Source organism: Lycorma delicatula, chromosome 8 (genome assembly GCF_047948215.1).
Source record: "Lycorma delicatula isolate Av1 chromosome 8, ASM4794821v1, whole genome shotgun sequence".
NCBI classification, from domain to species: Eukaryota; Metazoa; Arthropoda; class Insecta; order Hemiptera; family Fulgoridae; genus Lycorma; species Lycorma delicatula.
The window spans coordinates 31,333,392-31,477,570 of NC_134462.1; the positions used below are offsets into that span (position 1 = coordinate 31,333,392).

The 144,179-nt window shown below is 29.6% G+C and overlaps 1 protein-coding gene across 2 annotated transcripts; it reads right to left on the minus strand.

Annotated features, from left to right (window-relative positions):
* Positions 1-12,822: 12,822 nt before the first annotated feature.
* LOC142329086 (major facilitator superfamily domain-containing protein 6-like) lies at positions 12,823-69,812 on the minus strand. Of its 2 annotated transcripts, XM_075373421.1 has the most exons (13): positions 69,755-69,812; positions 69,446-69,623; positions 66,597-66,718; positions 64,733-65,091; positions 58,049-58,294; positions 52,838-53,108; positions 43,400-43,587; positions 40,444-40,580; positions 37,606-37,715; positions 36,865-37,107; positions 29,732-29,905; positions 26,707-26,813; positions 21,756-22,139 (listed from the first exon to the last, which is right to left on the minus strand). In XM_075373421.1, the coding sequence occupies exons 3-12, from the start codon at positions 66,658-66,660 to the stop codon at positions 26,743-26,745; spliced, it is 1,863 nt and encodes a 620-aa protein (XP_075229536.1). In that variant the 5' UTR covers positions 66,661-66,718; positions 69,446-69,623; positions 69,755-69,812; the 3' UTR covers positions 21,756-22,139; positions 26,707-26,742. The 2 variants fall into 2 exon arrangements, with proteins under 2 accessions (XP_075229537.1, XP_075229536.1); XM_075373422.1 differs by lacking the exon at positions 21,756-22,139 and adding an exon at positions 12,823-12,921 and having other exon boundaries at positions 69,446-69,806.
* Positions 69,813-144,179: the final 74,367 nt, after the last annotated feature.

The window sequence follows — 144,179 nt, forward strand, 5'->3', positions numbered from 1 at the left end:
AATTTTGTCCGAATGCATGAAGAAATGGTTTCAGAATTAGGTAGGTTTACTGATTTCTAATGAATTCTTGGAGTTCAGTAAACACAAACATAATTATGTAATTATATTTATTATGAGTTAATTCACTACATAAACTCGTGTAGTGCTTTCCAGGCTTTAAAAAAACTTTTATTGCAAACATCCTATCGTCATTGAAATTTACAACGCAATCGCCGAGTTGAATAATCGCCACACAGAAGTAAGTTTTTGCTGGGCCCTACCCACGTAGGGATTCCAGGTAATGAACATGCAGATTCCGTTACCAAAGAGGCATGTAATCAGCTTCCTTTCATCACCCGAGTTGCTACTTCTGATTTTATTAATTAAGTAAAACAATCACTAAGAGCAAAGAGGCAAGGTTACTGGACGGCTACCGTTGATAATAAACTCCGGCAGATTAAAGATTCTGTGTTGCCATGGGACTCCTCATGCAGAAAAACTCGGTGTGAGGAAGTAGTCCTCTGTCGATTGCGGATAGGACATACGAGGGTCACACACGAGTACCTGATGTCAGGAGGACACGCACTCCTATGCACACGATGAAACTGCCGCATGACTGTGCGCCACATACTCATAGATTGCATACGTTATGCGGCGTTGCGTCGTAAATTTAATCTACCCAGAAACATCCGTGGTGTCTTGTAAAGTGATAATGAAATATTAAACTGGATGTTTCTATTTTTGCGTAGTACTGGGTTAATACAAAAAATTTAATATTGTCGTGTATATTTTTTATGTTAGATCTTCTATGGTTTTTAATTTTCTGTTTAGTCTTTTTGTTATCTGAGAATGGGCCTTTACACTCATCTCGGACTTTGTTAAATTCTATTCACTTTTGGTTTTATTTTAGATTTTATCTGTGATATTAGTTAAGTATTATTCATCTCTTAGATTAGCGCAGGCGTTTTTCGCCCCCCCCCCCCAATTAAAAAAAAGCTCGAAGATTGTGCGTAGGATTATGAAATGGAAATTTTGTTGCTATGCCATGCCTAATCGGGATTCGAACCCGGAATGACAGGCCCAGACGCTACCGATCCGTCACGGAGATCGGCGTGACGATCTTATTTTCAATAATTAATATGAATAATAATTATTGTATAACTAGAAATTATAATTTTCGATTAAAACAAGAAAACAAAGTTTCATAGTATAACGACTCAAATAGTGTAATCTTATGATTGACATCACCAAATTAAAAAAAAATCAAAATGAAATAATTTAAAATTAGACTTTAAATGTAAAATATATACAAGTTATTATGTAAAATTTTACGTTCACTCTACACTACTCTATAACAGCAGAGACGTCCGACGGTTGAAACGTGCCCACGTACTCGTCTGCGTAACAGTTTGGAATCTAACACCGTCAAGTTTAGTGTTGTCGTATCTAATTTCTTGTTACTTCTCTTTCTTTTTATTTTTTATTTGTTATTAATGTTTGTTTTGTGAACTATATGGTGCTGAAATTAATGGTTTGTGATTTATGACCCGAGCTTGAAATTTTATATTTGACTTTAAGTTTACTTGCAACTATTTATTGTGTATTATTTATTTTGGGGGTTCCTTAAAGGCCTCCTTATCACGTGCTTTTTTCAGGAAATTTACTTATGGCTCCACAGGAGAGCCGATTGTAATTATAATTGTTATTGAACAGAAAAAACTCTATACTACAATCACGCAAGTAAAAGTTAAAATATGAATCTGGAAATATAATAAATGTTTTTTTTTTTTTTTAACAAATTATATTTGTTTTGTAAAATATTGTCTCATCGTTGTACATCCGAACAGACAATGCTCATGTTGAAAACTTTCAGGAGGATGTTATTGTACAGATTAATAGATTGTTAAACGTCGCTGTTATGATCCTATCTACAATTCCTGTGTAACTCTTCCTAAAACGATTAATTTACGCACAAAATTAAACGAGTCATTTAAGAAATAACATACAGTAATGTAGGTTAATTCTAAATAAGTATAAATAAGAATTAATTATAAATAAGTAAAAAAAAGTGAATATAAATGAAAAATAAATGTTTATAGGAAAAGTAGGATTTTGTAATTAAACTAAGAAAACCATTTTGAAAATATGAGCTTTGTGGTTAATTTGCAAATATAAAACTGTATTTTATTCACAAAATAATTGAAAATTGTTAAAATTAATTGTTTAATAAAAAAATTTATAACAGAATATTAAATTCAGTTAAGAAAAAGTGCTCAATAAATTAAAAGAAAAAAATTTTACGAAAATTGAAAATATAACATGGCCTTAAATATAATTACAAATACGTAATTCCTTCTTTAACAGTCATCGGTAAAAAGATTACAAATTACTAGTTCAACACGAAATCTAAAAGGTTCAAGATCATTAAATTTAAGGATAACTAATTATTTAACTTTCATTAACAGATAATAAACTTGGATAATGTGTAAAAGAAATACGAGTATTTCTGTCGGTAAATGCGTCATATAAGAAAAGTAGAAGTTAATTGAGCGTGATGTAATAATATAAGTACTTAAGTGCCGTAAAATATTATTTTATTGCTGTAATAATAAATTAATATAAATAGATGAATTATAATTTTGTATATTTAATTAAACAGTAAGAAAGGAAGAAGAAATAATTTAATTAAAAAGAAAATAAAAATAATCAATAAATTGTTTGTAGTAAATTAGTATGCAAATTACTATTTTCATATCACAAAAATAGAATTTAATAAAAAAATACACGTATATAAACAAATAAATAAAGCAAAAAATTTTATTTTGGCACAAGTTTGGCTATTATAGTTGAATGTGGCAACAGAGCTTTCCTTATTCACGGACTGCATACGTTATGTCCAGAACCGAGGCTCCAGTACAGCAAGTACAGTCTCTGATACCGGTTAAGCTCGTGCTTGCACTCCGGTTAAGACTAAGGGCAGGGGGAATCAAGAGATTTAATAGACTGTACCAGACTCATTCCTCTTTACATCTAACTGATAAACTAGGGTCATGCAAGTCCACACCTGGTCAAAGCATCCGTGTATAAAATACGCGTGCTTTGTTAAGCTCGAGGGATGAAATAAATTATGAATTATTGTTCAAAACTTCACTTTTATATATATATATTTTTTTAATTTTATTAAAATGTAAAGTATAATAATTAAACCATTTATTTAGAAAGATGCTATAATAAGGTCCACATTCGGTAAAATTCTTATTTCTTTGATTTACATTTTGCAAAAATCGAAAGTAGGAAGTTGTTTTGCGAAGATCAGTTTTAATTTAGTTGAACCCTTTATGTATATATTGGACCAGTTGCTATTGGTTTGTGTCCACAAAAAAAGTTGGTGGTAACCTTTTTTTCAAAAAAAAAAAAAAAAAATAAATAAATAAAAAATTAAGATAAATGGAAATTTCTGTTCAATTTGTTACAAAGAGAATACATTTTAATTTGTAAAATACGGTGAAAATTATAAATTACTTCACTAATTAAAGGGTAAATATACTTAATTATTTAAGTGTCCCATATTGAAAAACTAGTTTTGTTGTACCTGGCTTCACACGATTACTCTATACTGAGTGATAAACTGAATCATCTAGCCTCCCACAGGCAGGGTAAAAAAAATGAAATCTCACTTTTACTTTATTTTTGTGTAGAGCTAAATTATACTCAATTAACTGCTATATGTAGAGATTAATAACTAACGGGGATAGGGAACATCCTTGTCGGACTCCGTTTTTTATTACAGTTTCTTTTTTAGGTTCTTCATAAAGAAGCTGCAATAAAAAAGAGAGTCTGACAAGAATGTTCCCTATCCCCATTACATTTTAATCTTTACATAGAACTAGCAGTTAATGATGTTAAAGAACAATTTAAATCCGGAGTAACAGTACAAGGTGAAAAGATAAAGATGCTACGATGTGCTGATATAGTAATTCTAACTGAGAGTAAAAAAAGATTTAGAAGAAACAATAAATGGCATGGATGAAGTCCCACACAGGAACTCCCGCATGAAAATAAACAAGAACAAAATGAAAGTAATGAAATGTAGTAGAAACAACAAAGATGGACCACTGAATGTAAAAATAGTAAGAGAAATGTTTATGGAGGTAGAAGAATTTTGTTATTTGGGAAATAGAATTGCTAAAGATGGACGAGCAAGAGCAATATAAAATGCCGAATAGCAAAGGCAAAACGAGCCTTCAGTCAGAAACATAATTGTTTACATCAAAAATTAATTTAATCATCAGGAAAAGATTTTTGAAAGTATATGTTTGGAGCATAGTTTTATATGGATGTGAAACTTGGACGGAGTACCCTAGAAGAAAAGATTAGAAACTTTTGAAATGTGGTGCTATAGGAGAATGTAAAAAATCAGATGGTTGGATAAAGTGACAAACAAAGAGGTGTTGCAACAAATTGATGAAGAAAGAAGAGTTTGGAAAAATATAGTTAAAAGAAGAGACAGACTTATAGGCCACATATTAAGGCATCCTGGAATAGTTGCTTTAATATTGGAGGGACAGGTAGAAGGAAAAAATTGTGCAGGCAGGCGACGTTTGGAATATGTAAAACAAATTGTTAGGTATGTAGGATGTAGGAGGTAATCCAAAATGAAACGACTGGCACTAGATAAGGAAATTTGGAGAGCTGCATCAAACCGGTCAAATGACTGAAGACAAAAAAAAAATTATACCTACTTAGTACTCATTCTTTTGTTCTTGTTAAGAATTAATATTAAGATTAACTTTCATACAGTAATGCAAATTATAATGTTTTTTGTTTGCTGATTGGATTGTTAATAGCAACAGTATCAAGTATCACTTGATTCCATTTAAATCAACGTAAACAAGATGGGCCAAACATATTTCATTTTTAAGTAATTTTTATAAAAAAAGAAGATTATCAGTAATATCCTTCCATCATTAATAAAAATTAATGCAGTTACTTTAATGAAAATAGATAACGTAAGGGACATTTATAAAAATACAAAAAATTATCCAAACTGGAAAACATCTGAACTACCTTTACATGATTCATTTCCTTTTATTGTTATAATCAGTTTACATATTTCAACTGTCTTTTCTCCTAACATCACCACCTCACTAGGTAGCTTAATGACAATGACCGGGATCAGTAATTGATTCCATGAATACCACAAATTAAAAATTATAGTAAATTCATTTATATCGCTTAAATAAAAATTATTTTCATTGTAAACTTGATATGGTAGATAAGAAATGTTTAAAATGATAGGTGAAAAAATTTCAGCCTTAATCAGAAATTGAACCTAATCAATATCAAACCTAATAGTACGCTAATCAATATATCAACTGACTGACCAGTTAAAAAATTGAATTAACATAAATTCAATAATCACTGTAAGGCCCAAATCAATATGTATTACTCGTCTTGCTTATACTTCATACATTTTTTTGGGGGTTCTCAAAATATGATAATTCACAAAATAAGTAAAAAAAGTTGATTTCCATCTTCTTTTGAAATAATTTTTTTTAGAGATACCTCTCACAATTCCTCAGAATATTTTGTTGTATATACTGGTTGTTGCAATAATAAAATTAATTTAAATACTGGTTGTTCGTAAAAAAATAAAATAAACTAAATTCAACTGATTTCAAATTTTTGTAGATTAAACATATTTTGAAACAAAATGCTGGTAAAAAAACATAATTAACCATAGCTGAGTACAGTTTAATAAATTAATGTAATGATTTTATTACATTTTGACAAATATTTTTAAATTGTTTATCTTAAAGACAAGAGAAGTATTAATATAAGTGATATTAGATGTTTATATAAAAACTTTCTTTTAAAAATAATATATACGAGTATATATGTTTTTATTTTTTTTTATTTATTTTGAAGTATCATCAACTGCAGTATGCAGTGAAAGTCCACCCATCATTGTTTAACGTCACTGCCCATGAAAACGCGTTTATTAAATGTGGTTTCTGTTTGCATTTTACCCTTAATCTTCCAGAATGCAGCTCCTTGACTTTCAATGTGATATACATTCCATTTTATTCTACATAATGGTGACTGTCACTATACCAGTGTCTTCATTCAACTTGTGTGTCATCTTGTGCAGAGTAAAATTTTAAATAGAAAATAATTATTGTAAGAAATATTTCCTTTAGGTATACTACAAACGGTGACTGAATATCACAACCTCTCCTAAGAATTCTTAACAGTGTGCCTTAAGTACAAAGCATTATTGGTGACAAGAAGTCAAATTTCATTAGATCTTGTGTAACAATATTATGGTAGTATAACATATCAAATGCAGTTGAAAATTAGATGTCTGTATGATTGAATCACTCATCCAAACAAGATTCATAAGATGGTAGATGAATCACCTTAAATATTTATACAATAGATGTTACCATGGCTATGTCAAATGCCAAATTTATGGGAAAAGACCTCTTAAATAAAAATTGAATGTTGCATGATCCCCTACAAAATACTATAAACAGTGTATACAACCTAACATCCAGTATGAATTCATTCACTCATGCATCTTCCCTTATTTAGTAATCCACTCATTCTCCCATGCTTTAGAGACTTGAAACCTCTTATTATTTAAGAAATTCTACCTTAAGACAGGCTGTAAGCTCAATTAAAGTTTGACTGGAATGGAATTATTCATTCCTGTGATGAAAACGGTTTTATATAAGATGAGGTTTTATACGGTTTAGTTGAGATGTGTTTATGAAACATTACCGAATAGCAGTAACAAGGGTATTCAAATCCAGTTAGCGATTATACCTTAACTAGATTTAATGTAACTAGTCCAGCAGCACTATAGAACAGTTAATGAAAAATGACACAAACTTCTCATACAACCATAAAATTGGGTAAGTATGTTGGGACTGGGTGAAGTGCTTATTAAAAAATAAATTCTGGATTTTAAGATGTGTTTATTACTACTTTTTGAAGTATTTTACATGTATTACTTTGTTACCAGAAGTAACCATTAACAGACCGTATAATATGGTTATGTATAACCTATAATTCAGAATGTAATCTAAAAAGAGCACTTTTATTGAGCCAAGAATTTGGGTTTCTTGATTCAGTCAGTCAATGTATTATTTAAATTTTTATCACCATATCCATCCTCTTTTAATGAGTATTTGCAGGTCAATTTATCACAATTATAATTATTAACCATTTTTGACCTGTTCTAAGATAATGAATCTTACATACTGAAAATTATTTGCTTTTCTTTACTGTACACAACTATATCCCTAATCCTTTAATCCGGTCTCTGGATAACCTTTTTCACTAGATTTCTACATCTTTGTTTCAAATCACTGTTTACATTGTCTGTATGCCTAGACAGTTTCATTTTATAAACAATAAAATTTTTTTTCTTTTAACCAGCATGTAAATTTGTTCTTAGACTAATGACTTTATCACATTTTAGAATTTATGTTTCCAGTTCACTGAACAAATATAATCTAATTCAACTAAAACACGTCTAAACAATGTATTTATGTTTTATGTGATTTATGTTGTAAAATCTAGTGCACTTATTTATTTCATGTACAATATTTTTTAATAATAAAAAATCTCAAATGTGTGAAATTTTCTTCTGATGATGTAGTATAAGCTCTGAAACGTGTAAAGTAAGATCACAATAACAAAGTCATATGGGGGATAAGATAAAAATGTTAATTATTTGTAATATGAACTTTGATATAATAATACAATCAATTTATGAAAATTCTCAACTTCAACTGTAATTTCGACTTAATACAAACAGATGCCAAGGCTTATTAGTATAGAATTGAGGTTTTAAACTTATTATGTTTTTCAGCGTTCTTTCAACAGTTGGCATGTAGATCTTTTGTAACCTTTTGACCTTTTACAATATCTTAAAGCATAAAATATTTAACTCAGGGCTCACTTAGTAATACTTTTCTAAAATGTGCAGTTGCCAAATATTCCTCTCAAAGACTTAATATAATTTGTGCTTGAAAATTACTTTCTTGTCAGGACCATAAAAAAATTACTTATGTTAAATAAATTGACTGCTGCATGGGATCAGTTACACCAATAAAAATAGCTATTGATAAAGTGATTAACATGAAATTAGGGATAGGCATATTATGTTATAAATTTTTCTACAAAAAAAAAAAATTTCTTTCATGGCATATACTGAACTATGCCATGTTAGCTGTGCTAACCTCAGATGTATAAACATTATTATTTATAAATAATTACCATATACATAAAATATTATCATGCCAATCTCTGTGATGGAATGTTAGCATCTCTGCCTTTCATCCTTTCATCAAGGTTTCATTCAAGGGTTTTTCAGGTTCAAGTCCCAGTGAGGCATGAAATTTTTCATAAGTTACAAATTCATTATCATCCATCAACACCTGTTATAGGATGTCAACTTGCTGTTGTAAAAGTATGAGGTATGTTTTTTAAGCCAAGGCCATTTTCAATTTGCTGCTATTAGATGCATTGAAAATTGATGACGCTAGTGTAACATGTTTATTTATATTAACGATGAAATGAAGCTTAACGTTATTCACATTGGTTGTGGTGTATAGCCTGGCTGAAATGAGTACTACAATAAATAATTCCATGAGTTGTGAACTGTGATCAGTAATTTATTATCTACTGGCGAAAAATACAACTACTGCTGATATTCACAGAGAAACTGTCGACGTTTACGGGCTCAATGTTATGTGTGAAGGCTAAGTTCACCAATGGTGTCGTTTATTTCAAGGAGGAAGAACAAATGTTCGCAATGAAGAACGTATTGGTCACCCGACTATTATCACATAGAATTGACTGAAAATGTGAATGCAAAAATCCGTGAAAACAGAAAGCTTACTGTTTCTAAATTATCGATTGGACTTCCTTTTGTTTTGTGTCAGTACTTTATAAAATTTTAAATGAAAAACTGGGTTACAGAAAGTTGTGTTCCAGATGGGTACCAAAAATGTTGACAGAAACAAACAAAGAAAAACATCTTGTTGCACCTCAAACATTTATGAGATGGTACGAAAATGAAGGTAATGATTTATGGAAACACATTGTGACTGGTGATGAAATGTCGATACCTCATTCAAATGTTGAGACAAAGCAGCAATCAGCGCAATGGCAGCATTTATCATCTCCATAGTCCAAAATGTTTAAGCGAGAAAGTTCAATGAAAAAGCTTATGGCTATAGTTTTTTGGGATGCCGAAGGGATATTGGCGATTTAAGTTGTTGAATGTGGAAGAACTGTTAATACCGATATGTACTGTGAAATGCTTACAAAACTAAGATGTTCAATTCAAAACAAAAGACACAAGAAGCTAACCGACAGGATTTTGTTTCTCCAAGATAATGCATGACCTCGCATGCCAAATAAAACCACTGAACAATTGTGATAATTTCATTAGGAAATCTTCGAACATCTGCCTTACAGTCCAGATCTTGCACTGAGTGATCATTACCTTTTCTCCAAATAAAACAATGGCTAGCATCGCAGAAGTTTGAAGAAGATGAAGAATTGCAAAACAGAGTAATTGGTTTAAATCACAGGTGGGAGAATTCTTCATTAACAAAATAATGAAACTGGTAAGCCGATATCAAAAATGTATTGCAGTGAATGGCAAATAAGTAGAGAAATACTAATATATACATATATATATGTGTGTATATAATGTAAGTTTATTTTGTTATAATAAAGTTTTTTCTATTTCACTAATATCAGTTTTTATACAATAACGGCCCTTACTTAAAAAAATGTCTCTTATACAAGTAAATATTTATATTAACAGTGAAAAAAATTTAAAAATAAACACTAAATGAAATAAAGTCTTTCATTTAGGTAAGAAGTTTCCTTGTATCCAAATAAACTGTATGAATTTAAATATAGATTCTTAAAAATATCTCTAGTGAGCATATTACTTGTTGCTAGTATGAAAATAGTAACCAAAAAAAAATGTAAAAAAAGAAAGCAGTAGAGGATTCTGAAATGAGGTACAAAAGAAACATGTTTAAAATTAAATGCATGAAGTATGAAAGGGACTTTGTTACAGACAAACATGTTTTATAAATTTGCTGAACAAATGAGCAGAAAAATTATAACTATATAACACCAAAATATAGAAATGATGTAGTATAAATTAACTAAAATAGTAATTAATTCTGAAAAAATATTGAAATGTAAATAGTCATAAAAAATGTTTGTATTGGCATAAAGACAAAAATGAAATGGCATGCAACATATGATAGGCTGACATTCAGCCCTGTGATACACTATGACTTGTTAGGGACTAATTGTTTAGTGAACATCTTTCCTTGCAGAGAAGCATCCTTGATTGGTGCTTCTTTATCTCAGATGCTAAGATACAACAATAAGAAAGAATGGGGCAGAGATAGTGTAAAACAATAAATTAATGGTAATGCTTTTTGTTATGAAACAATGCATAATAGATACTATTTCATCTCAGCAATGGAAAATATTTTGAAAGCCTACAATGCTACCAATTTGGAATACTGAAATACAAGGAGCGAGAGGGGGGAAACATACAATTTTTCTATTTATGTACATTTCACAGAATTAACTAGTTAAGAGACTTGAAAAATTACAAAATCTATTTATAAATTTCAAAATACAATTAAAATTAAAAATTTTTCATACTTAAAAAAAATTACAACTTAACAATTTAAAATTAGAGAGCAGTTCGTGATTTAATGCCAATGAGAAAACACATTGTAATTTTTTGCACAATTTTTTTTCTGATATTATTTTTCTTCAAATATATATATTGAGACATGAAATAATAATAAAAATAAAATTGTATTTTATTTTTTTAGAGGAAAAGAAAAATTCCAATAGCACCAAAAAGTATTAGAAAGTCCTTTTTCTTGATTTCAAATTGCCTTTTTGTTGGATATGAATTTACTCATAATTAAGCAAAGCAATAAATATGGCTATCTTTTTTTCAAAATATAAAACAAATTGTGAAGATAGTAATAAATTAGGTAGTAGTGTGCCTTACTGTAACAACCAAGTGTCAAACTGCACATACATTTTTTTTTTATTGCATAAGATTTTAAACACTGATCTGCATATTAAGATCCACAGACAGGAAAGATTTATATATCACAGTCATTATCAAACAATTATCATTTTCAAAAATTAATGTTCTGTCACAAAGCTACCTCATTTCATAAATAAATGGATTAAATTATAATATTATTACTGATTTTGGATAGTATTAAAAAAAAGATGGAATTTTGTGTTCTTTTCTAATCTTAAGACATATGATAATATATTAAATTTTAATGGTTGAGCTTTGGATTTAAATTAGAATATTCTTTCATGAAACTATTTCAAAAAAAAAAAAATTCATGAAACTATTTCATAAAAACTGCTATATTCGGCTTGCTCAGGATAATTATCATCTGAACTTAGAGATTAATTTCACTATTGAGAAAAATACCATTCCTAAATCAGAATTTATTATATATTTCAGTTTTAAGAGTCAATTTTAATGAATTTTTTCAAACTCTTCATTTTGATTGAAATAAACTGTAATTATTCTCAAAATGTTTTATAATTAATTACTAAAAAAAAATGTTTTCCTTACGTATCCCAGTGAATAATTAAGTCATTAAATTTTAATTCCCAGTTTGGTTCACTTAAAACATTATTCAAAATATAAGAATGAAGAGATGCACGAAAGAAAGCCTACTTGGGGAATTAATTACAATAGAAGTTTCTATCGCCCATCAAGATTATATAAATAAGTTAAAAATTGATGTTAATTTAAATAATGAACACTTTTGGAGTTATTTAACAAGTAAGAAGGAATTGAGATGGTTAAATAGATTTAAATTCACAAGTGCAGTGAACCACAGGCCTTTGCCGACTACTTTCTACTCATCAGAAAAACAATACTGATCCAGTGATTAACAACACTTGTATTTCTACTGATGTAGATATTTTAAATCTTATGCCCTCTAACAGTAGAAGAGATTACTTCAGCAATTAGTCAACTCAGAGCAACTGACTAGTGGGTTGAACAGGATTCCTACTAACATCTTAAAAGGATTCTTTTTAGGTCTATATTTAAGTCTGATGATAATCACATTACATAAAATTTTAGTCTCTGTTTTTTTTTTTTTTTATTCTGTTTAATAAATTAAACACAATTATTAATCAGTTTGCAAATTACTTTACAAAATTTGAAAACATAGTGGGAAATATTTTTTTGCTCAATAGATTGATGTTATATTCTTTAGCTTTCCATTCTCTGTCCCTGTGAATAGTTTTTTCAATGTTCTTTTTTCTTCTAATTTATATTTACTTTTACTATTAATAAGTTTGTAAATTCGTTTTAGAAATCTTATAACATTTATACTATATTTATAATTTTACAATTCTAATTTTACTCAAAAAGGCTCTTTTTGGACTTATCTGTGAGTCTTTTTATTATATTTAATGAATAAATTTTATGAAGGTCCAGACTACCATCACCCTACCTACGGTTGATAAAACTACAAGAATATTTGCTTAAATGATGAGCATGTTTACATTAAAATATAGAAACCTAATGATGTGCAAACATATTGTAATTGTAGTTTGATATTACTGATTATTAAATAATATTGATGTAAAGTAATATAAAACTACAATTTTTTATATTTATCTGATTTTATTTGGTTTATTATAAATCATGAGCAGAAAAAACTATTTACAACTTTCATAATTGCAAAAGCTGCACAATTTGAGCTGTCAAATTGTAAAAACTCTGATGTGGTCATCACATGACTTCCTTGTACGCCTATTAAATTACATTTACACATTTTTGCTGCACTTCATTCAAGGTTATTTCACTTGAGAATGAGATTCAATCTTCCAATTCTTTAAAAAAAATGGACAGTTACACAATTGATAAAATATTGTTTTTTACTAACATCAAATATTTATACAATTATTAATCCAACAATCTTACCTGAAATATTAGGTTAAAGTAAAAGTCAGTTTATTACTCTTTAAATAAATGCAAGTCTTATATGTACCATAGTCTTACTATGTTTTTTAAATTATTATGATGTAACCATCAACAAAATGAAAACAAAAATGAAATAGCAGAAGGATAGTAAATTTTATAGTGATATTTATTATCAAGCAGACTGAAACAAATACATAAATAAAAATAATATGATTCTAAATTATAATTTTTAATTAATATTAAATAATCAGATGTTTCACCAAATCTAATATGGGCGCCTCATGATTTCCTTATATGCCTATTAAATTACATATACACATTTTTAAAAGTACATAAAATTTTATTTCATAAATAACTTCTGATTTTTTTCATATTTGTTTTTCTTTATTGCTATTACTGAATTATTATTTATTGTAAAACTTTTTTTACAATCAGGTTAATAATTATTAATAAATCAATATATTTAAATTAAAAAAAAAAAAAAGTTGAAAATGCAGTCGGATTCAAAGCCTTCTCCTAGTAAGAACCAAATATTTCATTTGTTAAAATTTTATTTGGCTATAACTCTGGTACCAATGAAAATAGGTACCTCTTATGATATATCGTTGAAAAGCTCTCAATGAGCTTATAAACCCAATGAGAGCTTATTACTGCAGTTAAGAAAAAATCCAAATTTTTGGATTTTGAGCTTTTTTGGACACTTTTGGTCGTCTATTGCAATCAAAAGGGGAGGTGCACAACTAGATGTTACAACAGTCCTAAATCCAAAATTTCAACATCCTACAGCTAATTGTTTTTGAGTTACACAAGAAACATATGCACATATGTATATATATGCAGACGTCACGCCAATATTAGTCAAAATGGATTCAGGGATAGTCAAAATGAAAATTTCCATTGAAATCTGAAAACGAAAGTTTTTCACGATCACAATACTTCCTTTACTTTGGTAAAGGAAGTATTGTGATCGTACAAGGAAATAAAAATATTGTTTTAATTTATTATATTCTGTGTAAATATATATTAAGCACTGCAAAAAGAAAAACTTCCTTTCTATCAAAGTAATAAATAAGGAAATTCGGCAAATTGATAAAAAGAGATAAATAATGTTAAAAAAAGAAAAATGAACCTTTAAAAAATGAACATTAAATTAAATATCAATTTAACAAAAAAAAAAAAAAAAAAACTGTGGAGACTCTTGTAAGAAGATGTACTAGGTAGAAAGACAAAAAAAAAAAATTATTATTTGGTGTAAGGATTTTGTATGGGAAGAAACTCATAATTCAGGAAGTTGGATGTATGGTATCATTAATAACAACAGAAACTGTTAAAAGAATAATGAAAAACTAGCCTTTTCTTTACTAAAAAATTATCATAAAACATGTTTTTATAATGATTTCAAAAAAGGTTCAATGAACTTTGTCCTTGATTTTGATGATTTGTTTTTTATTTTGAAGAGATAATTTCTATGGTGGCCCCATTTTTTCAAGATAATTTAAGTGGAAGACTTAATAAAAGAAAAACTGTACTGTGTACATAGACAATTTTAAGATATTTAAAACTGTTTGTTTTTGTTACTGTTTAATATTAAAAGGAAATTGGAACGCAGTGAAAACTAACAATATTTAACATTTTAAAGCATTTTAACTCAGTCAATAAAACAATCTACATTGTTCCAAGTGAGGCTTTTTTCATGTAAGCAATTTTTTTAATAAGCATTCAATATTTTAAATAAAAATTATAAAATAAAATAAATTTGACAAAAAAATACCCTGAATTATTATAACACTTTTTCAAATTTTTCTTTTAACTTAATGAAGTCAATACAAAATTAGTTTAAAAGTTGTTTTTGAATGGGTGCAGACTTCTAAAGTTTAAATGTAGAAGACCTAAAAAAGTGTTGATATTTTACTTTGTGGGATAAAAGAGAAATATTGTTTCATTTCAAAACTACAGGCTAATTGCCCAATTACAGTTATTTATAAAAGATGAATTTTGTATCATATGAAAAATGTCTGGGATTCAAACCCAGAACTTTCTTGATACATATATATATATATCAAGTCAGATATGCTACCACCACTCTATCAACTTCCATGGTAGAATGGTAATATAATAAGTGTATTTCAATATTTAAGCAGCAAAATTTAGTGATTATTGAACATTCAGGTAGTATTTTACATACTGCAACTTCAACTGCTATTATACTTATTATTATAATTAAAAAATAGAAAATGCCTGACCTTTTTATTTATATAATGTACTGGACACATAGTATAGATTTGTTACAGCCCCTTTCTATCAGTCCTGTACCTGAGATCAACTGAATTAATTAATAAATCAAAAAAGGTATGTGTGTGTGTATATATATATATATATATATATATATAAAAGGTGTGTGTGTATATATATATATATATGTATATGCATATTTACACCTGAGAAATAATATAAATTACAAACAAAAAAATACTCCATCTTAAAAAATAAATCTGGAATTAAATAAAACAGATGTGGCATCAAATTGCAAAACGATCAAACAAACAGAGATAATGTTCGGGAATATTAATTTTATGCAGAATAAAACTGAGTAGGCGGTGATTGCAGGCTCCGATGTAATGTAACAACAAACATTCAAGAGTCCTTATTATGTCAACATCTGCAGCTGTTGTCTGATTTATAAACAGTTGTTATTCTAACTTAAAACAGCAGGGCAAGGTGTTGTAGAAAACACTGCAAAAATAATAGTTGGCAATTTCTATCATATTATGCAATTAACATATGGAAAGACAAATGGATTCAGTTTAATTAACAGCTATGACTGTGATATTAATTATTTAAAAACAATACATACATGGTTTTAAATAATTATAAAGATGTTAATTTTACTAATTAAATTTACCTTAAAATAACAATTATCTAAAATCTACATATAAAAATTATTACATAAGTCAAACAACTTTAACTTTTAGATGATTATTAATAAAGTATGGCATTCTGACTTAATAGAGGCGATAATTTAACTACTTTAATATATTCAATGTGATCATTTTGGTCTGTATTTCAACATTTTTGTCAGGAGGTGGTTTAAAAATTTTAATCATTTTATATTAACTGTATTATTTTATAGTTTGACATATACAAAGAACAAGTACAAGCACAAAATACAATCATTTGTATTTAATAACATGATCCACTACATATATAAACTATATACTGAAAGAAAGGTAGCATATCATGATGAGGCTATTATTTAACATCAATATTTATCATTAAAAACAATGTTTTGACAGTGAGAAAGAATGCAGATATGTAGGTATGAACCGTACAGTAAACATTCCAAATATACTAAATACAGCATGCAGATTGAAAGCCATAGAGTTTTAACAGTGAAAATATCCAAAACTAAGATTAGGAAAAGGTAGAATCTCTACTTTATATAAGGTAATTACAAAAGGTTTCCAGAATAAATTTATTTTACAAAAACTGTCATATTAGAAAATTTTACATGAACTCCTGGAAACTTCTGATAGTCTTCATTGTGTCTGTGATGGCATCATTGTCCTTCCACTGCTTATATTATCACAGTTGATTTTTTAACTGTGATAAAATCATCTGGTACATAATCATGAGTGGATTGGGGATGCTAACGGGTGTTAAAATGTGCTGTCCAAATTACTTCTAGACCAGCACAGACTGTAACATCTTGGATCAATGTGTGGGCAAATAAAATTTATTTTCACACCGATTGTGGAAAATATTTAGGCAAAACTCCTGCTGATATTCTAATTGCTGTTGCTATTTCCTCAACACCTACTACGTTCTACCACTTCAAACATGCTCAGTGTTAACATCATACATTGTAGTAGGAAGGTGCCCACTATGAAGATCATTAACAATAACACAACTTTCAAACAAACACTTGCTTGACCCATAAACTTTATTTTTAATTTCTGTTTCACTAAAATATTTTTCAAGCACAATAATATTTCTGACAGTGATTCTTGAAGCCAAATAGGAAGTTAAACGTATGTTAACAAGTTTCATATTTATGTTAACCAAGCAGACAGTTGTTGGTATTGTTGGAAAGGAAAGAAAAATGCAATAGCATGAATGCTGGCAACATGAAGAAATAATCCCCCTCTAATGACTAAAATTTAAAAAAGTTGATACCATGATTAAAGGAAATCTCAGATAGTATGTAATCAAATAATGTATCGTACTTAAATTCTCTTTATTCATTTAAATATCTGAAGATGAATGTACGTTTAATCTGTCCTATAACTAACATGTATATGTTCGTTAACACAAAATAACTGTATTAAACAAATTTTAACAAGAGCAACAGTAAGGTGACCGCTATAATTGTAATAAATTAAGGATTTTTTTAATAGGAAACAAAAAATTACAAGTATACCTTTTTTAATTTGATATGGAGACTTACAGATATGTCAGTAATTATTACAGAGTAGCTGTTAACAATATATCAATATTTTACTAAAAAATAAAAACTGAACAAATGATATAGGGAAGAATAAAGATCAAATAAAATTAATTTAAAAAAAATATTAGAAAATATTGCCAGATAAATTAGGCTAATGTAGTGTGTGCATGGCATAAGAAAAACATTCCTAACTTTTTGGGCAAGATAAGGGGCTACGTTTTTATTTTTATTTTAAACTAAATAAAATAGGCAAATAATCATACTTTAAATAATAAAATATAACAAAAATTAGTTGGTAGTTTCAGTGATTTTTTAACTAGGTGTATAAAAATCACATCAAATACTTGTTTTGCTTTGTAAAAATATTGAAGAAACATCACTAAACACATTTAAATTATTATTAATAAATAAGAGGGTGGTTTGAAAGATCCGTGCAAAAATAAAAACAACTCAATTTTTCAAGATAAAGCTTTATAATTCCTTGTACAAAGTAAAGATAGTATTGTAACTGCAAAAAAATTTGGTTTTTGGATTTCAATGGAAATATCAATTTTGACCATCCCTGAATCCATTATAACTAGTTTCGGCGTGACATCTGTACATACGTATGTATGTACAGATGAATCTTGCATAACTCAAAAATGATTAGCTGTATGTCGAAATTTTGTATTTAGGACTGTTGTAACATCTAGTAGTTGTCTCCCCTTTTGATTGCATTCGACTGGGCCAAAAATTCAAAACTTTGGACTTTTTTCTTAACTGTAGTAATAAGCCCTTGTTGAGAGCTTTTCGACGATATATCATAAGTGGTACATAAATCATTGGTTCCAGAATTATGGCCAAGTGAAATTTTAATTAATGAAATATTTGGATCTTACAAGGGGAAGGCACATCTGACTTCATATACAAAATTTTTTATTTATTTAAATATTAATTTCTTTATTTAATATCAATATAATTATTAACCTCTGATTGCAAAAAAAAATTATAATAAATAATAATTCAATAATAACAATAAAAAAAAAAACCTGAAGTTATTAGTGAAATAAAATTTGATGTACTTTTCATTTCAATCCAAAAATTTTTACAATCAGAGGTTAGTAATTATTAATAAATAAATATATTTAAATTAAAAAAAAAAAACTAAAAATATATATGTATATGAAGTCGAATTCGAACTGATATGTGTATGGTTACGGATCCGAAACATTCTCACTTACACCATATATCTACTTGAGTGACACGAAACAAAATTAATATATAAAGTAATATAAAATGCTAAGGAAATTTTTAGGGCCATTTTCATTGTGTATAATTGAATATTGCATGATAGTATTTTGTGATGAAGACACGTAAACAGTGTACTATTCACATACGCAATATGATTCAAATAGGTGTCCTGAAGCCCGTGTCTTCCCCTTGTTAGCTACAGTAATATGAATTTTAGGTGCCTTATACTGACTTAAATTTTTATAGAAAAAGGTCACTATATTTATTTTCTTTCAGGATTAGAAATAATTTGCTTACGTAAAACAATTTTTTTTTAAACATTAAGCATGATGTTAGTATATTAGAATAATTTTATTTCAAAAGCTTATCTTATTTTACCTTTTACACATGCTCAAAAACAATTAGTCATAGAATATTGAAATTTTGTATTTATATTTGTCGTAACATCTAGTTGAGCACCTCCCTTTTTGATTGCAATCGACGTTTAGAATAATTGAATGTTATGATGGTAATAACCAAGTATATTATATTTGATTATTTAATTTTAATTGAAAATTATAATTTAGAAACATATTATTTTTGGATTTTCTTAGGAAAATCTTCTAAAAATTGTATATTTATTTTAAAAAAAAATTTTATTTAATTATTTGACAGAACAATAAAATACAATTTTAAGTTTGTGCTAACTGTACATTTTTGAATTGTATTCAATTTAAAGCGATTGTTGAAAATTATTTTATTACCATTGACATTTGAATTCAAATAATTTTTTTTTTTTTAAATATTTGTATTTACTAGAAAAACTATTTTCATTTATAATAAGAACGGTTTGTAAATTATTAATTTCAAAACACTTACTCTATCCTTCAAATTTATGTTTCTATTTAATAAAAATGTAAGTATCTTTCAAATGACATATTTTTCTTTTTGCTATGGGGAAGTGATTCAGGTCGTAGAAAGAGTATAGTACATAACTCTACTAGTAGCACATACTATGTATGCACTTGTGAAAATATGTAACTTTTTTTCACTTGTGTACTATGCTTCTTATAACTCTTTGTTACATAATATACTATTCTAGATCAGCATTATACTTATCTTTGTGAGCTGCTGATTAACAAAAGTTTCAGATTTCTGGTGTGTCGTATAAATAAAAGTTAATAATAATTAAACTATTCCATTTAGTGAACTCCTGTATACAAGTTAAATAAAGTTTAACCAGTATAAGTTTAAATCAAGTGCAGCAAAAGATGTGTATATATAACTTAATAGGCATACAAGGATGTCATGATCACATTAGATTTTTTATTTCTCAACATAGTTTCCTTTTAAGCTTATACCTTTCATCCAATGCTGCTCCAGTTTGTTGATCCCTTCAAAATATAAGGATTGTTTCAACTCTACAAAATAGGTATTTTTCCTGCAATCACCTTCTCCTTTGAATAAAATCCCCTTTCTGCCAGCCATTTTTCATGTTGGGGTACAAATAGTAATACAAAGGATGAAATCTGGAGAATAGGGGGGTCATGTGGAATGAGTAATCAATTTTGTGGCTACAACTCCACAGGAGTGAGCAGATGCATTATCATGATGGAAAAGGACATTTTTGTGAGACAATCTCGGATGTTTTTCTTGCAGCTTGATTTTCAAATAGTTCAATAACAATGCATAGTATTTGCTTGTAATCACTGAACTTTTTTTTAATAGCTGATGAGGATTATCCCTTGCAAATCCCAAAGACAGTCGCCATAATCTTCCCAGTGGAAGGAATAGCTTTCGTGCCTTCTTTTGTGCAGATTTCCCACCGGCACCTCATTATTTGGATTGTTCCTTGGTCTCAGGCCTGTAGTGGTGTATCCATATTTCATCTAAAGTGATGAAACAACGCTTAAAATCCTGTGGATTTTGCTGAAACGGCTCATGGAATACCTCACACCATTCTGTTTTTGGTCAACTGTGAGCAACCGTGACACTCATCTTGAAGATAGCTTATCCATGTTCAAGTGTTGATGCAAAATATTATACACCTGTTAAGTCGAGATGCGCATACTATCAATTTCTCACTCTTCTGTCATCCAACACTACAATACTACTATATGGCATGGAACCAACAAGTACTACAGCACGGCATACCGTGCTATAAAATAAATAAATTTTTGTATAAAATAAATTACATGCACTCATAAGTGCATGTAATTTATTTTATACAAAATTTTTTAAATGTTCTATTATTTATTTATTCATATAAAAGAAAAAGATTGTACAAAGCATCGCATGCCAACAGATGGTGGAGCTGCACATCTGCATTACACACTGATGACCTCATGAGGTGCCTCATCATGAGTGACGAAGTAATATTCTTGCTTTATCATTGTTTTTCAGAAATGGTATATGTTAATCAAATAAAGATGAAATTTATTAGATAATTTTATTTTTTACAGTTAAATTATCACAACAGATTTTTATGAATTGTGGTACCTTTGCTCTTTTACAAAAATTATTTTTTCCTATCTTGGAGTAAATTATACTATTTCTAATGTTTTGTAATTAATGGTTTTGTGTATTGTAAAGATTCTGAAAATCTTTAACTATGATAAGCACAATATGATTAGATATAATTTATTTTATATTACATTTTTTAAATGTTCCATTATTTATTTATTGATATAAAAAAATTCTGATGTCTCATTATAGTTATCGCTTTGTTGTCTACAGTAAATAAATACATTTCTTAAACACTAAGTAACTTTTAATCGATGGAACTGCCTAATCTTCAGTGAATGATAAGTTAATGTAATAATATACTTAAAACAAAAAAGCAATTTTTACAATTTATCACAGTTAAACGATTAAAACAGTATGTTATTGTATAGTGGTGTAACTATCTGTAATCAAAATATGTTCAAATAAAATTCTTCTTTGTTACATATATATGTAACTGGTAACTATAAGTAAAAATTATTATTTTTAAATAAGAATAAAGGCAGCAAGCAACAATGGTGATAACATTTTGCTACACTGGATTACATAATTAATCTACATTAATTTATATTGCACACAATAAAAAACTGTCATGGTAAGTACTCTTATAATAAGTCTAGGCAATCCAAATACAGATGCCACAACATTTAACTTATGTCATAAAGTAAAAAAAAAAACCTTACCAAAAATTAATTATCAATTAACAAAACCTAATATTAACAAATAAAATGATAAATTAAGTGTCTGAAAAGCTTAACTAGATTTAAATTTTAAATCTTATACATAAACCTCTACAGTAAAATCACACTTCTCATTACTGTTATTTTCTTCATAAACTCAGCATTACAATTTTCATTTAAAAAAATTATCTGTAGACTATATATATATATATATATATATACATGCATACATACATACATACACTAACTAAATTTATCACATTGTTGCATAAATTTTAGATAAACAAAAACTCTAAAACAAAAAAAATACACAAATAAATTAAAAAAACAATACTAAAAAAAAAACAAAAAACAATACAATAAAAATGCAATATTGTAATAATTGAATGCAAATTTTCTAATTTCACAATTTAATGGCAGAAAAATTAAAGAGAAAGCAATTAATTTTTGCAGAAAAAAATATCATAAAAAATCTTAAAGTTTTTTCATCCCAATAAAAAGTAATTTCTAGTAAAAATTGCATGAAGACAAACAAAATGACAGTATAGAGTCCTGCTATCATGAAAAAATTAGTTTACTGAGAATGATAAAAAATCTAGCCCTTAGTAAACAGAGCCTTTCTGTTGTAGACTTGACTGAAGGAAAATCCTGCTTCAGTGTATTTTTTTGGTGAAGTTAAAGTATATTAACTGACATCAGTTTCTGTGTTGAACTATACTATGTAAGAACATGGTTATAAGCCTGTCATGGACTTGGTTTAAGTCCATGACAGTTTTTCTTCTTTATCTGTATATATTCATGATGGTCGTACACAGTATGTTTGAAAAGTTTGTGAATTATATTAAATAAATATATTTAAAGATATACAAATAGATTTAAAGATAAACGAATGTAATCAAATCAGCGCTCTACACAGAACCCTTCTCTAGTTATACGCAGCGCCGGTAGAGCCCATAAAATGCTTGGAAAAATTACTTTGTGGGATCGCCTTCAACTGCTCGGTGCAAGCCCTTTGGATGGCCAGAATGTCATAGAAAAAGCAGCCTTTCATTTCCAACATAAGTTTCGGGGCAAAAAATGGTCTGCTGGAGACAAGTCGAGTGGGATAAGATGATGATTTGATTTGTGGCGTAATGTGTTAAAACTGTTACCATGACTGTTGAGGCATTGTCGTGCAAGAGAGTCCAACTGCCCAGATCCCAGCACTTGGGCCGGATTCAATAAATGCGATGTATCAGGCGTTTTATTACTTCCAAATAGAAGTCAGAATTCATGGTTTGACCAGTTGGGACAGTTTGACCCAACTTGACAGTCGTAAACAACTGTTCACGACAACTTTGTTGTCATCCAACGACTCTCTACCATCTTTAAACCGCTTCAACCACATGTACATTGTAGTATAAGATGCGACTTCATCACCGAATGCTTGCTGTATCATAAAATATGTTTCAACAAATGATTTCTGAAGTCAAACACAAAATTTTATCACGCTTCTCTGTTCCATATCGTGAGCTTGCACAAGGCCACACGAACATAACATATGCAGCCAAATATAACTCGAGACTGGAGTGATAAACATGATGAAATTTTGTGCACATACTCATCAGACATCATACTACATAGTTCCTTGGTTGTCCGAGAGATTATATTTAGATCAACTACAGAAATTTAGTTTGGGTATTTTTCAGACATACTGTGTATGTTTAGTAGACTTTGAATATCAAATAAGATAAGCATTCACTTTCCTCCATTACTTAATGTGCTAGAATAGTCTTTAATATGTATATACTTGCAGCTTCATTTAGTGTTTTAATACTGCATATCAGTCTTCTGAATGATTAAGGAGCCCTTAGTTTCCAAAACATTGTCTCAGTTTCACAACAGTTTTGCTTTAATGTGTGTAATATTGACAGTGGCTTGTGTAGTATTGACAGTACTTGTTTAAGAGATATATGAGCTGATAGGATTTAGTATTTAATTCATTTCATTAAAATCTTCTTTTTCATCCACATATAAGATATTATGAGTTTTTTTTTTATAGTATACTTAGAAGTAAATGTGATAATTTACACATCATTTACTTTCATACCTGATTCTTACTTTCCTTCTAAAGAAATCATCTGGGATTTTTTGAAGATCATTTTCTTCTTTCTATCATAATACCATTAAAACCTCATGTGCCTATAAATATATATTAATGGTTCTAACTTTGATGGTAATTTATTTATTAAAAGTTAATAATTACAAAGTACTGTAAAAATGTAAAATAATAAAACTACTACATGGCACAGCACAGAAGTACAATAACAGAAATTTCCAATTAAAATGCTTAAATGAAATACTATAAAGATTCAATAAAGAGGCTAGAGGCATAAAAAAATACCTGTTTTTAAAATCTTAAATTCTGATTGTAAAGTAGCATTTATGTTAAAATATATTTATTTATAACATCAAATATGGTGATTTGATGTTAAAGGTGAAATGGTTAAAGGAACACCGGAACAGCATCTAATTTGTCCTAAGAGGGAATAAATTTTGGTCACGGGAGGAAATTAAAACAATTTATGGTAATATAATCTAATGACACATAAACAAGCAATAATAAACATCCTACATCCTATTTCTTTGTGGAATCTGTCAATCACTTATTTTTAGTAAATAATTATTAATTACTTTAATAAGTTGTTATAAAATAGTTGTTGGTGCAAATGGTTATACATTGAATGGTGATAATCAGGGTTCTACTAACTAAAATTATGTTATATTCTATTAAAAATCTATCATCTATGATATTCATAATTTAGCATAAACAAATAACAAAAGAGAATCAGAATCATACACAAAAACAAAAAAAGTAATTAACTGATTACTAATCATGTGGAATATGAGGCTAAATTAGAACAACAGTATATTACTTTTAAAAATAATAAAACTTTTTATTACTGAATGAAGCTGGCAGTAGGAAATTACAAGAATATAATGAAATTAAGATTCATGGTATAAAGGTTAAAAGTTTTGTTAATTGTTTTTGGACTCTTAAACTAAACCACCAGTTAGTGGACATAACTTGGCTTACAAGAACTTCCTAGATAAGACGGTAGGAGTGTAATGCCCTCACCCTCTCAGTAGCCATATTAAAAAGTACTCTAGTCATACACATAAATGTTTCCAAACAGTAAGCTGGATAAAATATACAATTGTTTTTACCTGTTAAATGTAACGTCCAGGTATATGTAATTTGAAAATTGATTGAGTTGATGGTATACTTGTAGGAAACTACAATAATATTTAGCAGCATTAGTAGTTCTACTCTTCTCCTCCTTTGATTTAAAGTTAATATTGTCAATTTAAATTACTTAAAATAGGTTCTTGAAACCTGTTTTTCTTTTTTTAAAAAAGGTTAAAATTAAAAAAATTAAATGCACATGGTGCTTATATATATAATATGTATTCTGAAGATAACAAAAATAACATAAGGAAAGTTTTTCATGAATGCATATGAAATCAAGTCAGCAGGTTTCTGCTGCAAGAAAAACAAAGCATGTGCTAATTTAATGTGCTACAAAACTCCACCTCATTCACGTCATTTGTGTCTAAGTAAAAATAATGATACTTCAGGGAAAACCCATGGAAAAATCAGACATTTCTCTGTCAGGGAACAAGCAGAACTATATAACCTATTAATGTAAGGAGACTCAATCCAAGTTCTTCTACTTACCCATTTGATAAATTTTCATTTTTTTATCACTAAAAATTGAAATTAATTGATCTCTATATCTGACATAATATGAGCACTACTACTTTTTAGGCAAAGAACCCATATTTTTAACATAAAAATCAGGTCACTTCTTTAAAAAAAAAATTATGATTGGGCAGAAATTACATAAACAAAATACATTCAGTAGTCCGTAAATGTTTTAAAACTTATTGAGGAACTAAATCCCATATTGCTATAATCACGTAAGATTTTTCTTTTTTACATGCACATCTATGAAAGAGTCTAATTTCATTAAAACACTTCAAAATCATAACCAAAATTAAAACAACCATAATAAAAATAATTTTAAAATGCAGAAAGCATGTTTACTTAATAATACATAAACTACGATTTAAAACCTTGATCAGTTTTATATACATGTATGAGTATCTTCAAAATGTTCCTAGAGCATATTCATTTTACAAAAACTTAACACATCAAAAGGAAATTATATTTCCTTCAACTTTTTTGAACTTCTTTGCCAAATATAACTTTTTAAACATTTCTGAACATAATCTTAGAAATATCACTTATCTGCTTCATCAGGACAATGATAATATCTTACATCGCTACACTTTCAGAATCAAATTCAAACAAAGAAACAGGTATAAGTTAGCTTGTCTATCAATCACGAGTTTCAGCGGAAAATCGAGTTGCATTGTGCAATGATAATTATTTCTTGACAGCATGGATCCACATGCTGACATTTAATTAAAATTAACTTCTTCAGGATGAGTCCACAACGACAAAAAAAAAAAAATACCAGTCAAATTTATAACCAGTAAAAATTAAACCATTTGATTACATTCTAAGAGATAACAGACTTTTCTCATGGAATTACAAATAAAATATCCTGAAAGAAAGCCACAAAAATTTCAATTTATAAAAATTTGCATGTAAGTAATTATGTGATTAATCAAATCATCCACTCATGTTAATGAAGTGCAAACCTGTTTGCTGCATATGAACCTATATGATTTTGATATAATTAATTAAATTATTTTAAAATTGAATACAGTGAAATAACTTAATAAAATATAGGAAGTTTAAAATTAAAAGTTATTGAATTGTAGAAAAACATAAATAGTCAAAAATTATTTACCTCATATGTCAACAAGTTAAAACAATCCAGAAGTAATTACACAATTAAAGGCTGTGTTTCATTTTCTTCAGGTGAATACAAATTATTGTCGTCATCTTCAACTGAATCTAAATAAAACAAAACAAAGTCATGAAAAAGAAATACCTTGAAAGTTAGCATAAAAAAAAAATATTATGATACATATAGATGATGTTTCAATTTTTTATAGTTATAAAAACATTACCTCTGAACTGAATTTAAGGTTAGCAAAACATACATTACTCCTGCAAGCCAATAATTTTTAGTAATATCTAATAATGGATTGAAAAGAAAGATATTAAAACAACTGTTACCAAATGAACAGAAAATTATATATATACTAAAAAATTTCACAATATTTAGCATTTGGCTGCTTAACAACCATGTTATATCTACATATATTATATCTACATATACAAGAGTGTTTAGATGCATGTAATTAAATAACTGTAAGTCCAAGGGTATCTAACACCCAGGCCCAATAATAGAATATATCTACTCAGTGGTGAGCTCAGAAGAGTCAATTTTTGTGTCATATCAACACTAGGCCTCCTAATGTTGTCAATGAACGATTTGTCCTAGTGTGAAGAAAATTATTCCATAGTCAAATTTGATTCACTTAGTCCTCAAACATGAATGAGTTAAACATATTTTATCAATATAGGTTTTTAAATTTTTTTGTATGATATAAACAGAAATTACTTCGCTTACAGGGAATTTGTAAATTAATTACCTAAAGATTAAAAACACATTAATAGAAATTACTGGCTTGTATATAATATTGAATGATCATAATTATTTCTTTTACTTCAACTGATAAAATAAAATTGCAAAAAAGATAATTTAAAATTTATGGCTTAAAAGTAATTTACAACTTTGAAATTAATCTTCTTTTATTTTTCTATGCTACCTTCCTGTTGATTTACTTTTTTTAGTTTAGGCATTCTCTTTCAATTATAACAGGGCTAAGACAGTAACTTTAATTTGCACGATAAACATTTAGTAAATAATATAATTAAATTTCTCTTAATTATATACTAATAATCCTATTAGTATTACATACTAATAATATTAACTAACTTTCTAGCCTTTTAATTAGATAAAGATAATTTATTTATTTCTTTTATGAAAAAAGAAAGATCTAGTTTGTGGAATTACTTATAAAAAGTTTGTGTTAAATTTACATGCAATAAATCCTCAATTTATTCCATAAATTGATTTACGGAAATCTCTGTTTCCCTGCTTCACTCATTTTTTATATAAATATCATATAGTTTTCTTCTTCTTTTGATCCGTAGCTAGCATTTGGATAACGGAAAACTTTTGTTAAGGCATCAGTTTACATACTGTAACGAATTTAATACCTTGACAAATGGAATTGTATAATGTTTTTAAGAACTTTTGTTATGTGTTCCTTAAACATCTGCATAAAGAATAAAATAAGGAAATATTTTGAACAGTCATTTATTTTTCTCAACACCTTCATTTTTAAAAACCCGTTTTGTAAAACATTTCAAAACAGATTTCTTTCAAATGGGCAATTTCTAGCGTTTTGTTTTTTCCAGCCTTCTGTTTTTTTATTATTTTTGTGATTTCATTTCTATTTTGATTTTATTTCAATAATGTTCATCTTTCATTCAAAAGTAAAAAAGTCAATGTCTTTTGCTTCAGTAAGAATTATGTCATTTAAGTTATTTCTATAAACGGTTTTAATAACTTTTCAACTCATGAACCAATTTTTTTAAATTTAAATTTGCTGTCTTGCCCATTATTTGGTTAAATTTCTGTATTTATAATTTTTTTAGAATTTTCAGAAGATCTTACCGGAAAAAGAAGGGAATTGAAATGGTCATTTAACATAACATTTTAAATAAATTTTTCTTGAAACTGTTTTAAGTTTTTATTTGTTTCCCATTTATTTCAATAACCAATTACCACAGTTCTTTCTTTTAATTTAAATTTGTTGATTATTATCTTTACTTTCTTTTTCAATTCTATGTAATTAGAAAGAAAATCAGTTGTATTATTAACAGTGAGACACAGACTAAAGTTGTATGAATGAATTTTTGAAAAACTATTGATGAGTGAGTTTGAGGTTAGGCTATTGTAATGAATACAACGTTATATTGTAACAGTTTACAGCCAATAAAAAAGGGACTGATCTTATTTTTTTAATCAAATTTATAAGTATATTTTTTACAAACAAATTCTGAAATGGTAGGCCCTGGTAATTTAATAATGATGTAAAACTTAACCTTCTTCTAAATGATATCAATGATGGAAAGGAAGATAACCATTTTTCTAATTATGACAGAACTGATATACTCTAACAAAAATTGTTCTGTTATAATTACAAGTTTAAATTAAATAACAGTGCATAATGTAATGTACACTACAGTAACTGAAAACAAAATCACATAAGAAGGGTAAAAAATAAGTTAAACAGTCATGTGTTGAAGGGTTAAAGTATTTATTCAGTGTTTTTATCTAATATTTACAATAAACACTATAAAATTGTGATAGTTTATAATAGTGAGTTTATGAATGTACATAACATGAGAAATTGAAATCCAGAATGATTCAAATTTTTAAGAAAGATATAAGGAAATAAGCCACAATATTTATGGTGGAGAAATAAAATTTCAATCTTTATTTGTAAGATACCAGGTTTAAATCCTAGTAAGGGTTTACATTTTTCATATGCTCCACATCATGTTCCTAAACACAAGTTTCTAAAGCTTGTATAATTAATTGTCTAAGAACAAAAAATTATTACAGTAAAAAACAAGAATGAGATATCCTTCTTGAAATGACCTTGTTTGAAAGTAGATTGAAAACAGTCGTCACATAAGTCACATAATTTTTCACAGCGTCTGTAACTTCTAACCAAACTAATATTTCCTGACACATGTAAAAACTGAAAATAGTAACACAGTAAAACGGTAATGAATTAATAAAGAAAATTTTCATAAAAAATAATATTAAAAAGGTGAAAAAAATATTTTACCCTGACTTGAAGCAGAAGACAATATCTCTTGTGTAGGATTTGGTCCAAGAAAATAATGAATTAAAATATGTAAGAAAAAAAGTACAATTGCAACTATCCCACACATTCTGAATACAAAAGCATTATCATAATATTCAAAAAGTAACCCTCCCATTAAACTTCCTGTGGATATACCTGAAAAAAAAATTAAAATTAAAAAAATTAAGTTTTTTTTTATGATAGGGAACACTTTTTAATATAAATTAAGTGACCATTAACTGATGTAGTAATTAGCTGCTATTAAATGAGTATCAACAGCATGTAGTAAAACTGCAGCAAACTTTTTGAAGACTAGACTAGTTAACTGAACATGATACTGGCATAAATGCCAGTATCATGTTTCAGATTTAAAAAATTGAGGGTGTTAAGCTTTTAACCTTAACACCCTCAATAAGGTTTTAACCTTAACACCCTCAATTTTTTAAATCTTAATGCCTGAAACATTTCAGGTGTTGTAAAATCAACAGCTAGTAAAGGCATGCAAATGCATTTTACCATCTTGCATAGGATTGAAAAGTTAATAGGAATAATACAACTTTATAAACAATACCAAATCTATGGAAATTATAATTAAGCCATCATTACTAATTATTTAATATTAATTTACTATTTTACATATCTATTTAAGAGTGTCTTAAGTTGGATAGATGTTTAAGTATTCCAATCTACCATCAGGGTAGGAATACTTATATAATCATGTTTTAAACCCAAAAGAATTACTATTTCAGCATTATTCTCAAGTATATAAAAGGATCTACAGCATATATTTTACTGCCACAAATCTTTATTTGTAATTTTTTCTGAATAATCTAAATAGATTAATGCAGACATTATTAAACAGAAATTCAGATATCTGAATAAACAATAATATTCATCATCTTCTAAACATTAAAAATAGATATCTTAGAAAAATGGTAAACTGCACCTCTATTAATACGGTACTGAAACGTAATATTAAATCATATTGAAAGCAATGATTAATAAAGTGATTTTCATGTACCACAACCTCTACGATGGGAAGAAAGTCATTGGATTTCAATTACAAAAATTATTGTTCAGTCACGCATGTCATATTTACACAAACTACAAAAATCTTCATATTATATCCTCATGCCCAAGATTTAAGCTTACATGATGAATGAATCATTAAAAAAAAGATGAAACAATGCTGAATTTGGATCTTGAATATAAATTTAATATTCCATGAGAGAAACAGAGGCTTGATTTATTTATTTACTTATTTTTGATATATTAATTTCATTACATTGGTCTCAAATATATTATTATATATATTTTTTTTTTTTGAGAAAGAGGCAAAAACAATATTCATAATTTTTATACTTAAAAAAATATAAATCTATAAACAAAAAATGAAGTAATTGATAATTCGTAATCGCAAAGAAAAAATGACATAAAATACTCAATTTGAATGTATTGGCATTTCTAAATAAACAATTATTTTTTATATAATTATGTTACAGAACCAAATGTGCAGCTGCGTCAAGCATATTACACTTGAGAATTAACAATATTCAAAATATGATTCACAAAAAATAATATAATTTATTAAAAACAAAAATTGATACAATATAAAAGGAAAAATTTAATTAGAATAATTATCTAAAGAGGAAAAAAATGAAAGTGAGATATAGTCATGAAGAATATAGCTGATTCTTATTTTCACTGTAGTCTCTTGAAAGTTGTAATCTAGATTTCTTAGCAGAGAATGATGTGTAAGTTGAAATACATGAACAAGATATAAGTTATTTTTCTTAATAAGTGTAACACCTAAAAAATTAAATTTCTAAAATAAAATCATACATTTTCACTTATAAAAGCCTGAGAACACTTGAACTTGAAACTTGTGTCAATTTAGATTATCTAAATGTGGGAATATTAGAAAAATTACTAGTACTAGTTGAATAGCATTTTGTACCATAATTAGCAAGATTGAGCAAAAAATCAAATTAAATTATTACAAAAATTGTACTAATATATTCTTATTATTGCCCCCTAAGGATGTGGTGACAGAAAGAGGGGCAAGAAGGGAGTAATCATATCTAGTTACCTGCTAATGAAATCAAAAGTGTACTTTAAATTTTAATTTTATTTATTCATTTAATATCATGTTTTTTTTCTATTATTACATATCTAATATCTTTAACAAAGAATATTAGATATAACAGAGATGTAGTGTCTAAGTAGGTTTTTAATGGAAAATTTGTTCATTAATAACGAAAAAAAAATGATCAAAAAATGCCTTGTTCAAAACTCTTAGCATTTATTAAAAGAGTTCTGACCTAAATGTGAAGTAACACACAGAAAAATGAATATGAAAACTGACTGGTATGCACTGTACTATTTTTTAAATGCAAAAGTGGCCTAGACAATTCTCTAAACCAGTGTTTCTCAACACTGTGTGGTGCACCCCCCCCCTCCCAGAGTGGCATGGTAACACTAAATGGGGGGGTGTGAGCATATTGAAGAGAAAATATTATTAAAAAAATTTATTAATTTACTGAAAGGAAAGCAAAACAAAATAGATTCTGACATAATAAATAAGAAAATACACATTTACACTGATATAATACACTTATAAATAGGATTGTATCAGTACTGCACAATAAATTTAATAATTAACTTATAAATAGTAAATTAAAAACAAGTTTAATAATTATTAGTGACTCCCTTGGGCCTGTCTTGCAGAGCAAAGGTTTTTGAAGGAAGGTTTAATATTAGAAATAGACACTGAGTTTTTTTAATATTTAGCTGAGATCTATATTTTGTCTTCAAAGCAGCCACTGCAGAAAATCTGGTTTCACAAAGATACGATGTTGAAAATGGTAATAGTATGTGGAATGCTCTTATTTTCAGTGCAGAAAACTCATCATCCACCCCTGCTCAAAATTCAAAGAGTGATTTATTATTAAATTGCCTTTTGATTTTGTCACATGCGATTAAGTCTATGAAGATTTCTTCTTTGGCAGTTAAGAGCCCTTCGAGATATTTTGAAATGGATCCCTAACCAACTCATAACTTGTTATCAAGTTGTTGGTAGCAAGAAAATACTTTTTAAAATTCTTTGCCAGCATGGCTAAATGATTTGCAATGGTTACAAAAACAACTTTCACATGTTGTTCTTCAGCCTTGTAAGATTTAACACATTCACTCACGTTTGCAAATATTTCTAGGTTTTTCTGCTTTAAATTTCTGCTCAATGATTCCAATTTTATACAAAAAGCACCAACTTTATCACTTGCATCCAACATATGTGTATTTGCTACTTGGAGCTGAAGATTCAAGGTATTTCATTTCTTGAATATGTCAACCAAGTAGCTCAATTCCATCATAAATAAACCATCTTGAAACTTCTCGGCTTTTGGTTGGTTTTCCTCTTCTAGAAAAATGGCAATTTCATCTCTTAACACATTGCAAAGATTTCCCACATGATAATCATCTTGCCTCACAATAAAATATAAATGCTGAATGTACTGGACCCATGTCTTTACAAAGTGCAGAAAAGATTCTTGATTTTAGGGGTCTCACTTTTATATAATTTATTATAGATAGATAACTGCTGTTAGCACAATATTCAGACCAGAACTCATTTATTTGGAAGCCAGAGCATCTCTGTGGATAATGCAATGTGTCTAGACACACTGTGGAGATTTTTGTTTTACAAGTGCTTGTATACTTTGAAATATTCCAGACACAATTTTTCCACTCCATGTTTGTCTCACTTATAGAACCATTTAAGATAGCAAATAATATGAGTGATGTTGCTTTGAGTTCTATAGGTTTGCAGAAAAGTAGTTCTTCTACTGCTGACATACCATCACAAAATCGAACATAGGCAATCAAATGAGCATCTTTATTGCTTTCCTTGCTTCATCAAGCTGGATTGAAAACAATCTGTCACAAACCTTCCTGAAAAACTTATGCTGTACATCTTCAGCTATATAACCAACTCTGGGTAACAGTATCATTTGATAGAGGTATGGACTGCAACTGTTTGGCATAATTATCTTCAAAAATAGTTTCCACAATCTCAACTGCAGCTGGCAAAATAAGCTATTCACCAATAGTGTGAGGTTTTTTTTTACACCTGGCTATTTTATATGAAACTTTGTAAGAGGCAAATAAAGCTTTTTCATTCACAATTTTTCTTAAATGATGTCTGCTTATTATAAGATTTTAATTTTAAATCAAAGAAATCTCGAGGTTTGTTAATGTCCTCACTTTGAAGAGTTTCCAAATGTTGTTTACGTTTATTAGGTTTCATGCTATCTGCTGTCAAAACTTTTGAGCAAATGACAAACAGGGGTCTTTCTCTTCATTTATTTCAGTACTGGTAAACCCAAAATTTAAATATTCTTGGGAATATTTCCTTGATTTTATGTTTGGAACCATGCTCATCTGTGCCCTTGTTGATGCTTCACTATCGTCTAATGCTCGCTTATGCCCACTTAAAAATGTATCCATGATTCTGTATAAATCTACTGCCATGAATATTTAATATTGTGAATTGTAATTAACACACAAATTACAACATACACATTCATGATAGATTTGAATGTGATAGGATCGACTCAACTGAGACTGGTTGGAATTGAACAAGGTGTGGCATTTATACATACTTGTGCAGATGGTCACAGACATTCCAAAATGTTCGAGACAAATCAGAACTTCTTGTGAAGCCACAAGAATGTTCGATATACAGACATAGACAGAGAGCAATAGAGAGGTATCAATTCTGGTTTTGTCACTGCAGCGGATCAGCGTTGCCAAATATAAATAAATTTATTTATTCTTGGTAATTTGTAAGATATGTAATTAAGGTTGTACTACAGTTCTAGCATCAAATTATTCAAAACACATTAACATTGTATACATTGTTATTGTATGACGAGGGCGCGATAAAAATTGGGTCGCAAATACTGAAAGGTTGAGAAACATTGCTCTACACCATAATATTACATGACATTAACCTAATTGGCAGGAATGGTATGAACTAGAATTTGCACTATTTTAGAGCCATGGTAAAAAGGCTATATTAAATCTATCATTTTCCTTATATAGAATACATAACATCACACTAAAGAAAAAAAAATTAATTTAAATCAGTATAAAAAATATAAATTAAATTTTATAGTGATATTTTTTACACTTTTCAAAAAACAAACCTTAAATTAACAGAGAAGTTGTCACTTAATTTTACAAAAATCATGGATTAATTTTGTATAGACAGAGCAACTTTCAAGTGTAGTAAAATTGACTTGAATAAAGCCAGGTAAGTAATGAAATATGCCAAATTCTGCTGAACTCGACAGTGGAGTGGTAGAGTATCAGCCTTTCATCCAGGGATTCTGGGTTGGAATCCCAGACACACATGGCATTTTTCATACATTTCAAAATTCCATTTCCATATTCCCCATACAAACTTCTAAAGCTTCTGTGGTGAATTAATAATTATAAAAATATATATATATTTTTTTTTTACTGGATGCAGTTTGGCAGTTTGCGGCATTCTTCCTTGTACTGAAGGGCTACTCCAATGAACGTATAATTCACTATTAGTATAACAACTATTATTAGTATATATAGCACTAATAGTATAATTCATTATTTTTAGATGAAAAGTGTTCGAAAAATTGTAATAATTAATTTTTTCAATTTTTAATTAACAAAATGACATATGTGGTCGCATTTTTGGTTACATAGTCAAAATTTAATATTTTTGATACTGTTTTGCTTGTCTCGCAAAGAAATTTAAAACAAGTTACCACACGATCATATGTCTCATTTAAAACCTTTGAGCCCCCTGCCCATCCCTGAAGGTCAAATACTCTAAATTGAGGTTTACTGAGTTTGTCTCTCTTATTGGAGAAGATTTCTAAAGACAGAATTGGGATACCTCAAATAACAAAAAAATTAATGGGAGAGTACAACTGTACTTCTGAAACAACACATCTGAAACAACACATTGTTGGCGGGCATTTTAGATTGGGTGATCAGAATTTAATTCTAATTGTATCATTTTTCTTGTCTCATCAAACTCTTTAAAATATATTTATATTGGTTTCGTTAAAATTTTTGAGTTGTTCCCCTGCTCAAAATTTGGAGTGAAATATATGTACATTGAAGTAGCCCCTCAGTATAAGGGTGAAAGTTACTTTTCAGCCACCTGCTATATTCCACAAATAGTTATAAAATTAAATTGTAATCAGACTACATTGTAACTGTTGGAAATCAATGAAAATAAATAAAAAAATACTGTTGCAAAAATTAATATGCAAAATAAATTTACAATTAAAGAGTAATGACACAAACACAGCTGTTTTGACTGAAGCATTTATCGAACTGATAAAAGTTAATATATCACTTAATTATTATGCAATACAATGAAACAATTGATGTGTTGGTTTAAGAAATATAATTTCTTAAAATGATATTTTTGACTATTTCTTTTGTTTATATTTATTAACAAAATTGGAGCATAGTTTCTATTAATTTAATTAAATTACAGTAATTAAAATCATTGGAAGAACCCAAAAACTTAACTTGGTGAAGTTAAAAAGAGTCCTTCAATTAGGAATGAGTAATTTGTCAAAAGCAGACATCCGAATAAATTTATAAAGTTCATCTTGTCTTTTACTTATTTTAAAAAACAAACGGCAAAAATGATCTTTCTCTGCTTTATCTCCACAACAATGAATGATAGATTGGGTGACAACAATTATGATGATCCAAATTCATAATTTTTTTGTCCTTCTGTTTCAACAAAAATACAATAAAATAACAGAAGGTTATTTTTGGTTTAGTACAATAGCACTTTTTTATAGTTTCACTGTAGTTTCAATAGTGAACTAGTTTCACTGCTGTTAAACAATTCGATAAATGCTTTGGCAAAAGAGCTCTCTCTCTCTCTCTCTCTCTCTGTGCATGCATATGTGTGTATATATCAGTACCTTAAATCATATAACATTAAATAAGATTTAACATCTGTCACATAACAAAAATACCTGATTATTATAAAACATCTTTGATGCTGTAACTATAAATGCTATTAAAAATGCAAAATAACTAAAACTTACCAACTCCTTCATAAAGTGCTCCAACAATACCTTGTAAGGTTGCTTCAGTGCCAGGTGGGGCTACAATACTTGCATAAGATGCCATGGTTGCATAAAATGTACTGAATGTTAAACCACCCAATAATTCTATAGGTAATGACCACCATGGATTTACCAGTAAAGAGTATAATATGAATTTAATTCCAAATGCCAATAAAACTAATGACATACAATTAACATGACCCAATTTTTTCAAAAGCCAACCTGAAATATAATTTTAATAATAATTAAGTAGTATAAAACAACTACAAAGAAATGGGAATGGGTGATTTAAATACATATTGAAATTTAAATATTATTTTCACACTGTATAAAAAATGATATAAGTAATTTTTTAAAGATAACATCCTCTAACATGGCAACCAATCATGAAAATACAAAGTGCATAATGTAAATTACATGGTAAGGCTCCAACATTTCTACAGAGACCAAATTCAGTCTTTTAATTACATCACTGCTTACAAATGTCCAGTTTAATAAAAATTTTCAGGAAAATAAATTACTTAATTAAAATGCTTTCAATAATTAGTTCTTTAAATGAAGATATGCAGCAAAAAATAAACTAAAGAAGCAAACTGAAAATTAAATAAAGATTTTAAAAAATGTGAAAATTACATAAGACTAGACTCAAAAAATAATATTACAAGACATATTTGATGTCTTGTAACTAATTTATAAACTGTAACTTGTCAACTAACTTACTGTTAAGAAAGAAAAATGGCAATTCACCACAAATACTTTTACAACATACAAGAAGACCTTCTAATGTTTTTATCCATTTTTGATTATCACCAGCTAAATTTTCAAGATACCTATAACAAAATAATTAAAATTAAAATATTTGCATTAATTCAAACTGTATCATCTGAAAGCAATATTAAAATTTAATCTCTTATTTTAAACAAAAATAATAATAAAAAAAATACTTAAAAATATAATTGTTTCATTTTCTAATTGAATATTACATACAAAATCTATCAACAATCTTTACACAAAAAGTAGATCTGTATATATGAAGAGTGTTTTTCAATTATTTCCATTTTAAAATAAAAAGAAAACTGAAAACTATAAGCAAACATTATTTACGCATAAAAACTGTATTTTTTTACAATTTTTCTACACAGCTTGTCTTGAATTTCAACACAATTTTTAATAGCATTACACTAGCTTCTTCATTCCTTATTCAAAAAATTTTGCTACCAGTAACTTAAACCGTGCAATTTTTAATATCATTTTTCAATTTATCATGATTGTCAAACCTTTATGATGCAAGCCAGTGTTTAAAGTAAAGAAAAAGAAAATTTGGGAGTTAAATTAGGGCTGTAGAGTGGATGATTAAATACTTTTCATCAAAATTTTTCCAACTACCACACTGTTTGATTTGCTGTGAAGTCATGCAAAAACAAAATCCTGTGGGATAGCATCCTTATCTGTTGTTTATAGCTCTTCTAAGATAACATTTCCCCAATACATATGCCGCTAACAGTAGTTCCACATTCACTAAATGTGATATTGAATTGTTGAAGTAAAGCATTATACTTGTCCCATAAAATAATAGCCATAAGTTTCCTGTGTGAATTTTTTTGGTCTAGGAGATGATGAATGCTGCCATCATTTTGACTTCTGCTTTTTTTGATGTTTGAATAAGAGATTCAAAAACCTGGTTAGAAATTAATCCAGGCAATCCAGTAATAAAACATTAATCCTGGATTTTTATAGCCCAACTTTACAGTCAAAATTTCATAGACTGATTATTTCATTTATGAAGGTTTGACTTATCATAGAATATCAGGAAACATAAAAACCAATTATGACATACTGAAGCGCTGGTTTTCTCAAATTTTTTGGTCAACTTTTTCAATCAAATCACGATGAAAAACTGTTATCACTGATCCCAGTCGCACGTTCTTCATCGTGAACATTTGTTCGCTCTTCTCAAAATGAACAACACCACCGTCTTAGTTTAGTGTCACTCATAATAAACATCACAAATTCGCCTATGAATTTCAGCAGCAGACTTTTTTCCACCAAAAACTGGATTACTCCTCATATTTCACACTTGGTGAGATCACAAATTGTAGCACTCATTATAAATGGATGAATAAAAGTAGACAATAACAAAATGACTTAAACATTGTTGCTAACAGCTGACTATTGATTGAAATAACTGAGCTGTATAAGCTGTTTACATTGATTATATAGGTGGGAAAATTCAAAACTGACCTTACTTTAAAAAAACACAATATATGTTAGTTTGTATTACTTTCACTTAAAAGTAAACAACCACTGGTAATCAACTGAGTGATTCTTTTATTAGGAGTATTTAAGGAACTTTGAGGATTAAATTAATTCGTCCAAGTATAGTTTAAAAGTGGTTCTATTACACAACATTAACAAATATCCTTCGAAACCAATCGCTTGTGGTATTAATTTTAAAGAAACATACGATGTGATGAAAGATGCTCTTGAAAAAATAAATTAAAAAATTATAACTGGAACATATGTGGTGATTTGAAAATTTTAGCTACTTTGTTAGTTAAAACTTACTTACTTTGTTAGCAGTTAGACTATAAAAAGTACATTTGTTTTCTTTGTGAATGGGACAGCAGAGCTAGGGATAAACATTATGTTATCAAAGAGTGACAGAAACTAGAAAACTTAACTTGAAATGGAAAAAATATTATTCATGAGCCCTTAGTTGAACCCAAAAAAATATTTTTACCCCTCTCCATATCAAGCTAGGACTAATGAAAAATTTTGTAAAAGTAATGAAGAAGGACAGTCCCAGATTTTTGTACATCAGGCAGAAATTTCCCAACGTAAGCGAAGGAAAAATTATAGAAGGAATATTTGTTCGTCTTCAAATAAGACAGTTGATCAAAGATGATGTATTTAACTCAGTGTTAAATAATGTAGAAAGTGCAGCTTGGTCTTCATTTAAAGACCTTTCTAAAAATTTTCTCAGCAAACAAAAATCCAACAATTACCTTGATATTGTTAATCAACATCTTACTTCATACAAAGCTATGGGCTGTAATATGTCTTTGAAAGTACATTTCCTCCACTCACATCTGGATTTTTTCCTGGACAACCTCGGAGAAATAAGTGACAAACAAGGTGAACATTTCCACCAATACATGTTGGTGACGGAAAGCCACTATAAAGGGAAATGGAATACTAACATGCTAGCCGATTACTGTTGGACATTAATTTGGGATGTGCCTGAGGCTATTTATAGAAAAGCATCAGTGAAATCATTCTAACACAGGTATGACCATGCAAAATTATAAATTTTAACTAAATTTTCCTTTAATTTAATGTGAAGCGTAATTTATTTAAAACTACGGGTGGTAGAAAAATTGTATTTAGATCTGTAATGTATGCAAAAAAGCAATTCAAGAAATGTATCACACTTAGATAAACATTCAAAAAATTTTTTTTTATCTATCAGTGTTATTCCCTGCACTAACAATTGATTTTGATAAACTTTTTTAACATAGCATGGATGTCAAAAAACTAAAATTTTTAAAATAAACTTACCAAAATAAAAAATTCCAAATCACACAAGCACCAATTCCAATTACAACACACCAAATAAAAAATATCAATATCCTTATATTAAAAAATAACTGTCTAACTTCTTTTATAATACTTTGAGTTTGAATTCTTTCAGTTTCCTGCGAAAAAAATTATTTACATTCAGTAACACTTCATTATTATAAACATGCATACAACATAGCAAATAAACTAAATACCGTTTAGAATTCATCTCTTTATACACATTTATAACATGAAAATTAAAAAGCAATATTTTTTATATAGTACACATAATATACATATAATAAAACATGATGACAGAGCTCGGAAAATTACAATACTGTGAAAAAAAATCATGTAAAAAATGTAATAATAACATTAATTATTTCTACAATAAAGTTAATTCAATTTTGATTGATGAATAAAGTCATAAATTGCAGTTGCTCTTATTTCATGATTTCTAACTTTTGTTTTAACTTATGTAAATTTAGAACGACTCATTATCAAATTGCAACAGGCTGAATTTCATAATTCTGTGAAAAGTGGATACCAAAAACAAGTGCCTAATGCATGAAAAAATCGAAGAACTATGATCTGGGATTTCTTGAATGTTGACACATCTCAACAAATTACATATTTATTTGTTTGATCTAATTATAGATTTGTGTACCAACTGAGGATGCAGGATTCTGTGAAAGTTGACTATTAGTTTTTTTAGGTTTTTCTGTTACTGTGTTTTGGTGGTTAAGTTGTTTTATACAAACCCAAGGTTTATGTAAACTTTTGGTTTAAATATATCACTCCATCAGCATATATGGCAGAACTATATCATCTCTGCTTTTTATCCAGAATGTTCTGGGTTCAAATCCTGCTCTCAACAAAAACGTTTTTATAAAAAATAAAGCAACTGTAATTGTGTGTTAATTATTTGTTACTAAATAAATAACTCAACAGAACTGTGATTGAGGATGAAGCATGAATCAAGTTTATGGATGTGTAGAACAGGAACAGTTTAAACAGTAGATTCACAATCTAACACATAAACTAAAAAACTTCAAGCAGGCATAAAATTAAAAGATTGATTGCTATAATATTACGAACATAAGGAAATAGTTAAACTGAGAGATTTTCAACCAACCCTCAACACCTTGGACTTAGCACTGAATGACTACTATCTCTTCATTACGGTGAAAGTCTGGTTGGCTATCCAACTGTTTGAAAGCAATGAGAAGTTTATGTTTAGAGTTAATAACTGGTAGAATACTCTTTGTAGCAAAGTTCTTTGACAAAGGTCTGAAAAAGCTGAAGCTGCAATATGATGTGCAAAATACACAAAATAATACAACTGATTAAATGATATGTACTGGTATTATGTTTCATGGATTGTGATGGAAAAAAGATACAGATAAAATTACAATTTCTTTATTAATTTTATCTAAAATGATTGATAGCTTTAACACTTATTACAATTAAATCCTTGTATCATTTTTAAGTTAAAACACAAAATTACACTTCATGTAACAGCCAGAGATACTTATAGTACGGAACAACAGAACTAGGATGATGCTAAGATACTGGCACAAGAACTATTATTATTCTTCATCATGAATATGATAATAGACAATTAAAAATACTAGTGACAGAAAGAAAATATTTCATTATCCTTCATTTTTAATTCATCAATTAATATTCAGCTGTTGAAGTAGAGTTATATTTATTAGGTTTCTACAACTACTTTGCCAACAATCACAATAATGATTAACTTGTTAAACACAAAAGCGAATTAGATGTAAAGATACGTAGCTTAACTTTTGCATAATAAAGTGACTCTAGACAAGATATGACATCTTATTTCATGATTTTACTGATGTATTTTCTTCTTACTAGCTTAATTTACTCAGTATTGATGCTAGTGGTTTGAAGTTATATATAAAATATGGTTCCTGATCAATTTTTTACTTTTGTTTTTGCTTCCTCTGGGAATTTACATTTCATGTTTGAAAATTTCAAAATATCTACAGCTTACGGAAATTCGACTACGAATATTAATAATTTTAAGAACAGTTAAAAAATTATTTAAAAAAAATTTTAAATAATTACTTTTGTGGTAACAATTTTTTATTATTACAACAGCAGTGGTAAAAGGACTTGCCACTAGGCAGAACATCTGATGAAGATGATGATGAAATGCTTTTTATTTTCTTACACTACTGGTTTTGAAATAACAATATGTAACAATCTATATAGCGGTGACCAAAATTATTTCTTTGCTGATAATAAACTTAAACAAATCTAAGTGAAGTTAAATACGTTTGTTTTATATGTGTAAACAGTTAAAAACTTATTCTTGCAGTCTGCTTTTACCTTTCAAACCGAAGAAGCAAGCTATAATTTCATTTTATTAAAGGAAATGTATGTAGCATTAAATGAGTGAGAAAAATTGTTACCAATCATATGCTCCCATGTGACAAAAAGAATAAAATCTCATATTTTTGGTGAGTCTTATTACCAACAGACTGAAGTAAAATGAAGAAGGTTGATGAAATACACGTCAACAGGAGCTAATGAAGATTTGATCGCTGATTGAGTAATTTTAGAGTTTACTGAAAACAACTGAATTAAATTTGAGTAATTGTGTAATTTTCAGACAACTGATTTCAATAATTTCATTCATAACCTCTTGGACAGACAGCAAAACATTGCTAACCAGAAATTAAAAATCAATACAAGCTCAAAAAGGAGGATGTCACTTCATGGTGCATTAGGGAAAGAAATGTGAGACATCCACAACATTTTAGTGGTTGTAGCACACTTTTTTACACAATATTATTACACCTCAAAGACAGAAATATGTGGCTAGTGTTCAAAAAATATAGCTGCACCATTCAATCAAATGCGGTACTCATTTCATTTTTAATATCAAATTTTCATAGATGTAACACAGTAAAAATTAACATACCTGTAAACAAGAAGCAATAAGTAGATCTATAGCAAGGAATAAACCAACTAGATAAAATAGTGGAGTGTAATCTTTGTCTGGCTTTCCTATACTGAAGTAATCGATAAGAAATCCAACAAATGGGGCACAAAAACCCCATCCAACTGATCCCCACAATCTCTGTATACCAAACTTATGAGGAAAATCACCTGTTCATTACAATAAAATAATTATTTTTACCGTAAAATAAATAATGATAAATAATTTTTTTTACTTTTTAAATGGTTTCTCTTCATTCTAATACCAATTACTTCCATTAAGGAATGAATCAGTAATTAATAAAAAAATAATAATTTAAAATATTTAGGTTAGTAACAGAGCACTTCACCAACAGGAAATAAACATGGTTGTTGTTCAGTCAAACAGAACAAATCTTTAAGGCATTTGTTTTTCAATGAAAATGACAAGCAATTATTCAAGTCAAGACAAATCACATACATATACAATAGGTCTTTTACTTTCACGTTATTATACTACATATTTGTATATATATATATATATATATATATATATATATATATATATACAAATATAAGATTCTAGACTTGTCATGATTGGAGGTAAAATTATTATTAATACAAAATGAAAAACAGCATTTTTTTTATTTCACGTGTAATAATTTTAATACACGATCCAGACAGCATTTTGAAATTAAAAAAAATCAACATAAAAATCATTTTCAAATAATTATAATAAATAGATGTACAAACACAGGCTTATATTAAAAAATCATAAAATTTATAAAAAAAAGAAAAAACCAAAACAGAAGCAGTTATTAATTTTACAATGTTAGTCATAAAAGTTAACAAATAAAAAGTTCAGTGTTTATATAAGGCACATTCATACAGTAGGGGCCATTGGTATTTAAAAAAAATTAACTTATGAGAAAAGGTTTTTACTTACAGTTTTACTTTACTACATATCAAGTTCTCTTTTCACATAATCGCCATTCAGTTCTAAGCACTTTACATAATACTGCACCAGTTTCTTTCTATAACTCCTCTGCATAAAAGTATGCTGCCTGGGAATTGAACCAGTTGACAAAAGCAGTCTTCAGTTCCTAAGACTTTCAAACTGTTTTCCACCAAGCCACTTTTTCAAATGCAAGAAGAGGAAGTAGTTGCTAGGTGCAAGGTCAGGACTGTATGGAGGGTGGTTAAAACATTCCCAACAAAAATCTTGAATCTTCTTCTTGGTTAAGGCAGCAGTGTGAGGAAGCACATTCATGAAGGAGGATTACGCCGAACAACAGTTTTCCACGTCATCAATTTCTGATTGCATATCTCAGTTTGGTGAGCATTTCGCAGTACACGTCAGCTGTAATTGTTGATTCAAGTTCCATGAACTGTGTTCAGACCTGCTAATATTTAAATATAAGCCAACGGCCCTTACTATATGAATATACATCGTATTTAGTTTAAATTGTATTTTATTAGATTAAAGCTTTGTGGATTTTAACCTTACTTTTCTTAATCAAATAAATAATTATGTAACCCGTATTACATTCTTATAAAGGTGAAAACATTGACAGAAATCCAGATGATCATAAAACCTGCAGACATAAAGGCAGAATTTTCTTCTCGGAAACAGTTATGACATTTTTGCAGAGACTGATCAGTCTTAATAAGTGAAGTTAATTTCCATGAACTTCCCACTCTTACAAAATAGGTGAAGAAATTCTTATTGAGTATGTGCTTCTCTATGCCAAAACTCTACTGTCCTATCTTCTATCATTAAGATACATCTTCTATCACAGTATAACAACAGCCCTACTATTAGTGACAATAATAATCTCTATGGTGTATCATAATGGAAAAGATCATAACAGTACACTTTGAAGATCTTTAATGTTAGCTAGACATTTTATAATGAATCCTGATAAGAGATCTCTGAGAAGAGTTTTATTGTTTAAAAACTAAAAACTGCTGCATCTGTTTAAAATTTTAATATATCCAGCTGATTCAAGGTGTAAGATCAAGGTCTCTTCTCATTTCTTTTATAAATATACAAATGTATTTCCATCAAATGTAGATTGTGATTGAAAATTATCCTCAGATCTTAAATTGGAAAATGTTCATGAACAATTCCTTCAATTACATATGAACAACACCTTCAATCTGTTCAAACAGGGTGTATCTGTATATTGAACAACATTAGTCTAAAATAAAGCATCTTTAACCATGGCACTTATATCTGAGATACTTTATTTGTATAAAGAACTTCTGTAAGAAGTTATAAGATTGTATAAAGACAAACAACATCAAGTAAAAATTCATCTTCAACATTAAAACTATGTTCCTCAATACAATGTTAATTTCTACAATTAAACAACTATTTATAATAGTTACTAATATTTTAAAATAGTTATTAAAATTAAAGACTTTTATACTTTATTACAAATTACATATAAAAAAAAATCAAATCAATCTTGGATATCAAAGACAAATTTTTATTTTTTTAACATTGATTCAGTGATAAAACAAAAATGCAGGCTAACAGCTTGAAAAAATCAGTCTATTATGCCATTTTCACAAATATGAATATCTTACTTGTAACAAAATTATACCAACTCTCTTATTACACATCCTCAGGGTTCACATGTGCTATTCTAAGAAGGAAAATGTAATCCTGTAATCATAGTTTGATACTACATGCAGGTAACACAGAATGATGGATGAGTTTCACCTAATACTATGTACTTAGTACTGACATCAATGAATAACACATTTTATGTTGAACAAGTGGAGGCTAATGATTGGATTTAACCTATTTAGCATTAGTCACTATCATTATAATAATTATAGACTTTATTCTGTTCCTTTGTCTCCATATTATAAGGTAATAGACATGGTGGATTTAAGGTACCTATGCTAAAGATAATAAAAAAAATCTGATGTAGACAGCACATGACTTCCTTGTACGCCTATTAAATTACATATACACATTTGTTTAAAATGAAAAGTACATAAAATTTTATTTCATCAATAACTTCTGATATATATATATATATATATATATATATATATATATATATATATATTTTGTGATTGAATTATTATTCATCATAAAGATTTTTTTACAATCAGAGGTTAATCCAAATATTTCATTAATTAAAACTTTATTTGGTTATAACTCTGGAACCTATGAAAATAAGTCCAAAATCCAATCTTTTTTTTTGGATTTTGAGGTTTTTTGGACACTTTTGGTTCAGTCGATTGCAATCAAAAGGGGAGGTGCACAAATAGATATTACAACAGTTCTAAATCCAAAATTTCAACATCCTACAGCTAATTGTTTTTGAGTTATGCGATAAACATACATACATTATTCCAAAACTAGTCAAAATGGATTCAGGGATGGTCAAAATGGATACTTCCAATGAAATCTGAAATTTTTCACGATTACAATACTTCCCTGTATAACTACAAGGACTATGCTTGATGGAAAAATTGAACAAGATTCATGAGGACTTCATTGTGATTGGACAATACTGGTTTTTTCTTTATCATTTATTATACAGAGCTCAGATTATATAAAATTATAAACAAAAATTATTTTCTAAGATTCATTAAAAGTTATAAAGTTGAAATATTGTCATGCTTGATACTGTGGCTATAATTTTCAGTTCAGTTTTCATTATAAATCATAAAGGATTTCAGCAAACTGCATAAATAAATGTAAATTTATATTTGTGTTAAATAATATGTAGCTATTTAAAAGCTGTAGAGGTTTTAACAGTGAAATAAGAATATTTTGAAATATTATATAAAATACACATGCTTGAGAAAACACGTGTCTATTTTAACATTTACATATATGTAATTTACATGGATTTCTTTTTCTACAGTCTTTAAATGGGCTTCCAGGGGATATGTTTTTTCTGAAATTTCTCATGGAAAATAATCAAGCAATTCCATCAGGCCATTACTTGAGTAAAGATCAACCACATGAAATTGCTAATAACGTTGATTCATACGAGGTGTGATAAAAAAATACGGTGAATAATTTTTTATTAAAAAAGTAATAAGGTTACATAGAATTTGATTTAATCTCCGTCAAAGTACTGTCCTTGGCTAGCAATGCACTTATCCCAACATTGACTCTATGACTGGAGGCATTTCTGGAAGGCGTCTTTCAGGAGGGCTTTCAGCTGCTCGGTCGTGGCCCTCTCAATGTCAGCAATGGTGTCAAAACGTTTTCCTGTAAGCAAAGTTTTAATTTTTGGGAAGAGCCAAAAGTCGCATGGTGCTAAATCCGGTGAGTATGGTGGATGTGGACAGACAGGAACACTTTTTTCGGCCAAAAACTTATGAATGAGAAGCGAGGTGTGACACGGCGTGTTGTCGTGGTGAAGAAGGAAGCCATTGGTCCATTTTTCTGGTCGCTTTCTTTGTATGTCGTTTCGCAAACATTGCAGTACGCCCTTATAAAATTCAGAGTTTACAGTTGTTCCCCTTGGAACGAACTCTGATCGCACTATGCCCTCACTATTGAAAAAAACAACGAGCATGACCTTGATGTTGGATTTTGACTGACATGCCTTTTTAGGGCGAGGAATGAACTGGTTTTCCATTGGGAACTCTGCATTTTGGTCTCAGTGTCATAGCCATAGACCCAACTTTCATCTCCAGTTACAATTTTGGCCATTAAGTCCGGATCTGCATGAAGACGACCCTTCAACTCCGTGCAAATTGACATACGATTTTCAAAATCCATGTTACGCGACAGACACGATAAACACAACCTCACTCTAGCGGCTTTGGAAGCTGACTGGCAAGCTTGAACGTGTTACAACTTGTCCCTGCCTGTCTCAGTTGATCACGCTATTGGACAAATTACAGCATATGGATGTAGCGTCGGCAGTTGCCGCTATAAAAATTCATTCACCATATTATTTGATCACACCTCGTATTTGTAGGAAAAAATTTTCAGATTAAAGTTGTAAAAGGATTAAAAAAAATTAAATAAAATCACCATGAAAAGCAAATCTTTTTTTCTTCTCTATGCAAAGGAACTTTCCACAATCAAGGGGGAAAAATACAACGAATGTTACTCATAAAAAAAAGTTATTTCTAAGTTTTATTGATTTAAATTGCAATCCTGTGTTACCTTTTTTCAGATTACACATTGTGAAGGTTGATTTTACAAAATAAATGTGTGAACCGAATATATAATTCTTAATAAATAACAGCTTCATTACGAATGTGATAAGATGTATAATGTTAAAAACAACTGCAATTAACAATAGAGGAATAAATTTAGTAGTTAGAGACAGAAGTAAAGAAATACCTAAATATAATCAAAGAATTTTTACAAGGCTGACTGTCTATAAAGAAAAAATAAACAATATATATATATATATATATATATATATATATATATATAAATTACATCCATCAATGAAGAAAAAATTATTAAAAAAATATCTAAAGAAATTACATTTTATCACTATGGGACTAATTTACAGAGAAAAGATTATATAATCTATCTCAGTAGTAATAATATACAGGTTAAGTTCATTAAAAATAGCAACACTACTCCTATTAACTAACAAATACAATGTTTTCCATTCTATGAACAATGCTTTGTTATATTATAAAACTGTATTAAAAAAAATAATCCAAAAAATTTCATTTTTTCCCTCGCATACAACATGCACTTTTTTTCTTAAAGACTAACATGAAATTAATGAGTCTGCATGACATAGAGGGATTTCTAATTGAGGTGGCCAATATCTGTATTTAACATTGTATTACATATTGTATAATATACTAAAATATGGTAGTAATGAAAATCACAGCTTGCATTCTAATTATTTTTTATTTCGCATCAGTAACTTAATGGGGAGTCACATTCATTATGTAGGCCACATCGTAATTACCTGTTTATAAGTAAACTTTTGTCATAAGCATTTTTGTTTATCTCTACATTTTCAGTTATTATAACATTTGCTATTATTCATCATTCTGTATTTTTGTATAGGACACAAGTTATCTCAGCTGAACACACAACAGTATTCATTTTGTTTTAGTGGACTAAAGGTAGATTGCGTGTTCAGTTTGCACTTATACTAAGTTTTCCAATTTGTATTTTAAGTGAGCTGGTAAAAGCAGCTGTACAACGTTTGTGTTCATTTACAGATGGCAAAAAATAGTTATTCACTTAGATGAGGAAATTATTGAGGAGTAGACCTAAATATATCCCAGAATCCCTTACAGAGATTGGAAAAAGAAAAAAGAGAAGCTTAGTAGTAAAAGTAGAAAAGTGGTAAAAATTCAGAAATTTCCTCAAGTAGAAGAGCAGTAGTTTTCTCATATTTAAAACACACACAAACAAGAATTTGCTGTATTAACAGCAATGGCGCAATTAAAACCTGCACAAATCGTGAGGGAAGTTCAAATATGGAATTTTACAGCAAGTCAAGGATAGTTAAATTGGTTTATGAACTATCAATGTATAAAATGTAATATTTAATGATAATTTAATTTTAAAGTACACATTTCAGTATTTTAAATCTTTCTATATGAAAAAATAAATAGAAATCAACTGAAGATTTTACGTGTTAACTATTTTCCTAAAAACTATACCATTATTTTTCAGGTACGCATCTTATGCGAAGGCATGTCATATGCAAGTAAATACAGTATATTATAAGTGTGACATACAGTATATTATAAGTGTGCATCTTTGAATGCATAAGCCATTATTAGATGAACCAGTAATTTTAAAACTTCCAAAAAAGCAAAAATTCTGTCATATAATAGGTTTTAACTATAAACATGATAAAATCGCATAATTCTGTTCTACTGTCATACAATATAATACTATGCAAGTATATTACTCATGCAAGTTGTATGTTATACAATTTAACAGCTTTATATTCCTTTCCAAACTCCTTCAGTATAATTAGTGTATAATTACTAAAATATACAATATATCAAATAGATGTGTAGGTTGACTACACTAGTTTAGAACTAAGAAACAACTGCTTACCTTATTGTACTTTACAATTTAGTCACAGTTTGATGAGTGTATTATGAATAATACATAAATTACGAATAATTTTAAATTTTAGTTAAGGAACAGAAGCAGCTTAAGTAGGAGGGCTTTGACATTCAAACACATAGGAAAAAACTGCACAGAAAAAAATTACACAGGTACTTACCTGTGTAATTTTTGGTTCAGGATTTTGGAGTATAATTTTAACATATTTTCTATATTTACAGATGTCTGTTGCTTGAGACAATGTTTCCTCATAATTCATTACAAAGCAAACTTCAGTATCTGATAAAATACAGTTTGTTGAGGCTCATAGAAACTGAGTTCCGGCCTTCATAACCATACCTATGTTACATATCTATTTTATATTATATAATATAATTTCCAGAACAGAAAAGCAATGCTTTATGTACATATATGTATATATTTACTTTATGTAGTCAAGTATCAGAAACGTAACAGTTATTGGTGATCTGTCATAAGACACAATTCACTAGTGAAAATGGCACAGGTAAATACAATAACAAAAAAAATCTCCAAATAAAATAAACTAAGGAAAATTAAGAACGGTTTTATTATCCTAAGAGAAAGTAATTCTGACTAATGCCTCCTGTACCACAGATCATTTAAATTTGTCACAAATATAAGATTAAAAAAAATGGTATAAAACAAATTAATGTATTATTTTATACATTAATAAAATAAACAATGCATTAAATGATTTCTCAACTCACTAGGAAATATGTTGTATGTTTCATGTACACCGTAAGCAAATTGTTATATAATATAAAATAATACAGCATGTATTTATAATTTGTACTGTGGCATATCATGGGACAGGAGGCCACTGTTTTTTTTTAACCAGAAGCCTTCCTAAAAAGGTCATGTATCAAGTATTAAGTAATCTAGAATATGTAGTGCCACATAAATTAGAAGCAAAACAAAATCCATTAAATATAATTACCCTGTAATAAATAAACACAGCTGTATGTGTCAAGGTTTTTTAGGCATGAAAAAGAATACATATATACTAGGATTGTTCAGAAAATTTTCAGCCTGACAAAAAAATATATGTATTTTCAACAATTTTTAATTTTTTTGTTCACAACATGGTCACTTTACAATTTGATTCATTTAGATCATCGTCTTTCCAGCTTTTAAATAATGCAATTTGTCCATCCCTGCAAAATAATGTGGTTATCTCACTCAACTCTGACCTCATTTGAAGTGAAAAAGTTTCCAGCAGTTCATTTCTTCAAGTAAAGGAAGAAGATGTAATCGCTGAGAACTAAATCCAATGAATACAGTGCATGTGGAAGCCCTCTGAAGTGTAGGTCATAGAATTTTACAATAGCAATCTGATATACATGTTTGTGTGTGTGTGTGTGTGTGTGCATGCGTGCAGGTACATTCTTGTGATGATAGAACACTTTCTTTTTAGCCAGAAGGAGATCTAAACAGCCTCAATAGCACCTTTCAATCAATCCAGTATTGAAGCATAATATTTGGTACTGCCTTTTTCCAAGAAGTCTATGGGCACTGCAACACAACAAATCCCAAAAAATAGTAACCATTACTTTTCCTACAGATGGAACCATTTTCACTTTCTTTGGCAACTTTCACCTGCTCCTCTCCACTTCTGGTCTCTGGTATGTAAGGTGAATCCATGTTTCATCTTAAGAAACAGTCAAAGAAACTCAGCTGAATTGCACTAAGTCTAAACACCCTTGGGAAATGTTCAAGCAAATCCCGTTTTTGATCAACTGTTAACAAACGTGGCATCCACTGAACAGAAAACTTTTCCATATGCAAAATATCATGTAAAATATAGAGGATACAGTCTATCAAGACTTTGCAACAGCAAACTTGCATACCTTCAGTTGATTATCATTTAATACGATTCTATGGTTTTTTTGTTACTATTTCATTGGTCGTAGTTTTTGGATACTCTGACCAGTCAACATCTTGAATGGATGTATGACCACATTTAGATTCAATAGCCCACTTTTTACCATAAAAAATGAAGGGAAAGACTCTAAAAGTGGAATCTAACTCCTTTTGTTTGTCTGTCAGGGCTAAATTTAAAAAAAGTACATTTATTACACCCAAAATTCAATTTTATCCTTTTTAAAAAAATTTCAAAACTTATTTGCTTTACTTGATCATCACAAAGAAGCAATAAAGCACATATGTCTGAAAGTTTGCAGCAAGCCATCTAAAGGAACATACTTGACAAATACCATAGTCATTCGGTCATACATTTTTTAAGTTGTAAAATAAGAGAATTAGAAAAATGGATAAAAAGTGTCAGAGATGATCTCCTTAAATTTAAGGATCAAGATTCAAACTATAAAAAACTATTTCATAAACTATTTTAAATAATAAAATATGTATCTTTACCAAGTAATGCGAAACAAATAGAATCACCAACACTAGTAACAGCTGCTGTACCAATCCATCCAAAAATCATTACAATAAAAAACCACCAAAATATATAATTAAAAATTACGTTTGAATCTTTTGAAGGCGTTATAAGGTTTGACAATCTAAAATTTTCACAAAACATGCTACATGTTGATATTTGTGTAGTATTACAATATGGAGCATACCAACTTGAATTCTTGTGGATATCTCTCACTTTTAAAATTTTTATATGTAAGCTCTGATCTTGCTGAAAGTCAAAAATAAAATACGTATCATTCACATAATCATAAATGTATAATTCACGTAATCATAAGCTTCATTAAAAAACTGCAATACGGTTATTTTAGATCTTAATTATTTTTCTATTAAATAATAATAACAGTCTAATTAAGGCACAGACTTTTTTCCCATTCTCAAATCTGAGCATAGTCAATAATTTATTCAGACACTAATCAATTAGAGAACTGACTCCATCAATGTTTACAAAGATCAATTTATTGATCTACATTATCAGGGTTCAATTAGTAGTACAATTACAAGACTTGTCACCCTAAGACAATTTAAGATGAAATGTTAATTTTTATCCGGGCTTACAGCTTAAAGTGATTAGAGTAATCACAAATTAAAAATTATTTTCTTGATAAAAAAAAACAAACAAGGAAAAAGATGAACATCATTTAATGATAAATATGGTATTACACAAATATAGTAAAAAAATAAGTTATTTAAATTTTTGAAATTGTGGTGTGTTTGTACATAAAATCAGCATGATTGACTTTGTACATACTTTTATAAATATATATGTTATTCTTACCTGATCTTATCAGACATTTTATCAACAATAAAAAAATGAATTGTTCCAGCATTTACCTGAATAGATCAAGAGAAACTGTGTTTAGACCAGCAAATGGTAGATAAATTATGGTAAAATGTTTTACTTAGGAATATTAATGTTGAAATCACTGGTTTGTAAGGTTTAAGAATATCTTAAAAAGAAAAAAATTATAAAGAAGCTAATTCTAAAATGATAATGAGGATCATCAGGCTTAAATTCATTTTTTTTAAATTGTACTCATCTTTTACATCATGGCTTGCTTTTGTTAACAATTTTGAAAAAGTTTGGCAAACGTATCTACACATCTGCCATTGAAGAAAAACTTAGAAGGTTTGGCTTTAATTTTACCATTAGGTTTGTTGTTCATCTAGCGTACTGGAGGCAGTCTCTGATCCACCAGATACCAAAGATCTGCTATCTCTTAGGATCTTGGCATCCTCAGTATGATAAAATTAATATGGTCAAACCTGCAACCTCACTTTTAGTGGGGTAGAAAGGATCAAAGATATGGAATCTATCCGTCAACTGGGTTAAACATCTGCCAATTATAGATATACAGTCTTGTGCAAATTAATGTGAATAAGAGGTAATTTTTAGTTAGTTATGTTGTATCACTGATTCCACATGTAGTACAGCTGTTTCCCTCCATTTCAAGTATTGCCTGAAAATATATTTTTTGAGAGGTTATGTGTATTGCTTACCTATTTTATTTTAGTTCTTCTAGTGCAAGTGATCTTCTTGTGATTTCGTTAATAAATTTAGAAAAGTAGCAATATGAGATTTAACTCCTAAGAAAAGAAGCAAGATAATAACACTCAATGAACATACTCGTCTGACTTAAAGACAGATAGCAGCAGAGTGTAAGGTTAGTCTACATGTGGTTAATAAGATAATTAGATAAAATCTTGAGAGGGGTATAATTTCATCCTAACAAAAAGGTCGCTACAGAAGAAAACATGAAACCACCTTATAAGATGATGCTATTTTATGTAAAATAAGTAAAATTAATCCTCAGAAAAATAGTTTTGAGTTACAAAAAGACTTAGAATCAGTTGGTGTGAAAATTTCTGATTCTACTGTACACAGACGACGTTGGGAAACTAGTCGCACGGCACAAAGACCTACAAGAAAACAACTTCTTATGGATGCCATGAAGAAGAAAAGGCTTTTTGGGCCAAAAAATAGAAAAACTTTTGAGGCTTGGAGAAAAGTTCTTTTCTCTGATGAGAGCCATTTTCTAGATCAGAGTGTAGGCATGTCAAATGTGCGAAGATGTTGAGCAGCTTTCACCAAAACACATCAAACAAGTTGTAAGCATCCTTTAAAGATGTTTTGGGGATGCTTAAGCTACTTTGGACTTAGAACTTTAGTACCAGTCACCGGGATGATGAACAGTGAAAACTACATCCCATTATTGGAAGATAGGTTATACCAGAACTTCAAAAACTTGCAGATTTACTTGGAGTCGAAAATGTTGTTTTTTTTTAACAAGATTTGACCCAATGCCACTCATCAAAGTATGTTAAGCTTTTCATATCTCAAAAAGGGATTCAGTTTTTGGACTGGCGTAGAAATTCACTAAACCAAAACCCAATTGAAAATTTGTGGGCAGTTGTGAAGAAAAGACTACACTAACTACAAAAGAGAAGATGATTTGTGCTGTGATAAAGGTGTAGTTTCACGATCAAGAAATTGAAGAAATATGTAAAATTTAATCCCTAAAAAAATTGAAATGGTTATTAAAGAGCGAGGAGGACAAATTAAATACTAAAAAATATGGTAATAAATACTGTACATTCTTTATATGTAAAAAATTTGATTATTTTTGAAAATATACTCTTGTTCACATTAATTTGCACAGACCTATAAATTCTAATATCTGTTGATAGAACTATGCAACTTAAAAGCATCAGTTAGTACTAACAGAAAGTCATTAAGAATATGCACCAGTTTCTAGAAATTTTATTATACAATTACGTAAAACTGTAGATGTTAATAGTAGCTTAATGCATATTTCCAGAATTAGCACTGATTGTAAAAGTATTGGTATTAATGTAGTAGGCGACCTACCACTGTAGTTAGTTCTTCAATGGTGCCACTGAAACACTATATTGAAATAAGAAAATAAATTTAAAAAAAAAAAAAATGAATAAATGGAATTATTTTTATTTAATTCTAACCAAATTTGGTTAGATTATACTTATAATATTAATTAAATAAAAATAATTCCATTTATTCTTAAATTAGTCCATTTATTCATTCTTTTTTGTATTTATTTTTTTACTTCCAGATAGTGTTTCAGTGGTGCCATCTAATAACTAACTAACTACAGAGGTAGATTGCCTACTACATTAATATTATTTATTAGCTGCATATAAATAAATAATAAAAATAAATTGACAACAAAGTTGTCATACTTTCCTGGCATTGGTTATTTATTCTTATACAATGTAAAAATGATACATAAAAAAAAAAGTTAGTCGGTTTTACATACAAATTAGCAAGTTTCATATGAATAAATATAAAATTTTCACGGTTAAATCAATATGTCATAACCAAAGTTTATGATAATGTCCCGGGTGAGAAATTCAATCTTCTTTTTCTGAATAAGTTATAACAATATTTATATTGTTACAATTTTTTTTCCATTTGTACATTATTTATGTTTATTGTTATGAAACCTGCTAATTCAACATGGGTTACTTTCAGAAGTGTTGGAAAAATCATAAACTTTCTATGAAATTTGTATAAACAAAATCATTCTTTTGAAAAAATCAGCAGTTGTAAAACAGTTTTGAAACAGTAAATTTTATACTTTTATAATTTTGTTTTTAAATAATTACATTTACTATATTGAATGGAAGAAATTCTTAAAAATTCCACTGAAAAATGTACAACCAATAAAACGTTAACTACGATTTGCTAAGGTTACCTAAGTTATGCTAAAATCATACACATAGCATACCAACCGTAATTATTAAAGCATAAAATCTTTTGCATTCTATAATCAAGTAAAAGTTTTATCGAGCAATGTTGTTTTTTCTATTATAATGTTAATACTGTGCATCATGGAAGGTAAATCATCAAATCTACCAAGAGGTTTGTGAGCTAATATATTTCAGGGATTTGGGCTTTAGGAGCACTACTAATAAACTGAAGATTGCCCTTGGACTGCTGATACTAGACCTATGCAATAATTCCTTAGGCCTGACAAGCAGCATGTGTAGAGCAGCAGGATGGCCAAGGGGTAATACAACTAACAATAGCACTTTTCAAGTGCAATTTCGAAGTAAACTTTCTCAGGAACGGGTATACCCAATTTAATTAATTTTAGGAAATCTAAGACTAGTGTTTTATTCTACAAAATAAAAAAATTTGAAAATGTCACCTTCAAAAATTTCAAAATGGCGGCTATCTTAATTTCTTAATCTTCAATATCTTTGCAATTATTTGTTTGATCAAAAAATATTTACTTCTTACAAAACCTACTAAGCATTTTATTTTGAACAAAATGACACCTCATTTGTAAAAATCAGTTGACAAACAATTGAGCTATTGCAGACAATTAACCCAGTAGTTCGCTTATACACCGTAATGCAAGCTGATTATTTTTTTGCATGTTTTTATTTCCTCCAGTAAATATAATAAAAATTATTAATAATAAATAATAACAGTAAATTAATAAAAATTATCAGCTTAAATTACAGTGTGCAAGTGTACTGCTGGGTTAATTGTCTGCAATAACTCGATTGTTTGTCAATGGATTTTTACAAATGAGATGTCACTGTGTTCAAGATAAAATACTTAATAAATTTTTAAATATTAATATAAGTAAAAATTTGATCAAACAAATAATTACAAAGATATTGAAGATTAGAAAATTAAGATGGTTGCCAATTTAAAATTTTTGAAGGTGATGTTTTCAAAATTCTTTATTTTGTAGAACAAGACACATCTTAGATCTGCCAAATTTAATTAAAGCAGATTTACCCGTTCCTGAGAAATAGTTTTTTTGTTGAAAATCACAAAATGGTGTCCAGAAGGAAAACAAAGCAAAATAGGACTTATGTCAATATGAACTTTTTTGCTCATTTTGGTGTCCTGAATCAGTACCTGATGTTCAGCGAATACGTCCCGGATCACCCAGTATGCTCATTACTTATTTTAAAAATGTTGTTATGGTTTATTGACAATGTATAACAAAAATTGCTATACATAAAAGCCAAGTAATTTGGATTTATAAAAGCAACAATTTTAAAAGTGAAAATAAAAAAGTATTATGACTAACAAAAAGAATTTATATAAAAAACCATTTAAAAAGTTTTATGCATAATAATAAAAATAAAAATTACCTCTGAAATTTGTGATGAAATAAGCTGAGCATAAAACTTCATTGTTTTTGGTGAATTATTAACTTGTATTAAGGATATTAGATAATCTTTTAATGTTTTAAAGAGTTCTGAATTCATAAAATTACCTTCTTTAACTAAATCATTACGTTCACTACTTGGATGTGAATGATATGGTTCACAGTATCTAGACATTCTCCACTGTTTACACATTGTTTTTAACAATTCTGTATTTAGAGTGCATTCTACCTGAAATAGTTAAAAATAAGAAAAATTTGAGGTAAAATTTATTTTAAAAATATAACTATTATGAAAATTAAAATAATTAACAATTTAGTTCATAATTATTTATATATACTAGAAAAAAGGCAGGCCTATGGCCTGCCATGAGAATGTTATATGGTTTATGTTTCATTACACATAATTTTGTAATAAATGCTTTTGCCAACTCTAACTAAATAACGTTCATGAATTTAGCGTTCTAACAACAAAAACTTTTACAACAAAAAAGCTTCAAAATTCTGAAAATTTTTAGCTGTTACTTGAGCTGTGATTTTTTAATACAGCTCTAACCCCAATGTTTCCTACTTTATCCCCAAAACACAAATATAATTTTAGATAAATTATTCATATAAAGAAGTATAAATCGTTCAAATGAATGAATCGTTCGTGCGTTGCATGCAGTTGCCCGGCGTACCACGTGGTCTGCTCTGCATCAATAGCAGCTAAAATAAAAATGTGAGCACATACCTCAAACAAACAAACCCGTGCACCATTCTTTTTTATAGAGTCAATTTTTGACAATAGTAATTCATTTATTTTAATGGATTCAATCTAACAATAAAGCTTAATGTTGTTTTCCAGTTTCCAGTACTCTGCACCATTAACACTGCTGTGAGTATTACAAAATAAATAGTGCAGACGCTAAAATATTTTATACTAAGAATAGGTATAATAAAAATACAAATATATGAAAATAAGTCATAAAATATTATGAAAAAAATCTCTGTAAAGAAAAAAAAAATAGTAATTACAAAAACAAACTTACAAACAATATTTTAAAATATAAAAAAAAAGCTGACAACAACACTGTAGAACTTTCCCAGGATTCTTATAAAATTTAAAATTATTTCCCAATGATGAAGTTGAAAATTATATTTACCCATATAACCTTATTTATTTCATATCTAATTGGGAGAAAAACTAAAAAGAATTATTTGTTAAACTAGTAAGAAAATCATAAACTTTTATAAATTCAATCATTTATTTAAGAACTCTGTTTTTAAATATTTAAAATTCGGTTAAAAACCACTAAAATGAAAATACGAATGGTTTATTAAAATAAAAAAATAATAAAAATAAAAAAAAAGAATTTTTTATTCCATTTTATTTTTCAATTGATGGAAAATAAATGCAAAAAAATGTAATTCTTATTTATGGAGTAAATTACATTTATCTCTCAATGATAAGGTGATGATAAAATTGAAAATTATTTTTACTCTAATGATTCAAGAGAACAAATGTATAAAAATATAAATCCTACTTTTAGATGTAAGGTATTACGTCTAGTTTTAGCTATGGGTACAAAACTATTCTCATGCTGACAAGAAATCCATGTAGAAATAATTAATTCAGATCAATAAGTTGAAAAGATAAAAAATTGATCATTTTTTTTTTCTAGGGTTAGTTCAAAATTTTTAAAAGAAATTTCTAATAAATTTCAGATTTATTTATGCATTTTTTTACTTCTGGTGCTGCAATTTTTATAAAAATTTACCGTAAAAAGGCTACAGTCATATAAATTTATTCAAGATCCCAAGATTCAAGAATAATTGAAAAATTAATTTTTAATAATTAATAATTCATTTTTATTAATTTATGATCATAGTACTCCTTTTTCAAATGAAGAATTCTACGAGAGGTTATCTCTAAAGCAAAGACCGTTTCATTTAAAAAAAATTTATTCTAAAAACTTTATAATTATTTTTTATTTCTCTTAAACAACATACCTTTTACTACTTCTCTATATAATCGCTACATGAATTAAGAAATTTATCGTAGCAATAAACCAACTTCAATATACCCACATCATATTCTTCTACCGCCAGTCCATTTAGTCACTGATTAACAGCATTTTTAAGTTCATCATCATCCGTGAATTGCTTATACCACTCAAAAATTTCATTCAATTTACCAAACAAATGGTAATCAGAAGGAACTAAATCCGGATTATATGGTGGGTCATCGTAAGTTTCCCATCCAAATGTTCTCAACAAATCATGTATCGGCCCCGCAACATGTGGGTGTACATTATCACGCACAAGGACGACACCGTCAGTCAGCTGTCCACGTTGCAGATTATGAATGGCGCACCGCACTTACATAGAGTTTTGCAGCAGGCATCTACATTTATAGTCATTACGCGTGACATGAAATCAATCAGCAGTATGCCAAACCCAATCCCAAAAGACTGTGGTAATCAGTTTGTGTCCAAATGGCTGTAGCTTGACCTTTGTCGGTCTGGTTGATGATTGAGGCCATTCACTTGACTGCCATTTTCTCTTGGCGTGTAATAAGGAATCCATGTTTCATCACTGATAACAATTGAATTAAGCTACTCATCATCTTCTTCTGTGTAGCACATTCCACAGATCCCATTTGGATTTTTTTTTTCTAACGTTCTATTAAGACAGCATCCAATATGCACAATCCTTTCTGAAGCCTAAATGGTCATGAACAATGTGACAAATAACAGCTCTTGAAACATCAGAAAAAAAAGGGCCAGGTTGGAAATCATTGAGCAATGATCTTTTCTGATTTCATCATCTACACGTCTCAACAAGCCTCAGTGATTACTTAGGGTCTCCCAACATTCTTCATCATGCACATTAATTCTGTTATTTCTAAACCGTTCACACCATTTTTGGATGTTTCTTTCATTCACTATATTATCAACATACACAGCAACCAACTGCCTCTGAATTTCAGGCTGCTTATCATTTTACTGATTTAAAAAACATATGACTCCACATATTTCACAGTCGGTGGCAACACTGATTTTCCTATTTATTTTATAACATAATAACTCACATCTAATCTCAGATACTACAACATGACAACTTACAGACAACAATGCAGTATGTAAATAACTATCATGGCCATGAATGACACACGTTCACCAACCTTAAGGAGAAATTCCCAGCAGTCTTTACTTTAGAGATATCACTCGTATATTATAAATAAATATATATATACATAAACTGATGATTGTTCTCAGTGCCTTATCTAGGAGAGAGTAGGTCATATAAATTTGATTTATATGATCTTATTTTATTATATTTGTATATATATATATATATATATAAAAGTCTGCCTCTTCTTTTCAACTTTAACATATGTAAGCTCCTGCGAAGGTGTTATCAAATTTATATGAACTACTCTCTCCTAGATAAGGCAATGAGAACAATCATCAGTTTGTAGTCAAAATACTATTCTGTTAGATTACCACAACTTTGCTAAAAAAATTTACTTTAAAAAAGTAAACATAAATAACAGTACAAATAAATCAGTTTAAATATACAAATACAAATAAAAATTACATCCTGCAACCCATTAATGTCAGAAAAGAAATATAATTCATAGTAAATAAACTCTTTTTTTTTTTTGTCTTCAGTCATTTGACTGGTTTAATGCAGTTCTCCAAGATTCCCTATCTAGTGCTAGTTGTTTCATTTCGGTACAACCCCTACAGCCCACATCCCTAACAATTTGTTTTTCATATTTCAAATGTTGCCTGCCTACACAATTTTTTCCTTCTACCTGACCCTCTAATATAAATGCGACAGTTCCAGAATGCCTTAATATGTGGCCTATAAGTACTGCGTGTTCTTCACAGGTACTCCGATCGTCCAAGTTTCACTTGCATATAAAGCGATGCTCCAAACATATACTTTCAAAAATCTTTTCCTGATATTTAAATTAATTTTTGATGTAAAAAAATTATATTTCTGACTGAAAGCTTGTTTCACCTTTGCTATTTGGCATTTTATGTCACTCCTGCTTCGTCCATCTTTAGTAATTCTACTTCCAAAATAACAAAATTCTTCTACCTCCATAATCTTTTTTCTTCCTATTTTCACATTCAGTGGCCCATCTTCATTATTTCTACTACATTTCACTGCTTTCGTTTTGTTCTTGGTTATTTTCATGCAGTATTTCCTGCCTACAACTTCATCCATGCCGTTCATTGTTTCTTCTAAATCCTTTTCACTCTCAGCTAGAATTACTATATCATCAACAAATCATAGCATCTATATCTTTTCACCTTGTACTGTTACTCCGGACCTAAATAGTTTTTTAACATTGTTAATTGCTAATTCTATGTGAAGATTAAAAAGTAACGGTGATAGGGAACATCCTTGTTAGACTCCCTTTCTTATTACGACTTCTTTCTTACGTTCTTCTATTATTACTGTTGCTCTTTGGTTCCTGTAAATGTTAGCAATTGTTCTTCTATCTCTGTATTTGAACCGTAATTTTTTTAAAAATGCTGAATATTTTACTCCAGTCTACATTATTGAATGCCTTTTCTAGGTCTATAAATGCCAAGTATGTTGGTTTGTTTTTCTTTAATCTTCCTTCTAATATTAATCTGAGGCCTAAAATGGTAAATCAACTCATTCTTAGATAAGTAAAATAAATACTGTATAAACATAAAATAAATAAAGCACAGAAATTATATAAAACATTAAAGACAAATCAATAATATAGATTATACATAACAATAATAATAAATACTTAACAACCAGCATCCTATAATTTTCTATAGCCTTAAACATTCAAGAAGTAAATTACTCATATCTCAAACTTAGTACGCATTAACTTATTATTGTTAACTAACAATCCAATCACAATTTATTTTGTAACTAATTCATGGGATGTTTTGAAAACTTATGAAGAAAAATTTTTATGATAATGAAAAACAAGAAATATTGTTGTGTAAAGAGAATTTTTAAGTTCAAGGAAGAGCTACAAACTCTAATTTACAAGGCCTAGAAAACGGACAATAACATTCCTGGTGCTTCGGGTAGCAATAATATTGAGTGATAACAAAGTTACTGCCATGAAAACAGTTTTGTCACACTCTAAAATTCATTATGAATAATCATTTATACATACTGTTTATTTAATAAATTTTATCAATTACAAAGAAAACTTTTTCTGAGATCTAATCTACTTGAATATTAAATCTGATCTTTCAGACTTTTTTCTTTCTTGAAACAGAATGAAACGAACTCTTTATGCTAAAGAGTATCTAGTGAATCTAGAGTATCTAGTGTATCTAGTGAATAAGAAATAATTTTACATATAATTTACTTAGTAATTTTAGTATAGATTTATTTCATTTATGTATTTTCACATTTTTTTTTTTTAATAATAGTAATGAAAAGTATTCTAAAAGTTATCGTTGTAAATGCAATTAATACATTAGTGCAAATTTATTATTTTCTTTAAAAATGTTGTTTTTGGTTTTTGTTTCTCGAAACAAAACATAAATTAATATTATTGTGAGGGAACGTCCACTCCTTCCTGCTAATACACACTTGATACCTATGTCATTTGACAGGCAAGCCCCTACGTGTGAATTCCTACTTGTGTGTTAGTGTATTCTACCACGTAAGTGTAACTTTTGTACGATACTCGCCTGTCTCGCGACCCTGTGTTGGTGTATACTGTGGAAATGTGAATGAAAATGGCATGTGTCATTGACCTTCTCTGACCTATTCTTACCTACTCTGATAGGGCGGTTTCCCAATTGGGGCCGAGGCCCCCATCGTGGGGAACCCCCTGGATCTTGAGAACAACCCGAATTTTTCTTCTGTAGCCTAGATGACCCTCCCCTGGGGAGCTACCCTTCCCAGTCCTAACGTATTTTTAAGTTGAGGGGATGCATGCCCTTCCCCTCAACTTCACCTAACTTGTTTGTGTTGCGTTTTTGGCATAATAACAGGATCGGAGCGGAGGTACCCTCTGTAAAATCAACTTAAAATATATTCCAGTGACAAAGGCAGTTGTACGTGTATAATCTGTAACTCCTTTTAGAGAAATGAAAATTTATTAACAACGTTTCTTAGAAACAAAATTAATCTATTTTTATTTGATTTTTTTTTTATTGTTGAGAAATTATTTAATAATTTTAGTAATTCTGGGACTATAAATTCAGTAATTTCTTCCCCTATTTAAATTATTTTAATATTTGACTTCCATCAAAACTTTTAAGCCGTGCAGTCCTATAGTGGAAAAGATCCATATACGAGGGTTATTTTTTTTCAAGATCCGATCGGTCATGAAATTAAACAAATTACTTTGTTTAGTGTATGGGATTAGCTAGCTAATCTCATATATTAAACAGATTTGGATGTATATCTCTGAGATACTACAGGACTGGATATTTTATAGACTAAGAATACCCTATAATTCATGGGACTTGTCAGGGAATACCTCAGGAAGATCAGCTAGGGCAACCATAGAATAATTTAAAAATATCCTTGTGTTGTGGGAAATAAAATTTATAAAATGATAGAATATACTATTTAGATTGTCAGCTAAATGATAATAAGAATCATAAAAAAAATTACAGTTCAAAGTAAAGAACAGAAAACAATATGTTTTTTAAAAAAAACTTACTCTACAATTAGCAGTTGAATCATTTTTTTGTCCATGTTTGAGATCATGAAATATACCTTTAACATTAGGTAGGTACATTTTTAAAATAGCACCACTCTCATAATTACAACGTAGTTCAGTTACCAGATCTTTATCAATAGTAGGAATAAATATTAAACAAAAGAAACTAATCATTGCAAGTGACAAAGAACACAGTACTACAAACTTATGACTTTGGAATTTATCTGCAATAGCACCCAGAAATAATTTTGCAAGCATACCCATTATTGGGAGTATTGTATAAATAAATCCAACGACACCAGAAGAAAACCCAAATTCTTTTGCATATGTCGACATAAAGAGAATTATAGGTGCTATCCCTGTAAGAAGAAACAAAAAAATAATTAAATCTAGAAAAATCTTCACTTAGTTTTAATTTAAACTGTTATATACTGAAATTAAATATAATAAATAAATAACAAATGAAAACATAATATTCCTTAACATAGAATTAACTAAGATTAATAATTGTAACATTACTGAATTCAACATTATTCAGAAATAAAATTATTCATTTAGAATGACAGTCCTTGAGAAAGTAACGTACTAGCATGAAAGAAGGGAACATTTTACATAGGATGAGTGAAAAATTACACAACCCCGAACTCATTAATACATTGGACCTCACATTTTCCACAAGGTTACATTACAATAGGAAAAAATTGGAGTTTTGTGTGCTTTCTCAGAAAAGAATAGTGGTTCAAATTTTTTCACAAAAACAGTAATATCTGAACATTTGCAAATTGTAATTGGCTTATTACCACTGCTAAAAGATGAACATGACTGCTGATTGCAGGAAGACAACGATGAAACAGCCAACACCATGAGGGAGAAAACATAATATTGCTGCTATGCGAGTTTTTTGGGGAGAAAGTCATGCATTTTCTGTGGTCTATGATCACCTAGGTAGCCAGATTTATCTCCCATGTACTTTTTTCTTTATGGTTATTTAAAATAGAAAGGTGTTAATTGAATACAGCTTTTGCATACACTGCTTTCCACACATATTTTTTTCATATGGGTTGTGTAATTTTTCACTCACTCACTCTGAATAGTTAGCAAAATAAAAATTACAAAATGTCATGACCTTATGGCTTTATGTCATTGTCATGGCTTTATGTAAAAGGTCCTTACCTTTTACAGATACTGGTACAAATCGTACCAGGTAATGTTCAAGAATAATAACATGATTTGACCAGTAAAATTGTTAGATCTTTCTTCAGACAGTGATTTCATTGTAATGGAGATTTAAAAAAATTAAATTTTTCTCATTATCCTCATAGCATTAATGGATAGAGAATGCTAGGATTTATAAAGAAATTCCAGCAACTTGATATGTTGGAACAAATTACAATTAAAGGGTTTGGGTTCATTAACATAAGAATGTGTACGTTACGAAATGACTTGAATGTTAAATCCAAAATGAAATATGATTAAAATGTATAGGCGTTTTTAGATCACGAATTATAGAAAAATTTTAAATAGTTTTATTTAAAATAATAAAATATTGGTAGATATTCGTGCAAATAAAACAATTAGATAACAAAAATCAAAGTGCAATTATAATGGGAAACTGATTATCTACAACTTAAACAACTACCCAAAAATAACAATGGCTGCTTTCATGATCTTCATAACAGAATGGAAGTATGTGCCTTTTATTTGTAAAATTATATGTTCAAATCCTTGTAAAACTTGCCATTTTTTCTTATGACATACAAATTTCAGCTCTCATGCATAACCATAATTGTACAGCCTATATTTATTTAATAAAATAAATAATTCTACAAACATAAAAACAATATAACACTATTATTTCACATACCAGCATAAAAAAAGAAATAATGAGCCTTCATAGGAAGGAGTTCTCTACTGATAGATGGAGGCATTCTGTCTTTCCTTAATAAATAATTAAAATTAACACTAATAATGTAAATCAGTAAAAACCTGAAAACAAGAGAAACAAAAACAAATACATGAATCATTAAAATGTACAAATACATTACAGTTTTAACAATTTCAGAAAATATTATTCACAAACAAGGAACAGTAAGTAAATCATTAATAGCAATTTGTCCAATATACAAGACATGACAATAAAGGGAATAATGACTAAAATATTAAATATAATGAAGATGAGTGCTTCTGAAGGCACTATTATCATCTAACAAATTTAGTCAGAATAAGAAATAGGCATGTTTGAACTGTGTAGGATAAAACAGATGATAAAAACAACAATGAATAAACTGTTAGCATATATACCAGTTGATACAAAAGACACACAAGTATAAGTTAAAAATAGAATCAACACATGGAAATCACCTCACAGAAACTAAACATAAAATTAGAATTTTACTCAAATATAACACGGTTTTGAACTCTATAAACCCTCAATCTTACACTAAATTGCAAGATAATGTGACAAAAATGAGGGAATTGGATCTAAATTATGTAAAGCTTTTTAGAAGCACATTTATAGTAGAGAGTGAGTATTTTAAAGGCATATTTCATAAACTTTTATCTGAATCTCTAATAATACTTATTCTGTTACATAAATGATTCAATAAAAGTTAACACAATTTTAATAGACACTGACTAATTTTCTTATAATTAAGTTTTTAGGAATTCATTTTTTCATAAGGTCACAGTTATACATGTTCATTTCTGGAAAGGCAAATCTGCACTTAGTTCAGAAAATGTGGATACTGTTTTAACATCTTGACTTTTAGTACAAAAAAAAAAATTGTAATTTTTCAAACCAATTTAAAAAAAATATTTTTATATAATAAGATTGGATTGTTATAAATCCCTTTTAACTGCTTCCTAGAAAGGTTATAAGAGAATGGAAAAAAGAACTTAAAAAATTAAAAATACCTGAAAATATAAAAATCAGCACAAAACTTAAATTCATAAAAACAAATCTATTAGCCTTCACAGACAATATTCCAGTTTTTTCAAAAGATATAGACGAAGTGAAACTCACTATTCAAAAACTAGATGAATGAGCAAGTAAAATTGGTCAACAAATTTCTTATGAAAAAACAGGATGGTTTCTACTGATAGGAAAATAAAATTCAAACTATTAAAATTTCTGAAAAGAAATAAATAAATACAGTCCAAAAACTTAAATATCTGAAAGAAATCATTACACCTAATGTAATTGAAATAAATGGAATGAAATTAGAATACAAAAAATTGAAACCACGTATCATCTCACAAGGAACATTTAACAAAACATTTCTGTTATATAACTTAAAATTAAAGCATTATAAAACTATGGTCTTTTCGAAGCATTACATGGTACAGAACTTTTAAAATGCTTTTCAGAATAGGAAATAACAAAAGTAGAGAAAAGCTTCTAAAACAAATAAACAGGCTAAAATTTAAATGTGGAATTTACAAACTGAAAAGTGAAAATAAAATGTACAAAAATAAGGAAAAAATTAGGGAATTAATCTTAAAAAGAAGATAAAAATTTTATGAATATTTATACAGAATGAACAACAGATTGACAAATAAATAGTTGATTTTTATGAAAACAGAACCACAAAGACCAGATTATTTAAAGAAACAGAAAAAAATTTAAAAATACTGAACATATCTAAAAATTTAATTGAATACAAAAAATGGATTTAGAAAATTGATAAAAGATTCCAAATATATAAAAGAAAGGTGCACACCTGAACAGATGGATGGAAAAAAGGAAACAACAAAGAATGAAGACCTTTTGAGAAAAAAAAGAAGTTCATACTATGTAAATGTGATATCCTTAGTAGTAAAAAAAAAATTAACTGTGGGTAGCAAGCTAATAAGTTAATAAATGATTTTCAAAAGACAAAACGTTTTTATACAGAGAATAAATCCATTACTAAGAACGGAAAAGGCAATAAAACATACGCAAAAATTCATGTTGATTAAAAATACAGATATTTCAACATAAAATGTAATGGTAAAGAGAAAAAAAATTATACCAAAATCAGTAAAATAAAATGAAAATAATAATTTTATAACTCCATCATTAGCTTAAGTTAGTAGTAGCATAAAGTTGTACAAATTTTCACCAGTGTTAATTTTTTTCAGTATATTGAATACATTTTCTATAATTTAACCATTCAATTCATATCATATTATTGATTAAAATACCTGTCAATGCAAGTCAGATGTGCAAAAGATAAAAATCAATGAATATGCACAAAATAAAAATGAAAATAATAACATTTTTGCTGAATTTTAAGAAACTCAGCAAAAAGGAAAATCTAAATTAAAAAAGAAATGGGTTGAAATTATAAATACTGACAACAGATCAGTTATCTGTGGTAATTACATATAAAACGTGAACAAACAATCTCAAACTAATAAATTTAAATAATATCAAATAATCAAACTGGCAAAATCTGAGGTTTAAATTTACTAACAACTATTCCAGTTGTTATATTAATAGACTATATTACTTGTAATTTCTGTTGTTTTATAAATATGACGGTTTTAATTCGCGACATAATTTTCAAATTACATTAGATAATATATAACGTCATTCACAATAATCTATTAATCCCCTCAGTATAAAAAACAAAGGTATTCTGGATTCATGGTAAATAAAACATTTTACAATTTTAACAATTACGTTAAACGAAAGCGGTAAACGAATAATTTATACAATTACAGAAATCTTACCTAAATTAATTGTAGTAATCTCATTTAAAAGGATGAAGTGATATAAAAAACCCTATTATTAATTCCATTAGGAAAATCATGCAACCTGTTGAAAGGCATCTCCAAACGGAACATTAACAATCACGCCTCCCACAGATCAAAACAAATATCAAATATACTTGAAATGGCGTCAAGGACACTGCAAAAAAAAACTTTATCACATTTTTATCACCAAAACTGGTTTCGCCGTATTTTAGCAACAGTTAATATGTATTACAAATACTCAAATACAGTACAGTACTGTAATGATTACATGTGATCCCCTCTTACCCTCGTAAACAGCATTGAGTTACAGCTGATAAACGTCAAAGTACTTTATGAATCACTGCATAATGTAAGACTGAGCGTTGAATAACAGTTTTGCAGTTGGGTAGGTCAGTGACATGCGTGTACTAACTTGGCTAAAAATATCATATCATTTGAACAATGTACCAGGCATCGTTCAAGTACAATCCTAGATTTATATTGTTTTTATTTTGTTACTACAGTATGTAGTTTAAAACAATATGCTGAGGTTTTTAAAAAATACATTATTTTATTATTAAAAAGTGAAGAACTTAAAATCCATTTTTTTTATGAATCAGCTGATTTGGAAGTCGATAGTTCCAGCGTTCAAGTCCTAGTAAAGCCAGTTATTTTTACACGGATTTGAATACTAGATCGTGGATACCGGTGTTTGGGTTTCAATTAACCACACATCTCAGGAATGGTCGAACTGAGAATGTACAAGACTACACATCATTTACACTCATACATATCATCCTCATTCACCCTCTGAAGAATTATCTAAACGGTAGTTACCGGAGGCTAAACAGGAAAAGAAAGAAAGTTTTTTTATGAAAATTTAATTCGGTAAACAATTTAATCTAATCAAATACCCGTTTCAAAATAGTTATAAATCAATGACTACTTTGCTGGCCTCTACAACCGAGATGGAAGTGATAGTAAAATTATTGTTTGATAGAATGAATTCCCAGGTTGAACTTTCAACATTCTAAACACTCAGCAACTAAAAACATTCTATCATGTTTTTCTTTCACTTATTATCCGACTAATATCTTAATTGAGTTTACTTATTTATTTAATATAACAAATTTTTATGGGTTGAACATATGCAGGTTTAGAAAAATCAAAATATACATATTATCACTTAGCAATTTATACATTGCAAACTTGTAAATTAAATCCTGATGTGTAGTATTTAGAAATTAAAAATATACTACTTTAACTTACTATTAAAATATAACTATTAAAATTTTATAGTGTTTTTTTTAATTTTTATTCAGAATAGATATAATCAATAAGACTAGACTTCATTGATGATAAGATTTTGATGTTTCCTTCACATGATTGTATTTTATTAGATACACCACTTTCAGAATGGAATATTCAAGACAGAAAAAATTTGCAAAAAAACTGTTAACAATAAATCTAAATAAAGTTCCAGAAAACAAGGACAAAGTGCAGAGTAATCTTTAAAAAAATTTACGGTACTCTTGAGTTCAAGTAGCTGGCACTATTGTTATTTAAAACAACTTTTCCATAAGCCATGCTTAATTTTTAATTTTAATGGTTTATTAATTATTTTTGTAAAGTCTGGTGGTGTCTTACATAGCTGAAGGTAACATTAAATATTTATTATACTTATATATATATATATATATATATTAAACTGAAAATTTCCTTGAATGTGTATTTATGAATGTGCTATTATTGCAAAACTTCAAAGCCATTTACTTTTAAATAATAACAATGTTTCTTTATGTGAAATCACCCAATGAAATATTTTTGTGTAACACTGCATAATACTTTGACATATAAAAAAACCTTATTATACGTTGTAGCCAACAACCAAAAAAAACCTTCTGACAAATTTATTAAAAAATATTCATATTTTTAATAAAATTAAATTAAAATTTTTACAGAAAAAGAAAGAAATTAGGAAAGGATGAATTTTCTGTGCACTAACTTAACACTTATTTATATCATTTTGAATTAATGCTTTAAAATTATTATTTTATTTTAGAATGATTTTATTTATTTATTATTTTCATATAAATAAATCACTATTATTTATATATTTATTTGTTCTTTCTCTAGGAACTACAGATATGTGTCCATTTACAACACTATCCTAGTGATTTTTATTTTGTTAAGAAATGAATTTTTTTTATATATTAATTTGCACTGGAATCTTTATTATTCATTCATAATTTTGTACTTTTTAGTACTGCTGTGATGAAGTTTTTCCATTTCTTTTGCTTGATCCTTCTAGGCAAATGGTGCAACTATTCTTAATTATTACTCATGATTATACCATTCTTGATGTGATCTATATAATTGTTAAGATTCCCATATTGTTATAATGAAGATTAATAATTTAATAGAAAAGAAGATAAGATTTGAATAAATAAATAAACAAATTTATAGTAAATGATAATTTTTTTTTTTTTTGCGGCGGGAGGTGTAAATGCATTTATGCACGGAGTGTTGGGCTTCCGCTTATGGTATTATCCAATCACTATCAGCAGACTACCGACTAAAACCACCCCCCTTTCTACCAGGACTCGACCCGGAACCGTTTAACAAATTACTTCCGGTCGAGTCCTCTTATACTACCCTGATTAGGTGCTACCTAATTTTCAGGATTATCCAGGTCAACCTTTTTGACCCTGAGAATTGAGAATGTTGCTGACGAATCGAGCTACACTTTCCCAGCTCCTCAGGTCACGGAGCATCATCACAACCACGTTGTGGGGACTCAGTACTCCGAGATCCGCCTCTAGTGTTCCTCGATCTGCCGCCCACCGAGCACATTTGAAAAAGGTGTGCTCAGCGTCGTCCCGTACACCGAGGCAATACAGTCAGTCGGGGGATGGCGCTTTCCCTATGACATGGAGGTAAGCGCGGAAGTACCCATGACTCGTTAAAAATTGGATCATGTAGTACTCCACCTCTCCATGCCGTCGCTCTGTCCACGATCTGACCAGAGGAATAAGTCTTGTGGTCCATCGTGATGATGATGAAGATCCGTCTTCTAGGTGATGATGATGATGATGATGATGAAATACAAGATGAAACTACTGATTGTGCCCAGATCCTAGTTAAGGGTGTCATATTAACTGCCACTGGTTGGTTCAAACTGCCATGTTTGTGAGCTTTGTGTTACTTAATTTTTCATTAACTCTTATCAATTGATTTCCTTTCAAAGATTAAATATTTTAATTAATTTATTATTAATAAAAATAAAAAAATATTATTTTTTCTCCTCTTTGTTATTTACAATTTTTATTTATTAAGTTCTTTTACTTTTATTATCACAACATATGCTTTAATTTGTATTCCAATGATGGAGATAAGATAAAATGATAAGTGTAAAAATCCTTGCCCAAGGAGTCATGCCTTTTAGGACTCCTTCATTAACAAAAATTGAAATGTAATATAAAAATTACTATTTTATTTATTTATTTTATATTCCATGTTAAGAATATTTATTGCTTTTGTGAATGATAATAGTGTATGATTATCACCGAGTGGAGTCCAGGTTCTCCTGTTGGTGTATTCTAAATGGTTTTACATTTACTGAAATTATGAATGATCCAATCCAATAGGAGGTTTAGTCGGTAGTGCGCAGGTATACATACACCTTTTGTTATAACTGGTGGAACCTGTTAGTGAGCCTGACACTGCTTTAGGCGCCCATAAATGAGGGTTCTTCCACCTCTTAAAAAAAAGTCATATATTTTTAGAGACTGATTATAAACAGTTGTAAGCATGTCTACATTTGCAACAACAGTTTTGTTTTTGTGGATGTTGCTTCATCTATCAACATAACAAAAGATGCTGAACAGTAACATACCATTAGAATAAAACTAATAAAATTTGCAGTAAACTAAATACTATTCCATCCAAAGAAAGATCTAAAATACTGGTCACTGATGAATGGTTACCGAGATAAAGTAACTAAGAGAAGACTCAAAAACAGTTTACAAGAAATAAAACTCAGTAATTCCATAACTGGTAGTTTCTGCCTTTTATCCAAAAGGTTGTGGGCTCAAATCCCAACTCTAACAGTAATTTATTACTGCTTCATTCCTGGGTAGCTGCATTAGAGTGAATTTTTCTACAGCATAATACCTTTTGAAGCATTCATACTAGGGTATGGAAAAGTCACCAACAAGCTAAACTATACTATACAGATTATTAGAAACACATTATGACTATCCCACAGCAATAGTTTTCAGTCTTAATAGTATTATTCTATTTGACCTACAATGGAGGCAGAAGTTCACAGTGTTAACCAAACATTATAAATGGCTGTCAAATTCTAAACAAATCCAAATAAATCCATCTTCTACAATTTTGGTCATGTAAAATGCTAAACTTAGTTTTTTTGTTTAAGCTAATAATGGCTTGTATACTCACAATTTTTGTAATGGTAGACAGCTTACACTCTACTGATAGACATCTCCACTCCTTAAACTAGTGAAGCATTTTCATCCAACAAATTTTATTTTTTATCCCAGACCCTAATGCTGACCATTGTATTGACTTTGAATTTCCCACAAAAATATGTATTAATTTAGATCATCTTTGTATGCAACATTATTTCTCAAAAAGATATGATACTTTATTTATGAAATTTCAAGATTTTTAAAATCAATTTTCTCTTAAGAAATCTGATTTTATTTATAAAAACTCTTTCCCTTGGTTCTTTTCTCTTGACACCAAATTTTATTTTATTTTATTTTTTAAAAATTAGCCATGTTTCAATTAAAATTTATTTCAATCATGCATTCATATTATTATCTTTACTTTATTAATAATTTAAAAAGTTATTTTAATCATTATTTTTTAAACATTTTTCATGATTATTTTGACTAAATGATACCTATAGTACATTATATATATATATATATATAGAGAGAGAGAGAGAGAGAGAGAGAGAGTTAAATTATTCTACATAGGTAAGATTGTAAAATTAATATTAAAGCCATAATTTATTAATTTTTAACAAGTGATCTTTTTAACAAATAGTTCTGCATTTTTGCAGAACCATATTTCAAACTATGTCTCTATAAACTTTGATTCAGTTGAAATTAATTTTTAATTTACCAAATAAATGGTTTTCATACTGACTGATTTATTTAATGAATTTAGAAAATACTGTATATATTATTATTTATTTATTAACATTTACTTGATTTTTTGCAGCGAATTACATATTTTTGTAATTTATATAAATTTTTTTTTGGCTTGGTTTGTATTACATGTATCTAATAAATTTTGATTTCTTTAAAATCTCATGTACCCAGATTACTCAGGTGGTTGAGATAAATAATTTGATTTTCTTTTTGGAAATTTGTTTAACTATTATGATGTTACAGAATTACAAACTAACACATAACTCAAACTCACTACACTGCTCCTGAAATAGTTAGTTAAAAGGAATAATAACTTTCTAAAATGGTTTCAATATTCAGGAAATTACAGAAATTGCTCAATAGGACTGTAAAATACTCAAATGTAACAGCAGTGTTCAGTATATATAAGTATTTAAAGTTTACATTAATATAAGCATGCAGTACTTTAAAATTTGGGCTTTATTCAATTATCTAAGTATGAATTTCAAGTATAGAATCTATAGAACATTTCCTAGTAGAAGGTTAGATACACATTAATCTGTTAAACATATAAATTAACAATTAATACAAGTAGCCACACAACAATTTCTTCTTTTTTTAATTTTAAGTAATTAAAATCTATAATTTTTAAATAAATATATAAGAATAAAAATTTCAGAATCAAAATTTAGAATACCTTAGCTAATAGTAGTAGTAGGAGTAGTAGTAGCAATTAAAAATAACATAATTATTGAGATAATAAGGGTTTGGTAGTATAAATTAATTTATAAAATACATTTATGAAAATCACAATAATATAAGTTTAAAGTTCAAAGAACAGATAAATCCACGCTGCTATAATAAATAAATTTCAGATAAGTTAAATTACATGTGTTGTAAAATAATTGTTAATAAACTAATGTACGATGAGAATGAAAAATAAGATTTTATTTTTCATCTTATTAAAACATATATAAGTATATTATATATACTTATATATAAAATTAGCTCTGGAAAATGCATAAAATTCTGAATAAGTATATTGTAGAAATTAAAGGCAGAATACCTCTTAAATCTCACTTTTAGAATAGAACTGCAACAGAGTAAACCCTATAGATAACAGGTTAATCTAATCCATTTCATTGTTACTCAGTACATGTGAATAATGTTATCTGCTATTAAATTATATTTTAAGATAATTGTTTAGGATAGTTTATTAAACATGCCACAAACTAATTATCTTTATTTCACTATGAATTTTAACAGTACATAATTCATTTATGTTTCAAATAAGATATAAAAAATAATAGTTTAATAAATGCTTAGCACCTAAGTGGAAAAAATAAAAAAAATTGTAGTACAGCATCAGTGGGTGGAAGATGAGTGATTTTGTGAGTGGTGTTTTATACTGATTGTGAACAGATGAAGATAATATTAAAAACTCTTTCAAATGCTTAGACATCATTATAGGAAGTTTTATACTACATCTAAGCTCTATCTGCTTAGTAAATTATGCTAAATTTTAATCCTCAATTTACTGAAAATATTAAAAAATGTATTTTATAAATTTTAATTTAAGAGTTGGAAAATTATTAACCTCCAAGAATTAATCCCTAAAAAATTTACTACTTGAGTAATAAGGGAGAAATATATAAAAGTGTATAATTTCTGTTTGTAGGAAATTATAGGAGATTTAATTAATCATCAGAAATACTAATCAATAAAAATTTTAATCCTTCAGGATTAAATTTTTAAAAATATTTCTTAGCTTACGACCTAAATAGAACATATAAAATTTCTGTTAACTGGATTTGGAGAACACTGTAATGATAAGGGAATAATATTTTTTTATTTATGTATTTAAATTTATAAGTTTAAAAATTAAATTTAAATTGGTATTTATTGGTTGGAAAGAAAGTAATTTTGGTTTTGTAAGGTGAAATAATACTTTCAGTTTCTTCCTACAAAGAATGAACTTTAATCAATTATATAATTTCTATTTTACCCAGTAACCTTTTGCCATCTTTCTAGCAATTTCATGATTCCATGCTCATAGAACTTTTGGTCTTTATCAGCAAAAAACTGAACCAGTTGCGATTTCAGGTCATCATCATTAGTGAAAATTTTACCTTTCAAAGAGTTTTACAAACTTTGAAATAAATGGTGATCTGATGGTGCAAGATATCAGTTCCCAACCAAGCTCCAATAATTTTCCATGAATTATCAAAGATGTGTGAGGCCTTGCACTGTCTTGATAAAATGTGATTCCTTTCCGATTTGACAATTCTGGCAGTTTTTCTTTGATTGCTTGCTCCAGTTTCATTAGTTGTTGACAGTAAACATCGGAATTGATTACTTGGTCCCTTGGAAGCTGCTCAATGTATACAACACATTTGTAATCCCACTACATTGACGGCATGAACTTTTTTGATGCAATTCAGCTTTTGATGTGGCTTGTGCTGGTTCGTCATGCTTGGAACATGGTGGTTTTTATTGTAGATAAAACATTTTTCATCACCAGTGATGATTCATTTCAAAAAAAGAGTCAACTTCATTGCATTTGAGATGCATATCGCAAATATTGATTCGTTATGTTAAGTAAATCTTTTTCAATTTTTATGGAACCCAAATATTGATGAGATTCTTAATGAGTCCGAGACATTTGATGTGATTCTCTATTGTTGTATGTGATACATTTAATCTCTCTGCTAGTTACATGGTCATCTGATTCAATTACGGCTTTGATATCATTTCAAATTCAGTAGATCAATTAGAACAATGGTCAACTTTGAATGAAAAATCTCAAGAACATAATTTTTTAAACCAATTCTGACATATGCATTCTGTTAAACAATCAACACCATAAACTTCACATATTTTTTTGTAAGGCTCAGCAACTTTCTTGCTTTACAGAAATAAAAAGTTAAAATATGTTGAAAATGTTTGTTTTTACACTCCATGAAGACTAGTTTCAATTTTTTTTTTTTTTTTTGTCTTCAATCATTTGACTGATGCAGCTCTCCAAGATTCCCTATCTAGTGCTAGTTGTTTCATTTCAGTATACCCTCTACATCCTACATCCCTAACAATTTGTTTTACATATTCCAAACGTGACCTGTCTACACAATTTTTTCCTTCTACCTGTCCTTCCAATATTAAAGCGACTATTCCAGGATGCCTTAGTATGTGGCCTATAAGTCTGTCTCTTCTTCTAACTATATTTTTCCAAATGCTTCTTTCTTCATCTATTTGCCGCAATACCTCTTTATTTGTCACTTTATCCACCCATCTGATTTTTAACATTCTCTTATAGCACCACATTTCAAAAGCTTCTAATCTTTTCTTCTCAGATACTCCGATCGTCCAAGTTTCACTTACATATAAAGCGACACTGTAAACGTATACTTTCAAAAATCTTTTCCCGACAGCATTTTAAATTAATTTTTGATGTAAACTAATTATATTTCTGACTGAAGGCTTGTTTCGCCTGTGCTATTCGGCATTTTATATCGATCCTCCTTCGTTCATCTTTAGGAATTCTACTTCCCAAATAACAAAATTCTTCTACCTCCATAATCTTTTCTCCTCCTATTTTCACAATCAGTGGTCCATCTTTGTTATTTATACTACATTTCATTACTTTTCTTTTGTTCTTGTTTATTTTCATGCGATAGTTCTTGCGTAGGACTTCATCTATGCCGTTCATTGTTTCTTCTAAATCCTTTTTATTCTCGGCTAGAATTACTATATCATCAGCAAATCGTAGCATCTTTATCTTTTCACCTTGTACTGTTACTCCGAATCTAAATTGTTCTTTAACATCATTAACTGCTAGTTCATGTAAAGTAACGGAGATAGGGAACATCCTTGTCGGACTCCCTTTCTTATTATGGCTTCTTTCTTATGTTCTTCAATTATTGCTGTTGCTGTTTGGTTCCTGTACATGTTAGCAATTGTTCTTCTCTCTCTGTATTTGAACCCTAATTTTTTTAAAATGCTGAACATTTTATTCCAGTCTACGTTATTGAATGCCTTTTCTAGGTCTATAAACGCCAAGTATGTTGGTTTGTTTTTCTTTAATCTTCCTTCTACTATTAATCTGAGGCCTAAAATTGCTTCCCTTGACCCTATACTTTTCCTGAAACCAAATTGGTCTTCTCCTAACACTTCTTCCACTCTCCTCTCAATTCTTCTGTATAGAATTGTAGTTAAGATTTTTGATGCATGACTAGTTAAACTAAGTGTTCTGTATTCTTCACATTTATCTGCTCCTGCTTTCTTTAGTATCATGACTATAACACTTTTTTTGAAGTCTGATGGAAATTCCCCTTTTTCATAAATATTACACACCAGTTTGTATAATATATCAATCACTTCCTCACCTGCACTGCGCAGTAATTCTACAGGTATTCCGTCTATTCCAGGAGCCTTTCTGCCATTTAAATCTTTTAATGCTCTCTTAAATTCAGATCTCAGTATTGTTTCTCCCATTTCATCCTCTTCAACTTCCTCTTTTTCCTCTATAACACCATTTTCTAATTTATTTCCTCCGTATAACTCTTCAATATATTCCACCCACCTATCGACTTTACCTTTCGTATTATAAATCGGTGTACCATATTTGTTTAACACATTATTAGATTTTTATTTATGTACCCCAAAATTTTCCTTAACTTTCCTGTATGCTCCGTCTATTTTACCAATGTTCATTTCTCTTTCCACTTCTGAACACTTTTCTTTAATCCACTCTTCTTTCGACAGTTTGCACTTTCTGTTTATAGCATTTCTTAATTGCTGATAGTTCCTTTTACTTTCTTCATCACTAGCATTCTTTTATTTTCTACGTTCATCCATCAGCTGCAATGTATCGTCTGAATCCCAAGGTTTTCTACCAGTTCTCTTTATTCCGCCTAAGTTCGCTTCTGCTGATTTAAGAGAATTTCCTTTTTAACATTCTCCCATTCTACTTCTACATTTTTTACCTTGTCTTTTTTACTCAGACCTCTTGCAATGTCCTCCTCAAAAATCTTCTTTACCTCCTCTTCCTCAAGCTTCTCTAAATTCCACCGATTCATCTGACACCTTTTCTTCAGGTTTTTAAACCCCAATCCACATTTCATTATCACCAAATTATGGTCGCTATCAATGTCTGCTCCAGGGTAAGTTTTGCAGTCAATGTGTTGATTTCTAAATCTTTGCTTAACCATAATATAATCTATCTGATACCTTGCAGTATCGCCTGGCTTTTTCCAAGTGTATATTCTTCTATTATGATTTTTAAATTGGGTGTTGGCAATTACTAAATTATACTTTGTGCAAAACTCTATAAGTCGGTCCCCTCTTTCATTCCTTTTGTCCAGCCCGTATTCACCCACTATATTTCCTTCCTTGCTTTTTCCAATGCTTGCATTCCAATCTCCAACTATAATTAAATTTTCATCTCCTTTTACGTGTTTAATTGCTTCATCAATCTCTTCGTATACACACTCTACCTCATCATCATCATGGGCGCTTGTAGGCATATAGACGTTAACAATCGTTGTTGGTTTAGGTTTTCATTTTATCCTTATTACAATGATTCTATCGCTATGCATTGTGAAATACTCTACTCTCTTCCCTATCTTCTTGTTCATCATGAAACCTACTCCTGCCTGCCCATTATTTGAAGCTGAGTTAATTATTCTAAAATCACCTGACCAAAAGTCGCCTTCCTCTTCCCACCGAACCTCACTAATTCCTACTACATCCACATTTATCCTATCCATTTGCCTTTTAAAATTTTCTAGCCTACCAACCTTTTTTAAACTTCTAACATTCCACGCTCCGACTCATAGAATGTTATTTTTTAATTTTCTGGTGATCCCTTCCTTAGTAGTCGCCACCCGGAGATCCGAACGGGGGACTAGTTTACCTCCGGAATATTTTATCAAGGAAGGCGCCTCCATCATTGCTATATGAAAATGCAGAGAGCCACATTTTCTTGGAAAAAAAGCAGCTGTAGTTTTCCATTGCTTTCAGCTGCGCAGTACTCAGAGGACTGAGTGATGTTGATATGGCCGTTTAAATCATTCTGACACACGCCCCTAACAATTACTAAAAGAGCTGCTGCCCTCTTTCAGGAATCATTCCTTAGCCTGGCTCTCAACAGATACCTCTCCGATATGGTTGCACCTTCGGTCCAGCTACTCTGTATCCCTGAGCACTCAAGCCCCCTCACCAACGGCAAGGTCTCATCATTCATAGAGGAGGAGTTTCAATTTTAGAAATACAAAATGGATTTTTATCTTTATCTGATTTACTTATTTCTAGTTAAAAGTATTTAAAATGAATAAATAAGCACCCTCAGTCAGAAGGCTTTTTAAATGGTATTATCTTGAAGATGGATCAATATCATGCACAGTTTTGACCTCAGTTTTTTTCATTAAATTAAATTCAATGTAAATTACATTTTTATATGGAATTGATGTAGCTTGTAACCCATTGCCATTAAAAAAAAAATAATAAGTTGAATCTAATATGGTGCAAACAACGCGGTAGTAAACATTTCAGAATTGGTTAAAAAATAGTATTTATATCCAAAATAGATATAGTATCAATATTATCTAACTTAATAATTGTAGAAAAAAATAGTAGAGGTGGATTTATTTTATGTACACTGTATGAATGAGATTTTTAGTTTATATTATTTTATATGTTAGATAAACTTGGAAAATTGTAGAAATTTAAATTGTAATGTGTCAAATTTATATGATCTTTTATTGTTTAATTATTACAGTATTTTATTTATGATCAGTTTGTGTTATATGAAAAATTAAGCAGTTAATTAGTGATTTATGTGTTATCTATTGTTTTTTATATTTATTTTTTTGTTTATTATCTTAACAATGTTACTTTTAAATGGGATATAATTTGTTTATATATATACTTGTGTATGTACCAAAGTAAAACAGCTTTCCACCTTCAGTACAGAATCTAATAATATTTCTTACCTTATCTTATTATTTCTCCGATTTTTACATTAAAAGCGTTTTCAAGGGTTTCTCTCATCAGTTAATCAATTTTTTTTTAAATTACACATTATAATTAAAACATTAAAGATTATTGCATATATTGTAAATATGTAATCAAAAGTTAAAATAAAATAAGATAAAAATAAAAACATTGCCTGTGGCCAGCCACACATAGTACTGTACTAATATTATATGAATTTTAATTAATAATTTATATAAATTAAGACAATTTTTGATAAGAAAATCATTATAAAACTCTGTCTGCATATTAATCAATTTGAACTTTTTTCTATATTTGTAAAAATAATATTTTTCCAAAATGTCTAATTTTTTTATTGTTATTATCACATTCTTTTGTAATTTCAATTATTTTTAAATATGTATGTAAGTCGGTGATGGAATGCTTGTTAAGTATTAAATGGTCAGCAAGACTACAGAAACCCAACTTATTGTTTTTATAAGATCTGAAGTGTTCTGCAAATTTTTCCCTAGATGATCTACTAGTTTTCCCAATATAAATTTTATTGCAATCATTAAATGTTATTTTATATAGACACTACACAAATCATTAAGATCATTATGGAATTTCAAATGTTTTATTATGTGGTTGTATGATTTATGTGCTGGTTTATATTTTTCATTATTATAAACATTAATAAAATTTTCAATAATATTATTAGTACAGAAGGAATATTTTATATAAATATTGTTATTACCACGTTTATTATTTATAGGTTTCTACGTTTTTGCATTATTAGATTTCAGCCGATAAAGATAACAGCCGATAAAGAAAATCCCATTGGAAAATTATTCTCTAGTGTGTAAATATATTATTAGACTAGAAATAATTTTGTTGACATATATTTCTAATGATGATTATAATAATACTGATAAATTTTGGGTCCTCATTGTTATTTTTCAGTTTATTTTTTATTATAAAAATGGGAATTCAGGGTACATGTTGGTTATGTCATAACTTATCATTTTAGTATTTTCATTTATTGTTAAACTATTTAATTTGTTAACCAAATCGTACCCATTTTTACATTATACTTATTTGGTAAATTGATTTTAGATCTGAGTATTTTATAGATTATTTTAGGAATAAAATAATAAGGTGTGGATTTGAAATTAATGGACACATTGGGTTGACTTGCTTATGTATTTTAGGAAGACCAATAAATTTGGGGGCAAGTGGTTTAAATGGATATAATCTACATCATATTATTATCATAATTAAAAATTGCCTTGTAATTTTTTATTAAACTTTTTATAATCTTTTTAAATTTATTAGTTGGATTTTTTATTTGTGTAAAGTTATTTTTAACTATATATTTTTCCATTAAATTATTTTATTTATCAATTAACATAATAACTGGCGTGTTTGTTTTATCTAATTTAAATACAATACATTTATTTTTTTTAATTTATCTTCTAAATTATACAATACTTTCTTGTTAAAAAGTGGTTTCTTATTTTTATAAATATATATTTCTAATTTTATAAATGTTATTACCAATAATATTACATATTGTCTAGTCGTTCTTTATCTTTGTCATTATGATTAATTCTATTAATATTAATTTCACTATCAATAGCTTGATTCACTTTCAATATTCTTGATAATTTTATTTTTATTATTATCTGGTAAATTAAATTTAAAAACGTTAGCTATTACTGATTTTTCATTATCACCAAATTTAACATTTGTTAGATTAACGATGTCATTTTTATCATAATTACTTAAAATGTCATGTTTATTCATTAAATTTAAATTACCTTGTTTTTCTACCTTTTAACATTATGCATTTTATGAAGATTATTATTATAATAAAAATCTTTCTTTCTATTGCTGTCATCTTCTATTTAAATCAAATTACCTATTTTTTTTTTGTTTTGAGATAATAAATTTTAATTCTTATTTATTTAATATTAAATCCATTATATAACTAAACATAACATTTCTTAAAATTTTAAATAAATAAAGATGTGTATTGTACAGTTGAATATTTATATAGTTTTTTTTACACCTTTACACCTTTTACCTTGTTTTGTTTCTTGTTTTATTCTAAATCTCTCTGCAAACAATTTTGTTTTGGCTTAAGCTTTATTATATTGGGAATTTTTTATATTTATTTTGGCATATTTATGTATTATATTTAATTTTAAACATGTTTTGTTATATAAATATATGTATATAAAATTTATATATATATAAATTATGATTTTATATATAAATATATATATATTAAAATTAAAAGTAAAATTTATATATAATTTTGAATCTTGACTTGATAATCTATTTATGACTTTAAAAATAATGTCATCTTAATGAAAGTTTGTTTCAATATTTAGCACAGGCCTTTTTCAGATATTAAGGTTAATCACTATGAGAGAGGTTGTATTTAATATTGACATGTCATACTGACTTGTAAAATGTAAGCTATGTTAAAATGGGTTATGGATTTTATCATAACCCATGGAACACCCCTTTCCATACAGAACTCAATCTGCCCATCTTCTGTTATTGCTGTGATTCTTCTATCAGAGAAGTAGACCTGAACCTTCTTAAAATTGGTGATATGCGCCTTTCCTTCAGCTCCTAAAGGATCACTTACCACTTTATCCTATTAAATGCATTTCTGACATCCAGGAATACGATCACTGGCAACCTCCTTGTGTGACTGACTGGTACTACAAACCGCATCCTCTATCAGAGTGGTGACCCTCACCAGGGCATCGACATTAGATCTTCCAGGTTGAAAACCATACTGATGGTTAGACAGCCTGCCACAAGTTTCAAGCTCGCTCTGCCATCTTTTCACCAAAGTAACCTCGAACAATTTGCCAAATAGATTGAAGAGATGAAGTGATCTGTAGCCAAGGTGTGGTGACCGATAACGTCATAAGATGGGTGTCTTCCCCCTATGGGGATGTACCCAGTAGTGTCTCTGTCTGTTATGGCCAGGAACACCCACCTCGTGACATGTCTGGTTGCCACACCACCTTCTCTGTTCCTAGCCATTAATTGCTTAATCAGAGGACATCTTCTTGCCCTCAAACTGATCACATTCCACAGTCATCAGTCAGCCTCATGAGATACCACTGATGCAAATGCCTCAAAAGACATTTACATCAATAAATTCTGCCCTAGTGAAGTTTAGCCATCTAAGAAGACATCAGACACCTAACTCTACCACGTAACCCTCAGGAACTGCTAAACTAACAGCCTACCCGTGGAAGATCAAAGACCCTGCACGCCTAACTCTATTACTATTCTACCACCACCTAAACTGTATGTACCCACTTTACAATACAATTTTCAATAATTCATGCCATAACAGCATATATTAATTAATCTAGTGATTGGAGTGCTAACCAGTGAAAATAAATGTCCCAGAGAACCTCAAGTCTGGTTTGTTTGGGAGCTGAGTATAACTTCTAGTCTCCCACTACAGCTCCAACTTTAAGGACCACTTGGATTTACAGTTAAGTTGATCACAACTAACATTTACTCATTTGTCCCTAGCAAGACTAGCCTGGTGCATTTCCATATTCGGGGCACCAACCCATGCAGTAATACATGACTGAGACCCCCTAGAACCTCAAGTGGCACCACATCAACAGCCACCTTAACAACCTTGGCTGAGATCCCATATGACCCTGGACTCTTTCTTAGCCTCAGTCTCTCACTGGCCAGATTCGGCTCCTCCAAGGTGAAGAGAGATATCTCTTCTCTGTTGAAATTCTCCCCATCAGGAAAAAGGGAGTGGATTATCATCTGCATCTGGCAGCAGCTCAAGACCGGTAGCAGTCTACCAAACTTCTTCCTGAGTATCCTGTAGCCACTGCCCCATGGGTTGTCATCTATTTGAGTACATAACTCCGTTCACCTTGCCTTTTTAGAGTCATAGATGTTTTTTAAGGAGCCTCTTCTGGCTCGAGGGTCCAACCTCCACATTCGCAGTATTTCAAGTATAGGCGACTGAGTGGATGATATATACATGGTCACTCAGAGTCTCTTCTTCCATGACCCTCCAATTCATTATTCTACTGTCCTGACCTTCTAAGGTCCAATATTGATGTACATATGTCTCTCCTGAAGATAGGGATACCTCCTGATGTATGAAGATCACGCCAGCAGTTGCCACAGCCTTGGCTAGCCAGGTTGTGAGCCTGGCTTTCAGGCCACAGCCACAGCTGGCCACAGCCTTTCTGGTTGTGAGCAGGTTTCCCATTCTACACAATTTGCATCAAAGTCACCCACCATTAAACATGGCTCATTGTAGTTGATGGCATCCTCAACCAGAAAATCCAACAAGTCTCGAAGTCTTTGATTTTGGGAGAGATGTAGCAGCTTATCAACTTTATGCCTGCTACATCCGCCATGAAAATCCAGGGCCGAAGCCAGAACCCCTAACTGCTAATTTATTTGAATACATGTTATGGCAATGCTGTGGTCAATATAGGTCACCCACATTTTTCTTGCCAGCCAACAACTCGGCGGTTGGGTTCACTGATAATAAGTATATAACTCTCTTTTATCTGTTTAGCCTCCAGAACCACTGTAACGTATTGCTTCAGAGGATGAATGAGGATGATATGTAAAAATGTAAACGAACTGTAGTCTTGTACAGTTCCTGGTTGACCATTCCTGAGATGTATGGTTAATTGAAACCAACCACCAAAGAACACTGGTATCCACGATCTAATATTCAAATCCATATAATAGTAAATGCCTTTACTTGTATCAGTACAACTTGTATGAGCACCCCAGCTCCATTGAGCTTAATCTGTATAAACTTCAGTTAGCTTTGGGACACTTTCTGCTACCAAATTTATGGCTTACTTTGCCATGATTGGCATATTTCATCACTCCTGTTACACTGCTCACCTCACCTAGGTCTCATCTCATCTCCTCACCATCATCTCAGCAATGCCTCCCACCTAGGTCTTGACCTAGTGGAGGAGTTTGGCATAAGAATTCCTTTTTACCCAAACAATCACTGTGGCTGAAGGCTCACCCGGAAGCTCTTTCCATAAAAAGAGTAGTGGTGTAGATCAAACCCAAACCCCGGACGCCTACTGAACTGGCTGCTTCATGGGTGAATAGATATAGAGAGGAACAAGGTCTGCTGTGAATGGATGCTCCATCGACCTTGTATTTTGCTGGAACATGTGACGTGGGCAGAATAAGGATAATCTATTCATGGAGGTAGATAAAGCTATTCAAGGAGCTCTTGGGTCGCTGCCACTGGTGATATATGTAGGACTCCCAACACAACTCTGTGTGTCCCGTGGAAGAAACAGCATGCCCTGAGTAACGCCAACAGGCAGGTATTGGGGCATGTTGTCTTAGGGGGAGGTTGTTTAGTGAGTCCTCTCCTTGATGGGAAACCTCACACACCCAGTGAGGTGTGTAATTTTTCCTCCTGCACTAAAAAAATGTAAAACTGGTAATCAAGAGGATTTCTTTTTAAGATTTGCAAAAGAGGTTTTATATTTATTTATTGCATCAAACCAGTCATTTGACTGAAGACAAAAAAAAAAAATATCTATTTGTGAAATTCATCTAGCGCAAGACTATTATTACTATTAGGAGAGATTTCCAAACTAAATTATGGAATGTAAATTACATCCAGGAATAGACGTTGATTCTTACCACAATATAGTTGTGTCTAAATGTAAGTGAGGTACAGAAAACAAAGAAAAAATGAGATAATAGAGACCAAAAAAAAGAAGAATGATATGAAATAAAAATTGGGACAAACATATAATAAGTATTATAAAAAAAAAATTTTGCAAAAAATGAATGGATAAAATTAAAAGAGGAAATAATTTTATGCAAAAAAGTGACATCAAATAGAAATATGTCTAAAGAGAATTACATATTTTCCATTCATGTTTGAAATTTTCACATAACTTTAGCAATGTAACTGATAAACACGATGAACATTTTCCTCAGGATATGTCAGAGATGGAAACATGCCTCCAGGGAAAATGGTGCCTAAAGATGCTTGCTGATTACTGCTGGAGAATAAAAAGGAATATTCCTGAGGATGATTCAGAAGAAAACAAAAGAAAAAACAGAAGTTAGGTAAAGTTATATATATATATAAACTGAATATAAATGCAAAGTACAATAAATTTTATGTCATTCACAAGAGAAATACAATATTTGACACTGGTAAAACTAAAAATGTATACATTTTGGCTGTCATTGCAGTAAACTAGTACTTGACCTCAAAATAACAAATAACCTTTTTGAACTGTTCATTCTGGTACATGTTTACACAGTATGCAATTCACAATAACAGATTCTTCTCTGTATATATTACAAACAGGTTCTTGTACATTACACAACAGAATCTTGTTTTACAATCTTCGTTTTTCTTGTTATTTTGACATCGCTGTGGTGTTTGTAACTTGGAACTCTGGGGTTGGACCATTGCTGTCAGAATTTCAATACCACATGTTTTCAGTGCATCTTGTACATCCTTATGAAGATTGTTGATATTTCTAGCTCTTTCCTCCATGTTGCCTTTGCTGAGTTCAAATGCCAGCTCAGTCATGAAGAGTTTGTTGGCTCTGATTATTTTCCTGCCACTCAGCAAATCTTTGTAGAGAATATATGCATTCAGTGCTACAATTTTAACCATCTCCATGAAAAGTCTTAGTGGCAATCACCTGGTTCCTCTAACACAGTTGCATTCTCTTGTTATTTTGTCTCCATTATCTACAGCACCTTTAGTTTTGTTGTAATGGAGTATTATTTCAGGTTTGCATTCACTTTTTTCACCATTCACTTGCACTCATGATGCTGAGTGGAGAGTAAGATTACGGAATTGCCCCTTTTTGGAACATAGGAAACTACAGTCAAGTCATTTGTGAAACCAAACATTGAAGAATGAACTTCTTTCTGTCGGGCAAAAATTCCTTGAGAATTTCTTTCTTATTTGAACGCAGGATAACAACCAGTGTCATGTTTCGTTTTAGTAGTTCAGCAGCCAAGGGAAAAGTGGTGAAAAATTTATCAGTCGTCATTTTTAACAAAAAAGAAGATAAGACATTTCGTACAGTCTCACAACTCCTCCAATATATCCCATCAATAATAACTATAAAAACAAAAAAATGGGTCAGTCACGAGTGTAAATATAATTTCAATCATTTTAGGACAGTCATGAAACCACAAGTATGTATCTCTTCACATAAAATTATAGGGAAAAAATTATTCTGGGTAATCAGAATACCCCGCTTGGTAATGCAAGGGTCAATGAAGTTTCTTTTGCAGTACCACTTTAATAGTAAAAAAAAATAATATAAAATGATTTTTCATAATTACGAAAAAAATCAAAGAAATATAATATTCAATTAGAAGTCATTATTAGTTGTAAGAAACAAGTAAACTCAATTGCGTTTATTATATTTATTGTTCAGTGTAATAACTGCTTAGAAAACAAGTTACAATTTTTTCTGAATCCTTTCAAATTTTAATTCTTTTGTTCCATATTTTATATTACCCCTCTTTTTCCTTCTTTTCTCTTTGAAGAGTTTCATTTCCAGTTTTTAAACTGAAACTAAGAAACCTTTAACAAATGGATCACTTCTGAATAATAATTAGGTACTTTTTATGTTTGTAAACAAATTTTATGATTTTTAAATTATTTTTTATTATAGCATTCATTATTTTCAATAATTTTATTTATAGTTTTTATTTATATATAGAAGGTCTTTTGTTATGAACCTCAACTGTAATTTGGTAATAAATGAAATTGATTCAACGTAATGGATAAATTTAAAAATACATAACGCTTTCAAAAAAAGGAATTATTATCGTTTAATCAAAAAGAAAAAATTATACACAGTTAAACATTAAAAATTCAAAACAAATCGGAAGATGAATAATTAGAATTATCAATATGTTAAAATTTTTGAACATACAGTATTATATTATAAAATAATAGAATACTAAAATTAATTATAGAAAAACAATAAATACCCAAATCATTTATACATTTTTATTACAGGTAGAAGAAAATTACAGCTTGAACAATATAAATTGATAATTTGAATAAATTACATAGAAATAAGTTACAGCAGGCAACAGCAGAATATTTTTAGATAGCCAGAATAATAAACTAATAGACTATTACAAAATATTTATTTTTAACGAATGAAAAGTTATTTGAAATATTTGCTAATTTTTGATTCATCATTAGTTTACAATTTATTACTCCAAAATTTAATTGGAGTAATCTTTTTGAATCAGAAGATTCAAGACTTCTGCAACTTCTAGTACAGTAACATCAAGACAGGATGCAGATGGATCAGAGAAATAACAGAGGATCTGAGGGAAATTGGCCTTGCACCAGAGGACACCACAGATAAAATAAAATTAAATAAGAAAATCAAGAAAAAAATACTCACTTCACACTCACCAGAAAAACACACAACATAAACATTTTTGACACTAGAAAGGGCACAAAGAACAGAACATATTAAAAAGTACTGGGAGGAGCACAAGGCCCAAACAGTCCCATCAAAGAGACTAAGAGACTTGGATAATGGACTGACTAAAATGTTCTTATGCGGTTATAAAATATTGTATATATATATATTCAAAGATCCACCAAAACACAGTAAGAGTAAAACCTAAAACAACTAATATCATCAGTTTTCAAGGGATCCTGCATCATCAGTCTGAACACAATTCTATAATTATATTAAACAAATAACAAAAAAATAAATAAAACCTTAAAAATTTAGAAAATAAACACTCTACTACAAAATTTGTAATAACACAACTCCACTTTTTTAGGTTTTGTTTTTGTTATTGTGTTTTGGTGGTCAATTTGTTATTTTTTTGAATTTAATTAACACAGTGGTCAATATGTTGAATTACTTGAATTTTCAAAAAAGTTATTTTATGTATGTTTAATCACATCAATTTCTTGTTTTATAAGAATTATGATTTTGTAATGCTGCTGTGATCAAGGTTTTACCACAGTTTTCTTTGGTCCATACAGGTAAATGCTGAGCTATTTCCTTATTTAATCCACAGAGTAGCATAATGATGAATATAATGTATAATTATTTGCTGATCAGAATACAAGATTTAATCTTGTTTCTTCCTCATCTCTCTTTTCCTGTTTAGCCTTTAGTAACTACCGTTTAGATAATTCTTCAGAGGATGAATGAGGATGATATGTATGAGTGTAAATGAAGTGTAGTCTTGTACATTCTCAGTTCGACCATTCCTGTGATGTGTGTTTAATTGAAACCCAACCACCAAAGAACACCGGTATCCACGATCTAGTATTCAAATCCGTGTAAAAATAACAGGCTTTACTAGGACTTGAACGCTGTAACTCTCGACTTCCAAATCAGCTGATTTGGGAAGACGCGTTAAACACTAGACCAACCCGCTGGGTTGTTTCTTCCTCATCTAAAGTTGAAATTGATTTGTTTCTTTAGGACACTTGTATGAAAGGCACAATTCCTTTCATACATCTTGTAAATTAAGCATAGTAGATGATCATTGCTCATCAAAGCACAATAATTTTTTGATTTATTTATAATGGAAACATAACTGATCTGTTTTTATATTTTTTTGTTGCAAAACCCAGAAATACATACATATGGCAAATATCAGTACACAGGACCAAAATACTGTATAGATTTTTATCTTCAACCGATCAGAATAGATTACGTAACTGTAAATTTCTGTTTGAGTTCATTTCTCAAAGTACTTTCAGAACTTTCTGTTAATTCATATATTGATTACATTCATTGTAAATTTCTTCTCATGTTATATAAGCCTTTTTTAATATTTTATCAAAAATATATTTATAATCAATTATTAGAACTGAAGTGTAATATACTCGTACTTATAATGAACCATCGTGTCACATAATGTGTTTTTTTCACTTGGTTCTTTCTATATTCTCTTCAAGAATAATAATTTTTGTTTTTTGTGTTTTTTTTACAGGGAAAAAGGATATCAGATGTGGAAGAAATTTATAAATCATAAAGATTTATTATAATTAAAATTGTAATATCATAATGTATAAGTTTTTTTTTACTTATGTTATATGCCTGTAATCTGATAATGTATCATAGACATAAATATTGTTAGGCTGTTCTTATGAAGGTTTTGCCACGGTTTCCCTTGATACAATAGGGCAAATGGCAGTTCATTTTGTTTTCCGTGGAATTTAATCTTTGATATCCTTATTCACATTTAAAATAATAAAAATAAATATTATTTACTTATAATTTTATTTGTTCTAATCTTTTTCATTATCTGCTTAATACCCACTTAATATGACTCGTTAACTATTAAAACTTGAAATTTAGCTCAAATATTGCGATATATTTACATATAAATGTAAGATATTGCTAACATAAAATTTTTAATCTGTTTAAAGGAGTGGGGTATGAATCGCCATTTAAAAATTAAAAATTTTTGTAGATGCATAATTTTTTTTTTGTCTTCAGTCATTTGACTGGTTTGATGCAACTCTCCAAGATTCCTTATCTAGTGCTAGTCGTTTCATTTCGGTATACCCCCTACATCCTCAATCCCTAACAATTTGTTTTACATATTCCAAGCATTGCCTGCCAACACAATTTTTTGTGTAGGCAGGCAAGTAGTTACATTTCTGTTTCACTTTTTATTTATGAATTGTCCTGGTAATCCGGTCTATATATATTTCTTAAAATTTTCTTTTCTATTAAGGTCGTTTATCCGAAAAATTTTCGAAACGCTCTCCGCCATATAACGCCATTTTAGCACTTCCTTTTCTAGACTTTCAGTGTTATTACTGATTACTTGGAATTTACTACTTTGCAGTAACTTCCAAAAAAATAGTCATCGGAATTTTACTTCGCCACATTTGAAGTCTTCGTTTGTGACTTAACCGGATTTAAATTTATCGGGTTTTTTATCGTATGAGTAGGGGAAAGTGGTACAGCTTCGCCCCCCCCTACCATTATCGTTACCGGTATGGGAAAAGAATGAAGTTTATCTCCGAGATTTAAAAATATTTCAGTAGATTTGTATGTTCTAGACAATTGAATTAAAAATATAATAGAAAACATTTATCCGGTATTAAATAAAACTTAATGTTTTTAATTTGCGATAATCTTTTAATAAAAACACGGGCTAGTCGGATCATTTTTAATATTTAACTTTTTTACATGTTAACATTTTTTGTCGGTTATTATTTAAATTAAAAAAGGCTGTTGCCGTAGTTATTGTATTGTGTAAACAAATAATTCGTTGATTACATTTTATCCAAATGCGTGCTTTAATACTTAATTTTAAAACAAAAACTTTAACGTTTTGTAATTAATAATAAGTGTTACAAATAAACGAGTTTATTTGAGTTCAAAAATCCATTGAGGTCAATGTTCCAATAAGGATTCAGTCCAGGTCAAATAAAGCCGGGCCAAGAAGGCCTTTTTAGTCTCGTCTAAGCCACTGCACATATTTTTATTAACAATGCTAATAGTATTTGTATTTTTATTAAAAATATTGCTCTAAGCTTCTAAATATAATTTCTCCAGTTATCATTAAGGATATTAAAGAAATTACAATCAAGTGGAACTTTACGTATTACGTAGTCAATAGATCCAAATTTTTTTTGTCTCATTTGACTGATTTGATGCAGCCCACCAAGATTCCCTATCTAGTGATAGTCGTTTCATTTCGGTATACCCCCCTACATCCTACATCCCTAAAAATTTGTTTTACATATTCCAAACGTTGCCGCCTGCACAATTTTTTCCTTCTACCTGTCCCTCCAATATTAAAGCGACTGTTCCAGGATGCCTTAATATGTGGCCTATAAGTCTGTCTCTTCTTTTAGCTGTATTTTTCCAAATGCTTTTTTCTTCATCTATTTGCTGCAACACCTCTTCATTTTACACTTTATCCACCCATCTGATTTTTAACATTCTCCTATAGCACCACATTTCAAAAGCTTCTAATCTTTTCTTCTCAGATACTCCGATCGTCCAAGTTTCACTTACATATAAAGCGACACTGTAAACGTATACTTTCAAAAATCTTTTCCCGACAGCCTTAAATTCCTGACAGCATTTTAAATTAATTTTTGATGTAAACTAATTATATTTCTGACTGAAGGCTTGTTTCGCCTGTGCTATTCGGCATTTTATATCGATCCTCCTTCGTCCATCTTTAGGAATTCTACTTCCCAAATAACAAAATTCTTCTACCTCCATAATCTTTTCTCCTCCTATTTTCACAATCAGTGGTCCATCTTTGTTATTTTAACTACATTTCATTACTTTCGTTTTGTTCTTCTTTATTTTCATGTGGTACTTCTTGCGTAGGACTTATCCATGCCATTCATTGTTTCTTCTAATTCCTTTTTACTCTCGGCTAGAATTACTATATCATCAGCAAATCGTAGCATCTTTATCTTTTCACCTTGTAATGTTACTCTAAAATTAAATTGTTCTTTAACATCATTAACTGCTAGTTCTATGTAAACATTAAAAAGTAAAGGGGATAGGAAACATCCTTGTTGGACTCCCTTCTTATTACAGCTTCTTTCTTATGTTCTCAATTATTACTGTTGCTGTTTGGTTCCTGTAAAAGTAAGCAATTGTTCTTCTATCTCTATACTTGAACCCTAATTTTTTTTAAATGCTGTACATTTTATTCCAGTCTACGTTATCTAATGCCTTTTCTAAATCTATATATGCCAAGTATGTTGGTTTGTTTTTCTTTAATTTTCCTTCTACTATTTATCTGAGCGCTAAAATTGCTTCCCTTGTCCCTATACTTTTCTTGAAACCAAATTGGTCTTCTCCTAATTGTTCTGTATTCTTTATATTTATCTGCTCCTGCTTTCTTTGGTATCATGACTGTAACACTTTTTTTAAATTCTGATGGAACTTCCCCTTTTTCAATAAATATTACACACCAGTTTGTATAATCTATCAATCACTTCCTCACCTGCACTGCACAGTAATTCTACAGGTTCTACAATTCTTAAATTCAGATCTCAATATTTTTTCTCCCATTTCATCCTCTTCAACTTCCTCTTCTTCCTCTACAACACCATTTTTTAATTCATTTCCTCCGTATAACTCTTCAATATATTCCACCCACCTATCGACTTTACCTTTCGTATTATAAATCGGTGTACCATATTTGTTTAACACATTATTGGATTTTAATTTATGTACCCCAAAATTTTCCTTAACTTTCCTGTATGCTCCATCTATTTTACCAATGTTCATTTCTCTTTCCACTTCTGAACACTTTTCTTTAATCCACTCTTCTTTCGCTAGTTTGCACTTCCTGTTTACAGTATTTCTTAATTGTCGATAGTTCCTTTTACTTTCTTCATCACTAGTATTCTTACATTTTCTACGTTCATCCGTCAGCTGCAATATATCTTCTGATAAAAAAGGTTTGCTACCGGTTCTCTTTGTTCCACCTAAGTTTGCTTCTGCTGATTTAAGAAATATCTTTTTAACATTCTCTCATTCTTCTTCTACATTTTCTACCTTATCTTTTTTACTCAGACCTCTTGCAATGTTCTCCTCAAAAATCCTCTTTACCTCCTCTTCCTCAAACTTCTCTAAATTCCACCGATTCATCTGACATCTTTTCTTCAGGTTTTTAAACCCCAATCTACATTTCATTATCACTAAATTATGGTCACTATCAATGTCTGCTCCAGGGTAAGTTTTGCAGTCAACGAGTTGATTTCTAAATCTTTGCTTAACCATGATATAATCTATCTGATACCTTGCAGTGTCGCCTGGCTTTTTCCAAGTGTATATTCTTGTATTATGATTTTTAAATTGGGTGTTGGCAATTACTAAATTATAGTTCGTGCAAAACTCTATAAGTTGATCTCCTCTTTCATTCCTTTTGTCCAGCCCGTATTCACCTGCTATATTTCCTTCCTTGCCTTTTCCAATGCTTGCTTTCCAATCTCCAACTATTATTAAATTTTCATCTCCTTTTATGTGTTTAATTGCTTCATCAATTTCCTCGTATACACACTCTACCTCATCATCATCATGGGCGCTTGTAGGCATATAGATGTTAACAATCGTTATCGGTTTAGGTTTTCATTTTATCCTTATTACAATGATTCTATCGCTATGCATTTTGAAATACTCTACTATCTTACCTATCTTCTTGTTCATCATGAAACCTACTCCTGCCTGCCCATTATTTGAAGCTGAGTTAATTATTCTAAAATCACCTGACCAAAAGTCGCCTTCCTCTTCCCACCGAACCTCACTAATTCCTACTACATCCACATTTATCCTATCCATTTCCCTTTTAAAATTTTCTAGCCTACCAACCTTTTTTAAACTTCTAACATTCCGACTCATAGAATGTTATTTTTTAATTTTCTGGTGACTCCTTCCTTAGTAGTCCCCACTCGGAGATCTGAACGGGGCACTAGTTTACCTCCAGAATATTTTACCAAGGAAGGCTATATGAATATATTGCTATATGAAAATGCAGAGAGCTACATTCTCTAGGAAAAAAAGCAGCTGTAGTTTTCCATTGCTTTCAGCTGCGCAGTACTTAGAGGACTGAGTGATGTTGATAGAGGCTTCATAGGATCTACAAATTTGGTACAGTGCTATATGAGTTGTTTACAGTACTGAAATCTGTTTAGTCGATTTATACTTAGGGTGGGAATATTTAGCTTAAATGTTACAAAATTTCTGTAATATATTTCCTAAACGGATAACTAAAAATTAATGAAGCGGGAAAAATATTTGTCTGCATAAGTTGTAATTCTATTAAATTTTAATCTCGGTCCGGTAGACGGATACGGCCATACACCTAACTAAAGTAAAGTAAAATAAATTTATTCTTTGGGGGGTGAATATTAAATAAAATTTTTTTGTAATTTCTCATATTGATTAAGTTACAAAAGTTTCAACTTTTGTAACAAAATTTTTTGTTGAAAAACGTGCCTCAATAAAAATTTGAAATTTTCTTTCGGCCAAAAAATCTTGATCCTTTTTTCCAGTTTTTGCAAACGTTTAATACATTCCTCCCCTCGAGGGTAGTGCCTGTTGTCTACCAAGTTTAAGGAAAATCGGTCCACGGGTTCCAGAGTTAGAGCCAACATACATACGCACAAACGTCCGACTGACAAAAATAATTTTTTAGACTTGGGAGCATTGGAATAAAAGAATATTCGCAATTATTATTTGTTTTTTATTTTTTTGGTTTTCGGTGTTGCGGAAAAATATCATTTATGTATCCCCTACTGGTGGGGGAGTGTCGGACTTGCACGGGTTCGGCTAGCTATTATTAAGAGCCTATGTGTGCCCGCACCCTACCGACTAAAACTCCTACTTCACCGTTCCTCACCACCCGGGACCGGTTTTACAATTAAGTACAGTACAACCCCGGGGGTGCCAAAACAGGGAAGCCCAGGAGTCCCACAGCTTCACCACTGCCGCCCACCCGCGCAAGCACAGACAGATGACGGCTCCTGAGGGCTGCCCTGTGCAAAATAGAGTAGACATTATAATTGCTGCGGAGCTGTACTTGCTTCGGCAGTACATAGACTAACATTTTTTTTAACGTTACCATAAAACTTAGAAAAAGACTAATTTTTTTGACCGATCTGTTCGTAATTTCACGTTACAGCTGTAGCCGTTAGAGCAGCATATATCGCTGTAGCTGGAAAAAAAAAATAAACAAATTTAGAAATTGGGAAAAAGTTAAAATTTTTTTCCGAAACAAGTATTGTATTTTATTCCGAAGTTCCGTTATATCTACGAGACGGTATAACCAATTTTAAAAATTCAAAACGCTTATTTTTTACCTTGTTGAATGCTACCGTTTGCATAAAAAAGTTGTTCTCTGGCTCATTCGGTTATCCGTTATTTTTCTAAAATTTGCTTACATCTCCGGAACGGTATGACCAATTTTAAAAATTCAAACAGCGTGTTTGATAGCAGTATAGGGGCTAACGTTTATATTATGAAATGCAAACAAGAAATCCAAATGAATAAAGTGCCAGAAAAACAAATAGTAAAAATCTTTTAATACAGTAATTTTTGATAATACGCAATTAATGTGTGGCACGCAAAAATGAATCGTGTCTTGAAAAAATTTTCAAGACTACACAAAAAAACGCACATTTGGTTGTACCACATGGGTTGTGTGGAAAACAGTTACATTTATTTTGTAAAATTTTAGTGAATTAAAATAAAAGTTAAAGTTATGTATTTTTACACGATTACGATAAATAAATAAATTTTCAAAAACTAAATCTCCTTTTACGCACCAAACAGCAGAGCAAAGCGAAAATTTTTAACCGCCCATTGGCTAATGAATTTGGTTCACTTTGTTGTTTAAAATTATAGTTTTGAATATGGGAACGTACTGTAGCAACAGAAATCATTAGTTTCTGTATTTTTTATAAAAAAATAAATAAAAAAATTGTTATAGATATATTAGTTTATATTAAAGTCTATGTATGATTCAGTTGATGGATTTTACTGGTTTTCTTAAATTTAATAGATTTAATTGAAATATTTTATTAACCATCTAAATATCATGGCAGCACCCACATATCATGAGTTTACTGGGGTTAGGTACTACATCACTGAAATAATACCTAACCATCATCATTTCCATTCAAAAATATTTCACACAGTAAAGAAATATTAAATAGGTACAAGGCTTACCTATGGATTTATAAATTGTCATAATCCTGAAAAATTTGTGTGAAACATTTTTGCATAAAAATACTTATAACACTTCATATAAAAACTAAATCAGTTAATAAATAAAACTCCTGAACTTAACAATAACTAAAAGAAAAAAATGTAAATAAAAAAATGTTAGTTTTATTAAAAAAAAAAAAAAAATTGAGAATTAAATTCAGATTAAAAAATTTCAGATTTATAGATCTCACTACCACAGAAGTTATACATAATTTATCAAATTACTCTATACAATAAAAATTTGTGTTCTTCATTTTATCATTATTTTGTTACCATCCTGATTACTAAAGATGACTTCAAACATAAACTCAATATGATGAAATAAATTTCTCATTCATTGGGTACAGCTGAATGCTCATAGACAAGCTTATAAATACAAAAACAAAACTACAAAAGCTTCGTCAAATAGTAAGCAAAAATGTTTTCACTTCATAATACAAATTCTCAAAATATTCCCTCATTCCTTACAAAACTAAACTAGCAATAGCACACAATAAACTTGCACTAAATATGATCAAGCTCTGCTATGTAAATACTCAGCATATACAAACTTAACCTCACAGAAATTCATAAGATCACATGTAATGATAACCCAAATTTTTACATTGGAAAAATAGAAATATCGTTCCTCACATATTTCAAAGGATACATAAATACTTATAACATCACTCTGTGTAACAAGATCTATCAATATAATATAAGATCTACATCAATCTAATTATAAGAATTAACTTATATATACAGTAGACATGAATGTAAACATTTATTACACAAAACATAAAGAACAAAACTAAGTTATATACTATTAAATCGGTGTGAAATTTTAGTCACTTTCTTGTATACCCTGACAATGTTATTAATGTCCAGCCTCTTCTACCTATGCTATTTCTCTCTCATTAAAACTACTAGAAACGTAGATATGAAAAAAATTGCACACCCAGTAAAAGAAGCATAGACTATTGTCATGGGATTTGGATAGCATTGTTATTAATCTTTTATATAAACAGAATTAATATTAAAATTATTTTTAATAATTACTGTATTTAAGTTAAATGTGCATTTAGTATAAAAAAAAAGTTGCACTATATTAGTTTACTTTTAAAGACCTTGTAATGGCCAAATATCGTAGCTAAAATTAGTGGGGTGCTGCTCCAGAATATTTTTTTCTGGGTCTTTCAAGGCCATGGTTAAAGTTTTCTGTAAAATAAAAGAACCGAAATAAAAATGAATCAAATAGAATAGCTGAAAGCAGGATAATAATCTAATTCTACATTTTATCACATTCAAAAATATAGTACATGGTTTTTAAGCATATTGTGCTTAAAAACTGTGTACCAAAAACAATATTATCATAAATGTATATTAAATATTATTAATAAATTATTATTAAAAAATGTTATCAGTATTAACATTTTATTATTTATTCAGTTGAACCGAATAAATAATAAAATGTCAATCAGATATTTTTTAGTATTAATAGATAATAACTTAATAAAATGTCCGCTTAAAAACATTATAGTCCAATGGGGCTTAATTTAAATTTCTATGTACTCAGAAACAAATACATAATTCCTTTTCCTAATTACCTTATCTTTTGCCTTTACCTTATCGTGTTTTTGGACAGATTTGGCAATTAATGAGCCCTTGCATTTTGCCATCTTCTGATCACTACTGAAAAAACAACTAAACCACTTTCATACTCCTTCCACTGACAAACTAAAAAAGGGAATGAACAAGGGATGTTCCATATGCATGTGGAGTAAAAAAAAACTACCTTCCACAAGCATGCCAGGGTCGGCACTAGGGGAGCAACAGTGCTCTCTCTCTCCCTTGCAGTTTCACATGCAGCTTTCTATGTATGCATGCATACAATAGCCAAATACCATGCTGCTGTAACTGTGAAGTGCACAGTTACATACAAAGATTTTGTATCTTTTTAAAAAACTGGTGGATGACTACTGACATTAAGTTTAAGGATTATATATTTTACAAGTGTAAAGAAAAAATTAAAGCAAAAAGGACTCATTATATGTTATGAATAATATCAAGTGAAAATTGGGGGTGATGCAGTTCTACAGTGCCTATATGTAAGCCACCACTATTTTTACTACTACCCTTGTTGAATATCTTCCTTATTTTTAGAAATCATTGATAATTTTTAATCAAAATAATCTGCAAATTAATGGATTTAGGTTGGGAAAAGTTATATTGAAAATAACAAATGACAAATAAGAATAAAAGACAATCAATTTTTATGTGTAAAAATTATTACAGGTAATAAAAATGTAGAAAAGACTAAAATCATTTACCAATCATAACTAAGTTAAGGAATTTCACTATTTTTGGCAGAGAACTATCATCCTGATGCTAAGCTATTCAAAACAAAATTAATACTTTACTTCTGAGAATAACAACTTTTTATGATTAAGTAAGAAAAAAAGCTAACAAATCTATGGAAGTTACCTTTGGCTCTGTTGATTTTATAGTGTTAGTAAATTTACAGACTACTGAACTGAAGCAGGCTTGTACATCCCCTGTTACACATTGTTTCACAATAGAAAGGAGTACACGAATTCATGGCTTTTCGCAATCTGCCCCACTTTTCATGTAAAACATCTTAGATGAAAGAGCCAAAATCTGAGTTGCTTCTCTGAAAAAAATGATGTTCAGAATACAGCTAGTTCCTATGGTAGATAGTGTGAAATTTTCACTTGTAGGGCTGAATATTACTTACATTTTGGTTTGCTTAACATGCTGATATAAAAAATATATTTGGCTTTAGAAGAAGTGGACAAGAGAAGAATTATAATTTTAAAGGAAAGTTCAAAAATTTATATTAGTCAACAAGATATGAAGTAGAATGTTCTGATGTGAATGTGAAAAAAAAAGGTTTTTTATAAAATCTTTTTAAAAGAACTAGGTTGGTAGGACAAGTAATGTGGCATCAAAGATTAATTAACATTTTATAAATCAAAATAATTTTTTAAATTCTTTATTATACTCTAAACTCTGGCAACCATATTTACTTTGAAATGTCTGTATTTTTATTAAATTCAAAATATTATTAACGTTTTCATTAGTAACATTTTCATCTTAATTTCTAATTCTACACGGGTTAATAATTCATTACTTATACAGGTAAATATATGATTGATATCAAAATTGTAAAAATAAAGATGTTAATATATCTGCTCAACAATCAATTTATTGTAGAAAAATTGGAATAGATTTCTAAAAAAACTATTTACGTTAACAGGTGTTCAAAAAGTGATGCAAATTTATAGAAGAATGTTTCCTTCTTTTATTGCAGGTTTAATTGAGAAAAATTGAAGAAAAATGGGTTACATAATGCGCAGAGTATATTCATTATCTCCCAGTACATTAGACGTGCCAGTTATGCCCAGGCCCAAAATGTCTTCACAGATAATTATGGTGTAGATGCACCAAACAAGTCTTCTATCAAGTGGCAGTACAAGTTCCGAGAGAAGAGGGAATCTGGCAGATGCTGCCAAAAGTGGTTGACTGAAAATGCTAACACCAGAACAGTTGATCGATATGCAAGCTGCATATTCTGTTAGTCCCTAGAAGTCTGTGTGATGCCTATCTAGCCAGTCTAGTCTTTCTGTTGGTAGTGCCCGTATGGCATTGCACAAGTGTTTAAAGATGCATCTGTGGAGAATTCATGTTGTTCATAAGTTGTTACCTGCAGACACCAGAAAATGTGTAGCTTTCTGTCAGCGGTTCATGACATCTGTAATGCCAGATGAGAAAAACTCTATGAATGGTTTTGGTGTGACAAGGCATGGTTCCACCTTTATGGATACGTGAATGCACAGAATTCATGCATTTGGTGTTCAGAAAATCCACATCAGCTGCATGGCAAAAGTGGGTGTTTGGTGTGCAATGTCATGTAGGCGAATCTTCATAACATTCTTTCATGGCACAGTGAGCAGTGAGAGCTACATGCAAGTGGTGCAACGATTTGTAAATGCTACTATACCTGTAAACCGGTTAGAGTACACATGGTTTCAGCAGGACATTGTATGGCTCATACAACCAACAACACTATGACTTTCTTGGATCAGTGTTTGCATGGACAAGATTTTTCGAAGGGTTACGGCTCCTTCAGTCTCCTGATTTATCTCCTACTGATCTTTTTTTGTGGGGGATACCTTAAGGATGCTGTTTATAAAACTCATCCTCACACTATTCCTCGAATTGCAGAGCGAAATTGAACAATGTGTCACTGCATTTCCTCAACAAACATTACAACATGTGTTTAAGAGCAAACAATGCCGTATTGAATTATGTGAATCGCATAATAGAGGTCACATTCAACAACTATTGTAACTTACTCATTTTCCTATCAGGTTTTGTCACTTTTGAATACTATATAGATAAGTACTGCATAGGTACAGTGGACAGTACTGTATAGATAAGAGATAGGTGTTCAGCCTTTAAATTAATAGTAAAACTACACAATCAAAAAAATTCATATGAATAGCAAAAATAGCAACTTCATTGCAAATATAAGTTCAGTTAAACTGAATCTAAAGAAACAAGTATTTAGAAGAATAAAATGAAATTTGACTAGCATAATATGAATAATGTGAAAAATGAGTATTTTTTTAAGATATTTATTTTCACCATTACAGAAATTGGTAAATGAATTTGTTCCCTTATATCAAATACTTTCACAGCGGAATGGCTATACAAGTCTGTATAGTCCTGGTGAAGTGAGGTCTTATTTTAACTCAACTATTTCACATTTGATTTGTTTGTGTGTGTGACATAGTCTCAGCCAAATGCATTTAATATTCTTGTAAACTTTTGGTGAAAGGTTCCTTTGGAGTTATTTGGATCAATGTATGTAATGATTTTTTATACAATTTTCCATTTGAAGGTGGTGAATGCTATTATTCTAAGACAGGAAGTGTTGGTGAGGTATAGTGGAGGGAAAGTTTCCATTGCCAAACCATCAACATGTGGCCTCCCATCCATTTCTGATCTGACCTACCCTTTACTCCTAACTATCTGCTTCTTATTACACTTCCATTCCCATTTTTAATAAATTACTGAATCATTTACAACATTTCTCCATTAATTTCTTTATACCAATAGTTCTAGTCATTGAACCAGTTACTTTTTCCCATTAATTTATTTAAATACCATTAAAATATTTTCTTTTACAGAAACATTATTATTCTGTTATGAATTTTTAAATAATATCAATTAAAAAATTTCAAAGAAAACTCTGAATTTTACGTCGTAAATATATGCTCAAACAATTTTCATTAACACCTGTGTTATGAATTATTTAATAACTATTTTTTTACATTTAAAAGATAAAATATTCTTTATAAAATTATTAAAATAAATTAAAATAATATAAAAAATAAATTACTTCATGTACTTATATTTCAAATAATTAATATGGAATTATTCTTTTCAATGTTTTCATCATCATCTGGTGTTGTGCTTAGTGGCAGGTCCCTTACACCACCATTATCTGCATCCATTTCTGTCCCAAGTTTTCTCTTCCATCCTCTTCTAGTTTCCAATCTGCACCTCATCTATTAACTTCATCTTTCTTCTTCCTAGCTTCATTTATCTTGCTATTGACCCTTCCAATGCAGTTGTCAAGACTCCACTTCCTCTAACTACATGTCCTAACTAGTTTCCTTTTTTTGTTTACTTTCAGCAAAAGTGTTTTTATGTGAAAAATGCTGTAAACACGTCAATGTTTTATTTATTATTAACTGTGTATTTTGTAAATACTACTCTGGTTTTGCGGAAAAACATTGATTTACCTTGATTATTCAGAAAAGTGGTGGGAGAATCTGAGGAGTAGTAATCTACCCAATCCTGACATGGTCTATATAATGTATTAAATAGATAAAATACTTTTATCTTTTTTAGGATAAAATATAAATGTAGCTTTTTAAATAACTGTACTCATCGATGAATATAATTTAAAAGAGAAAATTAATAATTTTTTAAACTATTTTATGGGTTTGTGTGTATTTTTCTATACACATATAAACATAAACTGCACTGGGAGTAAGAAAAAGAGAAAGTTTATAGGAATAAACAAGTAATGGAGAATGAACTTTGACCTTAACAATACATATTAAATTTGATGATGGCTGACATCTATTGATTAGCACTTATCAACAATTCACTTACTGCAATGAGTTTTTAATTAATATTATTTGACAAGAATAATTTTGGCTTTATAATTCTGTCATAAATAAAATAATATTTTATTCAAAATTTATTCATTGTACTTGTATTATATTTGATATAATTTGAAAATTACTTATAATTATGTCATGCAGTAGAAGGATTATTTTGCAAGAGATGAGTGATGTAAAAAGCCCCATTTGTCAACTCGCATTTTACTCACAGGCTATGAGCTCTCTTCTATATACACACTCTCTGTCTCTCTTACTTTTATTCTTTATCTGTCTCGGTCTCTGGTTTCTGTTTCTTTATATATATATATATATATATATATATATATATGTATTATATATAAAACCTTTCTCTCTCGTCATCCTATCTAAACATTTTCCTCAGTTTGACATCATGATAAATGAGTCTGATAAAGCAATCGTTGATGTAAGGAAGTAGGGCAAAATATTGTTTGTCTTGTAATAAACGGTAGTAGTTTATTCTGTTCACATAAAATCTGAAAGAAAATTTAATTATGGCAATTTTTTCAAATTCTGTTTTACATAATGGTAGCACAGTTATTAATATTAAAATAAATTTTTAAAAAACAAAACTGAATGTGATGATTGGTTAAATATACATAATTAATATATACTGCCCAGTTATTTTTAATAAAAATTACAAATTAATTTACAATAAAGTACTTAAAAAAATATGATTCATTAAATTAGTTTCTTCAGTTTTTTGTTTTATGATTAATTTACACTTATGTTTAAGGCTTGTGTGTTGGAGTATGATACAGATATTACTTTAGTGCAAAGAAAAAATGCCATTTAAATATCCCAAATTGAGATTCAAATTTGGTAAACATTGGGTAAAGCAACTGAGATTTATTAAACTGTTACTAATAGTAATTCTATTTCAACTCTTTTAATTTATCTTTAGTAATAATTTTATCTGATGGATACTGAGAAATTGTAACTAATAAAATTTTTTTTTGTACGACTAAAAAAAAATTCTCAGTTTCACTTGATAAATTTTTGTATACCTTTAACCCAGTGCAACTTAAACAAGATTTGTTTGAAAATCATTAAGAGTATTTTAACTTTATAACTACCCATTCAGACAGGAACCTCTGTCCCTGGATCCCCCATTACACTTTGATCTTAGCCAAGAGTTCGAGAAGCGATCCTGGATCCCCCACTGTGTTCATTATCCTCATGATTGTGAGAATAATACGATAAATAACATGAAATGAGAACAGTGCAATGGTTCTGCCTATATACTCAGCCTTCTCTAATACAAAATATTGTCCATGGGTACAATGATGTGAGCAGATAATCAAGTAATTGGAGGCAGGTGCAGCCAGTGCGGAATGGCACTTCACACACACACGCACACACACACACACACACACACACACACACACACACACACACACACACACACACACACACACACACACACACACACACACACACACACACACACACACACACACACACACACACACACACACACACACACACACACACACACACACACACACACACACACACACACACACACACACACACACACACACACACACACACACACACACACACACACACACACACACACACACACACACACACACACACACACACACACAATGATAGTGGCTATGTTGGTTGAGCCATTATGCTTTACACCACTGCATATTTAAAGCTACTTTTCTTGATAAACTAAACACATATTGAAAAAGACAAAGGGAATATTTTTGTAGAAAATGTAATTTCAGATATTGCTAGTAGTCTCTGAATTCAATTTGACCAACAGTTTGGCCATGGTAAACTCTAATATCAGCTAGGAAGATAATTCGATTGTTAATGCAAGCTATTAGAATAACAATCATCTTGAAACATTTCATAATGGTAATAGCCTTGTGTTCTTTCCAGGTATAAAAACTAAGCTCATGTAAAAGTTCAGCTTAAAAGATTTTTGCTTGAAAGAATAATAGAGACTCATAGACACTGCTTTTATATATATATGTAAAACAGGTGATGTGAAAAACTTTAAATTTTATTTGATGTGAATAAAAGTAGTTTTAATAATTCTTTTTTTCTATTCATATTCTCAATTTATTTCTTGCTTCTACATGTTTTTAAGGCCCACATCTATATATATATATATATATATATTTTTTTTTTTTTTTTTATTATAAATCCTTTCATTTTTCTTTTATTATACTTTCAATATTTTTTTGTCTGGATTATTCTTCCCTTCTAAATTTAGAATTTTTCTTCTAACTTTCATATCTTGTTCTTCAAAACTCTTAGTCTACTACCCATATCTACCAATTCTGGTAAATGTAATTTGTGTAAGTATGATTTTTGTTAAATGCTGTAAATGAAACAACTGCAGACAACCTGACATGATTCACAAGTCACCCCCAAAAAAAGATATAGAGATGCTGAAGAATAAAAATCCTCCTATACCAGGTTTACTAAGAAAAATGAGAAGTGATTTCTATTGCCTTCTTAACTCAGCAAATTATTCAGATTTATAATTAGCAAATTCAGCCAACCAAAATGCAGGGGAAAACTCAACCCTAAACATTATAAATTCATTCTGTTCATCACAGCGACTGGCTATATCATCATTTCTGACATCAAAGCGACATCATTTCTTTCAGTGAAAGTAATTGTAAAAAAGATATGTTCATGTAAGTAAGTATGGCTAAAAGAGATGTGTGTTGCACTTCACATCATAATATTGCATTTTTATTAGTATTTGAATTTATATACTTTTGTACCTGAAGTCTTACAAGATATTTTTTAAATACTTTAGTATTTAAGAAAGTCTTATGTAATTAATCATACTTACTAAACCATATTTTATTAATTTCTTATACAACTTATAGGTTACTACTAACATAGTATCAGAAATAAAAAAAAAAGGTTTATTTTATACATAACTTATTTGAATATTCTGATGTTATATTTTTTACTGAAACTTTGTAAAATAAGGGTAATATTACTTGTTAGTTACTTGATGCAGTAGTGCATATAGATCCAAAGTTTGTTTAACCTATTCATTGTCATTTTCAAATGCTTTTCAAAGCCTTACCAGCCACATACAGATATCATTTACCAAGAATTATGAGGTAATAATTAATTCCTTTTCTACTTCAAGCACAAATTACTACAAATCAATATAATAGACAGATAAGAGGTATGCAGTACATAGTTAATATACTCGAACATCCACTATATTTTGAAGAACATATATTAAATCAGGCCTGAAGGCCTGACTCATGCCTGAAGGGATGGTAATAACAACTCACAGAAAGGACATTCCTGAAGTTCTACTAATTGGTTTACTGAAGTTAGCCACAACCATTTTGGATAATTGCAATTATTTCACATTAATTAGGAGTAATCTTTACATAAATAAGTATATGATCTTCCTCTTCTATATTTACAAAAATGATGAAGTCATATTAAACATGGGAAGTGATTGATCACAACTACTATTACTGGATTGTTTTTCTTTCTTAAATATCAATTGATAAAAGACAAATAATACAATAAGAAATACATGCAATAACACAAATAATATAGAAATTTCTCTACTAAGATGAGGCAAAGTATATGATGCATGTTTACAGCAGAAAGGAGTGAATTAATTTATTGTTTTTTATGGCTTCTTTTCAGACTTTTATAGGACTGCATTCATGTGAGGGCATTCATTCCACTTGAGGGCAAGAAGCATCACTTCAGAGTCAGTTTTTGTTCTTGAAAACCAGTACTGAAGTTCATCAATACCCTGTGAACAGAATGAGTTGTCATCAGACTAGAGTGGATATACAATGATTTCCCCATTGATTAATCAGGATCAAGTTGTTGGTTGATATGTGGTTTCAAGAGTGTATTTAATTTATATTCCCCTCCAGTGGAGATCTCACAGAACAATTTAGTTGCTTCAACTCTAAAAAGATACTTTGAGATTAAGATTTGATACTTTCAGCGTCAAAACAGACATATGAAACTTTAGCTTTCTGAAAACATTAACTACTAGACAGTTATTTATGTTTTGCTTTTGAGTCACAGCAATTTGAATGGCTTCATGTTGTTCTCCACTCCTTCCGTTCTATGTAAATATTTTAATCTCAACATAATTACTATATACTAAATCCTCAGTTATGTAATTTATAAATTCTTACATTTGTCTTCTTATACATGTTTTACCTACTCCATTTTAAAGTAACTGAAGCTTAAAATGTGGATATCTTAAAATGTGGCCCATGTACTTAGTTTGTCTTTTTGAACAAATTCTATCTTCTTTTATTCATCTTAATGACTTCTTTATTTTGCACTTAATCCAATTTTCAACATGCTACTGTAAAACAGTCTGCTTTTGAAATCTGGCTTACTTTGTCAACCCTTTATAATTTTACTCTTTAAAGGGAAAAATCCTGTAATGCCTGGTATATTATGTTCTCTATTTTTATATTTAATTCATTATATTTCTTTTTGTTACACTCCATTACTTTTGTTTTATTCTAATCTATCTTCAAACTGAATTTCTTCTCAAGCAATAAATCTATGTCATTCAGAATTTTCTATAACTCATTTTTGGCATTTACCAAAATAATATTGACATTTTTTTTCTTTTCTCCTCGAAGAGTTACTTCACTCACAAATTTATCTTTCAGTTCCTGTATTGCTTTTTCTATGTGTATATTAAAAAGCAATGGGGACTGGCTTACTCTTTTATGAATCATGATCTGCCAATCTTCATATTCTACTCCTATCAGTGCTAACTGATTTTTAAACAAATGGTAAATAAATCTTATCATCTTTTATTTCAATCAAAATTTTCTTAAAATTTTAAACATTTTGTTCTATACTTTATTATCAAATACTTCTTCCAGATCTACAAATCTCATATAAGAAGAATAAGTGGTTTATTCTTTTTAAACCTACCTTCTAAGATTAGTTGGAGGGCCAGAATGGCTTCCTTTGAATTTATGATCTTCCTGAAATTGACCTGGTCTTCTTTTAGTAGACCTTCAACCACATGTACCATTTACACATAAATTATCCTAGTACTTTTAATTCATGAGGATTTAGGTTAGTAATTGTCACATTTACTTGCTCCTGTTTAGTTTAGTACATTAACAACTATAATTCGTTTTTAAAAAAATCTTGAATACTTCTCTAGACTTATAAATTCTACATACTGAGTTATGCAGTTGAACATTTAAAGTACATTATTTTACTCATAGCATGAAAGTTACTCATGGCATGGATAAAGTATGATTTTTTCCCCTTGAAGCATTACATTAAATCTGTTTTGATTGCATAAATAAAATGTGGTAAAAATTATAGGCATAGTAAAAAAATATTTATATGTATAAAATTTGATATTTTAGTCTGTAGGAAAAAATTTTTGAGCATTTAAACAGTCTTCTTTTACAATCTTATCAGATATAATTTCTTTTGTTTTTTTACATTTTTTCCTGTCGTTAACATATTCAAAATTTTGCAGCTACAAAGCTTCTCTAGTGACTAGAGATATTGTATGAAATGAAAAGGAGAGCCATTGTCTTTTCAAAAATAAAAAGGAATGCTTTTATTTGTACATTACATTAATAAATAAATACATTACTAATACATTAATAAATAACATATCAAATTGCATTCTAACAACAAAATATAATAATTTTTTCATTTATCGTTTTTTATTTTTTTATTTACAATGAACACTTTCTGAAATTTCTTCAAAATAGATTTTTATAAAGAGTTAATTGAAAAGGAATTAATTATAAAGAATTAATTGAAAAAGTAATTCAATCATTTGTGGATTGCATATGTAATGCAGCCTTGCGTCGTAAATTTAAATTTCCCAGAAATATTCTTAAAAATTTGGACAATGAAGCTTTAGACCAGATGTTTCTATTTTTGCAACGTATTGCTCCTATGTTTTAAATCTGATATTGTTGTGTATAGTTTTTTTATTGGAAATGTTCTGAATGTATCTGTTTTTGCTTTACTTTTTACGTTTTTGTGTTGGTTTTTTATTCTGTTATCTGAAAAGGGGCCTTTACACCCTCTCGAATTTTGTTAAATTCTATGTTTATGTAAATTTTATATTGTTTTTTGTTTTTATTTTTATGTTTCTTTTAAATAATTTTATCATATTTTTAAAATTCTGACTGTGATATTACTTGTAAGGTCTTAGTGATGTTAGTTTTACGTTTTATTTCATTTTTAATATTTTAGTTTTTATGTTAGTTCTTAGTCTTTCTGTTATCTGAGAAGGGGCCCTTTACATTCCTCTTGGACTTTGTAAAATTTTATATATTGTTAATTTTATATATTTACACTTATTTTAATTCTATGTTTACTTCTGTGTTATTAATTTTAAAAGTATTTTTAAAAAAATTCCGAGCGATGATAATGTGAAAGCATTTTTCACGCTCAAAAAAATAAATAAATAAATAAATAAATTAAATCATTTATTGAGATATGTGTTTACTATTTCAGTCATAATTATAATTAGGGAAAATAGTTAATTTTATTAAAATAAATGGACTCTTTCTTCCTTACTTTAACAAAACAAAATTGTAGTAACAAAAATTAAAGCTTTTATAATTTAAAACACTTGTCAAAAAAATAAAAAAAACTCTGAAATCTAGATCAGGAACTTCACAAAAAAACCCATGGTGAAAGTTGGTAGGAACAAAACTAACCTTATATATCATTTAGTGCCATTGTCTGATTAATTTTTTTTTAAATTCTGAGTAGCTTAAATTCTTGCGTAATTAAAAAAAATGTATTTGCTTCCTTGGTTATGTTACTTTCAATAAAAAATTTTGAAAAAAAATAATTCCTATATTATTTTAAATGATTCAAATGTGTAAAATCTTATTTCAAAAATCATAATTTTTTATTATTCTGTAAGAGATAGATGTAGCTCACAACTAATTAATTACATGTAATATCAACCTCTTATAATGAAATTAATGTAATAATTATGCATAACATTATGCATAATATTATTAAAGTATTATTTACGTTAACAGTATAATAATTATGTGCTTACTTTTTGGAAAAATACAATTTTCTTTACATCATAAAAACTTATCTTTGAAATAACAGATATGTACATAAATTCCATGGACATAGTAAATATAAAAATAAGCTGATAACACAGTTATAGAACTTTCCTGTCACGTGGCTTTTTTCGATGCATTCATTGGACACGTGTGCACGCACACACACACACACACATGTGTTAACACACACACAACGATCCACCCACACACTCACAAACACATCCAACTTAATTTAAAATATTTATAATTTGATTTAAATGTAATATTTTTTGTTTATTTAATTTAATGATTCTAACTAAAGCATGTGCCCATACCGTATTTCATATTCGCAGGTGTACTAGTGGCCAGTTTAAGTACTTTTTCACACTTTAAATATCATTCATTTATTTAATTCTACCGGTCACATGCGACATCACAACATAGCAGACAACTACAGCAGCTGTATGTCAGTGCTACACTAGTGATGCTTGTGGTGAGAGGGGGTACTAAAGACAGTATATCCACTTAGCCACTAGTTTATAGAGCATTTTTGGCATTGGGGGTGTGATTTTGCAAAATTATTTTTGAAAATATTATATTTTTTAATTGTTAAAAATGTGGCTAAGAAAAATTAGACCTTAATTAAGCAAAATCTTGAGATACTGAGGGTGAACTTGCTCTACAGTCTCACTCCTTGACCCTTTAAGTTGAAAATTTAATGGCATTAAAGCTCCATACATAGAAGTAATCTGACCAAGTTTGGTCAAAATCATTGGAGTAGTTCTGAATATATAATGTGATGTATGGTGTGACACTGAATACACACATGCATGTACAAACATCCATAAAATTTCCATCCGGTTTTCTGGGTTCCTTAGGTGTCAAAACGTAAAGATCCGGTGAAAACCACATATGCCCAAATTGGACTGATTACAATACTTTCCCATATAAAACTATAGCTTTGCTATAGTGCTAGATGAGAAAGTAAAAGTTTGCTAAGTTCAGTGCTTTTAAAATCAAACCATCTTCAAAAATAACATTTTTTGTAGTCTTATTTTATCAAAATAATTTTTCAACAAGGTAATTAAGAAAAGACTGTTTTAAATATAAATACATTGATACTCATGTGTTACTATATAATATTATAACATTAAACATTAACTAAAAATTACATTGCTAAATTTCCGTTTCATTGACTAAAACATAAATCTACATACGAGTGTCCTGATTTTATTTTTATGTAATAAAAAAATTAGAAGTTTGTGATTATAACATGGTGTGTAATATTTTTAGAGATTTAAAAACTCCAAGTATTTATATGATATGATGAATCACTGTATAAGAAAAAAATATTGTAAATTAGAATAAATTTTTAACTCTGAGGCAACAATACTTGAGTAGTTATTATATTAATAGACGTTGAAGATGATGAAGGGATTGAGGGAAGAGGAAAAGATATGCTAAAAAAAACTGTATTGATTGGTTGAGTGTCAAGAACATGCTTTGTTAACAAAATTAATTTTACTACTACAGATTCATCAGCGAGTGGTTAAAAAAATAAATAAATCTGTTAATACAGGGAATACTAAATTGTTTAAAAAAAAACAAAGTGCCTCTCTTCGATTAAACGATATAATATTACTTTAGTAACAAATAAGTATGTAGTCCCATTTTACATTTCCTTTAACGTTTCAGTTCTAAATTTAATGTTATAATAATTAGAGTTACTTTATACTTTCTGAAAAAACAGTAGAAATATTACTTTTAATAAAATGATTTCATTTCCAGGCTTCCACCAAACACCATTTTTCTAGGTTTTCTTCTTTTTGTTATTTAGATCTTTTTTATTTATATTATAAGATATAAACAATTAAATGCAATCAAAATTTTGATCATTTAGAACGTGAAATAAGTTTAATTAAATGGTAAATTTAATTAAACTCATCTTGAGAGTGTTAGATGGGATTATAACTGCCATTAAATGCTACTATTTCTCATCTTGTGAAATCTAAGTAAATTGTCAAAGCATACTAAAAGGTAAGCAGTCCATAATTTACTAGGAATGATATTTATTTTTATTTCCAAATCTATTTTACTTATTTTGTTCTAGTTTGAATTTTTCTATATTTTTCAAATTTAAATTTAAAAATGTTATGTTTAAAGAAGGTACTGAAGATCATCTGGTGGCAGAGTGTAGCATTTATGGGGTAAGGTGGTAGGTGTATTGAATAGTTTCCAAAAGGAATAATTCTAATGAGATCAGTAAACGGTGAGAGAGATAGGTTTCAGGATATGGAACTGGAATTTCTCCAGTTGCCTGCTGGAGTTGGAGTAGGAGTGACTGACTGCCTAAGTGTAATCTTGCTTTAAAAGAATTTTGCATTTGCAAACTGTCATGAGTTTTCCCTGTTCTAATGATTAATAGCAGTATTGTATGAGCTGTTAAGACAGTAGAGCCTGCTAGCTGAAGTGACGGACAGCCTACCAAAGTTGTTTGATGTAATGACTGACTTTTGTTGTCCTGCTATGTTCACAAGCAGTACAATGTTAGTCTGGGTATTTAGGATGTGTGACTGGTTCAGTGGTCAATTCCAAAGAAAGAACAACTGAGGTTATGATCGGTGTCTTTAGTACTAATCAAGGACCCATTGAGTGTAATAGTGTTAGATAACTGACTCACAACACCTCAAGGATGTGAGAAAGTCTTGTATCCTTAGTTTCCTTTTATGTATTGTAGTAAGTGGATTGTCGCCCTTTGCTTTTGGATAATTCAAGAGAAATTTTTTTTTTTGTGAAGAATTACAGTTATTCATTGGAAATTAAAGGAATAACTACATTTTGATCCTCACTTTTGATTTTATTTTTACAAAAATTGTATACATGTGAATCCATACGGCAGATGTGCTTTAGGGGCTCACCCTTTTCATGAAGTTTAATTCTTTCACTAAAGTGGATTGAAAACATTATATTAGCCCTAACTTCTTTAAGTTGTAATTTGAATGCATTTTGGGAGATATAGAATAATTAACTATTCTGAAAAAAACATGGAAATGTATGGTTTAAGGGAAATATTCCCCTTCATCCAAACTTTTGAGGTCAGATGACGGGTTTTGCAGGTGTGGTGAAAGTAGTATAGAGACATTTTGCTCTATTCTTTTTATAAAAACCTTATGTTAGATAGCTCTAAGAATACCTACATGTGAAAGGGTTATTAATGGATGGTTTTTGTGCTCGGTCCTTAAACAATGAATGTTTTAATAATCTAATTAAACCTCCACACACAGGTTATTAATGGAAAATTTCAACTACCAGTGGCCATCTTTATAAGCCATCAGTTTCAGTGCACCAACATATGATGTGCTTATTTATAATGAGTGATTATAAGCAAAGTTTAATAATATTACTTGTCACTGAAGCTATATTTTATCAAGTGATTATTGATAACATGTCTGAAAAATATATGAACCATTGAAAAAATAGCTAATGTTTTGTTAATAATACTGCTATCTCTAGTTGCTTATAATGTTCATATTTTTTTATGTTCTTCGCTTTACTGCTTTTAAAAGTATAATTTCTAACTATAAACTCATTGTAAAAACAACCAAATAATCAATCACAGAAAATTCAAACTTAAAACTCCCTTTTTTTATGATTAATTCATCATAAAAACCTGTCAAAATTTATGAGAATATGGAATGGAAATTTGTAGTGTATGTCATATATCTGACTGGAAATCACCCCATGGACCTTTTGGATTAAAGGCTGAGTCACTACCACACACACCATGGAGATCGGCAAGATCTTTAAGATTTTTTTCACAACGAATACTCATATGTAGACAATTGGATGCTTGCCTACTGAAGTGAAATATGGAGAAATGAAATGAATGATCACTTTAAGAGAGACACTAAGTAGTGATTATCTTCCTATCTTGTCCCTTCTTGATAAATGATGGGCAAGTGAAGCAAAAGTCAATAGTGTTGTATGTTTGTCAACACTGAAAGATTTTTAAAAATTCTATTTTAGCCTTTATTGAACGTTAGAGTTAGAGAAAACTTTAGTAAATTTGTTAAGCTTAACCTATACATGAACATTCTTACAAATTTTTTTTAATTTATTCCCTACCTCTAAAAACATATACATTTTTCTGTTTACGACTTAACTCTTTTAATCTTTTTTAATAAAAAAAAACGTTTCTTCTCTTTGCCACTTTAAGTTGAATTAAAATTTAAGTTCTTTTGCCTCCTGCAAAATACCTTGGACCCAAAATTTTAAATAGCTTTTTTTTATTACCACCATAGAAATTATACTTTATTTTTTCAATATTTTTAAACAATTCTTTTTTTAAATTTATTAACTTTTTTGTTAAGGATCACTTCTTTAGAAAAAATAGTTTTTAAATTGTCCCAATAGAGTAAGGTAGCCCTCAAAATTAAAAAAAAAAAATATTTTAAATTTGAAAATTTTGATAATTAAATCTTATTTTGGTAATCATTATAATTAATAAAAAATCTGATGTGAAGACCACATAACTTCCTTGTACGCCTATTAAATTACATTTACATATTTTTTTAAAATGAAAAGTACATAAAATTTATTTCATTAAAAACTTCTGATATTTTTTTTTGTTATTGAATATTATTCTTCATAAAGATTTTTTTACAATGAGAGGTTAATAATTATTAATAAATCAATATATTTAAATTAAAAAAAAAAGGAAATGATATCGGATTCGAACCGATGTGCCTTCTGATGTCCCCCTTGTAAGATCCAAATATTTCATCAATTAAAATTTTTTTTGGCTTTAATTCTTGAACCAATGAAAATAAGTACCACGATATATCGTTGAAAAATTCTCAATGAAGGCTTATTACTGCAGTAAAGAAAAAGCCCAAAATCCACATTCATTTGGATTTTAGGCTTTTTGGACACTTTTGGTTCAGTCGATTGCAATCAAAATGGAAGGTGCACAACTAGATGTTACAACAGTCGTAAATCCAAAATTTCAACAACTACGGGTAATCGTTTTTGACTTAAGCGAAATACATATGTACGTACAGACGTCACGCCGAAACTAGTCAAAATGAATTCAGGGATAGTGAAAATGGGTATTTCCTTTGAAATTTGTAAACTGAAATTTTTCGCGATCACAATACTTCCTTTACTTCGTACAAGGAAGTAAAAAGCATTATTGATAGGGGGGCTCCAAAATTTTAAAAAATTCGAAAAATTAATTTGTTAATATTTAAACGTTTATTATATAAATAAGATAATACTTTAATTATTGAATTGTAAAAACTTTCCGGCAAAGCCGGTAAGGTTTTGCAATGAAAAAGTTGAGCAAATAATTCATACATGCAATGGGCCAAGGCCAATAGGCCAGCTTTTTCTGTATATGAGGAACTAACACGGTAGGAATAATTTAAAAAACTTATCTGAGGTTAATCTTCATCTTCATCTAGTTGAGATAATTAAAGCTTCGTCCTTGCAAATAGCAGTCCTATTTTTGTAAACCATAATTTAAAAAAAATTATTTTCCATCTTTTTATGTACTGGGTTGAAAAAAAACAATAAAAATAATCTAAATGGGATATTATGAAGTTAGGAATAATTTTCAATCTGCGTTGCAAAATTAAAATGGTAAATAAATTTAAAAAATATTAAAAAAAATTTTTTTTTTGTTAAAATGTCTAAATTTTAAAATAAAAATTTTAAGAAAGTTTAGCAACACCGTTGCCAAATTTGGACCAAAACAACTGCATCTGGTAGTAAAAAAAAAAAAAAAAAAAAAAAAAAAAAAAAATCATAAATATACACAAACTCTCAGATTGGAAATATTTCGTGAGTATTAGTAACATCAGGTTTTTACCATGATCTTACTTCCTTTTTACCTGTGTATGTAATTGTATTAGATAGATATACATTGATTTTAAAATAGGAAAAATTAAATGGCACTATACTGTTAAATGTTATTTAATGAATATTTTAGTTCCAACTGTTCCTGACTGCTATTTGATCTTTCTAAAATGTGCACAGCATATATGTATTAAAAATAATAAATTATGAAAATTAATTTATACTTGTTCTAATGTTAAAAAGCATAAAAAAACATTATCCGAAGATAAATATTTAATAAATCGTATCTTTTAATGAAATGTTTAACAAAAAGATGCAAGATAGAATTAAGGTAATTAAATTTTGAAAAATTTCTGTTTACTAAAAACGTCGAGTTTCAAGTAGAGGCTCGACTCAAAGAGCAGAATAAATGAGCGAGGGATTATCATTTTCCTAATTAATAAAGCACTTTGTTTTTAAATACCCAGATATTAATTTACTTTCTGTACAGTAAGAATAAAAATATTACAGGATTTTTTAATTTTTATCTTACGTACTTTCTCTGAGATAATTGATTGTATTTTTCATTAATAAAATATAGATCTCACATTTTATTTTGTAAGATTTAAAACAAAAAAAAATAATTTTTTAATTTACTTTTGACGTGAAACGTCTTTAAAATCACACCGAAACATACGGAACAGAAATTTGTAGGGTAACGTTGAGGTCTATATCGTCGTGCCTTAATAACTCCCTAACTATTTTTTTAGAGACGTAAATGCGATGTCATTTTATAACTTAAGCGGTCAGCTCCTATACGGCTGAGTTTGTGTCACTGGAGAATGGGTTGGCGGGGAGTGGGTACACCGCAGATCGGCAAAAACTGGCGCTCTCGCTCATTTCCATTCAGTGTAGCTCACGACTTACAACGTGATAGCATAGTGATTCGTGCGTTTGTGTTTAGAGTTTGTCGAGTATTTTGTACAATATTTATGTGTAAATGATTGAATTAAACGTGTAAAAGAGTATAAAAATTCAATATGTCAGCCTCAGTCCGCGCAAAATCCGGCCGGAAATATAAATTACGCATATCGTTGGAAAGGGGACACGCACAGGTACTCCAATGTCCGGTGTCGAGCGAGCGAAACTGTTTCGAGAGCGTCGCAAAGCTGGCACGGCGCGCTCAGTGAACGACGCCGACGGCGCGAGCACCTTTACCGGAGCTTATTATGCCTTATATCTCTTACTTCTCATATCACAGACCAATTTTGAACAAAATTGTCGTCGAATATTAGTCAAAATAAATATCATGTACCATTTAGTATCTGTTTTATGCTAAAATTAAATTTAGTACGCGGTCAATGTCTCGTTTTCATTTCACTATAATACACTAAAAGTGACTCGCTGACATACAGACCGACCAATTTATCTGTAGGTTGGCCAAATAAAGGAACTAAAATTTTCCACTGGAGATTTTCAGTTTTGTTTAGAAAAAAAATTACTGTGGCTCTCGCACTTAACTCTACAGATAAGTTGGTCGGTCTTTAGCTCGGAGGAACTTCATCCAAGGTCTGTAACGTTTCACGTTAAACCGACGGCCGTGCGCTCCGACACAGTCCCACCCGATTTTTTCTTTATAATAAGATAATGTAATTATAATATATAATTATAATAATTTATAATATGATAATGAATAAAACTGGAAAAATTACAGTCACAAGCCTGAGGAAATTGTGACAAGAAAATCTGAGTCTACCGAAATGGAGGTGCAAGTCAACATTGAAAAAGTACAGACGATGTACAAACTACAACAATGGGGCCTCCAAAAGCTCAAAGAACAGCTTCAGCGAGAGCATCTACTTCAGCTGGACCCAGCACTGCATTAGAGATTGAATCCAGCTCATCAACCGCCGAAAGTGCATCGCTTGCTAGTTTAGATTCCATAGCAACGATGCTAACAGCACCAACGAAGCTTTCATCACCTGATGTAAGCCGGCGAACGTCATTGGCATCAGAAAGAGAAGACGATGCCATGTCCGAGGCCTCAGACACACTGTCATCAGAAGTTGAGGCCGTTCGCAGAATGGAAAAACGCAAGAAAGGATGGCCGAAAGGAAAGCCTAGGCGGTAATTTTTTGGATTTGAAATTATAGATCAATGTAAAATTTTGAATATTTTTTGATTCATGAGAACGTGAATTATTGAAACTTTTTTTAATTTTTTTTTTTTTGAAGTGGGATGGGGCTAATGACCAAAGTAGTCGATGCCCCTAAAAACCTCAAAAAAAAAAAAAAAAAATAATAATAATAAAATAATATAAGAATTTCATATTTTTCCCATTAATAATATTTTATAAGTAACATTACTATTGATTTAGGATACTGATAGTAATTCGGTGACAAGTTTCATTATGATATCTCTTTATATTAGAATAATGTAAAAACTAAAGCGCTGTCAAAATATAAAATAAACAAAAGTAATAAAGAGAAAAAAAGAAAACTTTATACGTCTGTTTTAATTCAATATTAATTTCTGTGTTTTTTCTGTCACTATATTTTTTAATTTTTCCTTCAGTTTCAGTACATTAATTTTAAACAAATACACCTTTCAAATATATATGGAAGCGATCAATTACTATGATTGAAAACTAATTATTTTAACATTCGATCTGGAGTTGTAACATTCAAGACTAAACTATTCTTACACATAATAAATTCGACTTAAAATTTTTGAAAAAATTTTAGTAAGCGTTTTACAAAAAATTTTAATTTAAAAACAACAAAAAAAATAACTTTTAACAAGATTTATCGTTTTATACAACAATAAAGTACGCAGATTCGGAGTAAGTAGTCATCTCGATTCCCCCCAGAGGAGAGAAGATCCCGCCAACGTAGCGTGTCCGGTCTCTACACCATACCCTCCGTTCCTTGCCAGTAGTGGCTTTAACGGAGGTCATCTTCTTTCCCTCATTCTGATCACATTCCACAGTGTTCAGTCCGGCCTAGCGAGATGCCACCGATGCAGATGCCTTGACGGATATCTATATCAGTAATTCCGTTCCAGTAAAATCGCGAAGAAGACTCGGACACCTAACACTACTTTGTAGCCCTCTAGAACTAAGCTAAGAGCCTACACGCGGAAGCGCGAACCCCGCGCCTAGTTCTACTTATAATGAGCCGATTTCGTGAATGTCTCGTAATTCGATGAGCAAGTAGTCAGCTGCATCCCTTATTCCTTTAATGAGTGTACTTGTAACTTGATTTATTACATGTAACTCGTACCTTGCAAAACAACAAATTGGTGACCGGAGACACTGTCGGGGAATCGATAGCGTTAAAATAAAACTACAGCTGAGAAAATCTATAGGTGCTAAATATACTGCACTGTCAAAAAAGTACCGGAAATTGTTAAATAAAACGCACAATTTTTATTTATTCATCAATATTTATTTTAACGTCTTCAAGTAGGCTCAATTTGATTCAACACGTATATGCCAGCGTTTTTCCCAGTCTTCAAAACACTTTTTATAAGCGCTTATCGGTATGGCCTTCAGCTCCTTCTATGAATTTTGTTTTTTGTCTTCAATCAAGTCAAAACGGATACCCAAGAGCAGTAATTTTAGCTTCGAGAACAGAAAAATGTCACACGAGGTCAAATCTGGTGAATACAGTGGTTGATCGATGGTATTTATCGATTTTTGGCCTTAAATTAGGTCACAATTATTGAACTGTGACCGAAAAATAATAATACGCCATCGTATAGGGTAATCTCTATACGATGGCGCATTATCGTCGTGTAAAATCCACGAATTTTTCTTCCACAAATCTGACCGTTTCTGACGGATTTTCTCACGTAAACGCTTCAATATGACCAAATAGTATTTTTTATTGACCATTTAATAAATCTAAATAAATTAACGAGGAAACTAATAATAAAATTTTCACAAAAAAAAATAGATTTGAACCGCTAGGCCTACAAGTTAATTTTTATTCGAACTATTAAATTTTACTATTACAAGTATGTTGAAGTAAAAAGGTGACATTTCACCTTTTCAGATCGATTTCTTTTCTACTCAACTTATTCATTACTTGTATTCATAACTTATTAACTACTCAATAGTAGTTAATAAGTTGCATTGTTTCAAAGTTATACAAACTGCATTGTTGTAAATTAACAACTGATAAATAATAAATATCAGTTGATATTAACACTGGATGTTCATTTTTATTTAGAAAAAAAATAATATCAGTTGATATAGCAGTTTAATTTGTTGTGTTGTTAATTATTAGTTACTGTTTATTATTATCAATATTATAGAACTGTTTAAAGTTCATTATTGTAAGCATTATGAATTTAAAATACAATAAAATTGTTCATGCAGCGCATTTTACCTCGTTTTATTGTTAATACGATTTTTTCATAATTGCAACTTTGAATGCTTGTAACTCGATAACGAAGGCATTAACAGAAAAAATGGGTTTCACCATTGTTTTTCTTGTAAAATTTTAAATTGAAATCATGTGTCATATGACCGACCACCTTCCTGTTTAAAAAAATTAAGTTTGATTCAATATGGCGGATCCAAGATGGCGGACAAAATTAAAACTCACCATAATGCAGATTTTTTTTAACTACGTAGGACATTTATTTTTGTCTCTAATTAACTCTCAGATATGCAATATACTCGTGAAGCTGTTTCCATTTTTAAATATCACTCTGTGTATTTAAATGTAATATAAATCAAAAAATATTTATTTATATATACATATATATATATATATATATATATATATACAACTTCCAGAATGTTTAAAAAATGGTTCATGAATATCATTAATCTATTAAATAATCTCAGAGAAATGGAATGGAATGAAGTAATGCGTGAACTAACCATCAAGAGCAGTGTCACTGACATATTTCTGTCCTTCTCTGTTCTATTTACAGCTCTGGTAACAATGTCATACTAAATTGAAGAAATTCATATCTAATACATTAAAAAAAAAATTGTAAATCATGTCTTCTTATTTAAAAACACAAAAAACCAATTATAAAAAAAATTATGTATAAATAAATAAAATTCAACCTTACCAATAATTCGTCAGCGTTCTCTTTTCTAGCACTTTCGGTCATTCGACCATCCTCAGGAAATGTTAGTAATGAAAATTTAAAATTAATATTATATACCAACTGTGCCACGTTTAAAAAACTTATAAAAAAAATTCTCTGAAAAACAAACTAAATTTGAGATAAAATATTAAAAAATTCTTAACATATATAAATAATTATTCTGGTTTCAAAAGATTTACTTTTCAAGAACAAACTCATTATTTAAATAATTAAACAGATTTTAATATTTTTATAAGAATGTAGAGAAATTTATTGATTAAATCTTATGAAATAATATTGAAAATGTATCATAAAATCTTTCAGTCCGAACGTATAATAAAGCTCTTTGACCGAAACAATGGTGTATCATAGTCTCTCATACACAGGAAATTGAAAAGCGGCTTTTCCTCTCTATAAAGTTTTATAAGTTAAAAGAGAAATATTGTAATACTTTAATCAAACTCCCTATATTTCCGCTTTACACGATTGTTTTCAAAATTAATAAAACAATACAATAATAGAATATAACTTTTAATTTTAAAACGAATTTTTGCAATTAACAGCGGTTTATTTTTTTTAATGTTTTTTTATAACGAAGAAATTAACAAACTTAAGTTCTTTTTATCGCGTTTATTTCTTTTAATAAGAGAATATATTTAGTGAGATTTACGAATATTTATTACATTTTTATATTCTAGATTCTTTTAAAAGAAGAAAAATTCTAAAGAAATCGTAAACATTTTCAAAATTGACTTTTTGAGAGATTTATATACTTAACCTTATTTGAATCCATTTCTACCCGATCTGAAAAAAATGTGTTTGTATATGTAGTCGATTAAATTCTCTATCGATAACAGCGAGCGAAGCAACAAATCGATTTAAGAGAGTTTTTTACGTAAAAGTTTTTTTTATATAAGACGTACGTACGGCTAGGCATGTTTAGTGTCAAGTAGGAGAAAGGGAATGACTGTTAAACAGGGAAATGTCAATATTAATGCACGTATTCATATTAGAAGCTAAAAATACATTCCATTATTGTAAACAAAGTAATTACGTAATTTAACTGTCGAGGTCAAGCTGTCAAGCAAATGCTTTTAGCTGTAGCAAATGTGTTATACATTTCTTTCTGTGTTATATATGTCAAATTCAAATTTAACTGATTAATCAGACTTGCCTTTATGAGGGGATGAGAAATAAAAAGAGCACTAAAAATTTTATTTATTTTAATATTATTTATAAAAAACTACACGATAAAAATGATCTATTATACCATTTTATAATGTAAATACCGGGTGAGGAAATTAAAACCGAACACTACAGATTGAACTAAGTTGCTCCATATAAAATTCCATGAATTAATGAAAACGTAAATTAAATTCTGTATTTACATTAGGAATAATTTAATATTTATCATATTTTTACAAAAAAATTTCGAAAGGAGCGTCCTGCACAGCGATGCATTTTTGTATTCAAGTGGTCATACTGAGAGTCGATTGACGCAAAAGATTTATGTCAGTGTGGTCGATTTCGTGTTGAATGTTTACCTTCAGTTCAATGACTGCGTGTGGGGACTTGATGCGTAAAATTTATCCTTAAATAGCCCAAAGGAAAAATCAGTACTAGACAAATCTCTTCTTTTTTTTTCGGTTTAGCCTCCGGAATCACCGTAAAGTATTTCTTCAGAGGATGAATTAGGATGATATGTATGAATGAAAATGAAGTGTAGTCTTGTACACTCTCAGGTTGACCATTCCTGAGTTGTGTGGTTAATTAAAACCCAATCACCAAAGGACACAAGTATCCACGATCCGTATAAAAATAAATCCGTATAAAAGTAATTGCCTTTACTAGGATTTGAACCTTATAACTTTCCACTTCGAAATCAGCTGATTTGTGATGACGAGTTTAATCACTAGACCAACCCGGTGGGGTTAACCTGGGAAACACGTAACGATAGACGTTTTCAGCTCAATCAGTCCAGTTTTTTCTTCACATAACATTTTTCTTAATATTACTAAAATTATAATTTTTGGTAAACTAGCAAAAAAAAGAAAAGAAAAAACTGTTATGCTTATGAAGACAAAAAGAAAAATCGGTTAAAAAATATACGATAAATAAAAAGATAGTCTTTTTTTTATTTTTGGGAAAGGGGAAGAATTTGGGAGTAAGATTTTTTTTTTTTAAATGGTAAGATAAAAGTGTACGCATGTACTGAGCTTAATATAAAGAGGGGCTATATTGACAAAGTTTTGAGAGAATTAACCCCAAATAAACTATTTATCCCCCTAGAGATATTGACCCCAAAATTTTACCAACAAATTACTCACGAGTCTCTGCCAAATTTCATCGAAATTGGTTCATCCAGTCAAACGTTATTAAGCTTCAAACACGCAAACACACGTACATATACACGAAAGAACATTCCCTTCACTTTTTTTTTTTTTTGTTTTTTAGGGTCTCTGGATCATGAAACGATGAGAGATGCAAAAACAAGCCTATACACCATTTTCTGACTGGTTACCATACTTTCCTTCTTCAGCATAGCAGCATCCAAGGGACGTAAAACCATAAATACGAAATTTAAACTGTAATAATAGTATTGCATGTTTGTGTTTTTGTTTGTTTATATTGCAGGAGTAATTAATAGAAAAGAACATCAGTCGAATTCATACTGCGAAATAAGATTTCGAAGAAAAATGAAGGATGATGCAAAAGTGATTGTATTAAAAAAGTGGATATTTAAGAATATGTGAGTAATTTGTTGGATGACGATCAGTTCCGTGAAGATGGTCGACAGAAATTGTTCATTGTAACCACTACATTGTCAAAACTTGTACTGGTACTTTTAAATTTCTGTATAGCGTTTAGTCAACACCCCTCCCTATATTTGACGTCATGCCTAATATGGCCTTCTTATTGTTTATTTGTTATTAATTGTTATACTTATATTTTAATTTTATTTATCTATTCCCTGTTTTACATAAATTGAGGTTTTTGAATAAAAAATCCGTTTGATTGTTGATCTGTTCATTTATGATCGTTTTATTATTACATTTTAATTTAAAGATTTCTTGATTTTCTAAACTGGGGATGTTCTTCTTTTATTAAATGCGTTGCGTAATTTGAATCCTGTTTCTGATTTTTAAAAGATCTGTGTTCGTTATATCTGAATTTTTTCCCGTTTGTCCAGTGTATGTTGCATTGCATTTATATTTATATTGTATATACCATTACTATTGTATATATCTTTTTCTTCAATGTTACTATTAAAAATCTTTTTTTGTGTATTATTTGTATTTATAGCCATTTTTATATTATATTTACTGAAGAATTGCTTAGTTGGGTAAATTTCTTTCCCAGTAAATGTTAATTTATTCAATTTAAAATTAATGGAGTTACATACTAAATTTAATTAATGGAATTAAACTTCAACGCTGGTCGACAGCGTTGATTGAGAAGGCTGGTGGGGGGGGGGGGTCTATTACGTACTTGCTAACAGTACTATAAAATACAACTATCAGTAACTAACATGTTTTCACAAATGCACTACTACACGCTGAAGGTCATTATATTCGATGACGATATGCATGCTATTACTCACTATCCTAATTCACGGAGCTAAACATCGCACAGTACATGGAAAAGCATGGTAGCGTAAAGGAAAAATTAGAAATTACACTACAAAACGAATTTCGGATAGCAGAATACCAAAATTACTGTAGAACTACATAATGGAGAAAAAAATTCTCTTAGGATCTATAGCCTTAAAATAACAATACTCTGATTTCGATGAGATACTAGTATAACTAAAATTTATGTGTAAATATGAAAGATTAGTGGATGATTAAAGAAAAAGTAGTAACTGTACCAAAACGTTTATTTATTTCGTAGCCAAAAGGCTTATAAAAAAGAACGAAGGATTAAAAAAAAAAAAAATTTAAGATGTCATTTAATGTGAAAACAATTTTTCTATTTTTAGTATTCCGTAACATTTTTCCAGTCGTGAAATTATCACCTTATTTCTAAACAAATTCAATTTAATAATACTTATGTTGAAGCGGAATTGATTTTTTTTCAAGACAAGATTAGCTAAAAAGATGTGTTGATTTAAACGAAACAGAAAATTTTGGGTTTAAAAGTGTTTTAAAGCCATATTTTTGAGCCATCTGAGCTTCTTTGCTAACATATCTCGAACGTGTGTTAATAAATTTGAAATTCAAATTCCCTATTTTACAGATTATTAAGGCTTCATCCCGTAACATAAATACCTAATGAAAAATGTTGAAGGTGATAATGAAGATCTGTCATACTTTGATTAAATGTTTTTAAAAGAAACAATAAAAATTTCTTAAGATACTGATTTATAGCATTCATTTTTGTTGATCATGCCTTTAATGTCAGTTATCAGCATCACTTCAGTAGAGTAGTTTCTGTCTTAATAGGAATTGAATGAATTTGACATTTTTTATCAATGGTTAAATGTTGCGTTGGTTTACAGGTTTTTTTTTTTATTTAAATTTTTTAATTAATTTATGTACACTTTTTTTAATCTCCAGAACCGCTTAGGTATTGCTTCAGAGGAGGACATAAATAACAATTTTTGTAGCGTATGAAAATGCCATGTCTGACAATAATCCGAAACTGGGACCTCCTGATGAAAGGCCGAGACGCTACCACTCGCGCCCCAAAGGCCGGTATCATATCTACTATTACAAGAAAATGTACTATACTTAAAACATGATTAATATTAATGAATGTATATAATACATATTTATATACAAGTGATATTAAAGTAAGGAAACAGCTTCGTATTTCAAAACTGAGGGATACTACAAGGTAGAGACAAGTGCGGATCTACATAGTTAAAAAATATTACTTTATGGTGCTTGAAAGTTTTGTCCTCCATCTTGGATCCGTTATATTGAATCAATTGTATTTTTTTTTTTAAACAGGAAAGTGAACTTGTGATACGTGATTTTAATGTAAACCCTTACGAAAAAACGAAGGTGAAAACCGTTTCTTGATAAATACCTTCGGTTTTGAGTTCAAAGTTGGAAAAATCGTGGTAGTAATAAAATGAGGTAAAACGTTCGGCAACTTTTTTAATTCTTACTTCGCTCGTCCTTCCCATCTAGCCAGGGGCTCCGCTTCCTGGACTCCCGCTTTGTATTTTATCTTCATGGTTGTGAGAATAATACTTATAACAATTAAAGACCGAAAGACTGCGCCTTTTCTCCGACGTTTCCCTCGTTCTTAATGAAGAAGCTCTAATACAATTCTGCTGTAGACGAAGCTCCCGTTGTTCAGGTGTTTCCAACGCACGGGTTTTTTTTTGGGGGTCATTATCCAATACTTTTTCCTTTCTTTAATGGTATTTCGGTAGGTTTGAAGATCAGGGAGTCAAAAGTTCCAAACAGGAAATTCCAAAACTATTAATTTTCCAACATAACTATTTTCCCAATATTACTACTTTTCCACTTCTAATTACCCTATTATTCAAAAATATTTTTTTTTTTTTAAATCATCGATTTCCATAGTAACGACTCTATTTTCTAACTATATTTTTGTAAACTTAATACGAACACACTTCTGTCATGACGTCAATATACCTATTATCGGTGTACTTAATCTGTATAATACAGTTAAACGCAATTATATTCTTATGTAACCATGGTAACTCTACAATGACATCAGTATCAACTAGTGAGGTATTTTAACTGCAACTCGCGTTGCAAATTTATTGCAGCTCCAGTCTGAGTGTAGCGCTCACAGTCAGCAGCTAACCGAGAATCAAATTTACAGAGTGGCACACGAAATGATCTAACTTTTATTTTTGTTAAAAAATATTTATTTGAATGGCAATACAGAAAAATAAAATATAACGTGTTCATTACATACCTGGAGATTATGTTCTGCTTATCACATGTTCAATATGACCACCATCACGTCTGGCAACTTCTACACGAACTCCTATGTTGTTAATAACTCTGTTGTTGCATATCCTCAGTTATCTAGTTGCACGCCTCAATGATCAGCATTCGCAACATTCCCCAGTTGTACAAGGGTTTAGGGAAAAGTTATTCCTTTAGAAATTCCCTAAGAAAATGATCACATGGATTCAAATCAGGACTATCCGGGAACCAGTTCTGTATACACGCAAAAAAAATTAGGAAATCGGTTTGAAATGACATTAAAAGTCTCATTCAGAAAGTCTAAAACAACATTAGCTGTGTGTGGTCTGGTTTCATTCTACATGAACCACTCGTTTTGAAACCCTTTTGCAAGAAGCTGAGGAACAAAAGTATTACGCAGCATGTTTAGATGACGTTCACTGTTTACTGTCTATTGAAAAAACAATAGTTCTGTTACCCCATAACTTGAGATAACGGTCCAAACCGTAATTCTTGGAGCGTGATGCACCTTTTCATGAAGCACGTGTGAATTTTCGGAAGCCCAAAAACGCACATTTTGTTTAATAACAACCCCGTCCAGGTGAAAATGTGCCTCATCTGAAAACCAAATATTGTTCAACAATACGTCTTAGTTCACAGCCCAATCAGCGTATGCTATTCTTTGATGTTTCTTGTCAACTGTTAATTTAGACAACGCTGTTATTTTTTACGGCTAAAAATGCAAACTAGGTTTTAAAATTCGCTGCAGAGATCGCCTAGAAATCCCAAGTTGCGCTGCTACTTTTCTTGTTGATTTGCCCGAGCTCTTCAACAACGCTGCTCCGACAGGTTCGACATTCTGCAGAGAACGAACATCGGCAGGCCGTTCGCGTTTACTCCCAAATACTGAACCATCGCTATTAAATTTTTCGTAAAGATACATACTGTTTTAAATAGGGCGACCACCGAGTTTGAAAATGTGTCGGAACCGTTTTTGTGTAAGCACCATACTTTTCGTTTCATTATAAAACAACACACTCTATACGCGCTGTTCAACAGTCAGCTCCTTTGTCGGCCATCTTGGAACAAACAACGTATTCGAAAAGAGAAGAAATAAATATTTATGAACTCCTGTCACTTATGCAAACATAAAACACATTAATGATTAATTAAGTTAAACAATTATTGCAAAAATAAATGTTGGATCATTTCATGCGCCACCCTGTAAATTTATTCCAATAATTTTACAAAGTTCCATTCTCTGGGTTACCTAAAACAACATTACCTTTGGCAACCTTTGGCTCTATTGCCAAAGGTATTAACACCATAAATGAGTCTTAAAATATAGCCTAATCTAAATATAATTTAAGTTTGTCCATCGAGTCTAGTTAATATTACTAATCGTTATGTATAAGGCGGTGAGCATCATTGGTTCGATTCACAACAGTAATATAAAGCCTTTGATTATATTATAAATTCTGAACATTCTATTCCAATTTTATTTGTTCTGTATTAATTTTATTCATTTTAATTTAGAAAACAAAACACTAGTGTCCTGAATACCGGCAACCCATTTCTTCACCTCTTTAATGAAGATATTTTCAATAGTTATACTCTTTTTACGTTTGTCTAACATGTTATATATATTAGGTCCTAAATAGGCAAATTATTTTCGAAACCGTTCTTGTCAACTGTTCTTGATTTGTGAACTTTCTGCATTCATACGTCTTGTATTGTATATATTATTTATTTTATGATCTTTACTATTGAAAAATACACTTAATAATACTTTGTATATGTATAGTTTCTTTACGGGTAAAATATTCAGTTTTTTGAAAACCTCAAGAGATGGGTTGAAACTGCTTTTGAAAACCATAATTCTATTATTCTTTTTTGTGCTATTTCCACACTTGTTAATTGAGACTTATAAGTGCCTGCCCAACATTCGATTTCAAATTCAAGTCTAGATTTAAAAAGTGCATTGCATATACAAATCAACCATTTTTGATTGCAATGTCGTACTTGTAAAATTTATATATAATAATAATTATTATTTCCTTAATTTCAATATACGAGCCTTCCAACTTAAATCAGAATCTGTAATTAGACCTAAATATTTAGTGGAATTAGTTTTCCTTATGCGTTCACATACACAAATAGTATTACACAAGTAAGAGGGTTTATGATACTTTACAGAGAAAGTCGCTTCCTCCTTTCCAGAAAATTAAAAAAATTAGATTTACTTATACTAAGAACTAATTTATTATTGTAGAACCAATCTCCGATAATAATGAGATCTTCTAACATCTGTATTTTTATATCTTCCCATTTATTGCATCTATGGCAGTATCATCCGAAAAGAAGAGACATTTCCCTCTGAAAGTTTTATTATATATGTCATTAATGAATATTAAGAATAGAACAATGGAGAGGAAAGTACCCTGAGGAGTGTCACATGATTTTACAGTCCAATCACTTAATTTTCATCCATTCTGATACATTGTAGACGATTTGACAGATAAGATCCAAACCAAGTTAACGCGACACCCCTAAACCCTACTCTATCCATTTTAGCTAGGAGGATTTTGTGATTAATTGTTTAAAATGTTTTTTGTATATCTAAAAACAAAACTGAGAATTTTTTCCTTATTTTTATGCTGTTGTATATGTCTTTAAATAGTTCACCAAGTACCATTTCAGCACTTTTATTCTTTATGAATTCAAAATGACTTACTAAAAAAATTGTTTTAATAGAGAAAATTGATTAATCTTTCTTTCATGACTCGTTCTATTATTTTGGATAGGACAGGGACCAAAAGTATCGGTCGGCAGTTTTCCACCTCTCTTGAATCACCTTTTTTGAAAACCGGGATGACTATCGACGTTTTGAGCCATTGTGGGAAAATACCAGTTTCAATTTTTATTAATGATAAATTTCGCTATATGTATAGTAATAAATGTCGTATATCAGCTGTTTCAGAGCTGAACGGAGATGCTCACATTCTTTTACCAGACTTTGAATAATAAGAAGGGTTACTTTTCTTTTTTGAAGGTATATTTTTTTTTACTTTTGATAATCCGATATCGACAGCTAAAATAAACAACCAAAACCCATAAAAGTTTGCTAAATGTGCTAATATAAGATAATTACAATAATAATAATAATAATAATAATAAATCTATGCTACGGCCAGAACGTAAACTTAAGGGATTACTTCCATAGCAGGCAACACCCCTTCTATTCCTTCTTCAGGCCATCGTAGCGGCAGACTAAAACTATACGCAAATAAACCTAGCCAACAGGACTAACAACATAGAACACAAGAAAGAGAGCAATGCAGATAAAATTCTAGATTGGGGAAGAAAAGAGCTGCATGGGAGATATAGGGACCGTCTAGACCAGGAAGGAATCGACAAAACAGCTTCAAATAATTGGCTTGTGCAAGGAAAGTTAGATTCCGAGTCGGAAAATATCAACAACAAATGCAGGCTATGCATGCAACACAATGAAACAATAGACCATATAATCACTGGTTGTCCGATTCTAGCTCCGACGGAGTACACCAGGAGCACAACAATGTGGCAAAAATTGTACACATAGAACTCTGCAGTAGATGTATGTTAGAGTTTAAAAAAGGGCTCTACTATACTTATGAGCCAGCCTCCTTTTTGGAGAACAACAACGTAAACATTTTCTGAAACTAGAGAATTGTAACAGCAAAACCCATCAACTGTAATAGGCTAGATATAGTAGTAGTTGATAAAATTGAAAAATTAACTTACCTAATAAACGTAACCGTCCCATCAAGTAACAACATCAACACTAAACATAATGAGAAGCTGCAGAAATATACAGATCTTGCTTTTGAAATTAAAGAAATGTGGAAACAAAAAGAAGTCTATATAATCCCGATAATTATATCTGCGGAGGGAATAATACCACCTACTTTGCACAACAGTCTTGAAAAACTGAAGATCTATTGGAAGTCTCACGCGCTAATGCAAAGGAGCGTGATAATTGACACCTGTCATGTTGCCCGGAAGGCATTTAGTCAACAATAGCAAGCCTATTTCGTTGGTATAAATTACTCCGAGTTTAAGGAATGTCACAGGCAAAAGTAAAAGCTGTGAAAGTGTAGGATAATAATAATAATAATAATAATAATAATAATAATAATAATAATAATAATAACACACAATAAGTAATCATTTGCAACACTACTATAAATTGAATGTCTGGGTCAACTGATTTTTTTTTATCACAGTATTCCTAATTAGATTATTTATTACAGATACTTTGAATATTAATACAGTTACTAGATACTTATCACAATTACATTTATTTAAATATTTTTTCTTCTAAATTAGTTAATATAATAAATTAATAAAAAAAAATATTTTAACAATCGAGAAATTTAAAAAATATATTATAGTTAAATAGAAAATTAGCTGTTACTTTACAACAAACAATGCAAATTATTAACTTCTCATTTATCTTCTTACTTTAAAATACAAGTACAGTATTTGATTGTCTTTAAATTAATTACCTGTTAGAGAATGAGTTAAAAGTGGTTCACATGTTTGTTCTCTAGGGGAAATTTTATTATTATCTTCGTTTAATCATTTAGTTTTATGAAGCCGTTTCCATACTTTAATCACTCTGTACAACTCGTAATATTGCAAATTTGTTTGTACTGCTACGATATAATTGGGCTTTGCCTGTATTGAAGCAAGTAGATTTGAAATAAATAGATACTGAATCTACGAATACGTGAATTATTCATTAAATTATGGTATTATTATTTTTAAATACACATTAAGTTAATTTATTAACGCTATAAAATTAGAATATCTACTCTTTACAGTCTCAAGAACGTCAAGAACATCTGTGAGCAGATCGTTAAAATACTGGAAAAAAGTGAAACCAGAACAAGATGTCTGGTAATTTATGACTGATAATTAGAATAATCTAATCGAGTTTTCTTTGCGATTTTTTCAAACAGCGAGGGAGAGAAAAAGGATGAAAAGAATAAAAACGAGGAGAAATAATTATTTTATTCAATATGTTAGAGGTTAAGACAAGTTCACTTTTAAACCCCACAGAAATAACAAAGAACCTAAACTGAATCTAAACCTACAATGAACTTTTACGTAAAAATGTAAATAAATATGAAAGAAAGAGTTATGATAGGATACGTTTTAATAGATAGTCAAACTGAAAGTTTATGATTAATTCGCAGTTTCTGAGAGTGCTAAATAATGAATTGTATACAGTTTGATGTTTTTAATCTATGATAGACAAATACTATAGTGGGGTATAAACATTTTAAGAGCGATCTAATAATAAAAATCAGGTTTTTAATGCAATACAATGGAATACAAAATAATTATCTTAAAAAATGGAACCAACATCAAAATGCGCTATAAAGTAAGAAATAATTTCGTCCAAATACTTAATTCCTAAGATACTTTTTGTATCGGCGTCTGCTTCTACAAAATTAATTTCTAGATGTAATATAAATTTGTTCTTTAATACTATATAAGAATACTGCATAAAAACCAATATCGATATTACATAAGTGGAATCCATATTTATGTACTTTGATTTTTTATCCTTTTGCGATTATTACATATTTTTATATACGCCATCTATAGTTCCATTCAAATACCACATAAGTACATAAGTGATCATGTATTTTGGCGCCGATTGAAAAAAGTATCTATGGAATAAATTAAGTATTTGGGAAAATTATTTATTACTTTTTAGCGCATTTTGATGTCAGTTTGAGGGCTTATTACTGCAGTTAAGAAAAAAATCCAAAATCCAGATGTTTTCGATTTTGGGCTTTGTTGACACTTTTCGAAGAAAATTCGATTCCAATCAAGTGGAGAGGTGCACAACTAGATGTTACAACAGTTCTAAATCCAAAATTTCAACATCCTACGGCTAATAGTTTTTTAGTTATGCGAGATACATACGTACGTACAGGAGTCACGCCGAAACTAGTGAAAATGGATTCAGGGATGGTCAAAATGGATATTTCCGTTGAAATCTGAAAACCGAAATTTTTCGCGATCACAATACTTTCTTTATTTCGTATAAGGAATTAAAGAATATACGGGTCGAATACATAACCTCCTTTTTTGAAATCGGTTAAAAAGTGATTGTACTATACGTTATTTATTTATAATAAAAAACGCGTTTCGCTCGCTTATACAGCCATCCCTAAATGTTAACCGAATACGAAACTCTTCGTTTTAAAACTTAAAAAAAATGATATAAAACTTATTTTTATCTGATTAAATAAAACATCAGATCATTTTTGATCAAATAAATTTTATCTGATTTAATTTTATTTTTATCGTATAAAAATAAAACAATAGTAATAATATAAAAAAGAATCAATACAAAAATCTTTTCATGCGTAAAAATAGATAATGTTAACAAAATGGAATGTTATATATTATCTCTTCTCAAGTTTAACGTTTGAAATACTACAGAGACTTACACAAGACATTAATATGAACACGATTTATTCAAAATGTCATTCGGAAAACCTCATTCCAATGTTATATTTCTATCTCGTATAACTTTTCAAGTCATTTATTCAACTCATATTCAACCAAGTCAAGTAAACTCCCAAGAGATGTTAGTAAAGTTCGATATCTTCTGGATTGTCAGTGAAAACCTGTTAGGATTGCTTACCCATCCGTCACACTCAATCCTATTTAATTCGAATATCAAAATACTTGTAAGTTCGTACATACGAATAAAACACATACATATATAAAACGCGAAGGCTTGCCGGTGGATGGGAACTTATATTTACAGTTGTGTGGACGTTTATATTTCAGATTATATTTTTTAGACATTTGAGATGATACTTCGATGTTGTTACATTTTTTTTTATTAATATTTGAAAAAATAAAAGTTTCTCTGAAGAAAAATATTGAAAGACTTATAGCGATTTAAAAGAAGAAAAATGAATACGCGAAATTAATTCACAACTGTACGCTGTTCCTTCTTCTCTTGAGACGAAAACAAATTGCATAGGATCAAACAGTCTTAAATTTAATTTTAATATGATTAAATTACTAAAAGATAATTGCAAAAGTAATAGATTTATATGCTTCGTTATATCAACCACAACATTGAATATTTTATAATCAATATGACTAGTATTTATGATTGGCGATTTTTATAATCACCACCAATAATAAGATGGGATTTTTCGTAGCGAGCCGCGAGCTTCATTATATTTTACATAAAATCTTTCTTCTTATCCTTTAGCATTTAATCATCCTGATCTCAGTAGGGGAAGACACCCTCCGCTACCCCCTCCGTTTCCGAGCCCTTATGGGCTTTACCGGATGTCATCTTTGAAACCTTGGTTTTTAACATATTCCAGTCCGCCTCGGCCGGGATGCACCTATGCGAAAGCCACGAGTGATATTCTCATCGGTGTACTACTATTTAATGAACTCAAAACAAAACACATCTCACCGAGTCTTCTATTTGACAACTTGTTTCAATTTCTCTCATTTTCGAATTAGTTCTTCCAAACATTTTTTTTTTTTTTACAGAGGCCGTAGGAATCCCAGTTACGGACGAAGTGTCGAACTGGCTCACAGGTTCCGCAAGATGTTGTAAGTGCGTATGTGACCTGCACCCTACCGACTAAATCTCCTTTACTCCTCACTCGGGGACAGACTTGTCCATATGATATAACACAGCTCCGAATGATGTTTCGACCAGAGGAAGAAGACACCGGTCACAACCCAACCTACTGATATGGGGCGCCCCGATATGTGTACTCCTACCCTCGAGTCACAGCCTGTTCTAGACTGTAGATTCTTACGTAGTTTTCAATCTTCCAAACATTTGGAAGATAAGCTTATTAGCGCATCGTTCCTTCGGGTCCCTACCGATGTAAACCCCCCACTGGATTGGAACGCAATCCAAACTTCACAAACCGAATCAACGCCAACTACTATTAATAACCAGCCACTCCAATAGAATCACCCAGCAGCAAAGGACGCGAATCCGTATACTGCGAAAAGTAGGAGGTTATTGCACCTTCCGACATCCTTGCGTTCCGTTCCAAACATTTACTCCTTGTTAATGGGAGCTAAATCCTGACAATAAAAAAATTCATTTATGACGGATGATTGAATCATCCATCCGAATTTTTTCCGTACAAAATAATGAACCGTGTTAGAGCTTAAGGATTTGGATACGCATTATAATGACAAGCGCCTTTTGGCGGTCATCCCTGTTATTGATTTTGGATCGTAGCACAACTTCCTAAGCGTTTTACAAAGCGTTTAATAAACGTTTAATACTACGCTTCTACAATTACCATTCTATATGATAAGAAATTGATTAACAGGACATTGAACTGATTTCAAGAGCCATCAAATTTCATGTAGAAAAATTTTGTTTATGCTTTCGTGCTTTTTCGATAAGGATGAAAGATGAGTATCATTGTCGCCAGTGGGATGGATGCGGTAGGACTACGGCTAAATTTTGTTCCCGCCATCCGAGAAGAAAGAGAGAAAAATCTAGGTCGATGACTCCATCCTCTAAGGTTAAAGATACAAATTTTCAACCAAAAAGAATTTTTACAAGATAGAATTTTTATCATGTGTGATAATACATGTATATCATCATTATCAGTACTCAAAACGTTTGACCATTCGTAGACTTAATCATTTTCATAACTTTCCGTTCAAATTTATATTTTTACAGACGTATTAGGCTAAGTGTTTTTGTATTAAAGTTTTATTTAACTTATTTATTTTTTGTAAAAAAAAATAATTTAAGATTGTCTTTTTTTTCTTTTTTTTTAATACTTTTATTTATAGTCGCATCAACAATTAAAGTCATTTGCGACTTATCAGTGTAATGTAACTGTACCGGTAAATTTGTAGTCTTCAATAAACTCAGGTCGACTACTCTTGAGACGTGTGGTTAATTGAAACTCAATCACCAAAGAACACCGGTATCCACGAAGTAGTAGGATTTGAACCTGAGAATTCCGACTTCGAAATCAGCTGATTTACGACGAGTTTACCAGTAGACTAACCCGGTGGGTAAGATTGTTAATAATGATCCTGAACAAAAAAAAATCAGGATATTTTCTTAATAGGTACAAAAGCTCTCTCGATTAAGGATGAATAAATAAATAAGAGGAAGTACGAGTGTATAAATGTTTGTGTGATATAAGCTACATGTTATTTCTCTGAGTATATAGACCACAAGAAAGGAATAAATTAAATGAAATCGAACTAAAAACATAAAATTTCTTAAAACTTTTTTTTTTAAATAAAAATAAAATAAATGATATATTATGGTTTTGAGGCAAACCAGTCCAGTTTGTTTGGAAATATGTATGGTTATGTGTTTTATTCATTTAAAAAAACCTTGACGTTTAAGTGAATCAGAAATAAACTTATCAAATTTTTGTTTTCACTTTTTTTGGCTTCTTTATTTTGTAATTTAATTTTTTTGTGTTTTTGTAATTTTTGTATTGTGTGGTTGGTAACTTAATGAATAAAATTAAACTGAAAAACATATATATATATATATATATATAAATATATATTTATTTTTTACATTGTATATATTTTAGCATCAGTATTTATATCAATAGCTTAATCTCAGTATAAACTTATTAAAAAGAAGTTTTAATCAGGGCAATATATAAGGTAAATTTGGAAACTTTATCTTGGTAAAAACGTAGTTGCGAACTTAGTTCTGTAGATTTTGTCACAGCTAATTTTAACTTCGTTAGATTTGGTCAAAAGGATTATTGCAAGTTGAATGAGAGTTCATTCAATATATATATATATATATATACAAAGAGAGAAAGAGAATGATTAAGAAGAGGGAGTGAGAGATTTTATAGAAACCAATATCCCCTTCCAGTACCCACCGTTTCAAACTTCACAAAACTTGTTTTGGTTTCAAAACGCAATAAGGCAAATAACTGTTATTATTATATTTTGTGATGATATTAGCAGCAATAATTAATAATGACACTCAAATACATTTATGTTACTTGCATAGTTTATAGTTTATATTATTATAGTTTAACTATAAGTTACTAAAAACTCGAGATTAATATTATTTTATAATCAAAATCACTAATCAATTTATATTTTAAATTCTATTTCATTATTAAAAATCTGATTAATATTAATTAATATTAGCTGATTAATATTCCGCAACAGGATAATTGTCATTTTTTGATCGAACCGTTGCTAGAATCAATCTAATGAGGAATGTTTTCCCAGTTCCTCCTGGCGCATCCAAGAAGAAGGTTCCCCAACTCCGTCATTTATCATTTGCATTATGCGATCATCAATGGCTTTCTGTTCACGCGTTAATTTGGAAATGTTTGATTGGACATATGACTGAAGATCATCAATGTTGTAACTCTGTTCACGGCGTAAATCCACATCAAATGAAGCAATCGCAGCTCGGGTGGGTGCTGGCATTCCCAATTGACTAAGAACTTTATTTGCAATAGCTAAGCACTTGTCTTCAATATTTATCAATGCTTCGTCGTAAATGCCTTCTGTAAATTCCATGCTCATGTTGGTATTTTCTAGGCATACTCTATGCAAAATATCCTCAGGCATATGCGATCGATATCTTTCCCATAACTCTGTGGGAGATGAAGGGAAGCAAGCAGTCAATATAATTGCGAATAATACGCGAATTTGGTTTGGATGTGCAGTGTTGCAAGCGTCATTAATACATATATCCCACTGTTGGTCGTTTTCTAATACATTCAGAGCTTGGTGAAAGGCGCAGCTCAATCACGACACGATCACACAAAAGTACCTCGATTAAAGTGAATATTTAATTCAGATTGTATAATAATCTGAATCAGATGCAAGTAGATACGTTTTTTTTGTTTGTTAATAAACAATGTAATTGGGAACAGGTATTGTTTAACATGTGACTGCGGTTGTCGTTAGCTAGTATGGCGAGTGTTCCCCTCGCTTCCGGCAGATGGCGCGGTCACTGGTCCACAGGTGACCGTTAAAATAACTGTTTTCTCGCAGTCGCGGGTATGTGACTGATGCGAAAAATAGATAAAAACAATCATTGATGCGGGTTATATATCATGCTAAAATTTGAGCTCAATCGGTGCAGAACATTTTGAGTTTTTGAAGCCGTACACAAACGAACTTAACATTTTTATATATATATAGATATATATGTGTGTCTGTGTGTGAATGACTAATTTTACGATTTTAAATGAATGAGGAGATGGTATTTTCAATTATTACCTTTATGTTCTACGGTAGATTAAAGGAGACATATTTTCGGTTTAATTGATTATTTTATTTTAATATTAGTGTTTATGAGAACGCTAAGAATAAATTTACTGTAATTATAAATAATAATTAATATCGCAGAATATAATTGATATCTCTTTATACATGATAATTCAATCAGTTATTCCATCAATTGGATTTATTTGCAGCCGCCCGACTTGACGAACAAAGAGAAATTTGTCATTTACTCTCTCTTTACTGAACAAATATTCTTATGGATAAAATAATTAATTTCATCCATCATCCTTCTTTTTCCGTAATCACTTCCTATTAAATGTGTGACAATAAAATATTAGTATTTTTGTTTCAATTATGAGATTAACGAAAATTAAGAAAAAATTAAAATACGTTTAATTCTCTTTGTTATAATCAAAGTGTAATATTTATATAGATTTGAATGAAAAGAAAATAATCTTCACACGAAAACAAGTTTCATCGATACATTCCAAAAAAAATCGAAGCTCAAGTAATATACCTATGTCTCTATCCTGAACGATATGTCAGTAACGACTATAAAAAGCCATAAATATCATGTAATTGACGAACACATGATGTTGATAGATGGCAATATAGAAGTCCAGACATAACGCCTTATGATTACTTTTGTGTGGTTTTACAAAGTTTTTACACCTCCTTTTCCTGTTGATCTAGAGACCTCAAACGTTGTTGATAATGTTGAGCGGGATATTCTATCACGTTTTTGGGATGAACTGAACTCCCTAGTTGTGTGACTCACAGTGAACACACGTAACACTTATATTAAAAAAAAAAACGTTTAAACATTTTCCTGAAAAACCAAATAAGTTATAATCTTCATATTTGAAAAATAAAATTTTCTACAAATCATCGGATGTGTCTACTTGATTTGTAGTAGTCACCTTGTAGTTTATTATATACGAAATCGCAACCGCCTACAAAATTGTAACAATGTGGATATTAAACACTTCATTAAGTGTATTACATGCATATAATTTACTTTCAAAACTAAGTTAAAATATTTTTTTATAATTTTTATAAAAAAGAAATATGATTATTTTCTAATGTGTGAACTGTCAGGTCTTGTTTAAGTTTTTCATTTACAAAAGATTAATTCCAGAAAAATTTTCAAATTGTACTGCGCGCTCGCGAGTTTGTAACAGTTTGTATGTGCATATCAGTTATTGAAAATTAAAATTATTTTTTAATTTTTTAATTGTAGCTAAAAAGGAAAATTACTTAATGACACGTTTACAAAAGATTAATAACTTTCATACTTACGCAGTATTCTTAAGATTTTCTGACAATCGGATCCAATTATCATAACACATAAATAGTCGGTATTTCAATAAGATATATAATTCAATAAGATATGTTAGAGTTATAACTTTGCGTTGAGTTGTGTGTGATTATATGTGTTTGTATAACCGTAAGTACGAACTTAATGTAATACGTGAAAGGATGAAACTCTATGAAATAACAGATTAGTTTCTTGAAAGTTTCAAGAGGTTAGAAGATGTTCCATTGCAGATAGAAATTAATGTATTAGCTGTTTAATTTTTATTTACGGTTTTCAAATTGTAAAACGTAACAAATATTCTATTAATTGCAGCGACTTTTTTGTATTTTAATTTTTTCTCTTTAACCCTCGAATATTATGTAAATTCGTTTTTAAAAATACGTTTAGTTCGTTTTACGAGTTTGTTGCGTACAGAATGAATGTATGCCCTTTTCATAAATCACAAAAATTTTTCGGTGTGTGGACTTATTCAATTTTTGTTCTTTACCGGCAACAGAAGTTCGTAAATACAGAATATCAGCAATAAAATAGTTGCCGTCTGTTGATTTTACCCTATGGAATATCGGCGTATTCATTATTTTATGATAACAAGAGACGATGGGTGATAAGGAAAATAATAAAAAAGTTGCTGGTATAAAATCTTGTAAAAAGTTAAAAATATTATTTTCGTTTCTAGGTATAACGGAAAGACGAATAGTGCATTTCAGTTTACATTATTTACTAAGTTTATGCACGGGGAAACGTTCTTTCTGCGTAACACATACGCAACCAAATATGCAGCTAAATTAAGCATGATACCATTGGTTACATTTAAAAAAAGGCTAAGCAATTTTCCGAAAATAAAATTCATTAATTTTCTAAAAGTTTAGTAGTCTAAAAGAAAAACCACAATACACTAAATGCTTTACAAAAAAAAGAACTAAATTTTTTTTTGAGCTACTTACTGAATAAATTTTGGTTAAAATATATATTCATGTTATGTGGAAATATAATAGTCCAGAATTAAATTTTTATAATCTGTAAACTCAAACTAGATACATTGATGTTTTTAAAACGTTTCTTTTTGTACGGAATAATGTTCCAAGGGAGGCGGGAATGAGGTGTAACAATGTGTTCCGTTGGAAAAGGTGTTTCTTAACACATGAACGATTGTTAAAAAAGTTCATCATTGGTAAACATTATTTGCGCATTTTAAACTTTACCTGTTTTCTAAATTATTCAATTTTTAACAAAAATCATAAATTGCTTATATCTTTTCTGCACAACTTAAAAAAAAGAATATATATATATATATATAATAATAATAATAATACTGTACAATTACAGCAGAATAATAACAGTTACAATCAAAATTAGAATTATAACATTAAACATTAAAATTACTCGTAATCTAGACCATCACTGCACTGATTGATTCTAGCCGATTAGAAAATTTCAAAATTGCAACCAACTAGAATACTTTTAACGAAATTATGATAAGTTTTAACCAATTAAAAATAGGAATATCTTAACTAATCGGAATTCGCTAATTTTTATGCAATCGCATTATGTAATTAAATCGACCAGTACTAGAACTGAAAGCTGTTACACCTTGGAACAACCAATCACGAACGAAACTGAATAATGGTTATCAGTTACAATGAATAATCAACCAGCCAATTAGAAAATAGAACTTGCTGACCTGCTACTATATTATATAAACATTATTAAAATAAATCTTCAGTTAAAATAAAGAAAACCTTCAAAGTATCACGGTACTCATAATTCACCGAATCGAAACCAATCGTATTTCTTTTATGAAGTAAAATATTAAAAATGATAATATGTTTGTTTATATACTTTGGTGCAAAAAGATACAAGGATACATGGATACTCTGAAGGCATTAACTATTTATTATATAAAATTGTTACATACACCTTAAAGACCATCTTAACAATTAACTCGCCCTCTCATAAAAATTGATACTAAAAACAGATTAGAAGAATTATGACTCATTTTTCTCATTATAAATACTGATGTGTTTAATAAAATTTAAACAATGTGTCATAACTATTTCGGAGTCTCATAATCGAATTGCTTGTCGTGAAACATATTCCTTTTGCCGAGAAGCACACAATCTTAAATGTTAGAACAGATGATATTAAGTTATATAACATTTATGTCACGGGCACATAAATATTAAACCATACATGTACCATACCATACATATTGTGAAACATAATAATTTTCACGGTTTAAAAATAATTAATTAATATTAATATAAGCGGTAATACGCTTAATTAATCGGATTTATATTTTATATATATTATACAGAGTGATTCAAAACTATAGGGCAATCTCTCAGGAGCTGATTCTATAGCTAAATATAGGAAAAAGTTTCATATAAAAACATAGGCCCGAAAACGCTTCGTTAGCGAGTTACGGCTAGCGAAGCGTGAGCCACATTTCTATCCTGTTTTCCTAAGAAATATCTTAGAAGAGGATGGGCAGGTTTGTTTCCAAAATGTTTAAGTACGTTTCTCCTGTAAGCCTTCTTGCCAAGAAAAATGGACCGATCAAATTATCACAGTAAACTTCGTGAAATTTGGGTGGGTAATGAAGCGAGAGTTTTGAAATTGTAATGCGGCGATTTTCACGAATTTTATCGTCAGTTCATTAGTCACAAGGCTAGGCGAACTAATGCGGTCGTCATCAGGAACAATCAATCGTTTGTTCGTTGTGTCAACACGAACAGATGCTTACTGAGTGTAGAAAAATTTTGACGCCAATATGGCGGTTCTATTCCTACCCATCTCCACGCTAGACACAAACGTAAATTACTTTTTGGACCGCTCTCGTATTAACCAATACTGATCTAAGTTTTATATTTTAGTCGTAAGAAAATATAAATATAAACGTATAAAAAGCAAATATGTTTTCCAAATATAATTATTATTTTTAAATATATATATATAATCATTAATAGAAAAATTTTCCGGTATGAATAAAAGTTTTTAAATTTAAGTACGTTAATAATTCAAATATTTTTCGTATCTTTGTAGATATTTTTAATTTATTATTAAGAGCAGAGTGTTTTATATGTTTATTGTAGTGA

What these genes read in the sequence shown, in the direction of transcription:
- LOC142329086 (XM_075373422.1), bottom strand. Translation starts at nt 66,660, where the DNA reads ATGCCTCCATCTATCAGTAGAGAACTCCTTCCTATGAAGGCTCATTAT. An exon ending in TTATTTCTTTTTTTATGCTG is followed by an intron (nt 65,092 to 66,596) that starts GTATGTGAAATA and finishes TTCTTCTTACAG; the next exon opens with GGATAGCACCTATAATTCTC. An exon ending in TTATTGCTTCTTGTTTACAG is followed by an intron (nt 40,581 to 43,399) that starts GTATGTTAATTT and finishes TTTTTTTCGCAG; the next exon opens with GAAACTGAAAGAATTCAAAC.